This window comes from Amblyomma maculatum, chromosome 6 (genome assembly GCF_055883805.1).
Source record: "Amblyomma maculatum isolate TAMU_Amacu chromosome 6, ASM5588380v1, whole genome shotgun sequence".
Taxonomy (NCBI): Eukaryota; Metazoa; Arthropoda; class Arachnida; order Ixodida; family Ixodidae; genus Amblyomma; species Amblyomma maculatum.
The window spans coordinates 124,697,435-124,841,613 of record NC_139349.1 but is presented as its reverse complement, the minus strand read 5'-3'; the positions used below and the strand labels follow the sequence as shown (position 1 = coordinate 124,841,613).

Genomic DNA, 144,179 nt, shown 5'->3' with positions numbered 1-144,179 from the left:
TTTAACGTCCCAAAGCAACTCAGGCTATGAGAGACGCCGTAGTGGAGGTCTCCGGAAATTCCCACCACCTAGGGTTCTTTAACGTGCACTGACATCGCAAAGCAAAAGGGCGCCTTGATGCATTCAATGAAATACTGGCTGTGTTCGACAACGGGTGCGTGATGTACCGTCACAACAGGTCATGGCGTCACCAGGCGATTCAGACTGCGGAGGAACTTGCGATAGCGCTAGCTTGCGTAGGAACAGAAGCCAAGTTCATGGTGGTGGTGAAAAACTTTATTTAGTGGAGCCGCGAAATACTCGTTACAAGGGCTGGGCCGGCTCCTGATCACGGGTGGTGGCCAGCAGGCAGTGCCTGACGGCGACCGCTTCAGCCCAGTCGACCAGTCTCCTTTGTGGAGCCGGTTCTAAGCTGGAGACCGCGATCTCCCAAGCCTCGTTGTCCGTAAGGCGACATTCGGCCGGTGGTTGAAACTCCGGGCATCTGAACATAATATGTTCGAATGTAGCTCTCGGGGCCTCGCAGAGGGAACATTCGGACTGATGAGTAGAGGGGGAGAAGAGTGCCAGCAGTGCAGGGGAGGGAAAGGTGCGGGCTTGAAGGTGTCTCCATGTTATTTGTTGTGGTTTAATTAAGGAGGGGTGTGGGGGAGGGTAGTGAAGTCTTTCAGACCGGTAGTGTAGTGTAATGTCATTGTAGGTGATCAGCCGATCTCTGGCACTGCCTAGGTCTTCGGTATCTGTTGCTCGGTCGACGTATGCTCGAGCAGCAGAATTGGCCGCTTCGTTACCGGGGTTGCCCGAATGGGCTGGTACCCAGACAAGGTCTATTGGTCGGGGTGTTTGAACGTTGGTAGTTAAGATTTTGTGAGAGGCAGCATGTAGCTGGCCTCGGGCGAAATTTTGTATGGCAGTTTTAGAATCGCTGAGGATAAGGGTGGCAGTGGAAGAGACTATCGCGATGGCTATAGCGGATTCTTCCGCTTCTACGGACGTTCGGGTAATGATAGAGGCTGATGTGATGTGTTCGAAGCGGCTGGATACCGCGCATATCGCATAAGCTGAGCGGTGTGGATATTTTGCGGCGTCCACGTAGACCGTGTCGGGTTCGTTCGCATGTGCTCTGTGTAGGGCACGTGCTCTCGCTTTTCGTCTGGCCTGGTTATGAAGGGGATGCATGTTTTTCGGAAGTGGGTGGACAGTGAGGTGATCGCGGACTGTCTTTGGAACTGCATAAGTTTCTACTGGAGGGGGATCTAACGGTCTAAGTTGGAGAAAGGAAAGAATGTGGCGACCAGTTGGGGTAGTGGAGAGCTGTCCTAGTTGGGCGATGCGGTGGGCTTCCACTAGTTCGCTGAGGGTGTTATGAACTCCCATGCCTAACAGTCGATAGGTTGGGGTGCGCTTAGGTAAGCCGAGAGCTGCCTTATAAGCGTGTCTGATGAGAGCATCCATCTTGTCTGTCTCTATTTTTGTTAGATATAAATACGGAATCGAGTAAAGAATGCGGCTTATAATAAATGCCTGTACTAAGCGCCTGAGGTCATGCTCGCGCATTCCACAGTGCTTGTTGGCTATACGTTTGATTAGGCGGGTGATCTGATATGTTGTGTTAGTCAGTCTGGAGAGTGTATCCGTGTTAAGGCCGTTCTCTTGTATGAACATACCTAGTATTCGAAGTTTGTGAACTTGTGGTACTGGCTGACCATCTACGGTGATGAGCATAGGGGGTTGGTAGTGTTTCCGCGGGCTTGGGTGGAGTATCAGGAGCTCGGATTTAGTGAAGGAACATGCAAGGCCTATTAAAGCTGCGCATCTTGACACCATGTCTGCCCCCTCCTGAAGAGTTTCTTCCATGCTACCTACATTCCCAGTGGTGGTCCACAGGGTGATATCATCTGCATATAGAGAATGGGAGAGGTTTGGAATCTGTGACAGCTTTTTAGCCATGGGGATGAGTGTGATGTTAAATAAAAAAGGGGAAAGGACTGATCCCTGCGGGGTGCCTCTATTACCGAGGGTAAAAGTGGGGGATTTTAGGGGACCGAACCGAATTTCTGCTGTGCGATCCCGGAGAAAGGCTGAAATGTAAGCATGTGTTCGGTTTCCCACATTCAGAGTGGATAGTGCATCCAATATAGAGGAGTGATAGACATTGTCAAATGCCTTTTGCAAGTCTAGAGCCAGCAATGCTCTTGTGCGTTTGCAGTGTCGGGGATGGAGAATTTCTTCTGATATCTGTAGCATGACATCTTGGGTGCATAGGTGGCTGCGGAAACCCAGCATTGTGTGAGGAAAAAAGTCGCGGGTTTGCATGTGTGTATGTAGCCGATTCAAGACAACGTGTTCAAAAAGTTTACCAAGACATGAAGTTAGCGAAATGGGCCTAAGGTTTGAAAGAGTGAGCGGTTTGCCGGGTTTAGGTATAAAGGTAACCTGAGCGTGCGTCCACTCTGAGGGAAGTGTTCCCTCTTGCCAGTGTTTGTTAAAGAGTTCTGTTATTGCCTGGATGGAGTTTTCATCGAGGTTTCTAAGTGTTTTGTTCGTGACCTGATCGGCTCCTGGAGCAGACGTAGTGCGGAGTTGGAGCATGGCTGCTCTGGCTTCATACTTTGTGATGTCTTCGTCTAGCTCATGGTTTTGGGTTCCAAGGTACTGTGGTAAGGGTGTCTTCGGTGTGGTTGTGAGGTATGTATCTTTTAAGGATTGAATAATGTTGTCGTTGTCCATGTTTATGCCATGGATAAGACGCGTCACATTTTTCTGCTGTACATTCTTGGCGTGATCGGGTTCAAGAAGGCATCGTAGCAACCGCCACGTGTCCTTAAGCCCTAGGTTTCCAGCAAGGCGGTCGCATACTTGACCCCATTGCTGGTGACTGAGCTGTGCCGCCTGCGTCTCCATTTCCCTTATGAGAGCGGAGATGCGTAGCTTCAGGGAGCGATTGTGTTTGTTTTTAAGCCATCGCTTCTGTAAGCTCGAGTAAGCTTCCCACATGTGGAGTAATCGGCTGTCAATCACCTCCGAGGTTTGTGTGCACGGCATTTCCGATGTGGCCATGTTCACGTCCTTGTTGAGGTTAGCCAGCCAATTTGTAAGGTGGTCTATCTGCTTCGGGGCCGCGGTACGAAGATCGCGAAAGCGATCCCAGTTGGTGATTTTGAATTTCCTCTTTACACGGGGGGTTATGGAGGATAGTGAGAAAGAGGTCTCAATTATATAGTGATCGCTACCAAGAGAGGTTTGCGTGTTTGTCCAATAGCATTGTGTTATGTTTTTCGTGAGTGTAAGATCGGGGGTGGTGTTGTTCTGTACACTGTTGCCGATGCGCGTGTACTGTTGTGTATCATTGACAAGGGTTATGCCCTCATTTTGGAGAAGTGTCCAGAGTCGGGCGCCTTTACTGCAAGTCGTTTTGTATCCCCATGTGATATGGCGGGCATTAAAGTCTCCTGCAACTATCAATGGTTGGTTAGCGCTGATTTGGAGGGCTTTTTTCATGGCCGCCATTAGAGGAGCAGTTTTCCCTTTCGGGGAGCTGTAGATATTCAGAATGAATAGACTCGTTCCTTTGCGCTCTTTGGGAAGCAGCTCTATCAAATGGAAGTCGATATCTGCAACGTCCATGTTGTGATCAGTTGCTGTGTAGTTGCGGTGAACCAGCGTCGCCACTCTGTACTGAGGACAGTTTGTTGGTGTATGAGGAGTGTAATTGAGCAGTTTTACAGGGGAGTTTGTTTCCTGCAGTGCGATTACCGCTGGTGTTTCATCGGCCGGAAGGGATTGAATGTAGAGCTGCAGGTTACTACGCTTGGAACGAAAGCCTCTGCAGTTCCACTGCCACACCTTAATGTCCTGTCGACGTCCTGCCATCTTGGGGCTGAGATTCTGGTGGGATCATTTGAGATACTGTGGTAGAGAGTAGCTTTTCTAGAGCAGTTTGAATCTGGATCTGTTGCTGCTGCATCTGCTGCTCGAGCATCGCTATCCGCGCGTCTACTCCAGCTGCCCATGCGTTCGTGCTGGTGGTCATAGATTCAAATTTTTCCGCAAGCTTCTCTTCGAGTAAAGCTATGGAGGCGACCAGATCAGGCTTTTGGGAGTCGACCACTGTAGGAATGTCTTGGTGAGGTGCCTTCCGTTTGGCGGGTGTATGAGTTTTAGTAGTAGATGCTGTGTTGTTGCTTGTGGGAGGAGGAGGCGGAAGTGGGGTGGAATGACCTGGGAGGGGAGTGCAAGAACTTTCCATTTCCTCTGCGGGGGAGAGCCTGTGAATTAGCGTTTGCATTTGCTGAGTGAGCTTTGCAATATGATCATTGAGTTTTTTTATTTGATCATTCTGTTGCTGAATTTGCTTGCCCTGAGTTTCTAGCTTTTCTTTAAGTTGCTTACCAGAGCACGCGTACCAATCCCTTCTGGAAGTGAAATCAGGAATGCCTTGGTAGTCCCCCCCCCCCTTTCCTAGGAATATGCATCCAGAATTTAATGTCGAAAGAAGGGCCAAACGAGCCGAAGCTCTAGAGCGACGGTTCAAGAACATGGGAGCAAAGGAAGTAGTCTATGTTGATGCGGCATGTGGCAGAACAGGTGCGGCGGTAGCTTCGGTAGTCGATGGCCGAGGGGCACCTGTATCCGCGGCAGCCATCAGAGGCCGCAACATAGAGACTGCGGAGGAAGTTGCGATAGCGCTAGCTTGCGTAGGAACAGAAGCCAAGTTCATAATTAGCGGCAGCAAAACTGCCATTCAAAATTTTGGGAAGGGGAGGATATCACCGGAGGTGGCCAAAAGCCTCTCCCCAAAGAACGATAAATAGGAAAATTCAGTTAATTTGGACACCCGCTCACGCTGCCGTCCCTGGTAACGAGGCTGCTCACGAGCTAGCCCGAGCTCTCTAATCCGCGGGCGCACGACTCCCCGTTTTCGATGGAATTAAAAGTTGTACAACCAACCAACCAATTCGTAAACGAAGCTCACCCGAAACATCAGCGCCCAGGCGTCCATGTGGCGCCTTTCATTTGTCGCTTCCTCGAACAGGCAGCAAACACAAGCAGAGCCACATGTCTAGGAGGCGTTAGTACTGCAGGCATCAGTGGGGTTAATAATTTGTTCACAGGAAGATAAAGGCGCTTTATCTGTCAAACTTTTCTCCTGTGGACCCCTAAACCGCGCCGTAAAAAACGGGGGAGGAGGGGGGAATTGAATGTGGAAAGAGAGAAACAGGAGCCGTAGTGGAGGGCTTCGGAGTAATTTCGACCACCTGGGGATCTTTAAAATGTGGGAGTGTGAGCTGGTGAAGTGGCTGATCCTGGTCCTGATGAGGCTGGGACAAGAAGTCACCGCCGCTTGCAGCGGGAGATAGCCTGCCACCGATTTTTATCTGTTGTAGGCCGTCATTGCAGCCGCCACTGCTTCTGTAGTGGACCACGGCTGTTGTTGCGGCACGCGTCTTTCTGTCCTTCTTCTTTTTATTCTTTCTCGATTTTCTCCTCTGTCCGCACGAGCTGTGTTTTGATGGAGGTGAAACGAAGAGGCGTCCGTGTGCTGTGCGATGTCAGCGCACGGTAAAGATACCCAGGTGGTCGAAATTACCCCGTACCCCTCCACTACGGCTCCTCTTTCTCTCTTTCGACTTTCACTCCAACCTTCCTTTCTTCCCTTACGGCGTGGTTGAGGTGTCCACAGAAAACAAGTGAGACAGTTACCGCGCCTTTCCCTTCCTATAAATCAATCAATCAGGCAGCGGAGGTGGCTCAGCTACAGAGCCAGTAGCAGGCCCGTGCAGTTTCTTTTCCTTCTTCCTACACCAACAACAACAACAGCGCTCTACCGCACAGCACACGGACTCCTCTTCGTTTCGCCTCCATCGAAACGCAGCCGCCGCGGTCGGAATCGAACCCGGGCACTCCAGCACAGTAGTCGGGCATCTTACCACTGCACCACCGCTTTTTCTTTCTTTATTGCCGACTTGGACATTCAAAACAAGACGATGAACAATAAAACGTGCCAGCACACCTTCGCGTGACACGGCGGGTTAAAACTTTTTCTGTTTTACCAAACTGTCAAGCACATGAATCCATTGTGGCTGCTCGGGGAGTGTCATATGCACTTCCCTGAACCGCACAACACTGTGTATGAAATGTTCTCGTACAGGATTGACTTGTATATCTGCATACTTAAACTGCATTCTGGTTTTCCACAAGCTGTGGAGGCCCAGGAGCATTATTGTATCAAAGGGAAACTCCTCTGTATTAGGAAACGGTAAAATTCGTATGCCATATGCATCTAGAGGTAGCTCTTTTTTTAAAGTTCTCTGAAGCACATCCCAGATAAAAATGGCCTCCCAACAGTCCCAACAGACTTTCACTCCAACCTTCCTTTCTTCCCTTATGGCGTGGTTGATGTGTCCACAGAAAACAAGTGAGACAGTTACCGCGCCTTTCCCTTCCTATAAATCAATGGACTGTTGGGATACCACTGCACCACCGCGGCGGGACCATCAGGATAGGAAAGGCGCATTAGCCAGCGGACACATGTACCATACCGTAAAGGAAGGAAGGTGGGAGGGAAAAGAAATTAGAGCACTGCAGAATCTACATTGGAGCAATGCGAGAGCACGGATGCTGCTGTTGGTGGCTTCTGGTTGCTTCTAGTAGCTTAATTCCCTTCTTGCTTGCCCATTTAAAGTAGCCTTATACGCCTTATACGCATCATCCGACATACCATAAGGCTGTGCCCCAACTACTGCGAGGACCGAAGCCACAGCCCCATTTATCCTCCTAGCGTGACGATGGATAGATGGATGGAATATAGGAGCGTCCCCTTTGAAACGGAGTGGTAGCAGTAGCTAACATGCTCATTTTTCTCCCTATATCTTAATTATTGCTTTATATTGGTTAACTAAACCATCATTGTATTTATTAAATTTTTGTTGCTACATTACTAACATTAGGTCACTTCTCTGCTTTTAAGCCACTAATCTTCCAGTCGTTTTTGGCTAGTTTCCACCGCCGGTTTATTCACCCGGCCACTAGTATTTCTAAACCCCCGAACTTCAGGAACAGTGACTGCGCCTGCATCAACTTCCGTATGGATACCATTACAACCGAGTATAATATGGTAAATTGTTTCACTGGAGTTACCACATACAGCACATGCGCCATCTTCATTGTTAAATTTCTTTTTGTAGCTGCGTGTTCTAAGGCAGCCTGATCTAGCTTCAGAAAGTAGGGCACTGCATCTTGAGTTATCAAAGGAAGCTTCCTTCCTTATCTGCATTTTCCACTTTCACTATAATTCCGCACTCTGTTTCTTTTGCATCGAATTTATCCAATTTTTACCTTGTGTGTTTCTCACCTGTTGCTTAATGCTCTTCATTTTTTTTTATTGCTCCGTCCTTGTGACTAGCATACTTACTAGTTAGTTTCCTAGTTCTTTTCCTCCATTGTGAGTCAACGCTTTTAAAGTACAGGCATTTAAATACTTTAGCTGCCCATCTGTTACTGTCCAATATCCTCAGGCGTTCCTCATATAATATTTTACTATGAGCTTCCCGTACTTCGAAAGTTGACTAGCCCATATCTCTTTGTACCGCCTCATTTGTGGTTTTGCCGTGGGCAACTAGTGCTAATCGTCCAACGGCTCCCTGATCTATTTCTAACGTCGACTGTACCTCTGATTGTAGGCACAAAACCGCATTTCCAAAAGTAAGTCCGGGCCCCATAATTCCTTTCGAAATACCCGCCAAAACCTCATACCTGTTGTATCCCCACAATGCCCTATGCTTCATTATGCCTTCATTTCTTCGCCCTTTGGCCTTAAGTGACTACTCATGCTTTCCAATGTATGTCAATCCTTCGTTAACCCATACCCCCAGATATTTATATTCTGCTACTCTGGGTATTTCATGGCCTTGTATTTTAAGACCCTGATCAGTTGAGCCGTTGAAAATCATCAGACCCGATTTTAACTGCGCAAAAACTGAAGCCTAGAGCGTCCCCTTCGTCTCCGCAATACTTAACTAGAGTTTGCAATTCTTCCAGACTCTCGGCTAGCAGCACAATATCATCTGCGAACATCAAACCGGAGAGGCGCTGCTCTACCGCCTTTCCATCTAATCTATACGACAGGTTAAAACCTAGGTTACTGTCTTGTATCCTCTGTTCCAGGTTTATCATATAAAGCATGAACAGCAGCGGTGATAGAGGACAGCCTTGTCTTAATCCTTTACATACTTTGACATCTTCCGTACTTCTTATCCCTTCCCATGTAATTTCTACTCTGTTATCCCAGTATATTTCCTGGAGGAAATCTATTATCTCATAACGGAAACCTTCTTTTTTATTATGTTCCACAGGAGTTCCCTGTTTACGTTGTCGTACGCCCCGTGTATGTCCAGGAAGGCCAAATGCAAAGGCCTATTTTCCACTCTAGATATTTCGATGCATTGCGTAAGCACGAACAGGCTATCATCTAAGCGCCTACCATTTCTAAAGCTGTTCTGAAATTCTCTGAGCATCTTGTTACTTTCTACCCATGCTTGCACCTTTAATTTCACCGCCTGCACGGCCAACTTGTACATGACAGATGTTATAGTAATCGGCCTGTAGGATTTTATGCGCATCCTTTCTCCTTTCCCTTTATAAATCAAATTCATTTTACTCTGCCGCCAGCTGTCCAGAATTTGCTTATTCGTTATGAATGTTTCCAGAGCGTTTAGCAACGTTTCCTTGCTTAATTCTGGACCAAGTTCATTAATCAGCTTGGACGGAATTCGTTCTATTCCAGTAGATGTGTTTATAGGAATATTTTTTTCTGCCTTTTTCCAGTTTAGTTTGGTCAGTTCTAAGGTACCTTGTATTCTGCTGCCCTGTGTTGCTTCCTGATTTGCGGAGATTAACCTATCGTCGCTCTTAAATGATTCGGCTCTAATTGATCTAATGTAGTTCACTGCGTTATCTCCCTTTAAACAATTTCCCTCGTTATCTTGAATCCGATCCTGCTTTTTTTATTATTTTTCCCTAGCCAGCTTATATGGTTCCATAATTTTCTTGCTCCGCCTCTGGAGGAATCGTGTATGTCAGCCATCCAGCGATCGGTGGACTGCCTTAATTTACTTTGGACGAGTGCCTGTACCTCAAGTTTCTTTTGTCGATATGATTCCCATTTTTGGTCACTTTCCTCCTGAGATACCTGTGCTTTCTTTGCCACTCGTTGTTCCCTTGAAGCAGCCCGTCATTGTTCAATAGCTTCCCTGATTTCCTTATTCCACCAGCTTTGTGCCTTCCTCTTTCTATTCCAGCGGTTTGCTACTTCAACCTCCTTAATTTTCCTCCTTATGAGTAGTTCTACCTGTTCGTAATCCCAGTCTTCCATGGGGCTTTACTCTATTGCTTTCTCTATGTCTGCTGCTATCTGCGCTATTTGAGCGCCGTTTAATTTTGCGTTTACGTTTTGTCTAAGTTCCATTTCTCTTTTCATCAAGGGCCCCATCTGCAGACTAATACGTTTATGATCACTTCCCAGACTACACTCCGCTTCTTCGTCTATTTCCATTTGTGTGACCTTGCTTTAAATTTCCTACGACATCTGCCTGTTGCGGAATTCCGATGTGATTTGGCCTTCGCATTTTGTTTCTCTATTTATTATAACTAGATCGTGTCACACAAAGAAATCTAGCATTAGCTTCCCGTTACAATCCGTGAATCCATCCAGATCGTCGATGTGGCCGTTCATGTCCCCCAGCAGAATAATAGTGGCCCCGTCTCCAAACTGGATTATATCGACACTGAGACATTCAACAAGATCCTCGTTTTCTGGCCTGCATTAGTGTCCTGTTCCTAAGTAAACTATCCCTAGCCATGTCTTTATGCCGGTAGTTATTCCTGATACCCAAATACGTTCGTTACAAGATGATTTAATTATTTGCCAATTTGTTCCCTGGTATATCAACATACCTACCCCTCCACCCTTTTTTCCGTTCTCGTACTGTTGCACCCTTCCCAGACGTTAGTCTTCTATAAACGGCGAATCTTCTTGATCCCTGAGATGAATCTCGCAAAGAGCGTACACACCTATTTTGTCATCCTTCAACTGCTGTTCTATATCTAGCCATTTCGCTCTTTTTCTTCCTCCTTTCATGTTTATATAGCTGATCCTAGTGTTAAATTTCTTTTTTGTACTTTTATTTCTCGACCTCCTCCTTTCCATTTTTTGGGGCTCAGCCTCCGTTGTTACACTTTCTTTTGATTCACTTCTAACTACATCTGTGCACGGAGTCCTCGCGGACCCCCTAAAAAATCTACAGCCCTGCCTGCCAGGCGCCAGCCGATCTCTGCTCTCACCCTTCTATTAAAATGAACGCGTCTCGCTAAAAGCCCTACCAAAACCTGCTTTATGCACCTCCCTGTTTGCCCCGCCGGGGTGGTGCAGTGGTAAGACGCCCGACTACTGTGCCGGAGTACCCGGGTTCGATCCCGACCTCGGCGGCTGCGTTTCGATGGAGGCGAAACGAAGAGGCGTCCGTGTGCTGTGCGATGTCAGTGCACGTTAAAGATCCCCAGGTGGTCCAAATTACTCCGTAGCCCTCCACTACGGCTCCTCTTTCTCTCTATCCACTTTCTCTCCCACCTTTCTCCCTTCCCTTACGGCGCGGTTCAGGTGTCCACAGCTACAAGTGTGACAGATACTGCGCCTTTCCCTTCCTGTGAACCAATCAACAACAATAACAACATCCCTGTTTCTCAACCACTTCGAAACGCTTCTCCAGGCTTAACTTTCTTATGTCCTGACTAACTCACCATGTCCTTTTCCAGCTTTCCGTTCAATTCTAGCACCTCCGGTACTGTGCATACATCTATTGCTGTGCTATCTCCCTGATATCGTCAACTCCCTTAGCTAAACTTTCCACCACTCCTGCAGCGTCACCATTTAGGACATCGTTTAGCCCCGCGGCTACTATCACCATACTGTGCTCTGCGGTATTTTTCAACAGCCTATTTTTACTCTCTTTCAGCACTTCCGTCATTGTCCTCCCTGGGAATGCTCCAACTAACACATGTCAAAAACAGCGAGCGCCTTCTCTCGGCTGTGACACAGCGCCGTGTATGGACTCGCCGCCACCATCCGATGGCGCGAGCTGGGGCTTCGTCTCTCGGTCAGGCGTGACTTCACACGGTCACGTGAAAGATCATGTATGGAGGCGCCACGAAACGCCAAAGGCTCGAAGTGCTGATTTATTTACTGATTTATTTATAGGAAGGGAAAGGCGAGGTAACTGTCTCACTTGTTTTTCTGTGGACACCGCAACCACGCCGTAAGGGAAGGGAGGAAGATGGGAGTGAAAGTGGAAAGAGAGAGAAAGAGGAGCCATAGTGGAGGGCTACGGAGTAATTTCGACCACCTGAGGATCTTTAACGTGCGCTGACATCGCACAGCACACGACGCCTCTTCGTTTCGCCTCCATCGAAACGCCGCCGCCGAGGTCGGATTCGAACCCGGGTACTCCGGCACGCTCGAAGTGCTAGCAGTATTGCTTTCGCAATAAAAGAGAGGGAGACAGAGGTGCCGTAGTGGAGGGCTACAAACCACCGCGCTGTAATGGCATTCGCCTCATCGTACTTTAGTCGTCCAAAGTGCCCTGTAGAATTTTGTGCAATCTTTTAAGGCGAACATGCAATAGAAGTAAACCTTTGCTTCTATAATCCTCCTCTTTATTTCGCTGCATAGCAACAGTTCATCACGCCTGTCATCCAGCCTCATCCTAATTTATTAAGGTAGCTTTCTGACCATATCACGATTATTGCCAATCGACAGAACTGCATTAATTCCACAGTCACGTAGTGTTTTATCGCTGATTCTCTGTAGGTATTGATGAACACGGAATAACTATTAATATGTGATTGTTGCTAGTATCGCACCTTTCGTTGTCCGCTCATGTATGTACTACAGTGCGCGTGTGTATATACAAGCACCTATGTGTGTGCAAGACAATAAATTCCCTCTACTTTGTAATACTGCTCTTCCCCGCTCACGATCACTCGATCAGGTTCTCGAGGGCTGTCTCGTGATAGGGGTCGTTGCTGAGAAAGCCGCACCGAATTGTTCATGCACAACAACCGTCCAAGGCGCAGTGCTTCACATTCGCGGTGCCGGAACCTATTCCGGTGGCAGCCTCATCGACACTATCGAGGAGGTTGTCGAAGTAGGGGGCTGCAGTAACTGCAGCACATTAGAGGTCTTTGTTTCCTAGCCGCCGTGTCTTCCATGGAGCAAGCGACTAAAATGGTGGGGATAGGTGTCCTGAGTCTCACCGGAAAAGTAGTGCCGCTGGAGCAGATGGGAGCTCCGGTGGTTTATGTGAGGATTTACCGTCTTCCCCAGTGCGTCAGCGACGAGGCTCTCACTGCGGCGCTTTCCCCGTACGGAAAGGTCAGATCCCTCTCAGAAGAAGCATTCCAGTCTAGGAGCCACGTTCGGAACGGGACGCGGCTGGTCATGTTGGAAATGACACAGTCCCCCCCCCCCCCCCCCAACTTCCTGATGGTAACTGGGACACGCGTGATGCTGAGTATCGAGGAATGAAACGCGTGTGTTTTAGGTGCGGCGTTGAAGGCCACATTGGCGCTGCTTGTTCGGCGGTGCGCTGCGGTCGTTGCAGCGCTTACGGCCATGATAGTGCGAGTTGTCGCTGTGGTTTTGTTGGCACAGACGCGCGCGCCACACGGACCATGTCGCCGTCCGGGCCCGCAGCAATCGGAACTTCGTCGCATCCTGGCCGCCTCTGCGAAGCTATCAGCTGAGGCTTCAACACCGAGCATCAACTCCCCGAGCGCCTCCGGTTTCGCAGGAGGTTCAAAAGACTTATCTGCTTTGTCAAACATAAACAGAAGCGAGATGAGTGCGGAAGTGAAGAGCGCGCTCGAAAGATTGAGGGAAAGACCGTCTAGAGAGTTTTGTTGATGTTGATGTTGGCATCTGTAAAATCCGGACTCTTGTTGGATTTCTGGACGGAGTACGAGGCAACATGTCTCGGGCGTCCGAAAATCGAGGAGTGCGGTATTCAGAGATGTCTAATGCCTTCAAGTGTCACGCGTACTGGCACAGACGCTTCGCCTTTTCGCCAATTCATGTGAAGGCCGTGGTGCGCTAGCTTATCAAGTTCGAGTTTTATTGAGAGCACTTTTCTTGTACAAACTCAGTTCTGCGATCTACTCTGGTAATTGCGGCCGAAGATCCTACAAGACCCGCCCATACCCTCCCTCCCCCCAGTCACAAGAAATCGTTCACCACTTCCTAGTCGAGAAGGGATTGCTGACACATATATGCTTGAGAACCACTAAATAAAGCGTTTGTCAGGCTTCACTATACGTTTGCGATATGTGTTAACACTGTTTGTGGCACTCACCAATTATGATTTCATATTGGCGCTCATATAAGCGAACATCTATTTCTAGACTATAATAATGCTAACGACGTGCATAACCCTTTTATTTGCAACTGATAAGTATTCTGAGAGTAAAGAACCTAAAATATTGAATGAATGAATGAATGAATGAATGAATGAATGAATGAATGAAAAACTTTATTTACACAAAGGGAATTCCCCCGGCGTTGGTGGGGCCCTCAGTCCAGGGCCCCAGTGGCCTTTGCCGTCTTGCGCGCTCTGTCAATCAGCTTGAGCTGGTCGTCAGGCGTCGAGCAGGACAGCGCAGCCTCCCACTGCTCCGGTGTTGGTGTGGTGTTTATTGGTGCTACCTGTGTTTCTTGACAGGCCCATGTAACATGGTAGAGTGTAGGGGGTTCTCCGCATAGTGGGCATTTATTTTCATATGTAGTGGGGTGGATTTTACTGAGTAGACTCAGATTGGGGTATGTGTTAGTATGTAGCTGTCTCCAGGCAACCGACTGCTCTCTATTGAGGTCTTCGTGGGGAGGTGGACAGATCCTCCTTAAGGCTCTTTGATGTTCAAGGATGGCTCCATAGCGTCTAGTGACTGCGTCTGGTTCCCCGTCGTTGTGCGCCCCCCGGTTGGGTTGTGCTCGGGCATTGGCGTCGGCACGTTGGTTACCTTCGACAGTCTCATGGCCTGGTGTCCACGTTATGAAGCATCTCGAAAAGCTGATTTTTCTTGCCTTGAGTATGCGGATGGCCACAGTGGATATGCGTCTGCTGCTATACCTTCACATGCTTCTTGCGAGTCCGTAATTATTTTTGTGGTAGCCTCCTCACCCTGGTGGGTGATAGCGAGAGCGATTGCCGCTTCCTCAGCCTCGAGAATGTTGTTGCTCTTGATCGAGGCGCAGTTGACTTCTTTAAGCTGGTGATCAACCACACTGGCTACCGCTCCGCGTTGTTCTTTCTATGTGGTCGCGTCGACGTACAATATGTTTTTTTTCTCTGCGCGGCTTCTTTCGTGTGCCTCGGATCTTACCTCTCTTCTGGCCTTGTGTATTTTCGGATGCATGTTTTTCGGAATCGGGTTGACTTTAATGATCTCATTTCTTTCGGTATGCTGCCCGTGCTGTTTATTTCTCGGCAAGAATCTCTCATGCCCAGTATATTTAGCGTGTTCCTTCCCGTTTGCGTCTGCATGAGTCTTATTTTCTGCGCGAGAAGGTGGGCCTCGATGTGCTCTTGCACTGTGTTGTTTATGCCCAGTTTATTGAATTTTTCGGTCGAGGTGTTGACCGGTAGTCCAAGAGCGCATTTGTAGGCTTTCCTCAGGATTGCCTCCAGTTGTTTTTTCCTGTTTGAGCGGAATTTGGTAGGGGACGCCATATACAATGCGGCTTACAACGAGGGCCTGTACTAGCCTACATGTGTCCTCCTCGGACATGCCTCGTCTTCTGTTGGAGATTCTTGCTATCATTCGCGTGATCTGCGCGGTGGTACTTGCTAGCTGCCTGATTGTTTGATCTAAACAGCAGTTGCTTTGTATCCGCATGCCTAGGATTTTTATTTGCGACACTTCCGGGATCTTCTTTTCCCCTATGTAGATGTCTATGGAGTTGTGCAGATCGTACCCTCTTCTGTGGACTCTGAGCACCTCAGATTTCTCCGGAGAACATTCAAGGCCGCAATGTCGAGCGTATGCGTTGACAGCGTCTGCTGCTCTCTGCAGACAGTCTTGCTTTTCTCCTAAGGATCCCCTGATCACCCAGATCGTGATGTCATAAGCATAGATAGCATGTCTATTTAAATTTAAATTGGTTCACAGGAAGGGAAAGGCGCAGTAACTGTCACACTTGCTCTGTGGACACCCGAACCGCGCCGTAAGGGAAGGGAGGGAGGTGGGAATGAAAGTGGACAGAGAGAAAGAGGAGCCGTAGTGGAGGGCTACGGAGTAATTTCGACCACCTGGGGATCTTTAACGTGCGCTGACATCGCACAGCACACGACGCCTCTTCGTTTCGCCTCCATCGAAACGCAGCCGCCGTGGTCGGGTTCGAACCCGGGAACTCCGCCAAAGTAGTCGGGCGTCATACCACTGCACCACCCCGGCGGGGCTAGCATGTCTGGCTCCTTCAATTTCTTCGAGCTTTTTGCTGAGCCGATCATAACAATGTTAAAGAGCATAGGGGATATCACTGAGGCTTGCGGTGTTCCCTTTTTGGGGGTCGAAAAGGTGTCTGTCCAGATGCCGCCTATTTCAATGGTGGTGTTTCTGTTACACAAGAAGTCTTTTAAAATATTGAGAAGCCATCCCGCTTGTACAGATGTACTTTATTTCTCAACGGTGCCCTCACCGGCTCCTCCGTACAATAACTGTGAGCAGTTGCATAACGTTAAGGGGGCTCTCATGGGGCTCGGGCGCTATTATTGTTGTTGTTGTGGCTGTAGGAAGAAGGAAAAGAAAATGCACGGGCCTGCTACTCGCTCTGTAGCTGAGCCACCTCCACTGCCTGATTGATCTGATTGATTTATAGTTAGGGAAAGGCGCGATAACTGTCTCACTTGCTTTTTGTGGACAACTCAACCGCGCCGTAAGGGAAGGGAGGAAGGTGGGGAGTGAAAGTGGAAAGAGAGAAAGAGGGGCCATAGTGGAGGGCTACTGAGTAATTTAGACTACCTGGAGACCTTTAACGTGCACTGACATCGCACCGCACACGGACGCCTCTTCGTTTCGCCTCCATCGAAACGCAGCCGCCGAGGTCGGGTTCGAACCCGGGTACTCCGGCATAGTAGTCGGGCGTCTTACCACTGCACCACCCCGGCGGGGCCCTCCACTGCTTGTACAGATGTACTTTATTTCTCAACGGTGCCCTCACCGGCTCCTCCGTACAATAACTGTGAGCAGTTGCATAACGTTAAGGGGGTTCTCATGGGGCTCGGGCGCTATTATTGTTGTTGTTGTTGTTGTGGCTGTAGGAAGAAGGAAAAGAAAATGCACGGGCCTGCTACTTGCTCTGTAGCTGAGCCACCTCCACTGCCTGATTGATCTAACTGATTGATTTATAGCTAGGGAAAGGCGCGATAACTGTCTCACTTGCTTTCTGTGGACAACTCAACCGCGCCGTAAGGGAAGGGAGGAAGGTGGGGAGTGAAAGTGGAAAGAGAGAAAGAGGAGCCGTAGTGGAGGGCAACGGAGTAATTTAGACCACCTGGAGATCTTTAACGTGCACTGACATCGCACAGCACACTGACGCCTCTTCGTTTCGCCTCCATCGAAACGCAGCCGCCGAGGTCGGGTTCGAACCCGGGTACTCCGGCATAGTAGTCGGGCGTCTTACCACTGCACCACCCCGGCGGGGCCCTCCACTGCCTAGTACTGCCTTGTGCAGACAGAAGAAGAAATAGAGAAGAAAGAAAATTAACAGGGAGAGAAATACGCTCGCCGCCACAACAGCCGTCTTCCACCACCGAAACGGTGGCGGTTGCTATGACGGCCTACAACAGATAAACATTCTGTGGCAGGCTAGCCCCCGCCGCAAGCGGCGGTGACCCACCTGTCGCAGCCCCATCAGGGGAGTGCCTTCCCAGAGCCAAACGCCACGCAGCTTGCTCTGACCACACCAGTAGTCGTGGAAAAAACATACACACCGAGGCCTAGCCAGCGAGCCAAGTTATTTATTTGGAGTTCCCAATGTTCATCCCCCCATGATGCATTGGCTGTCTGTCGAAGCTGTTAGGAGATGGGGAGGGAGGGGGCCACGCGGCTAGCTACGCCAGTCACTCTCACTCCGCCCTACCCGCAGCAGATCCACCAGGGGAATGACTAGAGCTCCCAGTGACAGAGAGGGAGAGGGTATTCACCTCGTCTTGTGGGCAAGGGTAATGTTGAATCCCCACAATACAGTGTACTAGAATACTTTAGGTAGTAGAAAGAGCGCGCGGCGCGGCCTACGGCAGAGCTGTTGCTCTTTCTGTTAATTGCCGCGCGTGGCGCTGGCGTCTAGAAACCGAGGAGATCGGAGCCACTGTGCTGGAAACCCTTGTGACTGCTGCCCACACCCAGTTTTCTTTTAGCCCTACAGCCGTGCGGTGGAAACCCGTGAGAACCAGACCTTTGCAGGTCATTAGTTGTTCGAAACTTTAAGCCCTTTAAGGGGCTTAGCCGGGTTAGCAGAGCGCCCGTCTCGGCTACGGGAGGTGGTTAGTTCGAAACCCACCGCCGGACACCCACCGGTAAAAATGGGTACAAGCGTCCCCCGGCCTGGCGCTCGGCTTTTCCAGGGGTGTGCGTTTGGGAGAAGCTCCTAAACCCCGCTGCGCGCCCCTCCTCCGCAGTGGGCCCAAACCCAGTTTCGAACCTCGCAGCCTGCAAAGGTGGTTCTGTTTGTCTTGCAAAGGTACTTCCTTTGAGCCTCACCTGAAGTGCTCCCTTAGAGCCTCAGCTGCAGCAGTCCTAAAAAAAAGGGCCACATAATGGGCTTTTGCCGCGGGAGGCGGACTTATTGTTGTCCGATGGCGGAACGAATCACTGCCACATCGGCGCAACTATTTGGGCCGTGGCACCTTTTTCCCAAGCATTTCACCCCAGAAGAGCCGAGCACCAGGCCAGGGGAAAGCTTGTACCCACGTGTAGGTTGCTGTCAGTTAGGCTGTGCACATACGCTGTCTGCTTTTTTTACAGCGTTTTCGACATCTTATACTTCCTTGCATTGCGTCGTACGCACAAAAAATGGTTTGCATGCAGCCATGGTCAAGAAAACCAAAAGAGCGACACGCACTGCTACGCGCCAGGTTGTAAGACTGAGTACCCTGGATTTCGTGAGTTGAACGGACGGACGTTTTCGTTGTTTAAAGCCCCGAAAGACGAAGTCCAACGAAAGCAGTGCGAGAAGAACTTGCACCGCAGTGACAAGTCACTGCAAGCATTATCCTCATACGCTAAGGACCTTAAAAATTACGGACAAATCAGCTTTCTGTCTGTTACGTATATTGTATTTACTAAGGTAATCGCTAATAGAATCAGGACAACCTTAGACTGCAATCAAGCAAAGGATCAAGCAGGGTTTCGGAAACGCTGCTTTATCTATCGATCATATTAATGCCGTCAATCAGGTCATAGAAAATAACAGCTTGAGGGGCTAGTTGGTGCAGGAAGCGTGTGTTCAGATCCATATTACAGTTGGTAGTGTGCGCGTGTGTTGTGTCTCTTCGTATGTGTTTGTGTTTGTTGCGCCACATTTCTGGGTATTAGGTGATAGAAAAATGCTCGGAATATAACCAGCCCTTATACATATTAAACTTGGAAAGCGCATAAAAAACACACGGACAGCAGCAAGAGACAGACACACGAGCGCTCGTGTGTCGGTCTCTTGCTGTTGTCCGGTTGTTTTTTATGCGCTTTCCAGGTTTAACATGTCTAACCAACTCGCCCAAACGCTGCCATTATTGAGCCTTACACATAGCATTCATTGAATACGAAATAGAATTTGACTCAGTAGAAACCTCGGCGGTGATGCAGGTATTGCGAAATTAGGTGGTAGATGAGCCGTACGTGAAAGTGCTGGAAGATATAATAGTAGCTGCACAGCAACCATAGTTCTGCATAAACAAAGTAACGAAATTTCCACAAAGAAAGGTGTTAGGCAAGGAGACACGATATCCCCAGTACTATTCACAGCTTGTTTAGAGGAAGTATTCAAAATTGGAATGGGAGCAGTTAGGGATAAGGGTAGATGGAGAATACCTCAGTAATCTGCGATTTTCTCAGTAATCTGCGATTTTCTGATGACATTGCCTTGCTAAGCAACTCAGGAGATGAATTGCAAAGAATGGTTGGTGACCTAGACAGGAAAAGTAGAAAGGCAGGCTTGAAAATCAATATGTAGAAGACTAAGGTAATGTTCAACAGCCTCGGGAAGGAGCAGTAGTTTACGATTGGTAGCGAAGCACTGGAAGTAGTAGGCAAATATATCTACTTAGGACAGGTATAGTAACCGCAGATCCGGACCATGAAAAGGAAATAAGAAGTATAAGATTGGGATGGAGCACATTTGGCAAGCACAAGCAGATTATGACTAGCAGCTTACCAGTATCGCTCAGGAGGAAAGTATACAACAGTTGCATCTTGCCTGTACTCACCTATGGGGGTGAAACGTGTAGGCTAACCAAGAGGGTTCTACTTAGTTGAAGACAACGCAGAGGGCTATAGAACGAAAAATGATAGGGGTTACAATAAGAGATAGGAAGCGTGCATAGTTGGTCAGAGAAATAACTCAAGTTACCGACATTCTAGTGGAAATCAAGGAGAAAAATGGACGTGGGCAGTACATGTAGGGCGAAGAGAGGATAACCGATGGTCGCTTAGGGCAACAAACTGGATTCCAAGGGAACGAAAGCGTAGCAGGTGGTGGCAGAACATTAGGCGGGTGGATGAGGTTAAGAAGTTCGCAGGGGTCAAGTGGATGCAGCTAGCACAGAACCGGGTTATTTGGAGAAATATAGGAGAGGCCTTCGCTCTGCAGTGGGTATAGTTAGGCTGCTGATGATGATGATGACAAGGCACTCTCGGAAACGTCGGCGGTGCGCGAATAGCATTTCGAAGCGCCGTTCAACATGTGGCATTATGTGCACATAATGGTCGGTAAAGAGTTGAGGATCCCTCGTGGCAAACCTGCGCTGTCCGCTCATGCGGTCCCAACCTTGCTGCCCGACTTGCCGGCTTACCTTCCCAAGCAAGTTCAACAAAAATGACGAGAGAGAAAGCGTCCAGCTGCCTGTGCTGTGGCACCGGCCAAGAAAGTGTGCTTGTCGCTGCGTGACTTTCGCGACTCCTGTCAACACGACATATATGTGCAAGACGAGAGCGTGAGCCCGAATTTGAATGAGCCTAGTGAGCCTGCTTCATTGCAGAAAATCGCTGACAAACTCAACCGCCCGAATTGAGATTTATAGCGGTGTTGACCTGTCCGATATAAACCCGTTTAAGCTTCATTTAGGACTGGTCACACCGGTATGAAATTTATACGGGATAATACAGGACCGGTTCAAACCCATTTGTCGCGATACGGAATTTTTCACTAGGGTCTTCACTGGCCTTCCACTACCGCCGAAAGTTCATACGAAATAAACGCTGCCCATCAAGTAATCACTGTTCAATCTATAAAAGCGTAGCAGTGCGCTCAAACGCCTATTCCAAGTTTTCTCACTCAAAACAAAATTATAAGACAAACGAAACGTTCTCCATCAACGAAAATTAGATGGCGTTGCTTTGTACCTCGAAGAATTTCGCCGGTTTATACTTTTTGGGATCTTATAATATCGCCTGAAGGCAGTCCTGAAAATTTCTTTATAAGTGGAAATCTCTCTTTCTGGTCCAAAGCAGACTAAAACTTCGCGCTTACCTTTTCTGCAATATTCTACTCAGAAAGATAAGCTAATTGTTGCATTACGTTGAAAGAAATATTTCCGAGCTCTAAGTTGATCTATAGCTTATCAACTCGGGTGGTGCGGCCATCATTCAAGATGTAAAGGCATCTTGAGGAATCGACACATCAGAAGTAGTTTGAAACAAACGGCACTGGTCGACGTTCGCCACCGTCGACAAGTGTACTTCCACGCAAATGTTACTTCTGCTGTTCTTCTGATTTCTTAGCTTTGCTTTGACCTTTATGTGGGGCGGCCTAGCTCTCCAGGTCCTAGAATGATTCTGTCACGGTCACCTTTGCGTCGACAAGCATTGAAGGTTTCATCTTCTTAATGACTTCGGATGGAACGGAAGACAAAATATGGAAGACACAGCACTCGTCAGATGAGGTATTCTTCTTCGGCTCAAGTGCATATTGAAGATCAACGCTCACGTCTCACGGATAAATACATTATGTCGCGAAAGGAGGCCGCTTCCCACGAAAATCATACATGTCACGTGCGCCGAGTAAAGTGGGCGAATTAAGAGGATCCGTTCAAGTTTAGTGCTGTCACCTTTTGCTTTACTAGCGGACTGCTCCTAAGCTTTTCCCCAGTGTCGTCATATCAAGCGAAGAAATAAAAAATGAAAAATTATAGTAAAATATATCGGTTGCACAAAGAGCAGAAGGAGACGAAATTTTACGGGGTTCTGCATGGCTTCCCTTCAGAACTTACTGGCCAAAACCGGTTATTCTACGTCTTCCTTGCCGTGTTTGGTACGTATAATTTGATTTCCTTATTTTCTTTGGTTTGTTGATGGTGGCATCGCCTTCTCAGGGCTCCTCTCATTGACATACGTGACTTAACTAGCCTTACACGTGGCTTCATAACGGGGCTTTCTATATTGGTAGGCCTAGTTAGCAAAAAGATGAAATTAGGTCGACGTCAGAACCTATTGCGACGTCTCGCGGACAGAGTTCGTGGAATCTTGAGTACACATCTCGTGGACGCTCACAGTTCCCGAGCTCCATAATTTCGCCTTGAGCCTAAAAAGGGTTTTGCCTAAAAAATTAGTATTCCCCCACGTCATTCAGGCCTCTTGCGGTTTCACCCAAGTAATGTGTAGTGCTCTGAGCCCAAACGACGCCATACAGAATGCGGAACTGCGTATTATGAGCGTGAATTGCTTTTCACGGTTTCCTGAGCATAGATTTCCTCTCGTCTCGGTAGCTGTTACTCAGTATTTAACACTTTGCCTTTGTCATGTTTAAGACATTCTTCCCAATGGGAGTGCTCTAAAACACGGATCTCCTCACCAACTGCAGCGGAAAGCTTCAGTCTAGGAACCCAGTTTTCGGACAAACAACCAGCTACATACAAAGAAGAGGCACACTTTGTTTTTCATTATAAAGGAAATTGCCACAGCTGGACAATATGCCCTTTCACACAAAGGGCGTAGGTTCCTTGCGAAGGGAGATAAAGATCGTGTCGAGGAAGGAAACTTAAGCTTCTGAATTTGGCCTTCATTTTACTGCTGTTTTGACTCAAGAGCAGTGTTTACTCCAGGCGTCAGGGACATCCTGCGAAATGTACCACTACCAAGGTGCCGGAGAGAATTCTAACAAAGTTGGCAATGTCTTTGTTTCATTATGCATTCGCGTGCTATAGCATTTTCGGAAGAATGCAATGATTGGGATGTTCAGGTATTGATACAATATGATAAATCTTCGTTAAACCAGTCGCACCTGCTGATCCTCCCAACGGATGTCGAGGGAAAGCCGTTAATGCCCGCGTTTTTGGCCTCTGTTGAAGTCATATGCAAGTGTGAGGTAAATTCGCCCTATTCACGAAGCAGAGCGGGAAGATAGAACTAGTACATCTATATCGCTTCTGCGAGATAGGTGCATAGGTTTGCTTGATGTTAAAGAGCAGAGCCTCGCTTGCACCGTAATCATCACAGAAAACAGTTTCATGCACTGAAGGCGCCTTCAAGCACGAAAACAAGAACAGCTCGATGCAGCCTGGCATGAAGCATCAGAAACAAGCCTTGTAACCAGCAGAACGTTCAATTGGGCTAATTAGTACAGATGCATATTTGCATAATCAGCGCTCACCCCATGTCCTTCTTCTTCTTGTCAGACGTTGTTTTCGCTGTTTTACAAATATGCATTTGTATCCAGCGTCACCCGTGCGCTGAAACAATGAAGGCGGCATGATCCCTTATCTAGAGGTCACTTCTATGTGGTGGTCCAAGAAGGGGTGGTACGTCTGGAGGCGAACATCCCACGTTCTTAGTAGAGCGTCCTAGCACTGCTCTGCTTTAGCGGGGGTCCAGCGATGATCATGCTATTCGGTATGTAGTAAAAGTTAAGTTGAGGAGAATACGTGGGCTGATGACGGACACTAATGCCATCATTTCTGACTACATGAAAGTGTATTATGTATATCCTACAATCCATTTCTCCCCTCATCTGCTATACATAACCAGATGAGCTCTAATGTTTTAACTATTGTAATAAAGTCCGCATTACGAAAAAGCATTGGCTCATCGCGGACCAGCAAATTTTCTGATTGGTATAAGAAAGTAATGCAGTCTTATGACGTCATTGTATGCTAACAATCAGTGCTCAGCCAGGTAACGATACATAGTAAGGTATAAATCTCTAGCATGAGTAGAGGTTTTTATTAGCCGAATTGCCATGCTGCATTGTAAGTTATAGGTGGTAGGGTGATTGGCAGGGTAATGTGAGGCTTTGAATTTATAGATAAGGATATGATCTGAACTAATCAACATAACAAAGGCATTATCAAGGCAATCACAAAGGTCAGCAGAAAACAGCAATTTTGCATGTAGCGGGAGATGATTGACTTCATATAATTTCAGTATTGCTTGTATTTATGCGCTTCTGAATACATTGGGCAGCAGTGCAAAATCTGTATGACGTGATAATCGTAGGTTCCACAGCGTTACAAACACACGTCAGACAAGTATAGCATAAGTAATGCAACATACTTCTTTCTTGAATGCTGACATGTTTCCTGTCTGCGTTACATTGAGCACTTCTTGAGACTTCAGCGGAGCACCAATGTAAATACCTCTAATGTACAGCCTGATGTACCAGCCTTGTATGTAGGCAGAGCACGCAATAGAGACCGTGGAAGCTGATCTGAATTCTGGAGAGCCCCCAAACTTTGCAAGAAAGCACAGCCTGCCACGGAGGGAGTCACTAGGGAGCCCACGTAAAATCAATAATTGTGAACTCGCTCACATTTGCAGCGCTTATGGGCTGCCGTCCGACAGCGAAGGGAAGAAAAACAGGGCCAATAGCTTGGACCACGTCTGATTGTCTGACGTGGTAGACACTCCCGCAGAAATACAAGGCATACAACCCACAGCTGCCAACTTATGAGGGACAGTAAAAGAGAATAAAACTGCAATTGATCAAGTGACTATGTGCAAACCCATAAAACAAGATATCGAAACAATACGCAGACATGGTTTATGCTTGCTATGTTTAGCATTTCCTTCCGTTACTTTCATTTCACTGGCTAGCTTATTGCCCAGAGCCATGAACTTTCATTTGACTGGCTAGCCTATTGCCCATGGCCATGAACAGCAAATCTCTGAAGACGCGAAGGTCGTGAAGAAAGAAGCAAAGAAAAAGAATAAATACGTGTGAGCAGTAGTTGATTTTAACTCCCAAGCAGTACAAAGCACAACTCTTGACTTGCACTGCCTACACGAACACTTTCTGCCTTGAAATGTCAGTTGCAAAACAACGCGACGGCAGAATTAATGGGAAAACGGAGCGGGGCGCCTGTCGTGTCTTCCTTCGCTTCACACATTTTATCCCGTACTTTTTTCGTAGCGTGCACGGTACCTTCGTCCTCTGGGCATTCGCCTGGCCTTCGTTCGAATCCCATAGGGATATCTGTCCTGGTGAAGCAAGAGACGCGCCCGCGATGACTGCAGTCCTACTTATTTTTGGTAAAATCGGTATTACCTGCTTTTTTGACTGGCAGTCGCATGCCGACAAGGACTTTCTGGGCTCCCTATTGCTTGATTGCATTCCCCCACCGAGAAGTGGCCTTGTTGCTAGGCGCGACGTTGTTCTTTTTCCTGAATCGAACAAATAAACCAGAAAGGAATGTGAAGATGCTCACAGAGGCGCATGTGTTAGCCATTTGTCTTGCGTTGCCTTGTGCATGTTGAAATATTCTCTAGCCTTGACTAGTTTTCAGGAGCGTATACGGCGGTGTAATTTTGCCTTCCAGCGTCCAAAGCAATTCCAGTTCATTGTTCATTGCAGGCTGGAGTAACTCATTCATATTACAGGCTGTAATCATTCATGCAAATATACGCTCTTTTTGCAGAAAATACCGTTTCATATTAACCCTCTTTAAACGTCTTTTGTTCCCTGCATTTCCATCTTTTACGATATTATATACCCCTAACGGTCGGACACTTTCTGGGGAAGAGTCTTTGTGTAGACTTTGTTAAGTTGTAATACAGCTTCACAGTAACAACATATATGCAGTTTTCGTCTATCCATACTGCCTGTTTTTTTTTTCTAATATTTTCAAGAACGTGTCCCATTGTTTTCTTTTAAAGCAGTGCGACTAATTTGTTGCGAGCATGAGGTAAACTTTAGAAGTAATCGCTGCCTCTGCAAACAAAGCTTAGACCATTTCTATCAATATGCTTATGAAACTATCATGGCATATGTCACAGCTGCATCAAATTCATTTATGAGCGCATCTATAGGTTTATATGGCAGATCCAGGTGCTCGAAGCGAGTGCAATAAATACTTTCAATTTAATTATGATTATCCATTCCTTCATTAATTCTATGAACATAAAACGTGCCCCAAGTCCTGGAGTGGATCCACAAAAAGAGTCCATGCTGATATTTTTGTCGACCTCAGCTGTCTCCAGCGACGCTTTTATTTTTTATTTCATATTCGGCTTGCCGCAATGGCTTGGTAGTTCGGAAGCTTTATTGCTAAACCCAAGCACGCTTGTTCAAAATCAGCCACAGCCGCAGCATTTACTTCGACTCGGAAAGCGATCCACTCGTTTACTGTGCGATGTAAGTTGACGTAAATCAACTACTGGTGGTCGACATTTTCTGAGCCAATTTCTATAGTGTTCCTTACAGCGTCACGGCTTTGGGACGTTAAGCCCTACACTCTAAACTAAACCATCTAATGTTATTTTGAACCCTGCTCTCTCCCTCTCTCTCTCTCATCACTGAAGTCCTGCAAACATAGAACCGCTTCTTTGTATTCTACGGTATTTTCTCGATTACCGTTGTTGTTGCAAGCAATCTGTTCAGCGTTTGATGTGATGGAGAGCAGAAAGTTTATTACTGTGCATCACTTTCGTCGGATAAAGCACGTCAGCTCCAGCAGCAGGCAGGCATTCTGTTTAAAATTTCAAAAAGATGGGAAGGTTGAACAATCAGGTTCAATTTTATACGCCGGCCGCTTTTGGGAGACAAGTGGGTGATGGTAGCTCCTGCGCTGAATTGAGCCGCGCGTGACAGGGCGTGCGCTATTGCGTCAGGAGCGTTTTTCAAAATTGTTCTTGATGGTACCGACTTTACATGTCGGCGCGCCCGGATGAAATTGGCGGGATGCAGGTTTTGTCCATTCATCACGAGTACGCGACACTAGAGGAAAAAAAAACTCGTGCTGCGCCTTCCGGATTAGGTGCACGCTTTCTGCACTGAGAGGCAGGCGTGCACAAAGGCGTACTTGTGTTGTACCCTTTTCTTATTTCTTCCACCGTAATGCCCCGAGAGAACATTCAGAGGAATGATAGATGAACTGCTAAAATGAAGCTAGAAGCGACTCGGAGGTCATGCATCGCTTTGTACTTTCAACACACTTTGAGTGGGCATCAGAGCTGAACATAACCAATTTAATATACAGAAAGCAGCGGCCTGCTCATTTTCAGGATTCCTTCAGGGTTCTTATCCCATGGTCCCTTACTTAAGCCGGCAGAGGCTCCTCTTTCGGCACCAATATAATCCAAGGGGCATTGAAAGGGAGGTGGAAGTACTACGTTTTACAATACATACGTCTGTTAGCCTAGTACAACTGCACGTTAATTCCGCTACAGAACAGAAATCAAATAAAGAAGTATGAAGAGCTTCCACAAAAGCTGTATCTATAATAGTTACGTGAGTGGGAAGGAGTATATCAATGTGATTGACCGTACCTCTGTGGATGGGAATCAGTGTGTCAATGTGCGTGAACATTCCTCCATGAGTTAGAAAGAGCTACTATGTCAATGTACACGACCGTACCTCCGTGAGTGGAAGAGCATATCTGTGTGCGTGACCGTACCTTCGTGAGTGGGAAGAGTATGTTAATGTGCGTAATCGTACCTTCGTGAGAGGGAAAGAGTATGTCAGTGTGCGTAACCGTACATCAGTGAGTGTGAAAGTGTACGTCAATATGCGTGACAACCTTCGTGAGTGGCAAAGAGTAGGTCAGTGTGTATGACCGTACTTCCGTAAGGGGGAAAGAGTATGTCAGTGTACCTTACCGTATCACTATGTGTTGAAATGAGTATCTTAGTCTGCGTCATCGTGCCTCTGTGTGTGTAAAGTGTATATAAAATGTGCGGACTATGCATCCATAAGTGAGAAAGAGTATGTAAATGTGCGTGACTGTACCTATGGAGGAAGGAAAAACTAGAAGGGAGCGCGCGGCAATGTCAGTGAAGCCTAGTCTTAAAAAATAAAAGGGAGCGAGTCGGCCCTTACGTATTAGACCACGTGATAGCGTGCGGTGATATCTACTACTGCACTCATGCGCGAATAGGTGCAGTGCGGGTAGCTAGGGGTCAGCAAAGCGCGCAGCACCCAGCTGCCCACACAGCAGACAGCCGTGCGCCAGCGCCATGGCATGCGTGCCACTAAAACGCACCGACATCAAAACATAGAATCTAACTAGGAGAGCGAAAAAACGGGGGAGGGAGCGGCTTCATCGCCACTTGCTTGCGAAGGGTGGCCACGTGACGTCATGATCCCTCCTAGTTTTTCCTTCCTCCATGACTGTACCACTGTGACTGGTAAGGAGTATGTAAGTGTGCGGAATCGTACCTCCCTGAGTGGGAAAGAGTATAAAAATGTCTCTGATGGTACCTCCGTGAGTGGGCAATATTATGTTAACGTGCGTCGTACCTCCCTGAGTGGGAAAGAGTATATAAATGGCCGTGATCGTACCTCCGTGAGTAGGAAATATTGTGGGAATTTGCGTGATCATACATCTGCGGGTGTGAAAAAAGTAAGTCAATGTTCATGACTGTGCCTCCGTGAATGTGAAAACGTATCTCAGTGTGCGTAATCGTACCTCCCTGAGTGGGATAGAGTATTTCAATGTGCGTCACCATACCTCTGTGAGTGTGAAAGTGTATGTCAATATGCGTGACTACCTCCATGAGTGGGAAATAGTACGTCAGTGTGTGTGACCGTACTTGCGTGAGTGGGAAAGAGTATGTCAATGTACGTGAACGTACCCCCGTGAGTGGAAAAGATTACGTCAGTGTGCCTGACCGTGCCTTCGGGAGTGGGAAAGAGTATATGAATGTGCGGTCCATGCCTTCGTGAATGAGAAAGAGAATGTAAAGGTGCGCGAACCTGTATGAGAGGGAAGGAGTATGCAAATGTGCGGGATCGTACCTCCGTAAGTGGGAAACAGTATGTCAATTTCCGTGATCGTACCTCCGCGGGTGAGAAAGAGTATGTTAATGTTCGCAATCATACCTCCGTGAGTGGCAAATAGTATCTCAATGTGTGTGATCGTACATCTGTGAGTGAAGAGTAAATCAATGTGCGTGACAGTAGCTCCGTGAGTGGGAAAGAGGAAGTCAATGCTCGTGACCGTACTTCCGGGAGTGGAAAAGAATGTGTCATCTCGGAGAGTGGAAAAGAGCATATGAATGCGCGGACGTATATTCATGAGTGATCGAGAAAGAGTCTGTCAGTGTGCGTGACTAGCAGTCTGGAATAGACGATCGTTTACATGTCAACATGCAGATGCGTCACGGGAGGTAGCCGCGAATAGTGCTTTTCAAGTGATTTTCTCGCAAAAACGTAATCTTTTATTCATATCATACGCTTGGCGATTTTATTACTTGCCTCAGCAGACAATACTGTAGACAAATTCTGCCCTCTGTACGTGTTCTCGTTTGAAATGGCAAATATTTTCAACCGTCATTTAATTGAAATCATAGAGGCACCTCGCTTATTATCCTATATATTATATTAGGCACATAAAATTCCCTTCGCGTGTGCGACCTTATATCACATTCCGAACTAATGCGTTATAAAACGTATTACACCCACAAGACGCAGGCTATGAGTCTAGAGAGATCATTAGTGGCTAATAATTACACTCAGCAGCATACTAAACCTCATAAATCTAGCATTATTGTACCAGGGAAGTCGTTTCAATCTGTATAATTGAAGAAACAGAGATTCAGTACAGATTCAAATAACGAGTTTCTAGGTGCCGTTCGCGGTGCTATAAGAAACCCGTGGCCATTATGGTCAAATGGCTTGGCATGTGGAGTTACTTCTGCAAGGTTACCCCACCTTTTTGTTGCATTTACCTTATATCACATTCCGAACTAATACTTTATAAAACGTATTACACCCACAAGACGCAGGCTATGAGTCTAGAGAGATCATTAGTGGCTAATAATTATACTCAGCAGCAGACTAAACCTCATAAATCTAGCATTATTGTACCAGGAAAGTCGTTTCAATCTGTATAATTGAAGAAACAGTGATTCAGTACAGATTCAAATAACGAGTTTCTAGGTGCCGTTCGCGGCGCTATAAGAAACCCGCGGCCATTATGGTCAAATGGCTTGGCATGTGGAGTTACTTCTGCAAGGTTACCCCACCTTTTTGTTGCATTTACCTTATATCACATTCCGAACTAATACTTTATAAAACGTATTACACCCACAAGACGCAGGCTATGAGTCTAGAGAGATCATTAGTGGCTAATAATTATACTCAGCAGCAGACTAAACCTCATAAATCTAGCATTATTGTACCAGGAAAGTCGTTTCAATCTGTATAATTGAAGAAACAGTGATTCAGTACAGATTCAAATAACGAGTTTCTAGGTGCCGTTCGCGGTGCTATAAGAAACCCGTGGCCATTATGGTCAAATGGCTTGGCATGTGGAGTTACTTCTGCAAGGTTACCCCACCTTTTTTGTTGCATTTATGGCCGACGAACACTACCGCATGTATCGTTTCCATTAAACGTACATGTGACGCGTAAATGACCTTGGTCGTATTGAAGCTAAGCCTGCGCGAGCACATTTAAATGCAGAATTTTTTGTTGCTTTAAAGGGCAAACATAAATTACGAATTATTATGGATTAATAAATGTGTGCGAGTAGTGTGCGAATATACTACAGCTGGATACGCAACTGACAACAAATACTGATGCAAATAAGAGATGATTTAAACCTTTCAGGAAGAATAAATCCTCCGAGAAAAACAAGAACGAAGTGTGAAGTGCTCTTTAGGCTACAGCATAATTAGTCTCTCATCTATTCATAAGGAGACAGCACAGACTTCATGCTAGTTTGATTCGCATTAATATATGATGCTTGTGGCGAAGGCAGTGTACGTTGCAGAAAGAAAAATATCCAAGGTAATTTAACGCCCTACCGCGCTGGAAGCGGATATGCGGTAGGTGCGTCCTGGCAACCAAATTCAAGTTTTCCTTTCAGCGGGCAATAAATAAAACTAGCTCTAGCAACTCCACATGCGCCTTGAAATAATGCACACGTTCACTGTGGCAGATTCTAAGAATTTTGAAGCGTTTCATGTATTGTAAACAGATAGTAACACTCCTGTTGGTCACCAACAGTTTGACATACGTGGCACTAACGAAAAGAATTTATTGGGCTGCCTAGAGGCTTCAAAGAAGTAAACAACTCGGCGGAGTTGCTCGCGGCACTCGTCACTCAATTTAAAGTCGGCAAAAATTTTGAAAAAGCCGCCAAAGGTTCCTGAACCTTTTGGGACAATGAGGTAACCACGCGCGTGGCTTAAGTCATTCGACATACATCTCAAGACGTCTTGCGGAACATAGAAGATGATAAATCTGCGTCTGGCGTCTTTATAGCACAGACATAAAACAAAATACCCGCCCCATTGCCTAAATCATTTTGTGCGGTACATGAAAAGTGTTAAGGCCACAGCCTCCGCTCTTGCTGGTAGTAACGAATATAAATTACCATAGTTAGAGGTAATACTTCGCTCGTCGTTCTAGGTCGGTTGTTTTATAGGGTTTAACGTCACACAGCAACTCTGGCTATAGAGACGCCGCAGGGGAGGGCTTAGAACGTTTGACCACTTGTGGTTCTTTAACGCGCACTGACAGCGCTGTGCACACTGGTGCCTCAATTGTCGCCTCCATCGAAAAGCGATCGCCGCGACCCAGAATCGATCCTATCTATACCTTTGTGCATGCCCAGCACTCGAGGGCTGTTACCATTCCGTCACTGCTGCGAGGTAATTTTCGAATAAAGGGCGCAATTTCGAAGCGAAATGCGAGTCAACGTTTTTACAATGGATATTTACAACTTAGAAATTTAGATTTGTGTCAAACATTAAGTGGGTAAGTACTGAGAGACGGCAAAGAAGCGACATAGCTAGCCGTGCGGTCTATAGTGAAAAATCCCGTATCGCGCTAAACGAGTTTGAACCGGTCTTGTATTATCCCGTATAAATTTCATATCGCTGTGACCAGTCCTGCATGAAGCTTAATAGGTTTATTCAGGAGAGGACATGTCTGGTATGAATTTTAATACGGCCGGTCCGGCCTGGTATGAAGCTAATACAGGACTAACCATTCAAGTATGCGTCTCAGAAGGGCATCCCAAACCGGTATGAATATAAAACAGGGCGGACCAGTCCTGTATTGAGCTCATATACAGGATAGGTCATGTCCGGTTTAACAGATACCGAACAAACCCGTTATGATTAGAACTGATACGGGACAGAGTATTTCCGCTTCTCAACACAATTCGGGCGAATAGATGTGATGTGACATGTCTGTGTTGTGACTGTACTAACTTCACCTATCCTTCTCTTACAACTTTTATATCCACTGACCCCTTTCCCCCAATGCAGGGTAGCAAACCGGTTTCTTTTACGAGTTAACCTCCCTGCCTTTACTCCTCCTCCTCCTCAAGACGCCCGTCAAAATAGGCCTCGCCACACCGGCGTGTTTAACGGCACATGCTCTGGTCTGCGATCAGGAACAGCTCTCCGAATCCTCGAAATTACATTGGAATATACCTGTGCGCTGAATAAGCATGAAACCATACATATTCTACCTTACAGATTTTCGGTATATGTGGAGTACGCGTTGTTTCACAAATACCTAGAATATATGAAGCCGTAGATTTGTGCGCTAGCAAGTGCATACGGGAATCGCGTTCGCTTTAGCGTGTGCAATAGTGGCTGCAACTTGTATAATCTTGCGGTGAATCTTCATATCTGCAACTAAAGATCTGCCACCTTCAACACGAAAGTGGAAGCAAGAATGTAGAGTTTCGTTAGCGAGGATAAAATATGCCCGAGGACAAGTTAAACATACCGTGACCATCAAAATATGCACAGGTTAGCCGGACATCGAGAGTCGCTTCCTCGAGTGTTTACGTGTGCAAAACACTTGTTCGGAAGTAATTCATTGACGCCGCTGCTCTCGTAGCACTAGGTGAAGCTAAAACAAGCAGTATTACAAGTGTTGGTGCACCGCATATATCTATATGTAGCAAAAATTGCATGCGTTCGAAGACGATGACAAAACACATCAGAACTAGTAAATTGCGACATTCTGATGTTTTTCTACAAGGAATCAATGCAATATACAGATGCGGGACACGGATAACCATTCGTGATAGCCAGGAAAAAGATTCAGCGTGTTTAAAGGGCGATCGCGCAATTACGGCCACAAATTCGACGCCCTACAAAAATACACAAAGTACGAAAGAGCAATGTCGACAACATAAACTGATATATCACCGCAATCGTATCCCGCCATGTTGTAGTGGTTAGAGTACGTGCTTGTTGACCGTGAATACCGAAGTTTGAATGACGGCGTTTCAATTTTAAATAATTCCCTAGCTTTTTTTTTTCAAATATAGTCGTGTTATTTTATAGCTCTACATGCTTTTTCCAGCCTGGCGTCCAGTTTTTTTTTTCTGAAACAAGGGCCACGGACCATACAGGAATTTCTGGAATGAGAGCTCCATGCGGTTTCATTTCGGTTCAACCTGTATCAATTAACCAGAAACTGGACCAACCCGTCATTTCTGGAACTGATACCAGGCAGAGTATTTCCGCTTCTTGAACACAAGCCTGGCCAATCGATTAAGCTCATCCAGAATGAAAATGCCAGACATGCCAGCGCACTAAATAAGCATGATGCCAAACATACTATACAACTATTCTGTATATAAAAAGCACTGCTTCTTTTCACAAATCCTTTGAAAATATGAAGCCGTCGAAGTGTGCGCTAGCAAGTATACGTGCATCGCGTCGCTTTCGTGCGTGCAACAGTTGCTGCAGCTCGTACAATCTTCCGGGACATTCTCATATCTGTGACTGCAGATATGCTGCCTTCAACGCGAAAGTGCAAGCACGAACTTATCGTTTCGCTAGCGAGGTCAAAAATATGCTCGAGAAAAAATAAAGAAACATCGCTGACCATCGCAAGATGCACGGATAGCCGCATACCGGGTGACGGTTTATCGAATGTTTACATATTGAGTCCATTCAATCGGAAGTGTATTCATTGACGTCGTTGCTCCGCTGGTAGCACGTGAAGCTAAAACGCCCAGTAATACAAGTATTCGTGCACCACATATCTCTGAATGTAGCAGAACTTACAAGCTTTCGTAGATAATGAGCACACCAGCGCTAGTAAAATAAAATATCTTGAGGTTTGCCTGCAAAAATGTGACACATTATAAAGATACGGGACTTTTGTGAACCCTCGTGATAGCCTGGAAAAAGATTCAACGTGTTTAAAGGGCAATCGGTGAATTACGGCGACAAATTCTACAGCCAAGGAAAATATGCAAAGCACGAAAGAGCAAAATTAGCTGCATATACTGAATCATAACCACGGCAACGTATCCCGTCGCGGAGGGGGGGTCCTGCACAAATCAGTCCTCAAAAGAGTAAAACATGACTGTACCAGGGGGAGCAAAAACTATTTTGGAAGCTTCATAGCAATAGACTAGAAGTGAAGACTTACTTAGAAATGAAGAGTTTTTTTTTTGTACCTTAGGGAAATTACTGTTTCATATGCCGCAAACCAGAAACTATCGAACACGTTTTCTTAGACTGTTGGGAAGTCGTTTTCTTCTGTGATATTCTACAATGAACCATTAAAAAAGACCTACCTGTGGGTGTATTCCGAATTCGATTTTTACCAATTGAAGATGATGATGGGCTACCGCTTGACATGATCATGTTATTGGGCCTGTACAGTATCTGGTGGTCCAGAATGGCTTTCAAGCAAGTAGACGTTGATGCGAGGAAAATACGCCAGTATTTTCGCAAAGCCGTTGCAAGTGTTATTGAAGTTTTCAAGACACAAGACGAAGTGCCTGAGTGCCTTCCGAGAATGAAAGTGTTGCTCCAAATGCCTGATTTTTAATGGATCACGCAGCCCAATCGCGTGGTTTTAACCCATGTTGTGTGTTTGTCGCGTAATATTTTGTGTGTGTGTGCGTGCGTGCGTGCGTGTGTGTGTGCGCGTGTGTGTGCGTGCGTGCGTGCGTGTGTGTGTGTGTGTGTGTGTGTGTGTGTGTGTGTGTGTGTGTGTGTGTGTGTGTGTGTGTGTGTGTGTGTGTGTGTGTGTGTGTGTGTGTGTGTGTGTGTGTGTGTGTGTGTGTGTGTGTGGAGTAATGTTCTTTATGTGTAAAATTGGATAATAAATTTCCCAATAAAGAAAAAAAAAGGCTCCTTTTTATTTGGTAATTGTCGGTTATGTGATAGACCTGAAACCATCGAACACTGTTTTATTGTCTGCAAAGATGCAATATTATTTTGGGACGTTCTGCAAAGAACATCGAAGAAAGACTATTTTGAATTCCCACAGTGTGCGTTACTTGATAACCACCGAACTTGACCACGAACCCTTTGATATGATTTTCCTTCTTGGACTGCACAGTCTGTGGAAAACGCGTATGTTGGATCGGAATTTGTTGAGCCTCGTCTCCCCCGCCACTCATTTAGCCCAGACGGTGTACCAGCTTAGAGACACTTACGAAGATAGTGACTATCAACCGGACTGGCTGCCATTGTTGATGTGTTGTCTTTCCTTGCCACCGTTTTATGAAGTTGTGCTAAGTCGTATTCTATTTGTGTGGTGTTGTGTTGTATGTTTCAATTGGACTTTTCGCCTGCAGGCTGATTACTTTGTAAATAATGTATATAGCTCTATGCTGAATTTAAAAGCATGTAATAAATACCATGCAGAAAAAAAAAAGGCGTGGATTAGTGGTTAAGGTGTCCGTCTCAAGACCATACAGACCGAAGTTGAAATCCATACTTGGAAGTTTTTATTTATTTAATTTGTTTTTTTATTTAATAAATGTATGTTATTTTATATTCTTGCATGCTTTTTCCAGCCTGGCGACGCGCCTCTTTCCGGAAACGAGGGCCATCAACCATACAGGACATTCCGGTATCAGTTCTGCGCGCGGTTTAATTTCGGACTTTCCAGGGCAGTACAGGAATTTCCTGAAATATCCCACAATCCTGTATCCCAGATCCTGTACAGTAAACCTGTATACAATTTTCTGTACAAATTTTATACAGAATTTTTCAGTAGGGGTCCATTAATGCAGTAACTCACTGTTGTCAAGCGCATTGACGGAAGCAGCCTTTCAGAAACGGACAGTGGAAAAAACCCGCTTTTCGCTTTTGCTAAACCTTGTCTTGTCTGACATGTGTAATTGACAAACTTTGGCATTAGCTACCCGTGAGCTGGAAATTTTGTCTCTTCACACCACTCCTGGCGGATTCAAATATGTCTCACTAGAGATAAAAATAGCGGTATTGCTCACATTTTTTCTTTCTGCTTATTACTCATGCATCTTAGAGTATATTGGGGTAGTTTCCCGCCATGCATATTTTTGTAAGTCGGAGGTTATGGACCCCACTAAGGTTCCGTAATGTGCCCGAGTTTAGGCACAAATATACCTTGCAAGAATAAGTAGTTGTGTGAATAATAGTTAAGGGGAGGAGACCATCTTGGTGGCTTAGTGGCTATTTAACTGAGTTCCTGATACATAGCTTGTGAATAATATCCCAGCCGCAGCAACCGCAGTTTGATTTAGTGGAAATGAAAAAAACGCCTAATTATTACACGATAACGCAGCTCGTAAATGAATACCTCAAATTTGATATTACCGAGAGCCATCTACGTAAGCATTCTTCAAGCCCAAGTATATCTTCAGGACAAAACAGTAGTGCAAGAAGCTGTGAACAATAAATACCTAATTCTAGGACGCGCTTCGACTATTTTGATACACTATTTAGTTACGAAGCACTTGAATTTTAAGAATGTCGTAAAAACTGTTTCATTATTTTTATTACGCGTAACCACTTCGAAGTGCCACTTTGTTGCCGCATCCAAGGAGCAATTCACTCCACTTGCTGACGGTCACAAGGACACAGGGTTTTGACCGCCATACTGACCATCTGCAAACGACGAAATATAGCTTTCATGAAGCACATTCTAACACCGTGGCCCGGCTACTGTGTTCACCATTCCCAGTGCCATGAGGCGCTGGTTTGAGGTAGTCACCGGAATATCGAGGGCCCGCTTATAGATTTTGCGGAGAATGACCTCGAGGGCATCCTCATCTTGCTTCCGCAGGTGGAGATATGGAGTCGAATAAAGGATTCGACTGGTTACGAAGGCGTTTGCCAGCCGCAAGGCATCCTTGCTTCGTAACCCCCCGCGTTTATTGGAAACCCGGCGGACCATGCGGCCCACCTGGTCCCCCACCTTGCGGAGTTTAGCCAATGTGGTGTCTGGCTTGCGGTGTTGGTGAATGAAGAGTCCCAGTACTCGGACTTCTTGTGTTTCTGGAATTGGACCTGATTGAAGAGTAAGTTGAATTTTAGTAGTGCATTTTGGAGAGGGGCGGATGTGCACAAATTCCGATTTCTGTGGGGAGCATTGAAGGCCGCAGCGGCTAGCATAGCGGTCTACTATAGTCGCCGCCTGCTGCAGGCTGGCCTCAATGTCTCCAAGTGAGCCCTGTGTAGCCCACAGGGTGATGTCGTCGGCGTACAGAGCATGCTGCACGCCCTCGACAGCACCCAGCTGGACCGGCAGGCGCATCATGGCCAAATTGAATAGCAGGGGAGAAAGCACTGCGCCTTGCGGCGTTCCCCTGGTACCTAGGGGGAAGGGGCCGTGTTCGTTATCCTGAATGCGGATGTAAGATTGGCGGTCTGTGAGGAATTGGCGGATATATTGGAAGGCACGGTGGCCACAGTTGGTTTGACTTAAATGAGTGAGAATAATATCATGCGTTACATTGTCGAAAGCCCCCTTAAGGTCCAGGGCGAGTACGACCCTGTCGTTATGACGGCACTCGAGGGGGTCAAGGACTTCCCGATGTAGTTGAAGCAAGACATCCTGTGCGGATCTGTGTGGGCGAAATCCGTACATGGTGTCCGCGAAGACATGTTGTGTCTCAAGGTACTCAGACAACCGGTCCCGCACCATCGTCTCCATAAGTTTGCCCACACAAGAGGTAAGAGAGATGGGGCGAAGGTTGTCCGTGTTTATTGCTTTGCCGGCCTTTGGTATGAATGTGAGGGAATTGAGGGAAGCGCACCTCACAAATCAATATACGCGTTTGTCGCAGACGCAGTCGGGCCGCCGCCTTCTTGCCCGGCTCCACATCAAACATACGACACTTATGGAAGAACGGGCACGCATTCAAGCGCCGTGGAGATGCGCCCTCCGCGTACGCCCTCTTCCCGCCAAAATGGCACGCGAAGACCATGATGGCAGACGCCTGGCGCGGGCGGAAGCCCTGGCACGCCATTATGGTTCTAAACCCGGCGTTTTTTATGTGGACGCCTCTGGCCCGCACCATGGGGGGTGGTACACGGCCGCAGTCGTCCACGAGGCGAAAACAGTCAACGGTCTTAGCTTCAGGGCCCGCAACACAACTCATGCGGAGGAGGTCGCCATAGCATTGGCTGCTTCCCATTCTGACTCGAAATATATAATTTCCGACTCGCGAGAGGCCTGTCGGAATGTCGAACAGGGCTGGACCCCTTATCTAGCCTACCGAATACTTCAAAATAGCTCCTACATTGGGGACCCCGCTACCCGATATATTATTTGGGCTCCTGCTCATCAGGGGCTGGCTGGAAACGAGGCTGCCGACGCCGCCGCCCGCGCGCTCTCTCTCCGGGAAGTTTCCTCCTCCTCCCCCTCCGACCAGGACGCTGATCCTAATCCGGCTTATACATTCAAAGATATCGTAAATTACTACCAATCTAGCCACAGCCTTTACCCCCGCCCATGTAAAGGCCTTTCAAAGGCGGATGAGCGGCTCTTACTCCGCCTCTATACAAACACACTGCTGTGCCCGGCAGCTCTAAAACACTTCGACCCTGCTTTCTCTGGCAGCTGCCCGCACTGTGGGGTGGTGTCTTCGGACATCTACCACATGGTGTGGGCCTGCCCCTCAAATCCGGCTATCCCCCCTCACCCCAACCCAACCCGGGAGGACTGGGAGGCGACCCTGCTCGGCTGCTCCGACCTGAAGGCCCAACGGGCCTTAGTCGGGGGAGTCCGAGCGGCGGCAGACGCCACTGGGGTCCCGAACTAGGGACCTCCACCTAGTGTTTGTGAGGGTTGGCCCCTTCAGGGTCAGCTCACGCATAACCTCCTGTATTTGTCCTATATAAATGTTTTCTACCACCACCACCGGCTACTGTGCCGGAGTATCCGAGTTCGAACCCAACCGCGGCGGCTGCGTTTCGATGGAGGCGAACCGAAGATGTTTCCGTGTGCTGTGCGATGTCAGGGTGCGTTCAAGATCCCCAGGGGATTGAAATTACTCCGTAGTCCTCCACTACAGCTCCTCTTTCTCTCTTTTAGCTTCCACTCCAACCTTCCTCTTTTTCCTTACGGCGCAGTTCAGGCATCCACAGAAACAAGTGGGACAAATACTGCGCCTTTACCTTCCTGTTAACCAATAATATTAATATATTTATTATTATTGTCACAAGGAAAGCTATATTAAATGTCAGGGCAAAGACACCTTCCGCATGTTTTGGTTAACGCATGGATGCCAAATCCAGGCGGACGATAATGTAATGGAGAAAAATGAGCGTTTTCTGCTTATGGAATAGCTCGCAATTCCCTGCTACCGTTTTAGTGCCGCCTGGCAGTCTTACGGAGCTGCTTATGTTGTGCACGTAGTAAAGGGTAGGGAATAAAAACTAGATTGCGAAGCAGTAAAACTTCAGTGTGATGGGATATCAAACAGCAGCACCCTTCAGTGGATATGGTCAACAGAAGAAAAAGAGCACCGAAAGGAAATAAAGCTGCTATAATTGCCGTTTACTTCAGGAATAAAAGAAGCGGGCAATGAAAGGCGAGAGCGCAAACATGCTGAGGTTATCCTACGCAGTTGAACTAGCAGTATATGCCATATTTCTAAGAATATTGTATTTTGTGCACTGTAAGTCGGTACCCTTAAACATCCATTCGAGGAATAGGACCCACAGCACCTTCCGAGCTTCGAGCTGGAATTTAGGTACAGAAAAGCACAGCAAACAAAACGGACCAGTCCGGTACATAGCTTATGTCGAACAGACAATGTCCAGTGTCGACATCAAACTGCACAGATCTACCTGGTTTGAAGCTCATACAGGACAGATCATGTCCGTAAGGAGGTCAGACAACTCAGACTATGTCGGTATGGAGGTCATGAACTATTGTCAGACCATCCCTAGTGCAAAATCCCGTATCGCAACAAACCGGATTGAACCGGTCTTGTATTATCCCGTATAAATTTCTTAACCGGTGTGACAAGTCCTTATGAAGCTTAAACGCGTTCATATCGGACCGGTCATGTCCGGTATAAATCTCAATTCGGACGGTCCAGGCCGGTATCGAGTTAATACAGGGCAGACCATTTCCAATATGAAACTTATACATGACATCCCAGTCCGGTATGGATATGAAACAGGGCGGACCAGACCTGTATTGAGCTCATATACAGGACAGATCATGTCCGCTTTAACAGAAACCAGACAAACCCGATATGAATGAAACTGCTACGGGACAGAGTATTTCCGCTTCTCAGTAAATTCGGTCGGATCGTGAAGCTCAATCAGGATGACCACGTCAGAACATGCCTTCGCGCTAAATAAGCATGAAACCATACATATTATATGTTACAACTTTTCTCTATGTGGAGTACGCGTTGTTTAGCAAATGCCTAGAAGATATGAAGCCGTGGATGTGTGCGCTAGCACGTACATACACGCATCGCGTTTTGCTTTTGCGTGTGAAACAGTCGCTGCAGCTTGTACGATCTTGCGGTGCATCTTCATATCTGCGACTGAAGATCTGCCACCTTCAACGCGAAAGTGCAAGCAAGAACGTAACGTTTCGTTTGCGATGATAAAAAACGCTCGAGAATAAATGAAACACATCGCTGACCATCGAAATATGCACAGGTCAGTCGGACATCGGGAGTCGCTTCCTCGAGTGTTTACGTATGCAAAACACTTGGTCAGAAGTAAATTCATTGACGTGGCGGCTCCGCTGGCAGCAGGTGAAGTTAAAACAAGCAGTATTACAAGTGTTGGTGCACCGCATATATCTATATGTAGCAAAAATTGCATGCGTTCGAAGACGATGACAAAACACATCAGCACCAGTAAAATGTGACATTCTGAGGTTTGTCTGCAAGAAAGCGATACATTGTAAAGATGCGGGACGCGGATAACCCTTCGTGATAGCCAGCAAAAAGATTCAGCGTGTTTAAAGGGCGATCGTTCAATTACGACCACAAATTCTTCACCCTACAAAGATACACAAACTACAAAAGAGCAATGTCGGCTACATAAGCAGAAATATAACCCCTACTACCGTATCCTGCCGTGGTGTAATGGTTGAAGTGCGTGCTTGCTGGCTGAAAAGACCGAAGTTCGAATCACATGTAATTTTTTGTTTCTTTTCTCTCTTCTTTTTTTCTTTTTCAAATGTAGTGGTGTTATTTTATAGCTTTGCATGCTTTTTCCAGCCTGGCGTTCAGTTTTGTTCTGAAACAAGAGCCACGGACCTTACAGGAGTTTCCGGAATCATGAGCTCCGCGCGGTTTCATTTCGATTCAGCCTGTATCACTTAACCAGAAACCGGACGAACGCGTCATTTCCGGAACTGAAACCGGGCAGAGTATTCCGTTTCTGAACAGAAGCCGGGCCGATCGACGAAGCTCAACCAGAATGACCATGCCGGACACGCCAGCGCACTAAATAAGCATGATACCAAACATATTACACAACTATTCTGTATGTAAAGGGCACGCTTCAATTCCCAAATACCACGAAAATGCGAAGCCGTCGAAGTGTGTGCTAGCAAGCATATACACGCCTCGCGTCGCTTTTGCGCGTACAACAGTCGCAGCAGCTCGTACGATCTTGCGCTGCGTCTTCATATCTGTGACTGAAGATCTGCCGCCTTCAACGCGAAAGTGGAAGCACGAACGTATCGTTTCGCTAGCGATGCCAAAAAACTGTTCGAGAAAAATTAAACAAACATCGCTGACCATCGAAAGATGCGCAGATAGCCGCACACCGGGCGACGCGTTCTCCAATGTTTACATATTAAAACCGCTTATTCGGAAGTGCATTCATTGACATCGATGCTCCACTGGTAGCACGTGAAGCTAAAAAGTCCAGTATTACAAGTATTAGTGCACCGGATATCTCTGTATGTAGGAAAACTTACAAGCGTTCGTAAACGATGAAAAACACATCAGCACTAGTAAATTATATATATCTTGAGGTTTGCCTTCAATAAGGCGACGCATTATAAAGATACGGCACATTTGTAAACACTCGTGATAGCCTGCAAAGATATTCAGCATGCTTAAAGGGCGATCGGTGAATTACGGCCGCAAATTCTACAGCCAAGGAAAACATACAAAGTACGAAAGAGCGAAAGTAGCTACATATACTGAAAAATAATCACTGTAACCATAACCCACTGTAGAGTAGTGCTTAAGGTGCTCGTCTGAAGACATTGAGGACCGAGGTTCGGTTCCACACTTGGTAGCAACAATTTTTTTTAGTTTTATTTATTATTTTCATTGTAGTCGTTTTATTCTATATTGTTGCATGCTTTTTCCACCCTGGCGACGCGTTTCTTTCCGGAAACGAGGGCAATCAACCATACAGGTCATTCCGGTATCAGAGCTCCGCGCGGTTTCATTCCGAACTGAAATAGCTGCAAATCCTGTATCCGAGATCCTGTACACTAAACCTGTATACGATTTCCTGTACGAATTTTATATAGGATTTTTCAGCAGTGATGTCTCGTTTGGGGCTCAAATTGTATGAATCTGGCTACTAAAGAAATACTACCGGACAGAGTATATTCGGTTATTACCTCAAACCAGACCGAACAATGAACACCAACCAGAATGACTATATCTGAGCATGCCAGTTCGCTGATAGGCATAAATATACACAATATATATATATATATATATATATATATATATATATATATATATATATATATATATATATATATATATATATATATATATATATTGTGAGCCTTCCACGGATCTTCTTTCATTTGTACATACCATAATCTTCTTTCTTTTGTACATACCATCGTCACCGTCCCACGGCGCCGGCTCCAGCACGCGCCTGGGTTCTCCATCAGATTAAAACGCTGACACGGTGTAAATTGCCTTGCCATCACGACTTTGGCGTTTCGACCTGGCCATCTTTCACAATATATATATATATATATATATATTCTCTTAATAAGGCGAAGACTTGGGCGAGTTGCAAAGCATTAGAAATCATATTTGCTAGCACTTCTTTAAAACACAAGGGACAATAAGAATGAACAAACACATATGAGCAGGACTAACATTTCCTCTATATGTGGTGTACTCTTGTTTTACATGAAATACCTCGAAGCTATGAGGCCGTCGAGGTTTGCCTTAGGCACATTGTAGGCTCATCGCATCACTTGTTGCGATGCGACCTTCCTCTCGACCGTATGTATTAATTACTACATTTAAGGCAAGTTGTCCCAATCATGCGCTGCAGCTTCATCTCTGCAAGTGAAGAGCCTGCAAGGGGGAACGTAGCGTTTACCTAATGACTCAAAAATATGGTCCAGCATAACAGAATATATCAATGAAAGGTCTATTACGGCTAAAACTAAGTAGACAAAGCGAGAGTGCGCGACTTCTTATGGATGCCTGCGGACCGCAAAGACAACACAGCCGATTCAAGATGCAACGAAGATGTCGAGGACATTTTGAAGGGAAATGTTCTGGAGGCAAGCCAGATGGGCAGCGGAAGCGATGGAGGGAAAGGCTTGGTTGGCGACAGGAAGGCTGTTGCATTAATTTAGGCAGTGTATATTTTTAGAGACATGCTAGGGTACGAATAAAGTTTGCCACGCATGTGAAGAAAAAGCGAAGCAGCAGCAGAAGAATCGAGCGCCGCCCGCGCCTTGCGCCCCAAGTGCGAAGTAGAAGAAGCAGTTGTGTTATTTAGAAGAAGCAAAACAGCAGCAGCAGTGCAGCAGCAATGCGAAGAAGCGCATGGCGAAGAGGCTGCGCTCCACTATTCACCTGGTTTAAGGTGGGCTGAAGGTCAAACTGCGGCGTACGCGAAATGCGCCGCATCTAGCTCAGTGAAGCTTTCGCTTAATACACATTGCTGGCACCTTATATGTTCACCGGCAGCTATATAATAAGTGACGCTTCCTTGTGTGTTGACTTATGCAAGAGGGTGAGTCGGAAGTGAATTATTTGCCTCGCGTTTTCTGGCAGCAGGTGAAGCAAAAGAATGAAATATGGCAATCATTATTGCTCTAGATATCTCTGTATGTAGAAAGGATTGCATGGGTGTCAATGCAATGAAAAAAGTAGCCAGCACTAGAAAGCTAGATCAGCTACAACCGACGCATTATAAAGATGCGGGACTGTGGTCGCATCTCGTGATAGCCAGGAAGAAGATTCATTTTGTGTAAAGAGTTATTAGGGGATTACAAACAGGGTATTTAGGGCTACAGAGACAATATGTTGCGCTAAATAAATTAGGCTAATATGTCTACTTAGGACAGGCAATAATTGCAGATTCGGACCGTGCAATGGAAATAACAAGTAGAATAAAATTGGGATGAAGCGCATTTTGGCAAGAACTCGCAGATTCTGACTATCAACTTACGGGTATTGCTCTAGAGTAAAGTATACGAAAGTTTCATCTTACTATGGGCCTGAAACGTGGAGGCTAACGAAGAGGTTTCTACGTAAGTTGATGACAACGCAGAGGGCTAAGGAATGAAAAATTCTCGTTGTTACTTTAAGAGGTAGGAAGCGTGCAGAGTGGGTCAGAGAATCAAGAAAAACAAATGAGCATGTAGTGCGAAGAGAGGATAACCGATGGTCGCTTAGGTTAAAAAATTTGATCCCAATGGAAGGAAACAGCAGCAGGAGGCGGCAGAAGGTTAGGTGGGTGGAAGTGTTTAAGGAAGTTCGCAGGGGTCAAGTAGATGCAGCAAGCAGAGGACCGGGGTAATTGTCAGGCCTTCGCCCTGCAGTCGGTATAGTCAGGCTGATGATGTACCAAAACTCTGTTATGTCTAACAACCAAGTAGCGCTACATTTAACTCTCTTGCAGTCAATTAGGGCCGCAAATTGTACACTTCAAAAACAAAATGCCAAACGAAATAGTACAGTTTTTCTGGACAAAATTAGATGTCAACACATTTTCCAAAAATACGCGTATAGCATATGATTACACTAAACCGACTTCTGGAATACATGGTAAACTGCATCACCTTTGAAATTTCACCCCGACTAGTTGTATAAAATAAAGGAAATAAAATACAAAATATGGGCGTCGATCAGTAATTAGCGTGCTAAAATCGGGGAGCAGAACGATGGCATTTCGAATTCACGCATGAAGACACTTTATCTTCATTATTTTTCCACTTTTTCGTTGCAGCTCTGACCATTTGTTCGCGCACCTGGATGCTTTTTATTCCGCGAAATAGGGCAGCCGGCTTATATAGAAAAATCCGGAATAACGCCTTTGCCCGGTTTCAGACTTTATAATAAGCGGATCTCCTATGGAAACCATACCAGATTTTATTTAAGGCGATCTTTTTGTGATATTTTTATATAAGCTATGCTGGAGCAGCATTTTAAAAGTTTCATGAGCACAATGGCGGCGGCTTATTAGTAATGATTCACGCGTATATAAAGAGAATGCACATATAACCTAATTCTTAAGAAACAAATTGCTAACACCGCATAGGTGTGCTTTTGAGCGCGCGCTGAAATATTCTAAACTTGGCTGTAGATGGGTCAGTCAAGTGCGCTGGTTTGTTTTTATGAGAGGAATCTCTCTTTAGCGCGAGAAGGGTTTTAGCTGTGCATTTTATTAACGACAAAAAGTGCTATAGAGAGACTTCGATTTTTTTAAAACATTATAGGTGTTCAGGCAGGGCACTTTTCAATGGTAGAGCTCAGATTCAAAAAGAAAGTGCAGCATGAAATAAGTAACATTTGCTGAGCAGTGACCAGTGCACAAAAATAGGGGGTTTCTTAAATGCTTCTTAAAGAAGAGAATGGCTAAAGCCTACCCTTCCTCTGCTATCATTTGTCTCTCATTTTGTGCCCCTTATTGGCATTCGTTACAGTGCTACATATAATTGGCTTACAGAGAATAAAAGGCGCAGTATCTGTCACATTCTCTGGCAAGTGTCAGTTCGGACGGTACACCATCGCTTCTGTGGCGTGGCGTTATTGGTGCACGTTGAAGTGTGGGATTGCAGATGGCAGAAACGCTAGACAAAACAAGAAGAAAACAGCTCGCGGAATGTCGCGCACAAATCCAAAGCCTCCTAACACGAGGCGTTGAAACATCTCGCGCACAACTCTCGCGATTGGGATTTCGTTTAATGAGCCTATAAAAGCTACCGCCTCATTAAAGATTTATAATATTGTTCTCTGCTGCTGCCAGAAACTGATAACTTTTTAGCTAAATTCTATTTTCCACAATAAGCAGCGAAGAAAGCGGCCTTAGTGACCTGATTATTCATTTGTATCCAGTAATTCGTATTCTTGGGATTTGAGGCTTATCTTGATTTCACTTCCAGCCTTATTACTACGCTAGAGAGCGTCATTGTAATGGCAACGTGAATAGGGCGTAGACAGCTCCATCTGAGGCCATAAGTTCGATTCCTGTCCTAGGGGTGCTGCATTGTTTATGGTGGCAAGCGGAAGGCACTTGCGCCCTGAGCGATGTGAGTGCCCGTAAAGTGATAAACGGCACTGATAAAGGGATAAGCGGCGGATAAACGCTGGCTACCTTGTGCACCTACTGATCTCTGTATAGCTGGATCCCTCTTGAATATACTCAAAGGAAGTCAAGTGAGCGCTGTCAATAGCTGCCAACAGAATGCTATTCTGGTGCCTTACCTGCATACTGTTTGTCACAGGCTCAAAACAATTGGGCAAAAGACATGTGTTCGTGTTGTGTTCTACGCACCCGAGAAGCTATCCATGTTTTGTCGCAGAGTGAACGCCCCGCCCCGGTTGTACGAGAGCCAGCCTGCCCTATTAGGTACCAGGCACCTTTCGTTCCCTGCGAAGTTTTTGTGGTTTATGAAATTGCTCTCAGCTGTGGCAAGGCCTACGTGGGGCACACCGGACGCTGCCTCAATGACCATCATATCGATCACTGATATAACGTGTACACCGCAAAGAGAAACCTGGGTGTCCACTGCCAAATTGCCCCTCTCGGCCCTGTGATCCCTTTAATTATTGCACTGTCATTGTGAGAAATGCCCATCAGATCACATGCGAAATCATAGACGCCGCCGACAGCCTAAAGCTGGGACAGGACTGTGTTAGCACACCCTCGATAGCGCTAACGAAAATCGAGTTGGACTATTTGAGCCATTCACAGAGTAGATTTAATAGGCAGGATCCCGGACTACATCTTTTAGCTGTTAGAGGCAGTTTCGCATTGATTGTTTCCGGTATTCTGCTTTTAATTACCCTTTTGGCTTTTTATCGCTTTTAGTTTTCATTATCCTTTTGACTGCCTTGTTGGCTTGTTATCGCATTTTGTTTTCTTGTCATCACATAGTGTCTACTGGCTTGCCTACTGGTTTGCCTACTGGCTTCATTATTTTAATCGCCTTTCCATTTCTCTAACTTTGTTGTCTCGCTTTGTTATGTTCAGTTTTGTTATCACCCGTCTTTTAAACTTTTGCTATCTTTCTGTCGCGTGCAAAATCCTGTAGCTGTTGCCCATGCTCCCCCGTATACTTTTCAAACCGATATATTACGTTGTTCTGCAGTGAAATAACTAGTTGAAGTCAGCGCTGTGTCCTTGCTTATTTGTTTGTCCGTGTGGCAAGAGTGCGCTGTTTTTCTTTAAGATCAGTCGTTCCCCTTTGATGGTTTTTATGTCGCCAGCAATTACTCCTAGTATTTCGACGATCTGAGTTAGCTCAGAACCGGGGTTTGTCTCGATATGCCCTACCAGTAGCAGTAGTACTGCAACGTATGTTTTCACATCACATAGTAGAGGGCACAGTAACCTTGGGCACGGCAGCACAAGAAAGAAAGGGTCATCTTAGCGAAGATATTTTCCATAAAGCCTTCTTACCTGCACGATATAGACGAAAAGATTATGAATCCGCATGCCGATGTTGCTGCCGTGCCCAACGATGCCCGCGAGAGTCGAGCCTTGCTTTATGCTAAATGGTTCGCAAAGTGCCATCCGGGCAGAGGTTGGAATTCCATCGATGCAGAGTTTGGCTGTCGGTTGTCGTTGGAAGCCGAAGTTGTCACTGAATAACGTCATTACTGGCCAGAAATGCAGAAGTGGTCTATCTCCGCGTTGTTGCAGCCTGCGTCTTGGAGCCACGACAGTTTCGTGCCATTGGTATCACCAGCGTAGTGGCGGGGATCTGCACGATATAGATGAAAAGATTATGCATCGCCATGCCGCTGTAGCTGCGTGCCCAATCGACAGAAAATAGACAGAAAAAGTATGCAAAATATACAAATTATGATTTCGTACACAACAGTTTGAGATCAGGTACACATTTTGATAAACAAGGTGGTGGCTACTCGTGCCGTGTCTACTTCCTGATGCGCTCTGCAAGCGACAGCAAGATTGCAGAAAAACAAACTTTCGTTCAATTGAAAATTGTGCTGTTGAAAGCGACACTGCACCCACCATCGAGGCGTAAAAGTGCCGAGAATATTACCATGCTCAAACCCAATGTTTAGTCGTTTTGTGAACGCGCGCGTGGTTTGTTTGTTATAGGATGGACGATTCTGTTTGAGGGCAGATATAGTAGGGCACCAGTTAACGGGAGCACTCCTTAAGTTCCAGAACATTTCTCTTTTTATGCTCTGGTTCAAAGGCTCTGGAGCCAATACATCTTAACTGGTGGCGAGAGAAGTATACCCGACTTCGCTAGAATGATAGTGGGCGCAAGATACCTTCTTTATGAAGTTCTAGACTGTCGAAATAGATGTGCGCGTGTAATCGCGACACCTCGTCGTGGCCCTGAAGAAAACACCGCAGAAAGCGACAAGCGAAATTACGAGGGTGCAGTGGTAAGACGCCCGACTACTGTGCCGGAGTTCCCGGGATCGAATCCCGGCCTCGGCGGCTGCGTTTCGATGGAGGCGAAACGAAGTGGCGTCCGTGTGCTGTGCGATGTCAGCGCACGTTAAAGATCCCCAGGTGGTCGAAATTACTCCGGAGCCCTCCACTACGGCCCCCCTTTCTCTCTATCCACTTTCACTCCCACCTTCATCCCTTCCATTACGGCGCGGTTCAGGTGTCCACAGAGCAAGTGTGACAGATACTGCGCCTTTCCCTTCCTATGAACCAACCAACCAACCAACCAATTACGAGGTCGTTTTTGAGTGCACACATTGCGGCCGCGGAATGCTCGTGAGTGCATCGAGTAAGCTCAGCAATAAATAGTGTTAGATTTCGAGCTTATCTCCTTTCTGCTCTACGTTAATGTTTCAGGTATTGACCGCTGCAGCAGCATTTCTGCATGTTTCCCTATAACTGTGAGCATTTGAGTCGCCTAAATAGAATGCTTTGATTTCGAAGCAGTTACTGATAAGAGGCTTCATTCAAAATAAATATACCTGAATGTCTCAAAAGAGGACAGTCTGATGTGGGCAGGTTTTCTCTGCGTATTCATAACAGTAGAGCGAAAAAAAAATATTTAAATTTATTGATATCCTTTTTTCGCCAAGTAACTAGTGTCATAGCGCACAGAAATAATGAGGGTGGGCTATGGTTGCACTGAAGGCAAGTGACAATGCGCTTTTTTAAATACGGGGAACCAAATCCAATTGCGAGTAATGGAGGCTGTGTGCGACATGTGTGGCCTCTATAACGTGTAAGGAAGGAATGAAAAAATTGGCAGAGGCTTAGCTTGGTTAAGCCTAGTAGGTTGCGAAAGCAACCTTAGCAGTAGGTGGCATCGTATATCATGCGCACCGCCGTCTCTCACGGACGGCGCGAGTCGGTCGCCACTTTAAACAGCTGTATAACGTCACAACACGTGTGGCGCTCCTGGCAGAGAGAGCGGGCGTTAGGCCGCTGTTCATGCGCACCGCCGTCTCTAACGGACGGCGCGAGTTGGTCGCCCAGATTGATTGATTGATTTATTGATTGATTAAAACTTCAATTTCCACCGATTTAGGAGGCCCCCTACTCCCCGCTCCTGGCACGCAGGCCTAAGGAACGGGGGCTGGAACCTCCGCGACTAAGGACTGGCGAATATACATTGGTTATTCGCGGCCTCAGCCGCCAGGCGGACGGGTTTCTGCTGGTCAGCGGGGACGTCGCTTCTCAGCAGGGTTATTTGAGGCGTGACGTCATAACACCTGCGGCGCTCCTGGCGGGGAGAGCGGGAGTTAGGCCGCCGTTCATGCGCACCGCCGTCTCTCACGGACGGCGCGAGTTGGTCGCCCAGCTTTGAGGCGTGACGTCATAACACCAGTGGCGCTCCTGGCGGAGAGAGCGGGAGTTAGGCCACCGTTCATGCGCACCGCCGTCTCTCACGGACAGCGCGAGTTGGTCGCCCAGCTTTGAGGCGTGACGTCACACAGAGGTCATGCGAAAGGTCATTTCATGTGCACCGCCGTCGCACCGCAAAGGCTTGAAAGTGAAAGTAGTATTGCTTTCGCAATAAAACTTTATTTAGCCCTATATTAGCAGGCGGTTTTTCGGACGTCTTCAGAGATGTCTGCTTGTTGAATCCACAAGAGTATTCTCCGTCGACCTCGTCCACTTTAGCCCAATGGTCGGTTGCCATCAGTTCAGGGTTCCGCTGGCTATTGCCGCCCGTTGGGCTCGCTGTACCAGACTTTGCTGGTCTTCGCAGCGGTCGCTGGACAGCACAGGCTCCCATTGCTCCGGACTCGAGTTTCGAATTTTGGGGACCACAGCTATGTTTTGACAGGCCTATGTGATGTAATTAGTGTTGGGTTTTCATCGCACCACGGACATCTGTCCGCGTATATGGTAGGGTGCATTTTGTTTGGTATGTGTAGGTTTGGGTATGAACCCGTCTGTAATTGTCTCTATATGAAAGCTTCCTCTCTGGTGAGAGAACTGCGCGGTGGGGGATATCGCATTCTTCTTCCTCTATAGTTTTCTAGTACGGCCGAGTATGCCTTGGGTGCTGGAAAAAGTTCCGCGGACTCGTCGGAAGCTCGGAAAGTAGTGTATGCTCGAGCTATCCTGTCGGCCTCTTGGTTCCCTGCCACCCCCATGTGCCCCAGTACCCACATAATTCTGTGTCTGGTCTTGTTTTCTTCGTGATTTTTAATTCTGTCGCTCGCATCAAGGAGTATACGGAGCGCGTGAAGACCAGTCCTACCATTCATGAAATTTCGACAGGCTGTTTGAGAGTCCGTGAGTATCGTTAGCGACCGCCCAGTTCTATAGCCCTCCGCCACCGCTAGAACAACGGCTACTTCCTCGGCCTCTGCTACTGTGCAGTGTCGGATAGAGGCTCTGGTCACTTCGCGTAGGGACGAATCAACCACTGAGGCCACTGCAATTTTGTTGTGTCCTCCTCTCGAGGACGCGTCTGCATACACGTTCGTGTCTTGAGGAGCGTGTTTTTTGAATAAAATCGGCCCTTGCTTCTCTTTTACCTTGGTGGAGGTTAGGGTCCATGTAAAAAGAAACAACTTCATTCTATTTCGCATCAGCAGAATTAACGCTTCTTGCAACAGCCCGGTATTAAGATTGCGAGCTAATTTTACATATTACTTTTAAGGTGCGGAGAAATATTTATCTCAGGAAATCTAGATACAAAATATGAGGGACTTTAGCTACTAAAGTAATGAAAGGCGAAAGCCTGAGAAGTCTCCTCTTTAGCGTTCCTGCCATCTGCAATCCCAAATTTGAATGCACGGCAAGGGCGCCACGCGACAGGAGGGATGGCATACCATCCAAACGCACACTTGTCGGAGAAAGTATTTCAGATACTGCGCCTTTCCTCCAGAAGTCTCATCTTGACTAGCGTGCCTGCCATCTGCAATCCCACACTTGAACGCGAGGGGTGGTGCAGTGTTAAGACGTCCGACTACTGTGCCTGAGTTCCCGGGTTCGAATCTTGCCACGACGGCTGCGTTTCGATGCAGGCGAAGCGAAGTGGCGTTCGTGTGTTGTGCGATGTCAGCGCACGTTAAAGATCCCCAGGTGGTCGAAATTACTCCGTAGCCCTCGACTACAGCTCCCCTTTCTATCTGTCCACTTTCGTTCCCACCTTCTTTCCTTCGCTTACAGCGCAGTCAGGTGTCCACAGAGCAAGTGTTTGAAGTTTCAAGTTGAAAGTTTATTTTTGCATCAAAAACCAAGGTACAATAATAAACAGCGAGAGGTCCCATGGTACAAAACCGCACTCGGGACCTCCCATGGTAATAGATTTTGATAGGCAACATAAAGATTAATAATATTGTAAGAAAATTTATGAAGCAGCACTGAAAACAAATAACGAAATACATAGTAAAGAGTGAATTGGCCGCAGATTTAGATACAAAAGCAGAATACAGAAAAAGTACAAAAACACTTATGAATTCCGCGACACAAAAGGTAAATAAAGAAATCACAAATTAAGAAGACTGAATGAATGAATGAATGAATGAATGAATGAATGAATGAAGCCTTTATTGAAAGGAAGGGATGGCTCTCGGCCGCTGTTTGGGTTCTTGGGGAGTTAGGAGGGATGGGAGTGTAACTTCGTCTTGACGGTTCTTCAAGCTGTTGCTTGTTGCTTGCCATGCGGCCGATCTTCGCGCTGTAAGTCGACCTCTCTCACACTACTCGAAGCAGGCCGCTATCACTGCCGTATGTAGCAATGGAGTGTTGCATTTCGGTGCTTGATATAACCTGACCTGCTAATGTGGGCATGTCGTAGTGTGGAATATGCGTAATTTTGTTTCTTCCTCGTGAAAAAGATAGACATTGCCATATAAGATGTTCTAGGTCTGCTGTACACTGTTCCTGACAGTACGTGCATATGTTGTGTTTGAGTGTTTCGTGTCTTCGGAGAAACCACTTGTCAAGTATGTGCGGTGTGTAAGCAGCGTTTGTTATTACTTTGTTGAGAAATATCTCTTGTGGTCGAGTGAGCCCTTTCGTGTCCTCAAACACCGGCGTTGGTGTTGCTTCATGTAATCTAAGCTTACTGTCGTGTTTTATTTTGGTGCGTACATAGTGCATCATCGATCTGCCAGGGGAGCCTTTAGTGAGCATTGTTTGGTAAGGATTTAAGTCTATCGGTTGAGGCATGGAGTTGGGGTGTGGGGCATTGTACGTTTCAGCAAGCCCACCCGCTTGCGCGGCGGCCGCTTGCGCGTCTGCGTTTCCTCCGTCCGTGCCAGTATATCCCGGTGTCCATATAATTTGAATTTCTATTCCAACTTCCCTCATTCCCTTCAGCCTCTTTCTGATGTCCTTGGCCACTGCGTCGTCTGTAGTTGGTGCCGTCAGCTCTGCAATCGCTGCATATGATTTGGTTAAAATTTGATATCCATTTAAGTTATCTTTTCTGGATGCAGCGGTCGTAATGGTATTTATGGCTCCCCATATGGCAAACAACTCGGAGTGTAAAATTGTTCCTCCAGGTAGGTGGCACGTGTGCTGTCCGTTGTGCTGAGGCGCTGGCACACACACCCATGCCACACTCACCCTTTCATTTCTAATTGCAGCGTCAGTGTAGATGTCTATTGTATTGAGTGGTCTTGTGAGGGCAGTTCTCTGCGCTAAAAGTTGCCTAGCTACCCCATTCCGCCTACTAATAGGTCGTTGTGGCCTTAGTGCGATTACCGGCGGCTCCCACGGGGGTGAAGTGTCTGTCCCCAGGGGCCTCGGAGCAATGTTGATTCGGTTGTCCCATGCCATGATCTGCTGCCCTTGGGTCGTGTTTTCCAGTCGGGATCGCATTCTTATTTTTGCTTCTCTTATAATGTCTTGTATGGGTGGTATGCTGACCAGCTTAAGCAGCTCTTCATTCCTCGTGTGCTTAGGAAGCCCAGTAATGGTGCGAAGGGTGGCCCTGTGTAGCTTGTCGATGTCTTTAACGTCGCGATTAGAAAACTCATCGACAGGCGCCCCGTACAGAATCCTGCCGACAGCAACCGCTCTAGACAGTGTTTGGCACGATTTTTGCCGGACTCCACCGTATTTGTTTGAAATCCGGTGAATCAGATGCAACATCGGGGTCCAGTTACGTTGCAATGTACGAATCCATTTACGAGGACTGTTGTAACTAGAAATCTGTGCCCCCAAGATTTTTGTCTGCCCATTTGCAGACGTGATGTTGTGTTGTCCAAGACGCAGTGTAATCTGCTTTTTGGCGTTTGCAGAATTCTTACCGTCTATGCTTATGAGTTGTGTCTTTTCAGGTGAGAGCTGTAGCCCCAATGCTTCCAAGCTGTCAGTGAGGCTGAAGATTGCTGCTTGGAGCTCCGTCTGCATGACTTCTTCATTTGGGTAATCCACTGCTTCTGTCCATATGGTGGCATAATCTGCGTAGATGGTGAAGCGGGCCGAAGTGTCTCGGTCGAGGGCTTCTGCTATGCGCGTCATGGCCAAGTTAAAAAGCAAAGGCCCGAGGATAGAGCCCTGGGGCACGCCCCTATCCAAGTAATAGGTTCTGGGGCTCCATCCCGAAGCTTTGCCATGAAGCCTAATAGGTCTACTTTGAAGGAAGCTGCATATCCAATTGTATGCTTTTTGGCTGGCATATCTTTTTGCTAATTCTTGTATGATTACCTGTTGGTTTACATTGTCGAATGCTTTGCGCATATCAACCGCGAGGATGTAATCTGGTGTCTGTTTGCGAGTCCTGCGGTTGATTACCCTGCGGAGCAGCCAAAGGCAATCATGCGTGCCGATATTCGGACCGAATCCAGCCTGAGCTGGATGCAACCCAGGCTGTACGTATTCGATATAATGCTGTATTCTTGCGGCTATCATTCGCTCAATCAATTTGCAGATAGTGGATGTGAGAGCTATTGGCCGTAAGTTCTCTGGTTTTGTGTGGTCTTTCCCTAATTTGGGTATGGGGTATATCAATGATAGCTTTAGTGCATCTGGCACCACTCCGGATTCCCATGAATCGTTTATGATAGTTAAGAGCTGATCTTGGGCTTCGTCGCTGAGATTTTTGAGCTCCTGCCATGTTACTCCGTCGTGTCCTGGAGCCGATTTTGGTTTGCCGTGGACTAATGCTGCCAATAGCTCGCCAAATGTAAATGGTTTTTCAAGTTCCATCACTGTGTTGTCAATTGTGATCGCCGGCAATGGTGGCGTGGGTATCTCAGAAGCATGCGGGAAGAACGTGTGGATCACCTTTTCCTCGAGTGCAGCTGGGTTCTCGCGCAGGAACAGCTCTGCAAGTGGTGTTGCGCTTTTCTTTTTCCCCAGCAGGCTTCGTAGAATTCCCCACAGCTTTTTAAGGCCGGGTTTGCGTCCGAGCGTCGCACAAGTGCTGTGCCATGAATCTGTTTCGAGCTGTTGTTGGTACTCCTTGATGAGTCGATATTGGCGCTTAAGGCTCATGAGAACCCGGTGGCGCTTTCCTTTATATCTGTACTGTTGCGTAAGGATATTGACCTTTCGCCACAAGTTGGCAAGGTGCCTATCCATGTGTGTGGTAGTGTCGTCACATATTATTATGTCTCGGGACCATGGCCGTGCTTCCGCAACCATGGCACTGAATTGCGCGAAGTCCATGAAGTTGCCGCCAGTGGCTGTCCAAAACTTTTCCCAGTCGATGGCAACCGTTTGCCTTTTTTCACTAATCTTTTTTCGGTTAAGGGTGATCAAAATTGGTAAATGGTCGCTTCCCCATGTTGTCTGTTCGACTTCCCATTGCCTGATGAATCCTGGTGTGGCCAACGTCAGGTCTGGTGTCGTATCTCGTTGTCGGGCGTGTAGTCCTGAGCGCGTTGGTGTGTCCGGGGTGTTGTATATGTATAGACCAGACATTTGTACAGTGTCGTGCAGCATGCGTCCCCTTGGGTCAGCTGTGGCGTAGCCCCAAGCCGGGTGCTTAGCATTGAAGTCTCCTCCCATCAGGATGGGGAGGCTTCCTGACAGGACCAGGACTTTGGCGAGCCACTCGTATGAGTCGGTATTATGACTGCCAGTTCAGTTCAGGCGTTCAGTCGTGTCCGACTTTTCGTGACCCTATGGACCATGTCACGCCACGCTTTCCGGTCTCTCACTATCTTCTTAACATCACATAGCTTCATCTGCAATGCCTCGAGAATGCCATCTAACCATCGCGTTCGCTGCCTACCCCTTCTCCGGCGACCCTCAACCTTTCCCAACATCAAATCTTTCTCCAGCGACTCCTCTCTTCTCATCAGATGACCAAAGTAGCTGAGCTTTAACTTTAGAATTTGACCCTCCAATGAGCAGTCAGGGTTTATGGTCGACAATATCGACTGATTTGATCTTCTGGCAGTCCAAGGAACTCTTAAGAGTCTTCGCCAGCACCACAATTCAAACGCGTCAATTCTTCGGCGGTCAGCCTTTTTCACAGTCCAACTCTCGCATCCATACATCACAACTGGAAAGACCATAGCACGGGTTATACGGATCTTGGTTGGCAGACTAATGTCTCTGCTCTTTACTAGGCGGTCAAGGCTAACCATTGCTCTCTTTCCCAGAAGCAGGCGTCTCCTAATTTCATGGCTGCAGTCTCCTTCCGAGGTAATCTTGGCGCCCAAGAACAGAAAATCTGTCACAGCTTCCACTTCTTGTCCATTGATGCTCCAGGACTTGATAGGGCAAGACGCCATGATCTTCGTCTTTTTAATGTTCAGTTTAAGCCCAAACTTCTCACTCTCTTCTTGTACGCGCATCAGAAGTCTCTTGAGTTCCACTTCACTTTCTGCCATTAAAGTGGTATCATCCGCATATCTAAGGTTGTTGATACGTTTTCCAGCAATCTTCACTCCAGCTGAAGACTCGTCCAGACCGGCCTTCCTCATGATGCACTCTGCATATAGGTTAAATAGGCAGGGCGACAGTATGCAGCCTTGCCTCACCCCTTTCTCAATCGGAAACCAATCAGTAAGACCATGCCCAGTTCTGACTGTGGCCTCTTGCCCTTCATACAGGTTCCTGAGGAGACAGATGAGGTGAATTGGAACTCCCATCTCTCGGAGAGCTTGCCACAATCTGCTGTGATCTACGCAGTCAAACGCTTTCGCATAATCAATAAAGCAGAAGTAAATGGGTTTCTGGAACTCTCTTGCTTTTTCCATGATCCAGCGAAGGTTGGCAATTTGGTCTCTAGTTCCTCTGCCCTTGCGAAACCCAGCTTGCACGTCCGGAAGCTCCCGATCCACATACTGCTGCAGCCTACCTTGCAGGATTTTTAACATCACCTTGCTAGCATGCGAAATAAGCGCGATCGTGCGGTAGTTGGAACAATCTTTGGCACTGCCTTTCTTTGGAATGGGGATGTAAACTGACCTCCTCCAATCCTGTGGCCACTGCAGGGTTGTCCAAATCTTTTGACATAATGTATGCAGTGTGTTAACAGCGTCGTGGTTGAGGTTTTGAAGCAACTCAGCTGGAATACCATCAATTCCGCTTGCTTTGTTCTTAGCAAGGCTGGCTAAGGCCCATTCAACTTCACTCTTCAGGATGCCCGGCTCGAGATCAGTAATCACAACCGTCCTATGTTGGGATTGCACATTCGGGTCCTTCTTGTACAGTTCTTCTGTGTATTCCTGCCACCTCTTCTTTATCTCTGAGGCTTCAGTGAGGTCCTTGCCTCGTTTGTCCTTTATCACGCCCAGCTTAGCACAGAAGCTTCCTTTGATATCTTTGATTGTCTTATACAGAGCTCTTGTGTTTCTTAATTGGCTGTTGTCCTCAGCTGCTTGACACTGTATGTTCAGGAAGGCATTCTTATCTCTCCTTGCTATTTTCTGAAAATCCGCATTGAGAACCTTGTATTTTTCTCTTTCCCCCATACCTTTTGCCATCCTCCTTTCCTCAGCTATTTGCAAAGCCTCTTCAGATAACCAGTTTGCTTTTTTGCATTTCTTTTGCTTTGGAACTACCTTAGTAGCAACTTCTTGTATTATATCACGAACATCAGTCCACATCTCTTCGGGCTCTTTGTCTTCTAGATCTAATTCTTGAAATCGATTCCTCACTTCCACAGCATATTCTAATGGAATCTGATCCAGATCATACCTGAAAGGCCTTCTAGTTTTCTGCGTTTTCCTCAATCGAAGCTTAATTTTGGCAACAAGAAGCTGATGATCGGTGCCACAATCGGCCCCAGGCCTTGTTTTTACTGCTTGTATAGCGCTTCTCCATCTCTGCCGGCAAATAATATAATCGATCTGATTCCTGTACAGACCGTCCGGTGAAATCCATGTGTACAGGCGCCTCTTGTGCTGTTGAAAATGAGTATTCGCTATGGTCAGGTTGTTTTCTTGACAGAACTCTACTAGCCTCTGCCCAGCTTCATTTGGCTCACCAAGACCGAACTTGCCTGTAATTCCGGATATTTCTTCACTCCCGACCTTAGCATTCCAGTCTCCTATGAGAAAAACGACGTCTGATGATGGGGTGCGGTCTAAAAGGCATTGTAGGTCCGCATAAAATCTCTCAACGTCAGCTTCTTCAGCAGCAGTGGTCGGTGCATAGACTTGGATAACTGTTATGTTGAAAGGGTGACCTTGGATCCGAAGTGAAATCATTCGGTCGTTTTTGGGGTTGTACCCTAGCACTGCTTTGCCCATTCTTCTGTTTACTATGAGAGTAATGGCAACTGGAGAAGGTAATGGCAACCCACTCCAGTATTTCCTGCCAAGAAAACCCTATGGCCAGTCACAATGACTGCCAGTAAAAGGCCTATAATACACGGAGACTGCCACCATGGGCCGCTGCCCAGGAGGACATACTTTACCGGCGATTACTTCTCTGAACTCATTACTTAGATCAGGAATTTGTAATTCGGTGGCTGTACATTCGTTTCTGACAACGAGAGCAGCTTGACCCTGTGCATGTTGGTTTCCTCTGTTCTGGTGAAGTATGGTAGGCTGCTGAAATGTACGGTAACCCCGAATAGTGCAAGGTCCTCTTGTTTCTTGCAAAAGGATGACCAGAGGCTTCAATTTTCTGACTTGTTCCCTTAGGGTAGGTCCAGTCTGTGTGAAACTTCTTCAGTTCCATTGTAGATATATTGATCTGATTCTTATTGCGCCTCTGCGGGCTTACGTCTTTTTGGCTCATCGTTCTGGCGTTGGATGCGTTTGTGCAACTCTATAAAAATTGCTTCAATCTGAGTCTGTATCGCGTTTGTTATTGTTTGAAACTCATCCCTTGTTTCCCGTAGTTAGTACTGACTTTAGGTAGTAGAAGATTATGTAGAGCGAACAGTATAACGGTGTTGCTTTTGTTGATGCAGGGAGGAAAAATGCTAAATGGGAACTGATGGTGAAGAATCTTAAAGAATAGAATACCGATATTATAAAGATAAAGAGCCCAGAGGGGCAGAACATTTAAATTCATGAATGAAATGTGCGACAGTGACATTCGAGGGGAGGAGGTTTTGATGCGTATGGCTTGCTTTTGCAGTTTTATTAATGGCCAAAGATGAACATGATAGATGTTACCCCAGGATAAAATGCGTAGTTTAAGTGGCTGTGGATGAAAGCGTAGTAAAGTGATAGTAACGCGCGGATTGGGAAGAAGGATCGGGCTTTGATTAGTGCGCGTAACTCAACTGAAATTTTCTTGCAAGTTTCCGCTATATGATAATGGAATTTTAGGTGAGGGTCAATAACAACACCTAGACACAAAATTCGGTCTTGCGACGCGATGGCAGTGGAATTGAAGTATAGCAGTGGTGAGACGGGCAATGGCTTCTGAGGGGGATGAAAAATCTAAAAGCAAGTCTTAGTAACATTCACAGTAAGGTGGTTCATATGGCACCAATACTCAAGAGAAATAATGTCATTTTGAAGGTTAGATAGGAGCTGGTAAATGTAATGGTGCGTTGTTAACATAGTAGAGGCATCTGCGTATAATATACTATTACAATGCCTAAAACAGGATGGTAAATCGTTAATGTAGAGTAAAAACAATGCAGGGCCAAGAATAGAACCCTGTGGAACCCCAATGTTTGTGAGAGCTTTATTAGATGCATGGTTATTAATACAGACTATGTGCTCTCGGTCACGAAGAAAGCTCTTCAAAAGCATTAGTGGAGGTCCTGATATGCCGTACAACTCAAGTTTCTGAAACAAGATGGAGTGATCGATGGAATCAAATGCTTTGCTAAAATTGATGAAAACCGCCTGAAAACTTTCCTTTATCGATAGCAAGCCTGATATAATCTATGAGAGAAGCTATAGCAGTATCTGCAGACAGTCCGCGTCGAAAACAGTGTTGAGTATCAGTCAATATGTTGTATTTTTCAATAAATCCTGACAGCCTTATTTCAAATAATTTTTCTAAACTTTTGTCAAAAAAGGAAAAATGGCAATTGGTCGATAATTATTTGGCATAGCGGAATCGCCTTCTTTGAACACTGGTATTATTTTCGCTATCTTGAGCTGCCGCGGATAACAGCCATTTAAAAAATATCAGATTGAAGATGTGAGTCAGAACAGGTGCGAGCATAGATCGGATAATTCTCACGTGTTTTCCATGGATGTTGTCAATGCTGGGACCGGTCATCTTTAAGTTATTAATTGCTGATATAATTTCTTCTGGACAAGGGGGGGTAAGAAAGAAGGAATGGGGGCAGCCCTCAAGAGAAGGCGTGCACGACGAAGAGGGAGGATAATAAAGTGAGTTAAAAAAATAAGTACAAAATGTGTTCGCTATTACTTCAGGATTAGTTAAAAGAATCCCATCGTGGAAAATAGATTTAACTACATTGAGTGACTTTCCAATGTTCAAAAATTCATCAAGAAGCTGCCATTTTCGTTTAGAATTATTAGATTGCTTGGATAATTGGTTTTCATAATAGCTTCGTTTAGCTTTTCTTAAAAGAGATGACAGTATACTAGAATACCTGATGTATCGCGATTTAAGACGAAGATTAAATGGCTGGCGTTTAGTTTTCTTATACATGTTTTCTTTTTTCCGCAGTGGGTTTAAAAGAGCAGTAGTTATCCATGGGGAAAGAGGGGTATTATACTTTCACGAGGATGTACGAAGTGGCGAGCATTTATTAATTGCTGATGCGATTATAGTAGACAGCTTGTGAAGAGCCACTTCTGGATTCGAGATACCCAAAAATGAATGAAAGATCGGTGTTAGATATGGTTTCAATGTATTTATCACTATTGAAAACTAATTTCTCTGTAGACTTGTGGTTAATACCATGAGATGATAGTGCATAGAGAAATACCGGAAAATGATGAGTGATAGGACACACTATCGTGCCAACCTGAGGAGCGGCGGGAAAATTGGAGAGAATGGGATTAAGTAAGGAATGCGAGCTGTAGTCAGTACAACGTGTAGGGGTGTTAATCAAATTTGCGTAACCATAACCGTAGAAACAGGTCGTGTAGTCGATACTGATAGGATTGATCATGTCAAGAAAATAATGGTAAAGTCACCCATGATGAATACATTATTATTTTCGAGGGATAGTTTATGAAGTGCTTGGTCAAAAGCTCGGCAGAATTCACACGCAATATTGGAAGGGGATCTGGAAACAGCGCCGCATATAATATTTTTTGTGTGACCAGTAGATCGACAATAAAGTTCGATCCAAACAGATTCGCATATGGGAACATTCAAGCACAAATAAAGGCGTCTTTTGTAGGCGATGTGCTTTGAAACGTAGGTAGCAGAGCTGCCATAGGCATTATCAACACAGTTTGCATATTCGCATGAATAACCAGGAAAAGCATACAAGTCTTTATCAAGGGAAGATAGCCAAGTTTCAGAAGATTATATGATGGAAAATTGATGTTGAATGGAAGTAAGCAAAGCAGTTATGCTATCGTAATTCTTCCGTAAACTGCGGGCATTGAAGTGGATGGCAGATAAACCGCTTGACAGGATCGAGGTAATGTCCTTCGGTGAAAACGAAGCAATGGTTTGAAAAAGTGTAGAAAGTCAGCAGCGGTAGGAGTGTTCATTCACGAAAAATGTTTAGATCGTCTACCTTACTTATGCGATAGACCGTGCTGTTCTGTTCCTTCCTAGTCATAATAGCGCCATTTCATGTCCACAAGAAGGACCACTTTTTTTCCTCCTTGAGCTTATGCGCCTTAGAAAAAGGTCTTTGTTGTCGGGGGAAAGATGCTCATTGACATAAACGGGAGCATCGTGCGCTTCAGGCAAAGCCAAGCATGTCGTAGTAGGGTGAGTTTTCCTAGCTTTAGCAAGGAATTCCGCCTGCTTGTTTCGAGAGAGGAAACGAACAATTATGTTTTTTTTTTTATTCTTGTTGTGGGTGGGAACTCTGTGCACTGTATCTAGATCCTCTAAGTTCACGGGGCAGTCAATCTCACTGCCGAGAGCCTCAACGATCTTGGTGCAATACTCGCCCTGCGTCACCTGGACACCTCTGATTTCAAGGTTGTTCAGGCGCGAATATTGTTCCAGGTGGGCAACCTTGAGCACGAGGACCTCATTGCTCTCCAAGAGTCTCTTGCTCTCGGCATCAAGACCGGCGTTCCGATCCTTTATGGTATCAAACTCATCACTCATGAATTCTAGAGATTTTTTTTCAACTCAACGACCCCATTTTGAAGTTCCCTGATGACATCAACGCTACATAAGGCCACGGAAGATTTCACAGTAGCAAGAGTATCAGTGAGCGTTTGAAGTTTTGCTTCAAAAGACAATTTAAGTTCTTCTAGTGCCTTAGCAACAACAGCAACAGTTGGAGTCATAGCGCAAGGAGCGATCTTAGACTAGCAGCCCAAAAGTGGGAAGTGCTGAAAAATGGGTACAAAGATATGCCTTTTAATGGGCAAAGGATGGGTTGCTGGTTAGCACAGGAAGCCAGCCAGACCTTAGTCACAGATCGCTCCCCGCTAAAATGGCCTCAATATGGTGTTAGAAATACTTTCCCTTCCTGTGAACCAATTATTATTATTATTATTATTATTATTATTATTATTATTATTATTATTATTATTATTATTATTATTATTATTATTATTATTATTATTATTAGCGCCAAGGAACGCCACGTGCAAGACGTCACAAAAGCGGGACACACTTTGTCCACGACATCATGGGCCATTAAAGGCTTTCGCCTCAACACACGTTTTCACCGTGATATCACCAGGTAGGTAGAATCAATCAGGGGCTGTACTTACAGATGAGTGATCTCTACTTACGCTTGTTATGCTTGTTCAATCTTCCCCACGTCTGACGAGAACGTAACTGAAGCAGAACAAGAAAGTAAACATCTAACAATTCGTATGCTCGTGATAAATGTTCAGAAACCTTTCCAAATAAAGAGGAGGCATACTAATGCTTTCATTTTTCTGTGAGTACGCCTTCAAAGGTCTCCTGTTGGGTTAACCAAGTTGAGTGGACATGGAGGCACGATGAAGGAAAGCATGAAAGACTTACGCATCCGTTTCTTCGTTCTGCAGTTCGTTTCTGTTCTTGCGGCTGGGATGACGACAGATGGCCACCGGCAGGGGGATGCTTCAGCTGCGGCCGAATTCTGCGAGGCTGCGTCTGCCCCGGAACCGCCATTCCTGTCGACTGGCTTCGTGGCCATACGCCCCCTGGAGATTCACCTCTGCGCAGCCGCAACATCAACGTCATCACACTCGGAATGGATAAAGCCAGGCATCGAGTGTTCACTTGTCAGTGGGCACGGAGGCACGATGAAGGAAAGCATGAGACTTACGCACCCGTTTCTTCGTTCTGCAGTTCGTCTCTGTTCTTGCGGCTGGGATGACGACAGATGGCCACCGGCAGGGGGATGCTTCAGCTGCGGCCGAATTCTGCGAGGCTGCGTCTGCCCCGGAACCGCCATTCCTGTCGACTGGCTTCGTGGCCATACGCCCCCTGGAGACTCACCTCTGCGCAGCCGCAACATCAACGTCATCACACTCGGAATGGATAAAGCCAGGCATCGAGTGTTCACTTGTCAGTGGGCACGGAGGCACGATGAAGGAAAGCATGAAAGACTTACGCACCCGTTTCTTCGTTCTGCAGGTTAGTTACTTCTCCAAATTACCGTTTACCTGCTTGAAATCGGATGATCGCTTCATCATCGTGCTTCCGTGCCTAGAAGCAGTGATTGCGCCTTTCTGTTCATTGTTGCTGCTCACATGCGGTGACGTCGAAAGCAATCCAGGCCCAGAAGACCTTGCACAGATACTGCAAACCATGAAAGATATGAACGAACGTTCCAAAAGAATGGAATTAGCGCAAAACACTATGCTGGAAAGCATGTCAGAACTGAAACAACAGCACCAGTCGGTATCACAGGCAATGATAGAAATAAATGAGAGATTGCAAAAAGTAGAAAACCAAACTTCAGTATTCGAGAACTGGCAGCAGGACATGAAAGAGCTGCATGCTACAGTAGAGCGCCTCGAAAAAGACAATGTTGCGCTTCGATCCCGTCTTGATGACGCGGAGGACCGGTCTAGACGGAACAATTTGGTTTTTTATGGCATAATTGACAATGCAGATGTGACATCGTCCGAATCGGAGCAAAAAATTCTCGAAATAATAAAGACTACTATGAAAATTGATATATGTAGTTTAGATATCTCCCGTGCACACAGACTTGGGCGTTTTGTCAGTAGAAAAACAAGACCACTAATAGCTAGATTCGAAAACTACAAAACAAAGGAACTGGTCTTCTCAAAACGGGAGTGTTTGAAAAGTAGCGGTAAAGGAGTTACTGGAGACTTCTGCCCAGCAACGCGCAATGTCAGAAAAAAATTAATCGAATTTGGCAAATCCAAAGGTGGTGTATCCTTCAAACTTGGTTACAAGAAAATTTTTATAGGACGAAAGTGCTACGGCTACAACGAAAGTGAAGGTGCCATTTATGAAATCAGCAATTCCTATGAAAATGCAGCAGAAATCGCGAGTGAAACTCATGGCAGAACTCTCCGGTCTGGTTGCATGATGTCTACTAGCTAGGATCATATGAGGGGAGGCGCTTCGAATAGTCTCGAATGTTCAGTGTTATACACAAACATCCGTAGGCTTTACCCAAAAAAAGATGAATTATGCGCGATAATAGAAGACTGTAATGCTGATATTATTGTGTTAACAGAAACGTGGCTAAATAGCAAAATAAGAAATAGTGAACTGTTTCATTGTGAAAAGAAATATGTTCTCTTCCGGAGTGACCGAACGGGCAGAGTTGGTGGTGGGGTCCTAATTGCTATCAGTGAATGCATCGATTGTTTTGTTGTACCTATTATAACTAATTTAGAGCTAATATGGTGCTGCCTGAATCTGAACTTTAAAAAAGTAATATTAGGCGTATGTTATCGACCACCCTTGCTGACTCATCATTTTGCGATAACCTACACGATTCTCTAAATCATATTGTAACTCGTTTCCCTGGTGCTGATCTTTTACTTCTAGGCGATTTCAATTTTCCAAATATCGTCTGGTCCTTTGATAACTCATTTTCAAATCCCCCGTCCGCCGAAGCTAATCTGTTTCTCTCCATTTGCTCAGACTTCAACTTATCCCAGATTGTTAATCGTTATACACGTGTAACACATAGTACATCGTCAGTTCTCTACCTTATTCTTTCAACATCAGCAGACAACTTATCGATCGTTTCGCACCTTCCCGGGCTGAGCGATCATGATATCCTACATTTTACGCTAACGGTGACTCAAACAAAACAAGCAGACAAAAAAGAAAATTTCGTGATTTTAACAAAGCTAACTACACCGCCATCAACAGCGAACTCTGCTCATTTCTAGATCTGTTTTTGCCATCACTTCACGACCGGTCCATAGAAACTGACTGGTCCATGTTCAAAAATAAAATTTCCGAATTAACCATCCGATACATCCCCCTTAGAACCGCCTACACTAACAGCAAAGCGCCTTGGTATAATACACATATGAACACATTATCAAACAAGAAAAAGCGTTTGTTCCGTGCAGCCAGACAGTCTTTAAAACTAACTCATTGGCTATCGTATAAAAGCTGCTAAATGTTACATCACGTCTTTAAGGTCAGCTAAGTTGTCTTTTTTTAAACACTACTCTTCCACAGTTACTAAAGGCTAATCCAAAGCGATTTTGGAATGTCATACGAGGGAACACTAATAACACTAATAACAACACCTTATCATTGCTCACTAATTCAGGGGACTCAGCGCCGTCTCACCTCTGTTCAAAAGTACTTAACGACACATTCATTCAGTCATTTTCATCCTCTGTACCCACCAGTCATATTCCAGTTGTGAATGTTACCAATTATCAGCTCATGGACCCAATAATATTTGAATCAACAGGTATCAAAGCTTTAATAAACAAACTGAAGCCCAAATTATCTTGTGTAACTGACGAGATAAATATTAAATTTTTGCAAAACACTGTAGAATACTGTTCAATAATACTGGAGTGCATTTTTTCGCAATCTTATGATCTTGGCATTTTGCCCCATGACTGGAAATCTGCTAAAGTAATCCCCATCCACAAATCAGGTCCAGCACACGATCCCCTCAATTACAGGCCTATTTCCCTAACATCCATACCTTGTAAAATTATGGAGCACATTATATACACACATCTTGTTAACTTTCTCGAAAATAACAACTTTTTTTCAAGTGCACAGCATGGATTCCGTAAACTATTCTCTTGTGAAACTCAGCTTGTCTCCTTCACTAATGATTTGCATGCCAATTTAGATTCTGGCTTTTCGACTGACTGTATATTTCTTGATTTCTCTAAAGCTTTTGACAAAGTAAGCCACGCACTACTCCTTCATAAACTCAGCTTTCTAAACATTGACCTTGCTGTAATTAATTGGATCCGCGCTTTCTTCACATCCCGCGTACAATTTGTAAATGCTAATGAAGTCAACTCACCTTCTGTCCCAGTCCGGTCCGGCGTTCCGCAAGGGTCGGTTCTGGGACCGCTCTTATTCTTGATTTACATAAATGACTTGCCTTCCTGTGTTTCTTCGAAAATTTGCCTATTTGCTGATGACTGTGTTTTATACTGTAAACTTGCTGATAATTCCAATATCCTACTAATCCAGAATGACCTTAATAATATTAGCGAATGGTGCAGTAAATGGTGCATGCAATTAAACATTAACAAATGCAAATCAATGAGGGTATCTCGAACTAATGTAACAAGTCCTATGTATATGCTTAATAACGTCCCATTAGAATCTGTAAAGTCATACCGCTACCTTGGTGTAATCGTGATCTAACCTGGAAATTGCATGTCAACTCCATCATCGCTAAAGCCAATCGTACTCTCGGATACATTCGTCGTAATTTCTCCCTTGCACCATCATCATTAAAGCTATTAATGTATACAACATACATTCGTCCACAACTAGAATACTCCTCATCTGTTTGGGACCCCGGTCAAGCAACACTCATACACTCCGTTGAGGCAGTATAAAATCGCTCAGCCCGGTTCATCTTAAATAACTATCAAAGGACAGCCAGCGTTACTAATATGAAAGCATACTTACATCTCCCGCTGTTATCTACTCGAAGAAAACTATCCCGCCTCTCACTTTTTCACAAAATATACTACCATAACTCCACCTTGCGTTCCTCATGGGTTCAGCCACCATCCTACATTTCGTTTCGCCGTAACCATAGTCAAAAGGTAAACATTCTGCACACAAACACAGTTGCCTATTTTAACTCCTTTCTTCCCCGCACCTGTAATGATTGGAATAACCTCTCTGCATCACTAACAAGTATAACTGAAGAACAAAAATTTAAATCCGCGCTGCAATCTTTCTTTTTTGCCTAGTTTTAAAACTTACTGTATGGTTATTTGCATAACATCATTGTATACTGTTGCTTATTATATTTTTATATTGTTGTTTTTAACGCCTATGCCGTTTTCCTAAATTTCCTAAATTGCACATGTACCTTGTTCTTTTTTATTTGCTTTGTTTTTCAGATTTGTACGCTTTTGTTAACCTTCTGTTTTATATATATATCCTGTATGCGCCCCTCCCCTCTGTAACGTACAACTGTACCCTGAGGGTATTATAAATAAATAAATAAATAATAAATCAAATTTTGTGGACACCCAGGACAAGTATATGTCACTGAGCATCATTCCTACCAATGTATTGTGTAAGCATGTTTTTATGCCATGGGTTAAAAGCTAGAAAGACGTACTGTTATAAATACAACTGGGAAATCACACATTGAAACTTTTGTATTTTTTTGGTGCAGACCCTGGCTTCTGGTATAGGGAGCATCTCTGTGAAAACGATGCTTACATTTGTCTCTATTTTTTTTCTAAATAATTGCGTTCCTGTAGTATTTGTATCTATTCTGCAATGCTCATTGTTTCCCAAGTGCGCTGAAAGAACTGTACTCCCGAAAGGTTTTAACTGCTTCTTTTATTGTTTGTTAGTCTCACTTTTGGCCTTGCTCATGATTTGTTGAGGCCAGTTTTCCTCGCCAGTGTCCCTGTTAGAAATTGCAGTTTGTAAATTATATCACTGCTGTTTCATGAGCTTTTGGTGTTAAACAGCACGTAATGGGTAGGACTCCACGCTTAGGCTTTGCACCGGTGACAACCATTAATCTGCAGCGCGCCTTCTACAGTCTCTCCAAGGGAGTAAGAAAGGGCCACTTAAGTGGTGCTGCTACACACCGACGGCGCTCATGAAAGACCAGTTGTCGGAAAGTGTTGCGGCGTGTTTACCATCCCCAGGGTCGTTACGAGCCGCTCGCAAGACACTGCGCAACCCAGGAAAGTAGTAGATGTCGCCTCTTTCGCTACGACTAAGGTCGCTTAAGTAAGGAATTTCAGCATCTATTTGCGAGGACAACTGCGTAGAGCAACGTTAACTGCACAACGTCAAGGACTCTTCACCCGCGTAGGCGCGTTCGGATCGTACTTCTTCAAAATGAGGAAAGTTGAAATGAAATAAAAATCGGTGCTCTTAGAAAACGACGGTAAGTTTGTGCTGTTTGTATTCAAGCGCATTTTTCTGCTGCTCGATGTGGAGACTTACGAGGGTTTTTATTTTGCAACAAGATGGAAAGAAAATTTATTAACAAAAACCAGATAACTCTCACTCATCTTAAGCCATATTGTGAGGTACAGCCTTTAAATATGTTTTCCATTAAAGAATGAATGCTTTCCGGTAATAAGCAGCACTCTGCGCATCAAAATATTGGACATATTTGATTGCAAGTGCACTGAGAAAAAATGTGCTATAAACTGCTTCAGGTTAATAACTATAGAATGCTTGACATGGAACATATTACAAACGCTTTTGTGGGAGCGCGCTTTAAAACTCGCTCACAGCGCCAGCCCGGCGGGGTGGCGCAGTGGTTACGGCGCTCGACTACTGCTCCCAAGGACGCGGGATCGAATCCCGGCCTCGGCGGCAGCTTTTCGATGGAGGCGAAAAGCAAGGCGCCCGTGTGCTGTGCGATGTCAGTGCACGTTAAAGAACCCCAGGTGGTCGAAATTTCCGGAGTCCTCCACTACGGCATCTCTCATAGCCTTAGTTGCTTTGGGACATTAAACCCCACAAACCAAACCAAACCAAAAACTCGCTCAAAAGAAAACGAAGGTGCAAGAAACAGCGGAGGAATCGCATTAATGCAGGGTGCGCGGAAACACACGGAGGTCTACCTCCTTCACGACTACCTGCTTCAATACTCTCACCGGAAATAGAAACCAGAAATGAAGCTGCATCGAAATGCAACACCGCGCGCAGAACATAGTGCAATTATCACTGAGTTATATAGGAAGGCGACTGGCATCGCCCTTTTTAAATTGTGAACTACCGCACTCTCTAGTAGAATTTAGATGCTATAATTAGAAAGTAAGTAGCCCGCCGGGTTTTATTGTCTTGAGTTCCGTGAGATACAGGCAAGCTTCTCTATTACAAGCATATGTTATCGCAGACGGCGTAAATAACAGGGCTTAGATGATGGTCAAGTGTAAGAGTGGAAAATGAAAATTCTTTTTCCTTGAAATGAGTATAATGTTCAGTAAAGAGGTATGCTAGAGAGCACTAAATGACTTAAAAAAATCTAATGCGCTGTGGGCGACATTTGCCCCTCGCAAAACATTTATTGCGCCTTGAACACATATGGAGGAAAATGCAAGAACGTTTTGGGAGGTTTACCAGCTGTTATAACTGTGCTTTAAATAGACCAAAATTAGGTCCGCAGTACATTGTACAGTGAAAGTACAAGCCTTTGTTAGTTCACTTTATGTCAGGGACCCTAAAAGGCAATTTGAAAGAGCACGCTTTGCTGTAAAAGCTGTGAATTTTCGCAGATCTCGAATCTTTAAAATAAATGATAGTTGTTCCAATGATTCAAATTTGGTCTAAATATATTATATTGAAAGTGGCTTTTCAGCTTGGCGTTTAATCCATGTGGCGAGCGTGCCCATTTTACATGCTGAGGAACTCTAATGAATCGTTCACACTTGCGCCGCTTCGTCTGCGAGCTCCCGTTAATCCTAACAAGACCGCTCGACTGCAGCTACGTGCGCCACCAAAAGAATGCAGCTACGCTAACTGCCGAAGGGAAAACGCATTATCATTCAATTTTTCTATAAATCATGGCACATCTGACCAACGTAATGTGGCAACAACAGCTTCAACCTGCTGTTGTTTACGATGCCAACAGCATGCATCGTAAACAAAAGGAAGATATTTGCCGCTGTTGCCATGATCTTATTCCAAATCTCATCCTTCAACAGATCGCTTTTGTGTTCGGGTTGACGCTTGTCCTACCGCACACAATATCTATCTTCACGGCGTCACGGTGTCGAAAGTATTTCGGCTCTGCCCGTAACCTATTGTGAGCCAATGGTCGATTGCGAGTATGCTGTTGCCATGTTGGCCACTGAGGGATGCTACCGGTAGACGCCGCGGACCGCGTCGACTCAACTACCTCGCCTTCCTATTGGCTGATGAAATTCGGAGGAAACAATCCGGCGGCTAGATTCGGTTCCGGATCGAATTGGCTTTCCGCCGAGATCTCCGGCAGATTCTCTGCCGTGGCAGCGGATTTCGCTCGCTTTTTCTGCTCTTGTTTGAACGAGCCAAACATAACATTGAGTAGGAAAATGGAATTAAAAATGCATAATGAGTCGGTGAACTCAACCATGGATTCATTTTATTGCTGCAAATGTTTTCATACTTCGCACTCTTCGAATGGCATGGCGTTAATATCGCTTAGTTTCATATGCTAGAGATATTTCTTGTCCGAATTGTGTGTATTTCATGCTCTCAAAATCGGCGTAGTGCACTGGATTAACTCCGAATAGTATAAATTGCCTTGCGATAAATGTTAAGTTAAACACTCCTTCCTATAGGCACCAAAAATAGTTGCCAAAATGTTCCTTTCAGGCATTGAAGACCTTCATTGGAGCGTTGATATTATCCGTTGTGCAGCTGTGCAGAGTGGGTCAAAGAAATAACTCAAGTTACCGACATTCTAGTGGAAATTAAGAAGAAGAAATGGACATGGGCAGGACATGTAGTGCGAAGAGAGGATAACCGATGGTCGCTTAGGGTAACAAACTGGATTCTAAGGGAAGGAAAGCGTAGCAGGGGGCGGCAGAAAGTTAGGTGGGCGGATGAGATTAAGAAGTTCGCAGGGGTCAAGTGGATGCAGCTAGCACAGAACCGGGTTAAGTGGAGAAATATGGGAGAGGCCTTCGCCCTGCAGTGGGTATAATCAGGATGATGATGATGATGATGAGCTGTTAGGTGCAAGATATACCAGATTTGGCAGCTGAATGCAAAACATTTATGAGCCCTGCAACGTGTCTTAGGCAAACGAAAGTTACTGAGGGCTATTCTGAGCTTTGAGGCCTACTCTGCAACACGGATGTGGTTGCGCATAGCTACGGTATTATTCATTAAATGATTACTGCCATTCCTCTGAAAACGCATTTGGCAGCAGATAGTTCCGCATTAAAGCACAGTAGAAGGGCAGCATTTACAAAGCAATGTTACAGTACGAGATGCAAAAATAAATTCATACTTGATAGAAGCGAATGATCGGACTAGTCTGCAATATACCAAGGCGAAAGAATAGACTATGTGTACGCCCCTGCCACAGAGGAGCTACACCCGTGTATAACAAATACTACAATTTACTTATGCAACACAGGTGCCGGATTGCGTGCAATTCATTATACCGCCATTATAACCGTTACTGCCATATAAGCGAAAATTAAGACTTTTCAGCACCTAGTATCGCATGAATACTATACTGGATCAGATACCCGTAAAGTAGCGAGGCTCATTCTTTATCATTAAGTTTTTTCATACTCCATTTGCTGGCAGCATCATATCGCCGTTCCCGTTAATTAATCCCGGACTAGTCATTCCACTTTAGTGTATCCTCCTCAGATACACACATCGTCGTGTCTTCACACGTTTCTTTTCTACGTGCTCCAAAATACTGGAACGATCTCCCTGACGAGCGGTGCGCCATTTCTGAAGCATAACTGTCAGGGCTGCCATTATATACCGGTTATTTTAAAAAGCGCTATCTTCATGCTAAGCCTATTGACTTTTGCATTTTGAGCTCCCTGGGCACTACCATATTGTTCACTGGACACCGTTCAGTGCACCCCGTGCAAGCACTTTGGAAGCTACAGCGAAACCGGGTTCCAACTGTCCAGAGAGGAGGAGTTTTGGTGACTCCCTTACCCGATACAAATGTCTATACGCCGGGGCTTTGGAGAAATTAATGCAAAGATATAATGGCATGCAAAGGAGAAGAGACGGCTAGAAAAAAAAACAAATGCAGGAAAGAAAAAAAAGGAAAGAAGCAAGAATGAAAGAAAGAAAGAAATCGGTAGGTTGGCTATAGTAGAGAGAAAAGGAAAGCAGAATGGGTCAGGTGGGAAATTCGGATTGGTGCCATTATTTAAGGAATCAGAAACGATAAATGAGCATGAATAAGCAATCTTGTGCGAAGACAAGGTTGATGACTATCGCTAGTAAATAGCAGGTTCGACTACATGAGATGGAAAGCACAGCAATCGATGTCAGAAAGCTGGTGGCTGATAAGATCAGAAAGTTTGCGTTGGTCATGGGGAAATAGCTGGCACAATAGCTGGATAAAAAAAACGTACTAAAGCAGAGAGATATTCAAAAAACTCTAAGGCGTACTCAGACAGATGCTGATAATGATATAAATAAATGTGATCTAACGCTGGGCAATGTGAAAGTGTTCAATGTTCTTCCGTAAAGATGTGGTTCGAAAAATGGTATTAAGAACAATGTACTGATAAAACTGTCGTTACCATTTCACTGGCATTGTAGGTACGGAACCTCCTTTCGTTTACCCTGTGTTTTTTTCATCGAATAGCATTTGGTCATTTTAGAAGGACTGCCATTTCCGCAGGAGTTTATCACTTTTTTCTTGAATGCGATTGCTCGCTGAAAGAGTTGCCTCTGCGCCACAGCCATCAAATACCAGCTGCAATGCACGGCTTAAAGTGACCTTAAACGGGTCCGAAATAGATGCGACAGTCAGCGAGCCTCATATTGCCCTTTTATACTTCATCCATTTTCTTTTTCTATCTTATACGCGATATTTGTCTCCTGGACTGATCTGCACTCGGCCTTGGATGGGCCCAATCAATTCAGGAGCCGCAGTTGAGCCAAAAGAAGGAAAGAGTGGGGCAAGCCGTCAACGAGGTTCCTTTAGACTTCGTGGTTACTTCTTGAAAGCGGAGTGGTCGAAATATGCCTTTGTCCTTAAGGTCGTTCTTTCCTTCCTTCGATCTAGCTGCTGACCACATCTCCTCAGGAAATGAGAGGCAGTCAGTCCAGAGGCCAAATTCAGCCGTTCTTATTGCTTTGCTTGCGCCTTCCAACTTGCTTCTGCACTTTTCCGTTTGATTCGGTGCTGCTCGGTGCTCGGGATTTATGTCTCTTCTTTCTCTTAACAGAGCTGGCAGCAAACGAGTTTCATTGAGTGGGCGCTGGATGATAAACAATGAAGTGCACTGTGCGTAGGCTACAAGTTCTCCCCCGGTAGCTTTTTTTCTGTTCCCTCTATAAAAGCTGCATTTTTTTACCACCCTTGTCGAATATTTCGTGTGGACGGAAGATAGGCTGCTTTGCGCTGTTTGCGTAACGCCATGGCAGATAATATATAATGGCCTACAAATCCTCTATTTTACAGGTCGCGGCCACACTTGTCTAGCATGAAAATCGCAAGGATCAAGTAAAATCAGTTTTTTGGCGTAGCCGTTTGTCATGGCGACCACAAGCCGGAATGACATAGAGCGGCTTTGTTAAGTACATTATAATGCGACAACCTGCCTAACAAAGTATCCAGATTGGATCTTTTTCTCTGCAACAGAGATCTGGAGCGCCCTCGATAAGTCGTATCGACTGTATGCATTCCTATATATAACCTTTGATGACACCAAAATAGTTCAAACAGCGTCGCAGGATGAGATAGGCGCTTTAAGACCGCACGTTAAGTTGTGGCTAGAATGTAATCACATTTTTGCTCTACTGGTGCAGCTCATGAAACAAAGGCACGAAGTAATATTGCTTGTTCCAATAGAGGGTTGTTTAACTGACTGCAGTCCTTGTCTGAAAGAGGCGATTTCTTTATTTTGCAGTGACAGCATGAAACACCTGCAAACCAAGTAGCACTCACAGATATTCTTCATTGAACAAAGCAGCCGCAATAGCGAGAGATGCCAGCCTGTGGTTACGGTATAACGACCGGGCACCTGCGCACGCTCTCTAGCTTACAGGTTCCATCATTCGATACCACGCAACATCAGCCGCTTCGTAATGCGATCGCTTGCATTTTGCAGTTACAGTAGTTACCCAACCTATCTGGACAATAATTCGGCACCAAAGACTGACAAATATATGCATTCGTCGTTTGTGTTCCCGTTTAGCAGAAAAGGAGAATATTTTACCGGGAGTGATCTTTAACAAATCCATGTTCATCGCAACTGCTAGACCGAAGCTGACATCATTGCGGTCTTTGCCTGTTTGTAATTTGACAGCCGACATAACATTGCCATCTCATTCCGCACTTTGCTTTCACTAGCTACATTTCTATTTATTAAATAGTGCATATCATTGAGTCCATATAGGCAGCTGCAAATAATAAAAAGTAAAAGTATGCCAAGCTAAATAAAAATTGAAATTTTCACTCACACTATAAATAGCTATTATTGAACCATCAACCCACTTTGATATCATCTGACGTTAAATTCAAACATTAACTCTTTACTGCTACCATAAAAGGGTAAGATTTGATGACATCTCTGCTGTTTTATTGTAGGTTTTATATAAGGCTACCACATCTTGAAAGATTCTTTTTAAATAGCCGGGTGGAATGAGAATGAAAGCATCAAATGTTTTTGGCGTGATTCAAAACCAGGTATAGAACTGTCTATTGTAATTTGGAAAGGACCGCCTTTCTTTGTGAAGTTGTTAGGCATAAACCTAACTGCGTTTCTTGCGACTCTCTAAGACGTTATATTTTGGACTTATTGTGGGCTTCTCATGTTGTAACTGTATATACTTGCTTTCGTCTAAAAAGGAGAGCAAGCAGTGTCACGCCAATGCAGGAGAGGCGCTTTTGAATTTGCCTAAAAGACAGCAGAGTTTTAGAGTGCTTGAGCAAACACGTTAGAAAGTTCTAAGGAATAGGGGGCTGGAAAGAGTGAAAATATTTTGAAAAAGAAACACGTTGCCATTGAAGACGTATTTTATCCAAAAATGGTACAAAAGCATAGCCAACAAGGTGAAACTATTAGCGTTAGAGTGAAGGATTTCCGAGTTTGATAGCAATATTGAGTTCGAATCGACGCCATATCAGTTTTTAAAACAATGAATAATTCAATTTAATGCAGTTTCAGTTCAGTCGTTCAGTCGTGTCCGACTCTTCGTGACCCTATGGACCATGTCATGCCACGCTTTCCAGTCTCTCACTATCTTCTTAACATCACATAACTTCATCTGCAGTGCTTCGAGGATGCCATCTAACCATCGCGTTCGCTGCCTACCCCTTCTCCGGCGACCCTCAACCTTTCCCAACATCAAATCTTTCTCCAGCGACTTCTCTCTTCTCATCAGATGACCAAAGTAGCTGAGCTTTAACTTTAGAATTTGACCCTCCAATGAGCAGTCAGGGCTTATGGTCGACAATATCGACCGATTTGATCTTCTGGCAGTCCAAGGAACTCTCAAGAGTCTTCGCCAGCACCACAATTCAAACGTATCAATTCTTCGGCGGTCAGCCTTTTTCACAGTCCAACTCTCGCATCCATACATCACAACTGGAAAGACCATAACACGAGTTATACGGATCTTGGTCGGCAGACTAATGTCTCTGCTCTTTACTAGGCGGTCAAGGCTAACCATTGCTCTCTTTCCCAGAAGCAGGCGTCTCCTAATTTCATGGCAGTCTCCTTCCGAAGTAATCTTGGAGCCCAAGAAGAGAAAATCTGTCACAGCTTCCACTTCTTGTCCATTGATGCTCCAGGACTTGATAGGGCAAGACGCCATGATCTTTGTCTTTTTAATGTCCAGTTTAAGCACAAACTTCTCACTCTCTTCTTGTACGCTCATCAGCAGTCTCTTGAGTTCCACTTCACTTTCTGCCATTAAAGTGGTATCATTCGCATATCTAAGGTTGTTGATACGTTTTCCAGCAATCTTCACTCCAGCTGAAGACTCGTCCAGGCCGGCCTTCCTCATGATGCACTCTGCATATAGGTTAAATAGGCAGGGCGACAGTATGCAGCCTTGCCTCACTTCTTTCTCAATCGGAAACCACTCAGTAAGACCATGCCCAGTTCTGACTGTGGCCTCTTGCACTTCATGCAGGTTCCTGAGGAGACAGATGAGGTGAATTGGAACTCCCATCTCTTGGAGAGCTTGCCACAATCTGCTGTGATCTACGCAGTCAAACGTTTCGCATAATCAATAAAGCAGAAGTAGATGAGTTTCTGGAACTGCGCATGCGGCAGTTCCGAAATATCCGAAATATCTGGAACTCTCTTGATTTTTCCATGATCCAGCGAAGGTTGGCAATTTGGTCTCTAGTTCCTGTGCCCTTGCGAAACCCAGCTTGCACGTTCGGAAGTTTCTGATCCACATACTGCTGCAGCCTACCTTGGAGGATTTTCAACATCACCTTGCTAGCATGCGAAATAAGCGCGATCGTGCGGTAGTTGGAACAATCTTTGGCACTGCCTTTTATTGGAATGGGGATGTAAACTGACCTCCTTCAATCCTGTGGCCACTGCAGGGTTGTCTAAATCTTCTGACATAATATATGCAGAATGTTAACAGCGTCATGGTTGAGGTTTTGAAGCAACTCAGCTGGAATGCCATCAATTCCGCTAGCTTTGTTCTTAGTAAGGCTGGCTAAGGCCCATTCAACTTCACTCTTCAGGATGCCCGGCTCGAGATCAGTAATCACAACCGTCTTATGTAGGGTTTGCACATTCGGGTCCTTCTTGTACAGTTCTGTGTATTCCTGCCACCTCTTCTTTATCTCTGAGGCTTCAGTGAGGTCCTTGCCTCGTTTGTCCTTTACCACGCCCAGCAATGCAGTGTAGTGTGACAAAATGCAGCATTTTTTCTTTTGTATTTGCGGCGGTGCGCATTAGATGGGTACAGCTTCAATCAAAACGTAGATACAAACATCGGTGCAAACGAGAAGCGCTCTCATGACTATGATGCGTAATTCGAATTGCATATACTGTTATTCCACGTCATGTGCTGCTGCGCTAAAAGCAAAATATGAAACGTTTCTATGAACTGTTCTGCTTCGACTGTGGCATTGATATGGCTAATATAATAGGTGTGACTCTGTTGACCCGGATCTCCTGACTGCAAACAATGGTTTTATGGTAGCATCCGCAGTATAGGGAACTCGGCTGAAATTGTTGCCAGTGGTCTAGCGCGTTGATGTAAAATGAGAAATAGTTGCGCCAGTATGTCCAGTTTACAGAACCACGCAGCTTAAAGAAGTTAGTGAAATCACTGGTTCCCAGTATGAGTGGTCGCGTGCCATAAACTTTTGGGGCCGCCTGTGCACCATAAGATAGCATTGCTAAAGAAATTAGTTCTGAATCCGTTGCGCGCGGATTGGCGTTGATGATTACGACGGCAAATTGTCCAACATGGTAGAGAGGCCGTGAAACATGCGAGATGTTCGGCTCCGCTGATAGCGTATTTATTGGTTGTTTTGCGGGGTTTAACGTTCCAAAAAGACAGGATATGAGAGGTGCCTAGTAGTTAGCTCCGGAAATTTCGAACACCTTGGGTTGTTGATCATATAGTGTGTTATTTATTATTATTATTATCATTTGAATAAGTGTCTGCGACACATGACCAGGAAATGTGACGTTTTTTGGGCAGCCCCGGTTTAGAAACAGCTCTAGGCATCGACGCATATATTTTTGTTCATAGCATTGAGCACCACGCAGACTTCACATATACACATCACCTATAGACAATCGCCAGTGACCAGTAGGACTACTGGATAACAGCGTTCATCTCCACTTTCCCCTGCACCGGAGAGGTTTTGCCCGCGCGGTCGAGTGCATTCCAGGCGTACGGCGAAAGCATGTCGGTTGCCATATTCTGCTCTTTCAACGTCATTAAATGTCATGAGGTCTACTTCCGCCCACCAATACTGGCAAAAGAATGCCACCTGTATGAGAATGGCCGCGTTGACCGCCTATAAGATGTGGACGAGTAGTACCTCACCGAGAAACGTCTCTAGCCTTGGTACAAACGCGCGTACGAGGTTTAGCTTCGCGTGCATAAACCGAGGATTCTGTCTATTATTGTGCACACGACTCCTTCCCAAAAATATTGAAAGTAAGAACAGACTTATCGCTTGCTATTTTTGTTTGCTTCCAGCATGATAACCTCCCGTAGTTTTGCGTTGCAGTGTCATATTGCACCTAACACTATTTTTAGTTGCGCGTAGCTTTCAACATGACCGCGGTGATAAGAAGGCAACTGCAATTTTTCAGTACAGATGCCTTGACGATTGGAAGCACTGTATGGCTGTGGCGTGCTCCATGAACGAAAACGAACAGGCTTCCTGTACCACTGTATCTTAGGCGAGGGAAAAGCCGACGGATAAGCGGGCACCCATTGACAAAGCGCTGTTGAGTATGGTCATTCAAAGCATTATTGTTTTTTATGTTTAGTATTGATGCAAAGCTTCATCGCCTGAGACCGTAACACCTTGATAAGTCGGTTCAAAAATGTTTAGAGCGGAACTATGGGTACGATGTTCGTGCTCCAGGCACAGGATCTCATTGGCTCCAGACAGCACACCACGGTTTTACTTGTTTAGCACTCTAAGTACTATACTTATCGGTCATCATCCTAGTCCAATTCTGTACTGTGAATGTTTGACCGTATGCTACGTTTAATGTCCCTAATGGACGCAAGTAGAGGTCGTGACTGCCGAGCATGCGGTAATTTTGATATTTCGCCTCTCATGATTTGCGGCCGGAATTCGGTACTGTAACTGCGCGGTTTTGCATCTTGCCTTGACATTCCGTCCTTTAAAAGACGGACAATACCTAATTCGCAAAGCACATACCAGGAGATGTCACGTTTTACGTATAAGTCAGTGCTCCAGAGAGTACGTGCGGCCCAAATCAGTTTTATACCATTCTCCCCGCTCAACCAGCTATTGTTTTATTTGCCCCTTAGCGTCTCACGCCATTGATCCTTTGTGACAACGAAATTTAACTACTTTAGTGGCTGTAGAGCTGCCGTTCACTTTCCTCACCTTTTTTCTCTGGGTCTCCCCGCGAAGCGGCAAAACATGACGCTTGGGTTCCCTTCGCGATTGCGGCAACCTATCACACATCAGTACATGCGGTTAATACTCGGTGGAGGTGCAAGCGCCTACAAGTTCAATGAAGCCGTAAAAATGAATTATTCACCACCAGCAGGATAAAACTGCGCACGCAAAAGGAACACAGCAGCCGCAAGACACAGGTCGCCTGCGCTATATGTATCAGCAACTGATTGTTGTGTACCGATATGGTTGAGTAGACGTCCTCGTGTAGCACACTAGAAAAAGTTCTGTAGGTTGGCATGATTCCTTTTGCTTTAGAGGGTGCCTGTACAGTCAGGCCCTTTTTTGAAAATATCGCGCGAGTGGCAGTTTCCAGTTGCAGCTGCGCAGACATAAAGCTGACCGGTAAACGGGAGAATACCCAGCACGCGAACCGATCATGATGCTCAAGCCTGCGTCGTCTCCTTAGCATTTCTTTTTCGTGGGAAGCAGCCTCCATCAGCTAAGTTTAATGGGTGGTCTCTGATCGCATGATTTCTTTTTTTTATTCTGCGTTAGTTTCTCTTTGATGCAGGCAAAAGTGTAACGTTTAAAGCATGACTCTAGACCCTGCTTGCGTTTGCGGATGCCTTCACGGGGGCGTTTTTTTTTTCAGCTCAATACGACAATATTGAAAACTCTCTATATTATCCTTCGTAAATAAGGATCGTAGCTAGCTTCTTGGACACGCTTATTTATCTATCCGAAATATCAGCCCTATTTCTTATAGAACACACCGTATACAGCCGATAAAAAAAAAAAAAAAAAAACGTCGCATCTTTTGCGGCCTCGAGATATAAAAGCCATTTATGAGCAATAATCAGAACGGCGAACGAGACGAAGCTCAATGGAGCAGAAATCATTGTGTGTACGCCGTTTCTCTCGCACCCTTACTGCTCTCCTTTGTCTTCTTGCGTAGCAGCGCCGGGAAGACGGGGCTCGCAAGACATGTTTGACAAAATTTATCGACTCTACGTTTTTTGCTTCAGCGCTTGATTCAAGGAATGTCAGTGCTACCGGCGACTTTTTGGTATTTGCGTTTTGAATTAGCGAAACAGACTAAATTTAATAACATGACGCTGCAGATCAGTCAACGCAAATTATTGTTATCAGTCCCTACAAGACGCCACCAGGGGGTTTGATATTTCCACCGATATTTCTGCTCTCCCGATGTGCTCAGTCTTGCTTTTCAACAATACATTACTCTGATTTCCTCCTGTTATAGTGGTTCGTAAAAGAGTTTTCATTGCTTCTGAATCGGATATGGTTTTGCCTTAATTGTTGATAGCATTGAACTCCCATTTGGCGCTTTTTACCCAAAGGTGCCAATAAACAAAGGGTTTATTAGCTTCAGCTTTTGCGCGAACCAAAAATAAATCTGAACCAAACTTCACTAATTAGGGTTGCAGTTTTGTTCCTGTGTAATTTTTCTTTTAAAATAAAACAAATTTTGGTGATTTTTGAAACTTTTCTTCTGTAAAGCTAGGAATATCGCTGCACTGCGAGTTCACGTGAAATAACGTAAGTACTTAATATCGCAACGCCAATGCCCTTTCTGTTAGCATTTATATAAGATTCACATTATGAATGGTTGAATAGACTTTAATACGCCATATCTACATATTACGCGTGGCACGAGTCTGACACGCAAAGTAGCAGATTTATGAAAATCAAAACGGTTGTTCAACAGGGCGCATACTTCAAAGCTAAGGTCTTATTGAAGTTACAGTATTACTGTTAGGTATCTGGAAGTGCGCTTACAAAGAATATTTCGCAACTTCACACCGTGCGACATTGCTTCTATGGCTACCTACGACGCCGCAATTACTATTTGATTTCTACGGCCAAGAAAATTATTTCTTCCCAGGTCCTCTCAGCTAGGAGGTGGGAGCAAATGTCTATTTGTAGATTTCTCAAGTGCGTACCTTGCACACGTAGAATGACTCCGAGTGCTGCCTTTAAGTGACAACAATAGAGGCCTGCTAGAATTCCTCGTCTTGTATTTGTGCCTCCTAGTGAGAAAAAGATGTCAGTGACAGACGTCGAATCACGGATTACAAAGAGTGCGCCGAGGCATTGCTGATGCCGCCCCGAGAGAATTTCATTTCGTCTCGACAGACACGCACCCGCTTAGGTAGAAAAAGTAACTTCGCAACTGATAAAGGAGACCAGTGTTGAATTCCGAGTGTGAAATTGGATATGTGTGAAAAATGCGGAACGAACGCCTGTCAGTGCGACGGCGTAAGACGGCGACGAAGAGAAAATGAAGTCTGTTCCGCTTCCGCCATTTCAAGGCACAAATCAAGAAGACATTTTAAGATATAGAGCAGCTTTTAAAAAAGAAAACAGGGCGAAAGCTACCTTCATTTGCGTTTCCACGAGGTTTCCGTGCGAAGTTACCAGTCAGACTTATCAAAAGATTTGGTTGGCTTGTTGTTCGTTTTTTTAATTTTTTTTTTGCTGGAGCGCTATTCAAATTTCATCTTTCGTTGCCCAAGCAAAAACATGAGATGTATATTTTTAACAAATCAATCCTGATCGTTCCCACACCCAGCATTTTCTTGAGAAACTCACGGTAGAAGCGGTCCCCCCAATGTCAAAACACAGGCAAGTTTCCGGCAATGTGCAAGGAAATGCCAACATGACGACGTAGGCATTTTAGTGATGGGATAATTATTTTTTAACCAGGGCTTGGAACACAACATATCACCCAGATGCTACTATATTGTTTGCTTTTGTAGTTCCAATCTAAATATAGGCATGCACCTCCCTGTTTTAAGCACTCTGAGAAACTGCGCAAATGCAGTTTATTTGTGACCTGTCACTTAAGTTCCTACCATCGTCCTATATGCTTGTTGCTAGTGGACTGCACTCTATGAAGGGATTTTAATGCTAACTAGTAAGTAATTTAATCAGCACCCCGCTTTAAAAGCCACGGGATTTCCTAAATGAACTCTAGTGCAAGTACGTTGCCGTTTTGATGGCGGATATCCTAGGCGTAGATTACATCTTGAAATGACTCAAGTACGAACTCTGAAATGAATATGGAAATGATAGAAAACTCTTTAATACGGTTTTACAGTTAACACCATGTCTGTTTTCATTGTTCTGGTAGATATAATTTTCCAACTCATTGCTTGTTGGATGTTTTTTGTGCAATGCTCCTCCTGCGTGGGCCATAATGAAGGCCTTCTTTATGTATAAATAAAAAAAATTATTATTGCAAGAAATAAATGGGTGTTCACAAATGTGTTGTTCGGCAAGGTACTGACGATTTGAAGACACATTCTTGGGCATGGTTATTAAAGATTGCAGTTCACATTCAGCAACGCAACAATAACTCGCATTATGCTCCTAACTTTTCTACCATCAGAATGTACATCCGCTGAATACGTCTTTAGATATGCAGACAATGCTGTGCAGTGATTTCGTATTCTAAACCTTATAGATGGCTTATCGGAGGCTAAAAGGAGGGCAGTACTTTCAAGCGTTGTCCTTTATGTCTTACATATTCCCGGTAGCGGTTTCTGTTTAATTTATTTATAAATGTCATTTACTCTCGATACATTGCAGATGTACCTACTAAACTAAAAACAGATAGGAGAAAGGCAATATGATTAACCTTTCCGTCACGATATGAGTTATATTTGCTCAAGACAAAATGAAAACCGCTACCTCGGGCAATTATCAAGACCTTTACTTTTGCAGGAAGACTGCTGATAATGCACGGCACAGTTCACTCTTCTGTAGATTAGTGGTAGGTACAAGGGAAGGTCCAAGACAATGTTCCCACAGAGGCGGAGTGACCGCAGTTGGAGTTGCTACAGTTCACGAAAGAGCCATTAACGGTTGCGTCCGCAATTCTCTAGCCCATGTTTTTTTTTCTTTTTTTCATTATTCATGGTTTATTTCTTAAGAAGCAAAGAAATGATTGAGAAGTACTACAGAGCTCGAGGACATTGACACTGGTATTGAATGAAGCGAAGAGGTAACGCCTAGCGTAACTTGTCTAGAAACTAGCGGCTTAGTTTAAAATTCTAGCCCGGTAAACATAGCAGTCATAAACACGAAACACAAAATTAAGGGGACAGTTTTTATGATAATTTATGATTATGACGTGATACTTTTAATGCCTTCTGTTTTAGGCTTTTTTATGTATCCCCGTTTGCATGCCTGTGGTTCGTGCTCGCCGAATTACCTATGCCTTATAATGCAAGTTCTAATATCTCACACTTTCTTATTATGATGCAACCCTAACCACCATGTTTATTCATATAGTGGTCGCAAGCTACCGCGCGACATAGATATAAGGCACCACTTTAACCAAGCCATAAATGGGCGCCTGCTTGATCTAGGAATAGCTTCTAAACGTTCTGGAATATTAATCACAATCCCACCTTTCCCACCTCGAATGCACAACACGAGGTGGTAGCTCGTCTGAACGCTGTATTGTAATATTGCTTGGTTAGGGCATCGCGGCACCGATGAATCAATTTTCGGCCATATTCCTTGCCAACTACCCCTCCAATACCATACAATGGTTTTCCCTCACAATGGCGATGACGCCAACCCCAGATTTTATTCAGAACAGGGACTTTAATAATCTTTTTAATTTTACGTGTTAACTATACTGCAGAGACGCATGACTACAAGCAGGAAGGAGCAAAAAAAAATAGCTGCGGTTTAGCATGTGGTCAAGCCTGGAGTTACACGAGAGCAATCTGCATGGCTACGCTTAGGTTCGGCTTCAAAGTGAAGTCATGGCTTTTGCACATAGCAGTTTACTCCATGGTTTGAGCTTTATTTATTCCATAGGGGAAACAATTCATGTATGAGCACCCTTGCCTTTCGTCGTTGACCATTCTCAGTCGGGTGTAGAAGACTTCTAGTGGTATCACATCCTCTCTCCGTCGAACTCCGGAGCACACCGCCGTCACAACATTCTCACGAAGCTTCTGTCCTAGCAACTCCCTATCGTCGTTCGCCTCTAACAACTACCGAGTTATCTGTGTTCTTCTTCTTTCTCTTCTTCTCCTTTTTCTTCTTGTTCTGTTTCATTTTTTTTTTATTTCCTGCTTTTTTTCTCTTCTTTTTCTTTTTCTGTCACCCTTTTCTTACCCTTTTCCTTCTTATCCTTCTTGTTCTTTTGTTTCTTCTTTTTCTTTCTTCGCTCTTCCGACTGGCATGGACAGGCACAGCGAAACAGCAAGACTGTGGCCAATGTAACTCTCGCTACAAGACATTACGCCACACAATTAGCACCAACTTCACGACATCACAGCATGAACTGAAGCAAAGGAAATGCTAGACCGGAGTACTAAAAGATCAAGTACGTATTGTCTTCAAATTTCCAATACATGCATCAACACTGGGGCTGTCGACAATATTGTGACATATATGCCTCCTCCCCCTCATACGCCGGCGCGCACTCGGGAAACTAGCGAGTGCAGCGCCCGGGAGTGACGCTGCATTACCGACCCGGACTGTCAACTCGGAACTGACCCTCGCACCGAGACGTAATCTCATTGACATTTTTGTGGACGGAGCCTCAGTTTCTGCCCTTATTGACACTGGCGCCCACATTTCCGTCCTCAGTTCCTCGCTCCGTCAACGCCTCAACAAAGTCCTCACACCCGCTTCCTCATCTACCGTTCGTGTTGCTGATGGCAATACAGCTACTGTGATCGGTATGTGTACTGCGAGAATTACCATTGCCGACCGCCATATCCCTGTCCTATTTACAGTCCTCACCAGTTGACCTCACGAAGTTATATTAGGACTCGACTTTTTAACTGCACATTCCGCGCTCATTTACTGTTCTTCTGGACTGCTTCATCTGGACCTGCCACTCTGTCCTGACAAACAGGCATCTGATACATCAACGCTCCCTCTCCGCTCCTCTACATTTACTCGTCTGCCACCAGAAGCTGCAGTGTATGTGCTCATGTCGCCTTTCCCCTCCGTTCCTGATGGCGACTACGTTGTTTGCCCCATAACCGATATGACACTGCAGCGTAGAATCGCTCTCCCTCATAACATCGTGCACGTAGAAAATAACAACGCTTATATTCCAGTCTTGAACTTCGGCCTTTTTGTGCACGTTCTTCCTGAGGGCATTACTCTCGCCGAACTGACCCCACTGTCTGACGCCACAGTTGCCGCTCTTTTGCCTGACCATACTGCTAAAGTGTCGACACGATCTGCACCGTCCCCATCTCTGGAGGCCCGCATATCAGGAATGGTTGCATCTAATTTGCGCCCTGACCGTGCTACCGCACTTACGAGTCTTCTGAATTCGTACAGCGATATTTTCGATTTTGGTGACCGCCCCTTAGGACAAACGTCCCTCGTTACACATCGTATCGACACCGGAGACGCCCGCCCAATTCACAGAAGACCTTATCGAGTCGCCATTTCTGAACGACGCGTTATACAAGATGAAGTGGACAAGATGTTAGCAAAAAAACAATCTAGAGCCTTCGAGCAGTCCCTGGGCGTCGCCTGTCGTGCTTGTTAAAAAGAAGGACAATACCTGGAGATTCTGCGTTGATTACCGACACCTCAACAAAATTACAAAAAAAGACGTTTACCCGCTCCCCAGGATAGATGATGCCCTCGACTGCTTACACGGTGCCAGCTATTTCTCTTCCATTAATCTTCAGTCCGGTTATTGGCAGATCGCAGTCGACGAACGGGACCGAGAGAAGACCGCCTTCGTCACTCCCGATGGCCTGTATCAATTCAAGGTGATGCCTTTCGGCCTGTGTAATGCGCCCGCAACATTCGAGCGCATGATGGACTCTCTCCTGCGCGGTTTGAAATGGACGACGTGCTTGTGTTATCTCGATGACGTCATTGTATTTTCTTCTACATTCGAGAGCCATCTCCATCGCCTTGATGCCATTCTTGGCGTCTTCCGAAGAGCTGGCCTTCAGCTGAACTCGAAGAAATGTAGCTTCGGCCGACGTGAACTCAAGGTGCTCGGTCACGTGGTCGACTCCCGTGGCGTTCAACCCGATCCAGACAAAATACGTGCTGTAAGTGCATTTCCTACACCCCGTTGTACCAGTGACGTGCGTTGTTTTATTGGGCTTTGCTCCTATTTTCGGCGGTTTGTACCTAACTTTGCGGAGACGGCTCGTCCACTCACCAATCTTTTGAAGAACGACGCTCCATTTTGCTGGGACTAAGAACAATCCCAAGCCTTTTCTGCGCTCATTGCAGCCCTCACCAACCCGCTCGTCCTGGCACATTTCAATCCTTCGGCACCAACGGAGGTACGCACTGACTCCAGTGGTCACGTATTGGTGCCATACTTGCCCAGCAGCAGATGGGTCGCACTCGTGTCATTGCTTATGCCAGTCGCCTCCTTTCTGCGGCTGAACGAAATTACTCGATCACAGAACGTGAGTGCTTAGCCCTCGTGTGGGCCATTACAAAGTTTCGCCCTTACTTGTTTGGCCGCCCGTTCTCCGTCATCACCGACCACCATGCCTTATGCTGGCTTTCTACGCTGAAGGACCCTACTGGTCGCCTAGGTCGTTGGGCCCTCCACCTTCAGGAACACACTTTTTCTGTCGTCCACAAGTCTAGCCGGCTGCACGCTGACGCCGATTGCCTGTCCCGCAACCCGGTAGATCCCCCACCTGCGAGCGAGTGCGACGATGACACATATGTATTGGCCATCTCTGACCTTTCAAACATTCCCCATGAGCAGCGCTTAGATCCGAAGCTTTGCAGCATAATCAATCGCCTCAGCACTGAACACCTTGATGCTACCCTTGCTCTGTTCGTGCTCAACAACGGCACCTTATACCGACGGAATATATATGCGACCACATGGCGCCGAGCTTCTGCTCGTAGTCCCCGAACACCTGCGTACCACCGTTCTTCAACAGCTGCACGACGCACCCACAGCCGGTCATCTTGGCGTATCTCGTACGTACGATAGCGTCCGCCGCCGCTTCTTTTGGCCAGGCCTCTATCGCTCTGTTCGACGTTACGTTGCTTCTTGTGACCGGTGTCAGCGACGGAAGAAGCCCTCGGCTATGCCTGCTGGATCCCTGCAGCCGATCGACATCCCAGTAGACCCGTTTTCCCGAGCTGGCCTTGACCTCCTCGGGCCTTTCCCACTTTCTGCGTCGGGGAATAAATGGATTGCAGTGGCCACGGATTATACTACGCGCTACGCTGTCACCCGAGCGATACCCACCAGCTGTGCAACTGATGTGGCTGCGTTTCTTCTCCATGACGTCATCCTGCTCCATGGTGCTCCACGCCAGCTGCTCACTGACCGTGGCCGTTGCTTCCTTGCTCGAGTAGTGGATGAACTTCTTCGGTACTGCTCCATTAAGCACTATTTTACCACCGCTTACCATCCACAAACGAACGGCCTCACCGAACGCTTCAACCGCACGCTCACGGACATGCTGTCTATGTATGTGTCGGATGATCACCGTGACTGGGATATTAATTTGCCGTTTGTAACGTTCGCGTACAATTCCTCTCGTCACGACACAATGGGCTACTCACCGTTTTATCTTCTGTACGGCCGCGACCCTCCCCTTCCTTTTCACAGCGTATTGCCTCCCACCGCTAACGCCAGTTGCTACGTTCGTGACGCCATCTCCCGAGCTGACGCAGCCCGTGTTATTGCTCGCCGACGACTAGCCTCCTCCCAAAATTCTCAAAAACGGCGCCATGATTCTCGCCACCGGGATGTCCACTACTCTCCGGGCTCTCTCGTCTTGCTACGGACTCCCGCTCGTAAAGTTGGGCTGTGCGAGAAGCTTTTGCCATGCTACGCAGGACCCTACCGTGTTTTACGGCCAGTCACTCCTGTGACATACGAAGTCGCCCCTGTACATCCGCCGCGACAGTCCTCTATGCCACGCACCGAGATTGTTCATGTCGCCAGAATGAAGCCGTACTACCCCTGCAGTAGTTCGTCCTAGTGCGCACCGGGACTGTGCTTTTTGTGGGGGGGGGGGGGGGGTAATGTGACATATATGCCCTGCATCGCTGGACGTAAAAGAAGACAACGATCAGGAGGAGTGACACAGAAGACGTCAAAGTTCAATGCTAGAAGAAGGTTAACGCTGCTGTGATTCTGTGCTTTGTGTACTGCGTCATCCTGGACTAACCTTCGTGCACTAACCTTGCCACGTAACAATATGTTTTGATAATTTATTTCAGTTGCTTATGGTTGTAGGACGAAATGAAAATTTAAATGTTTATCTTAAAGCGGCATAATCTTGAATCGTTTTACCATTACCAAAATGAGAGCTTGCGTGCGAGGTGTTAGCGGTAACAAAATTATGATTGTTCATTTTGATCTGGTTGTTGTACAGGAAGTATAGGCACCTTAATTTGCATTCATTACGTCTCTCGTTTAGTGAGTCGGGGCCGAGATACCTGATTAGTTCTGTTGAGTTTGAGTTTGAGTTTATTTTGATTCAGACAAAACTGTCTGGGTGAAGAGGGCTAAAGGTGACACGCGTGGTCACCTGACTGGGCCCTAGACACCCTACATTCATGCAGACAGAGCTTGGAACACAGCAAGAACACAGCAAGTTTGGAGCATAGCAAGAACACAGCAAACGATTTCATGTTGCAATATATACATAGGAAAAAAAAACACCTTTGTTACAAAACAAACAATACCCACAGATAGGTTTGCTTGACGAAAAAAACACGGCTGTCACCTGGCTGTCAGTTCCGTTATATTTGTTGCAAATGAATGTAGCCGTGGTTCTTTGGAGGTTTTTCTAACCTGGCTATGCTGTGTTCAGTAAAGGGGTCCCAGAGACACGAAACGTACTACAAAATCGGTCTGACTAACGCTTTACATGCTGCTAACTTAAAATGAATAGTTGGTTTTGACAGCTTACGCCGGATAAACCAGCGAGACTTAAAGGTTTTGGTACAATAAATTTATTGCTATAACTGAGAAAGAATGGTCCCACAACGGTTTCTTCTGTTTATGTACAAAGAACTAAGCACTTATCAGCATTTAAATACATGACCCATTTCATGCACCAGTCCGATATTTCTTCGCGACTTTTGTTAAGCTTAACATGGTCAGGTTTTAGATTTAACAGCAAATAATGCCGTCATCTGGGGGAAGCTTTATCTTAACACTAGTGAGTACAATTTTTATAATAATATAAACAAATCTAAGAAATAGAATTGACACCAATAGGAGCCTGTGGCACCCCTGAAGTTACTTTCAGGGTTTCTGAGCAGGATTTGCAACCTGCAATTGAGGAAGCAGTGCGGGGCGTAGGACAGGCTGCAACAGCTCCGGCAGAGGCCGAGCAGCTACTGCCACGTAGGTCAAAGCGGCTGTTACAGATGGTTAGCTATACTGCACTGGTGCTCCGACGTGTGTCAAAGGAGCAGAAGAAGGAGCTTCAGGTAGAGTGGGAAGTGCTTCTGCGGCTTTTTCGGAGATGACGTGCTGCAACCTTGGCGCCAAAGTAGAGCATCAGGACATGGGGGAACGAGAGATAGTTGACGGGCAACTTCTTCTCGAACAAACTGCTTTATTTGTGGCAGCAAGGACGACTGTTCTGCCTCAGGTGAAGCAGCAAGAGGCTTCATGTGTGGGAGCGAAGAACGAGTGATTTTACGGCGCTTGCGTAATTAATCCTAGTTTTGGCATGCATTGATAACGTCGACGACGGTTGCTGGATTTCTTGCCAGAAGCATCTGGAACGCTTCGTCGTCAATTCCTTGTAAAATGTGATCAGTAGAGGTGTGTTTCGTCAATGAAACGTCCACGTGCTTGCACAGGTCTACAACATCTTCAATATAACTTGTAAAATTCTCGCCGGGAAGCTATGCACGGCCACCCAGGCATTGCTCATATGAGGATAGCCAGCCTTCCACGTCGTGTCGCCGGTTCCGTTGAAGATAGAAGGGTCCCGTTGGCGCAAAGCTCCCGCGCAGACGACGGGGGACGAGGAGCCCGCTGAACTAGGAGTGGTAGCGTCGGTCATGGCCGTTGTCGGAAGTGTGCGGCTGCGGAGCTCCAGGGAGGCAGGAAATTCTCACCTCCACCAAGTGAAAGGGGTTTTAATGAGGATAACCTGTAAGGCGAAGAGCACAACACAGCCAGTCTAGGCTTACCAGCAAGCTCGAGCATCGCAGCTGGTCTTCGTCGTTCAGTTGAGTTATTTGAGCGCTGCATCAGTTGCAGTGACTGTGAACAAATGGCGTTTTTTTTGGAAGAAGACAAGAACGTCAGTGTTGGGATGCCTGTAACATGCGTGCTAAGGTGCATTTTTTTTATAGTGGGAGTAAGAAAGCAGTAAAGGCGGACATACTTTCACTAGGCGATTTTGCTAGGCTTTGTACGAGAATTAACCTGAATATTCAGATGAGATCGTGTGGAAGCACTGTTTGAATTACACGTCACTTGACGCGTGTTCTATGACATCGCCATCTACGTGGCAAGTCAAAAATCGGGCAGGAACAAGCGATACCATTGCTTGGCTTAAAAGATTTTATGAGTGCTTCATACTAAGGCGAGAAACAAATCGCAGATTGGAAAGGTCGAGTTAAATGCGCTGTTGCGTTGGCCCTAAAAGCAAACTTTGAGACACCTCCTGATATTTAACTGTGTCGGAATAGCGCGCGCTGTTCTATTTGCTTCCGAACTAGGGCTGTTTATCAAAATTACATTTGCGGTAATTAAGAAGTTAACCGCTGCTTTAAACTACTAACCAGAATAGCAGTGGAGTAATAACACCATTTCGTGTGATCTCCGCAATTCTGAAGCCAGTCGCGATAGTGTGTTGTGAACTATGAAGGTACAGAAGCGGCATTTTCCAGCAGTGGTTTACGTTAGGCTGATAACTGATGGCATTCAGCGCGTGCAAGTTGGTAGTAATACCGGAATTCATCGCTGTCGTATGTTATGTATGTTATGGGGTTTTGTTCCACTGCTGCTCGATGGTTTTCTTTTTATCTCGTTCCGGGCAGTGATGGTCTTCGTGAGAAGCTAGTGACGAAACGGGCTCTGCGAAATTTGTCTAGCCTCAGAAGTGTATCACGCTCTCATTTTATTCAAGCACGTATGTTGGTGACCTAAAAAGAATGCCAAGATGAAACTGAGGGAAACGATGGAAACCAGGAGGCACCTCCCTCGGCTTCATCGTAACTCGGGGTAGAAACAGCTGGTGGGCGTCAAGCGCACGCGGATGCAACGTTCCCAGCGGTTGGCCAACGAAACGTGACACGCGTGCCAGAGCGGTCCGCTGGCGCAAGGTTTGCTGGACTAAGTACAAAGCAGCCAAGTGACGCTCGGCGGAATGCGTGGCCAGCTCACCCTGCTCCTTCACACCCCATGCACGCATGGTCCGCTGTCTTACCCATACCGTTGTGAAAAGGTGCGCGGAACGGGAACGAATCCCCTTGGGAAGGCTACTGGAACGCGCTTCCTCGGCCATCTTGTTAGAGGCACTCGCAGAACACGAACTGAATGTGTAAAAAAAGGGAACGGAAAGCAAAGGAAGCTAGATAGGTGACATACTGCACGAGCTCACCTATGCGCGCAGTCAATAGGTTTCTGTTCGTGTAGACGGGCGTGCAGAGAAACCAAACCTCCACGGCAATGGCAAGTATACTTATTTATTAATACTATTAGCCTGATGCCGTTAGAAGGTAGTTACAATACAGTTACAGAATAGGAGAACTTCTATGCTCAAACCAGGTCATACAAGTCGAATATACAAGAAATGCAACTGCAACAATGCAATACATAACAGAATTTCCTCAGGATGTCATCTTTCCACAACCGCAAAGTAAAACAAATGTATTACAATCAGGAATAAATGTACATTTAGAAAATAAACACACCATGATTGAATTCTTAGCTACGTATTTCTAGCCACTGAAAAAAAGATAATTAATTGTGGATTGAAATTTATTTACAGTATTTGCTGTTAGTATTTCATGGGGCCGTGAGTTCCACTCATTTACCTAAAAAAGGGAATTGCGCTAAAAAAGACACGGACGAGAAGAGGACATTTAGCGCAATTCCGTTTTTTAAGTATGTATGACCGACTAGCCCAACAACGTCCCCTCTTAAATCCACTCGTTTATTGATTGTTAGCTGAAAAACGAGTATTTATATGTATCTATTCGGAGTCACAAGGATTAGATTTGGCCTTGGTGCCTGTCCGACTTCCCGAGACATGCGCTGCTTTAGGTACTGCGGTGTGTACATGTTGCATAAGTTGTGGCGAATGAGATAGAGAAATTTAAATCTAGCTAGCCTTATCCTTCTGCGTTGTGAAAGAGGAGATAGGTTAAATGTCTCGACCATTTTAGTATTCTGTTGTCGAAGGAGCACTAAATGTTTACAACAGCAGCGCAAAAAAGATGCGCACAAGAACGAGACGACAAGGACAGGCGCTGGCTCCCGTTGTTGTCCCCTACTTTTTTGCGGTGCTTTTTTGAGAACTATGTACCAACACGCCAAATTTTCAACATTAACTAAGAGATAAGATAAACCTCGCTACTCTCCTTTGAACGTTTTCAATTTTCTCTAAGTGACATTTTTTGAACAGCTCCAACACGACTCTCGCGTACTCCAACGTCCGGCGGGCAAAATTCAAATATGCTGACATTTTGTCTTTTCAGGAGTGAGCTGCAACTTTCTGTATTAGTACCAAAGCTTTTTTTCAACTGAAAAGCGTATGTTAAATAGAGTGTGCTTTCCAGCTGAGGACATAGATATGGTTACACCTAAGCAGTTAATGTGATTCACGAGCCTTATAGGCTTACCATATCACATTCAACGGCGCTGACATTTCTAATTTAATTATCACTGTGGTGTACATAGACTTACTGTAGTTTATGTCCATTTCTCACTTTGCACACTACTCATTAATAATTTGTAATGCGGTCTTTAATGCAATCTGGTCAATGTGGCTGGCTACTTAAAAGGAGATTTGCCAGTAATGTGCAAAAAGACAAACCTTGATATTTTAGTCAGGACATGACAGAAGTCATTACAGATCACACTCTCAATGCTGTCAAACAAGGGTATATTATAGTAATTTTAGCTGTTTTATAAGAGCTTACAAAATATGTTAAGTAGGGCAAAAGGTGACATCAAGGTAGAAAAGAGACACAACAAATAAAGAGAACCACGAAGAAGAATCAAGAAGTTAAGTTGCAGAAGCAAGAACTAGGGCATATACGAAGCGAATCCACGCAAGATAACAGAGAAAGGAAGCAATTAAGGAAAAGAAGAGAGAAGCTGAATAGAAAGATTAAAAAAAACAATTATAAAGAAGAATACCAATTACAGGAGGAAGAGAACTGACATAACAGTAAAGAAGGCTAAAAAATTACCGATGATTATGTTACTACCTTAGGCGACATTTGAGCGCAGCTCATCAGCTTTTTTAGCTTTTTGATAGCCTGAGGAAACGAATTCTAGCAAGACGTGTATGTATAGTTACATACAACTTTTTTATTTTTCACCCACATCCTTTTTCAGGAGACACTCCAATCACAGTTCTTGAGCAAAACGTATATGTTGCCTGGGCTGCAACAGGAAAGGCGGTGGTTGCACAAGGCGGACCAACTGTGCACGCAGTGGCAGACGAAGTACTTCCACCGGTTGCCTCGCTCATGGCTGAGAAAGAACTGGCAGAGAATAATAATAATAATAATAATAATAATAATAATATATATATATATATATATATATATATATATATATATATATATATAGTGAGCACTGTGTGGCGCTTCATCTTCCACACGGCTGAACGTGCTGCTTCATCTTCATCCTGCTCCCTCTTGTAGATACCCATCGTCATCGCGGTGTGTGTTTGGCTGCAGTGCGCGACCAAGGCTTCAGGTATGCAATAAAGCCTGATCACCCAAGTCCGACCTTCGCGTTGCCTTACATGTGGTGGAGGTGCGCCTTGATTTCCCCGCTGCTTCGTCACTTGAATCCACCTGGAGCTTCGTTCTGGCCGCCGTTTGACCCCGACCACCATCGTCATGACTCAAGAGGGCCACTCAGCTATTCCGGCTTCTATCAACTCGACTCCAGCTCCCCTTGCCACTTGGAGTGTCAGTAGCCGTCAGCGCGACCCGCAGATGTTCGCCGGTCTCCGCGGCGACGACGCTGATGACCTGCTCGACAGCTACGACCGAGTCAGTGCTTTCAACCGGTGGGACGATTCTCTTAAACTAATTAATGTGTCCTTTTATTTGACGGATGTGGCCAAAACGTGGTTCCTAAATCATGAATCGACGATTCCGGACTGGGCTACCTTTAAACAAAAGTTGCGCAAGATTTTCTGCGCTCCTACTGTTCGCACGGAGTCCGCCAAGAAGAAGCTAGAAGCCCGACTTCAGCGGTCCAATGAGACCCATACCTCTTAAATAGAAGATGTCCTTGCACTTTGTCGGCGCATAAATGACACCATGCCTGAGGCCGAGCGGGTTCGGCACGTCCTTAAAGGTATTGGGCCACTCGCCTATAACGCCCTGGCAGTGCCGAACCCTACCACAATCGACGCCATCATATCGACTTGTCAACGCCTTGACGAACTACAGTCAATACGCCTGCAGCCTGATCCCACTTCATTTGGTTTCACTGCCGACGCTGACCTCTGTGCGCTTATTCGCGGATTAATTCATGAAGAGCTCTCGGCTCAAGGTAATTTCTGCCGCCCTGCATCTGAGCCACATCCTTCAAGTGCCGGCCTGCGTAGCATTATCAAAGAAGAGCTGGCCTCAATGACCTATTCCCCCCCCCCCCCCCAACATCGGTCGCTCCTACCATCTGTCAGGTGCCAACGTACGCCCAGGTCACGTCCTTGCCTCTTGCAGTAGGAGCGACTAGGCCACCGGCGCCTACCACTGCTCATGTCGCTGCATTGGCACCACCTGCCGCGGCGCCGACATACTACCCCAACTGGCGCCCAGCCCGCCCTGTTTGTTATTACTGCGGGTACCAAGGTCATATTTCCCGCTTCTGTCGTCGCAGGCTGCAGAATGAACGCCGCGGCTACGACTCATTTGAAGCAGACTGCCCTCCTCGCTTTTCCGGCTCTAACCACCGTTCATTCCCTGATTATTCCCGACGTTCATCACCCCCACCAGAAAGCCCCGCTCCGCCTGCTGGTTACAGGCCTTCAAGACGCCGTTCTCCTTCGCCTTTTCGCCGCTAAACCTAAACTCTCCGTCAAGCTTCACTAACGACCCCCCGCCAATCGGAAAACTGACCACTGCAGTTTTTGGAGGGAAAACTGTACTCTTCGGCCATCCCAAAAATCCTCCGGAACGTCCCTGGAATATTATTTTAGTGTGGGTTGAAGGTTTATCTGTTGAGGCTTTGATTGACACGGGCGCCGCTGTTTCTGTGATACACACTGACTTGTGCTCCCGCTTGCGAAAAGTGAAAACGCCTTATGATGGACCTGAACTCCGTGGAGCTAATGGGGCAATAATTCGGCGTTTCGCTAAGTGTACTGTGCGAGTTTTTGTTGATGGTGTCCGCCACCATGTACAATTTGCCGTGATGTCACCGTGCGCTCACCCAATTATTTTAGGCTGGGATTTTCTGTCTGCCGGATCAGCCAGCATTTCGTGTCGCGACAGGGTCATTTACATGAACGAGAGCGATCCGTCTTCTGAACCTCCCGAGCCCCTTCACCGCCTGCTTGCCGCTACTAACTAAGTGTTGCCCCCTGGATGCGAACAACTTGTCGCGCTTACTTCTACTGACATTGATAACGGCGATGTGCTAATCGTGCCTTTTGATCGCCATCTGACCCGTGGAATCGCGCTACCACCAAGTCTTGTTCGGTTTGAGCATGGCACAGCGCTTGTCGCTGCTTCGAACACTTCCCCAGAGCCCATTGTGCTGACTAAAGGGACATGTTTTCCTTGTGCCCTGGACATTCACCCGGTGTCCCTCACCACCCTTACCGCCCCCTCTTCCTCACCAGCAGCTTCTTCCGAGGCTTCTGTCTGTGTTCTCTTTGGCACCATCAATTCTGACCTTCCTGCGACTCACCGCCACGCTTTGCAGGAATTACTTCGAAAACACCAAGCCTCATTTGATGTCACTTCTCCGACCTTGGGCCGAACGTCTTCTGCACAGCACCGCATTATTACAGAAGGTACTTCTATTGTTAGCCGCCGCCCTTACCGTGTTTCCTTATCAGAACGTAAACCCATAGAAGATAATGTGAATGATATGCTCCGGCGAGACATTATTCGGCCCTCAGCTAGCCCCTGGTCATCTCCGGTCGTCTTGGTGAAAAAAAAGGATGGGTCCGTGCGTTTTTGCGTTGATTACCGTGCACTTAACAAAGTCACTCGAAAAGATTTTTACCCTATGCCACGAATTGACGACTCCCTAGACTGTCTTCAGGGCGCCGAATATTTCTCCACTTTGGATTTGCGTTCCGGTTACTGGCAGATACCGATGCACGAAGCCAACAAAGAAAAAACCGCATTCGCTACTCCCGACGGGCTTCACGAGTTCAATGTCATGCCTTTTGGACTTTGTAATGCCCTCGCTACGTTTGAGCTCATGATTGGCACTGTTCTTAGAGGACTTAAGTGGAAAACATGCTTGTGCTACCTGGACGACATAGTTATTTTCTCTGCGACGTTTTCTGGTCATTTATGCCGCCTTAAGTATTAACGTGCCTGGCATCCGCCGGTCTCCAGCTGAACACAAAAAAATGTAATTTCGCCAAGAAAGAAATCAAGATCCCGGGCCACCTCGTCAGCCGCGATGGCATTCGACCCGACCGTGACAAGCCTTGCTGCAGTTTTGAACTTTGCACGCCCTCAGCAGACTAAGGAATTACGCAGTTTCCTTGGCCTGTCTTCGTACTTTTGCCGTTTCATTCGCAATTTCGCTACCATTGCTGCACCGCTCCACCGCCTCCTTACCGACAGTACTAATTTCAATTGGTCCGAAGAATGCGAAAAAGCTTTCCAAAACCCTAAAGAATGCCCTCACTTCGGACCCTGTTCTCGCTCACTTCGACGACACTGCTGCCACCATTCTCCACACCGATGCCAGCAGCCTCGGTATCGGCGCCGTACTTCTGCAACGTGATACCACTTCTCGGGAAAAGGTAATTGCGTTTGCCAGTCGAACTCTAACACCAGCGGAACGCAACTACACCACCACAGAGCAAGAGTGCCTCGCCGTCGTTTGGGCAGTTCAGAAATTCCGCCCCTACCTCTACGGCCTCCATTTCACGATCGTTACCGACCACCACGCTCTGTGCTGGTTATCAACCCTCAAAAATTTGACTGGACGCCTGGGCCGTTGGATTCTGCGTTAGCAGGAATACCACTTCGATGTCATATTCAAATCGGGTCGCAAACATCGACATGCCGATGCTCTTTCCCGCTGCCCGCTCCCAGAATCACCACCTAGTGCTTCTTCGCGCCTTTCTGCGTGCACCCTCGACGTGCCAATGTCGTCCAGAGCTCCAAACACCACCTGTGCTACTCCTGCCGCTGCTCCAGATCGCTACGCCATTATTTCACACCAGCGAGCAGATCCCTACTGTCTTTCCCTAATCAACCTTCTCACCGGTGCTTCTCACCCGCCTACCGCTAGGATGCGCAGACAACTCCAAAAGTTCAAACTTGACAACGGCGTGCTCTCCCGTTATATTTATTGCTCTGAAGGCACCCGTTGGGTCCCCGTTATTCCGAGAGCGCTTCGCACCCGTATCCTGGCGGCTTTCCACGATGATGCCACAGCCGGTCACTTAGGCTTTCATAAAACTTACCACCGCATGAAAACCCGTTTCTTCTGGCCAGGCCTCGCCTCAAATGTGGCAAAATACGTCGCCTTTTGTCTGCCATGTCAGCGCCGCAAACGGCCCACTTCTCCTCCTGCTGGCCTACTACAGCCGCTACCTTGCCCTGCTACTCCTTTTGCCGTTGTTGGCATAGACTTATACGGGCCACTCCCATTGTCCGCAGGAGGTAATCGCTGGATCGTCACCGCCGTCGACCACCTAACACGCTATGCTGAGACCGCTGCCCTGCCTAATGGCTCAGCACATGAGGTCGTGACCTTCTTTTTGGAATCGCTCGTGCTGCGCCATGGGGCCCGTCAAGTGCTTCTCAGCGATTGTGGTCGGACATTTCTGTCGACGATTGTAGCCGAAGTTATTGAGGCCTCAACCACACATCACAAATTGACCTCCAGCTATCACCCGCAGACCAATGGATTGACTGAGCGGTTCCACCGCACGCTTTCTGACATGTTGTCTATGTACGCCGACCAAAACCACCGAAACTGGGACGTAATACTTCCTTTTGTTACGTTCGTCTACAATACGGCTGTACAGCGGACCACAAGTTACACCCCGTTTTTCTTCGTTTACTGCTGTTCTCCCGCTACCCTTCTTGACGCCTCTTTCCTTTCTACACTTGCCAGTTCCTCATCCTCTTTTCCTGACCAGTTCCTTTCCCGAGTGGCCAAATCTCGCCGGCTTGCTCACGTCAACACGGAAGCTAGCCAGGAAGACCGCAAGTGCCACTATGATGCAACCCATCGCCAAGTTTCGTTCTGTCCCGACGACGAGGTGTTACTTTGGACCCCATTACGCACTCCTGGCCTTTGTGACAAGTTACAGCACCGTTACATTGGTCCTTACACAGTTCTTGCAAAAACCTCCCCGGTCAACTATCGCGCCTCCCCTGTTTACCCTCCTCCGGACAGTCGTTACCGTGGCACTGAAGTTGTCCACGTTTCACGTATGAAACCTTTTATTCGGCGCAATCCTGCGTACTAATTGCGGCCAGGCTGGCCGCTTCAACTGCGCGGGCGAAATAGTGTGAGCACTGTGTGGCGCTTCATCTTCCACACGGCTGAACGTGCTGCTTCATCTTCATCCTGCTCCCTCTTGTAGATACCCATCGTCATCGCGGAGTGTGTTTGGCTGCAGTGCGCGACCAAGGCTTCAGGTCTGCAATAAAGCCTGATCCCCCAAGTCCGACCTTCGCGTTGCCTTACAATATATATTATTCTCTCTATATAAATATAATATATAATATATAAAACAAGTGAGTGAGTATAAGTACCTAGGAGTGATACTGTCATCAGACTTGAAATGGGAGAAACATGTTACATTTATAGCAGGCAAGGCTCTTTCTGATCTCCATTCATTAAAGCGCGCAAACAGCTCTGCAGCACCTGATACGAAAATTCTGGCTTACACCACCCTAGTTCGTCCTATACTCGAATATAGCATAATCGCCTGGTTCCGATATGCGAAACAATGAACACAAAAATTACAGACTGTCCAACGCAAATCAACAAGATTTGTACACAATAGATATAGACGTGATGATTCACCAACCAAACTTTTGAATCAAGCTGGCATTCCAAATATAAGGGCTCATGCCAAGTTCACGCGCCTTAAGTTTATGTTCCTCCTTTTAAATGGTTACTTCAGAATGGACGCCAGTCGTTTCATGTACCCTTCGACTTCACGAAATACACGTGATAAACATTGTGAACATTTAAATGAATATAGGTTCAGCAATTATACGTTTAGGTATTCATTCTTTCCTCGAGCTGTTAGAGACTAGAATTCTCTGCCGGATAATATTGTCAAGTCTACTACGCTTTCTTCATTCATCTCTAATTTGTGCAGTGTTGTTTATGATTCATAAGGACGGTTAATTTGAATCTCATCATTGATGTCAGTGTTGTTCAATATGTTCATTATGTGTGTGTTTTATTTTCACACTCCGTTAATTGACTAGTTTTATGTCAGTGGTTCGAATTGTTCAATGTTTTTTGTTCCTTTGTTTTGCCCCTGAAGGGCACCTACAATTCCTGTTCCATCTTGTTGCTTGTTTTCTATAATACAATCTCCCAAACCTGCGGCAGCCTCAACCGCGGCTAGCAGTACGTTGTAAATAAATAATTAAATAAATAAACAATCAGGCGGTTCGCATTGGCGAACGGCTGCGGCCATGCATTTTGGCTCGGAAGGTGCGGGCTATCGAGCGTTGTATCGAACGCAATCAGCGTTTCGTTTAACGCATCGAAGTTCACTGCCGTTCTAGACAAGGCACATCACATGGTCGCGTTGCTTGGAACAAAACGGTGACAGAAGCTCATTGCGAGCGACACCAATCGCTTGCAAGGACATCTTCAAATGGGATTGTAAATATTGGAATTACTGAGTAAAAAGCAAAACAAAGTAACATTTTCACGTTCTGATGTTGGTGATATTTAGATTCTATATTTCTTTAACAGACTGCGGTATAGTTATTGCGCCGTATTTATAGTGTACCTTATTTTTAGCGGCCTTTCTTGCTCTTGTAAACAAGACGGAACCTTCCAGAGCGCGATGGGCTTGCATGCGGGTAGATGGCGGCTCAGCGGTGTCTTCGTTGTATCGTCACACGGATGAAGGAAACGTATCGTCATGTCTTCTTGCATTTTGGAACCGGCACACAACGCGAACGTAGTTTCTAATGTGTCAGATGTTGGCGCACGTTTTGTTGGTTGCGTTAAAGTTTGTACCTTGCAAAGCTTCTAGGACGGTGCTGTGTCAGCGCTACTCCGGAGAGCTGTTCCGTCAAGGCAAGTGGCGGCATATACTGCTGGACCTTGGTTGTAGATGGTACTATCCGTGATAACGGAACGGATCTAGTACGCAGTACACCGCAAATCCAGTTTTTCTTTTGTCAATAAGGCAGGGTGCTCTATCTTTCGGGTAGGTTTTTCTTGTCACATCGAATCGATCGCCTGCAATCGTGCGGCCTTAGTTGGGCAGTGGAGCTCCGTGGAGGTCTTTTCACCAATGTGAGAGGCCGCAAATTCATGGCGTTTTCGGCAGAATAGCCCAGTCTTCTGTCTTGAAATGTAACTCGTAAAGCGATAGCTTTCCGTAGACGCTTCCCCCCTCTGTTTTTATCAGGCTCTTTTGCTCGGCTTAAGCAGCTCTGACGACGACAGCGGCGCTGAGATGCAGAACGGTGCACATTCGTAGGCGGACATGGAGACGCTCGAATGCATGAACGTAGAAGCAGTAGCGCGTTCGAGTGCTCCCGAAGCACCTACTACAAAAAACTGCATGAGCTGATGACGGAACGCAGTCACAATTCCGAATGTCCGAATGCTGACCTAGCGGCTGTATGTATCATGGCACCATCGTTGCAGATAACGCGAAAACCTGAGAGAACAAACTCGTCTCGTGAAATGTCGTTCGGTGCCCCGGATGTTCACGATTCGGTGAACAGATGAACAAAAATCATTGCCGCGACGAAGAGAATCGGAGCCCGGATGAAGACGAATCGGTGTCCGGATGCTGCCTCTCGGTTTTAATTCGACGTCCCCTCATGGTAGCTGCCAACAGAGATTAAAAGCAATTCATGCTTCAAAAACGTCCTCTAATCTTGACCCTGCCCCATGCAACCTCAGGAGATATACATAGCTCTTAGCACGCGGGTGTGTAAATGCCACATAAGGCAAACATTGTTCTGAAGCGCTATAGTATAATACAGATAAATACATAACTAAACCAAATGTGATCATCCAACATTGCGTTTTTAAAACAGTTGTGAAAAAGCTGACAAAATGATCTCATTTCTAACAATTCGCCTACATTTAATGATCATCAGTGGATTTGAGAAGCCGTATGTGGGCAGGGGGAGGACTCACAGAAATGCGCCGCTGGCACATTACAATAGCGGCGTTTTACTGTTGATCAAAGCTTAAGCAGCACGGCACGCGACACGCGTAATACGTACCGAAGGCGATTAACCAGAGACAAAAAAAAAATCTCGAATAATTCTTAACGCTTTTCGCATTCTTCAAGCAGAAACCCTTGCCAACGATTCGCGCTTTTCTGTAACTCTGCTATCTCGAAGGCCTCTTTTAAAGGTTTACCAGTCGTTTCCTAACTTCTTTCACTTTCTATTTCTATTTCTTTCTTTCTTTCTTTATCTCTGTTTATTTTTTCCTTCTCTCTTTCTGTGTCTACCTCTTTATTTCAGCGCTTTCCTTATTCATTTAATCTCTGAGTGGAGAGAGACAACCGCTTTCTTCCCTCTCTTTCTTTGTCTCTTTTAAAAACAAAAGCTGCAAACCAGCCACGCCGGGGTGGTGCATTTGATCGTTTGTTTGTAGGAACATATTGGCGTTGGTGCCGTTGTATTTAAAGGAGTTAAAATGGCTTATGCATGTTGTTCTACACGCCTTATGATTAACAAAGCGTTATCTGAAAGAACTGATGCAAGAGCATCTGTGCGGCAGAGATGTCCACTGTCTCTTCTCCTCTTTTCTATATATTTGGAACCATTGAGTAGAATGGTAACTGCTAACGAATACATCCGTGGTTTTAAGCTGGGAGTATGTGAAGTGAAAGTATTAGCAAACGCTGATGATGTGGCGCTTTTTTGTGAAGACCGCGAAAGCGTTTCGGAAGCTTTGAAAGTAACACAAAGGTATTGCAGGCAGACTGGTAGTGCTGTTAATTTAAAGAAAAGTCTCGGAGTCTGGCACGGGGAATGGGAAGAGGAACCGGAACTTTTCTGTGGAGTAAGATGGGGCTACAAAGCCCGGAGTTCACTTGGGAGTCCCTTTGGACAAATACGGGGAATATACGAATTACTGGAATGAAAAAGCGGAAGAAATACGGGAAAGGACGAAAGGATGGATGGGACGTAACCTCTCTATTTTAGCCCCTGCGATTGTATGCAATACCTTTTTGGTGGCAAGAATAATGTATTTACTTCAAGTATTGTATTGTGCTCGAATCAATATACAAAGGTTCCATCGTGTATTTGCGGTCTTCATTTGGTCGTCCAACTGGGAACTTATTAGCAGAGATAATCTCTTAAGGCGAGTTAAAGACGGAGGGGTGTCTCTAATGCATCTATATGTGCGGCAGATGGTTTTAAGGTTTTGTTACCTACATGACCAGAAAGATGCATTCCTGAGAACCTTTATGCAAATCGTGCTATCCAGTGCAATTCCAGAGTTTATAGTCTCTTTATGCTCTGCTCGGGGATACACTGTGTCACGCTTCCTGCGAGAAGTGGTGGGGTCGTTCAGGTTTTAGCGCGTGCGGTACTCTGTAGAGTATTTAGCGACGGTACCACCTAGGCGGCTGTACAAGGATCTTATTTCACAATTGTTCCCAGCTCCATTGTACAGAACCTTATACTGCGAAGGCCCAGGGAAAGACGTGCTCAAGCGAGTTAAAAACATGACTGTTGCACCAGGCGTACAAACATTCTTTTTTAGGATAGGATAGGAAATGCGTTAGTTTCTTTAGGAGGGTCTTGTGCTAGTAGCGGAAGAGTTCCATCTTCCGTCTTCTCACAGGGTCGGTGCCCCTATTTCAGGGCTCCGCTGAGGTTCGCTGCTCGCTGGGCGTGCTGGATTAAACCTAGTTGGCAATCCAAATCGCCGCTGGAGAGCCGGCTCTCCCACTGTTCCGCACTCGGGTCTTTACGAAAGCTGTCGTTATTTTTACATTGCCACGTGATGTGGTATAGCGAAGGTTTGCTACCACACCATGGGCAGGTGTCTTGATATTGTGACGGGTAAATTTTGCTCAGGGTATGCAGGTTAGGGAATGTTCCTGTCTGCATTCTTCGCCAGTACACGGCCTCTTGTTGTTTTAGATCCCGATGAGGCGGCGGATAGCGGATCCGTACCCCCTTATAGTAGTTAAGAATGTCGGAGTACGTAGGGCCGACTCGCTCGGGTAGATCGCCCGATTGGGAGGAAGCTCGGCTCGTGTACCCTCGAGCTACCTGATCGGCGCGTTCGTTCCCCGCTATGTCGGTGTGTCCTGGCACCCAATAGATGTTGTTTTTGACTTTTGATGGGGTCGTGCTATGAAGGAGCCTGAGGGCGGCGCGACCTATGCGGCCGTTCATGTAGTTACGGCACGCTTCTCTAGAATCTGTAAGAATGGTAAGGGACGTGTTGCATCGATACCCGGCTACCACCGCAAGAGCAACGGCCAGCTCCTCCCCTTCGGTTACCGTGCATTCCCTGACTGAGGCGCTAGCTAGTTCCTTTAGGTTGGAATCAATAACTACCGCCACTGCGCTATTATGTGAGCTTCCTGTATACGGAGCCGCGTCCGTGTATACCGTGGTGGATCTTGTAACTAAATTTAGTTGTACATACTTCGCCCGGGCTGCTCTACGGGCCGCATGCAAGTTGGGGTCCATGTTCCGGGGAAGGGAGCTAACCTTTAGCGTCTGGCGAATTGCGTCCGGTATGCTCGCCGTACGATTCTCGATTTCCGCAGTTGCACCTAGCCCCAGTCGCCTAAGAAGCGAGCGCCCCGTAGGAGTCTGCTGGAGCCTGGCTATCTGCATGACCAGTTGGGCTTCTTTGATCTCTTCGAAGGTGTTGTGAACGCCAAGAGCTAGCAGTTTTGCGTTAGAGGTGTTCATTGGTAGGTGCAGGGCTGTCTTGTAAGCTTTGCGGATGATGATATCTGCACTTTCCACTTCTCCTTTGTTGAGGTTGAAATACGGGAGGGCGTAGCCTACGCGACTGAGTACCAGGCTATGAACCAGGCGCAGGGTATCCCCCTCTCGCATACCGCTCCGCTTCTGCGACACACGCGTGATCATTCTGGCGACCTGAGTGGTCGATTGCTTGAGAAGGCCGAGCGTATGGCTGCATCGCTGATTGTTCTGAAGCCACATTCCTAAGACTCGTATCTTGTCTCGTTCGGGAAGCAGCTGTCCTTCGAGGGAGACATTGAGGGTCCCCTCTTTGTGCTTCCCTTTGTGAACTCGCAAGAGTTCTGATTTTTCGGTGGAGCAGGTGAGACCTCGTGCATGGACATATTCCTCTACGCAGGTAGCCGCTGCTTGCAGCCGTTCTTCTTTCTGGCCGAGCGATCCGGAGGTAACCCAAACCGTGAAGTCGCCAGCGTACATGGCGTGCTGTATGCCTTCGATCTTCTCAAGTTGTCTAGCGAGTCCGATCATAGCCACATTGAAAAGTAGTGGCGAGATGACGGACCCTTGAGGTGTGCCTTTGTTGGGGGTCGAGAATTTATCGCTGCGAAGGTCTCCGAGCCCAACCGTTGCAGTTCGGTTGGATAGAAAGGCCTTCACGTAGCTGTGCATCTTCTCGCTGTGCATCTTCTCGCCACAGTGGAGGTTGTCGAGTCCTTCCATTACAGCCGCGTGGCTAACGTTGTCAAAGGCCCCTTTAATATCAAGGGCCATGACGACGTTCTCGCCAGTGCTCGGGACATTGGGGAGGACTTCCTCTTTGAGTTGTATGAGGACGTCCTGCGTGGAGAGGTGAGCTCGGAAGCCGAACATGCTGTGGGGGTACAGGTCTTCATCCTCCATGTAATTTTGGAGCCTCCGAGTAACGACACGCTCGTAGAGCTTGCCTAGGCAGGAGGTGAGTGAGTGTCACGAAATCGGCGCCCATTTTCATCAAGCCGGTACGGCGCGAGGCCCGCACGGCGTCGCGTGGAAGGCATGGAGAGCAAAGCCCCCTTCCCCGCGCGGGAGAGCGCGTAGCTTTGTACGCGTTGTTGTCACCCTCTTTCCCCTTGCCCGGGGAAGACGGTGGTTCATCGGCCTGGAATGCGCCAGAAAAATCGAGCATCTTCTATAGGACCTAGCCAATGACGACGCGCGGCTCGACGGGAGAAGAGGGAGCTATAACCAGCGAAGCTATGTGTGTGTGCGCGCTAGCTTTGGCGCGTGTTAACAAACAGACGCGGCGCGCCCTATTTAAAGAGACCGCGCCGCTTGATGAGTCAGTCAGCCAGTCAGCCAGTCAGCCAGTCAGTCAGTCATTCAGTTCGTCAAGTGTTTTGCGACGTGCTCGCGCTTCGGCTGGACTCCCGGGGATCACCCGCTGCTGGCAAGCCCACGGACTTTCAAGGGAGCGGCGCTCGTCTCGTATGGCGGCCACATCGTGACTCTTGAGGCGTCGGACTGCAACAGTGCCCGGTGAACAATTTGGTGTTTGTTTATGTACTCTCTCGTGTTTCATCTGTTGTAAAGCCTCTACGTTATTGGATACCTGTGTAATTGCATGCTTAGCGTTTGTATTCTGTGAACCTCTCATCTGTTGTACTTCAAGTGATATTGTGTATTCCTTTGTATCGTCTCTTGCTGTGCATAAATTGTGGTTTTGTTTGTTACCTCTGACTCCGATCCTTACTCTGGTTTGAACCGGCGACCGCTGGGCACCAAACGACTACCCCCCTTCTGTCACTAGAAGGTAGTTGAATTCCGGCTGAGCTTGCCACGCAAGTCGAGGGCATCTCCTTTGCGACCGGAACAACTACCCCCACTCACTCTAAGGGTGTCTGGGAGTGTGCGCACCGTTAAGGGCGCATCGTTAATAATACCCCCATAATTATTAACGGGTGAGAATTATTCTGGCGTCCGCGACAGGACGTTTGGTGCATTCAAGCTCAGAGGACGGAGAACGAGTTGGAAGAGTTTACGAAGAGGTCGTAAACGGCGTAACAGCAGAGCGATAGCGAGAGGTACCGCGCTGAAGCGGTTGTGAGGGTCCATTGAGAGTGCTATATGTTAGCATTAGGCAGTTCAGATTGAAGATGAATCTCAAGGAGATTATTGCGTTGGGCCTAGAGAAAGGTCTTAAAGGAGCTGAACTGCGAGAATGGGTGGACCGAAAAGAAATGGAGGTTCTAGAAGAGGCTAAGAAGGAAAGAGAGAGTCAGCGAAAAGAAAATGAAAGGCAAAGGCCGATTTATACAGAAGCCTCTGCGAATGAAGAACAGAGGAAAAGATGCAAGGCAGATAGCTCTCGAGTAGCTGCTCAGAAAGCCCGATTAAGGGCGCCAAGAGAAAGGGCAAGAGCCCGAGAAGTAACCGAAAGAACCCATTTTGGGACAGAAGAAAAAGAAAGCGCCCGAGGAAGGGCAGTGAAATATCAAAGGGCGCAAGAAACAACATTTGACCACCAGGAGTTAATGCTTTCATTGAAGGTCAAAGAAGCACCTATGAAGAGTGAGAGGCAGCAGACAGGGCTAGCGAAAGGAAGGGGCAATAGCGAGAAATTATTCCGGCCCCAAGTGAAATGCTACAGGTGCAATAAGGTAGGGCACTATGCCTCAGATTGCCGTAGCAACCTTGTGCACACAGGAATGGTTAGTTGTTTTAGTTGTGGTGGTAAGGGACATAAAGCAGTGCATTGTCCAAGGAAGCCATTCCTACAGCCATCATGCGTCGGCGACTCTTCATTTGAACGCTGCGATGAAGACGTCGGCATCGACAGTGTGCAACAAAAGAGCTGGGAGAAAACTCCAGTATTATGCACAGTTGCGTGCACCGCGCCGGGATCCAAGAGTGCTGGAATTCCGGTTTTCAGCGGAAAAATTCGAGGCAAATCGATTTCTGTACTGTCAAGCGCAGGGAGCACTGCAGTGTTTATAAAAGGAGAATTAGTTCTTGATGAAGAGCTTACCGGAGAAATGACTCCTGTGCTTTTCCTTGATGGTTCCGCTAAACTGTTTCCTGAAGCCAAAGTGCATGTGAAGACTCCGATCTTCACCGGCGTTGTGACTGCGATATGCATGCAACACCTAGTGTACGATCTAATCTTGGGTAGCATCAAGGACGCGGGACCACCAAATCCCGAACTTTGTCACGCCGACGAGGCTGAAGAGATGTTTGCTCCCAAAGCAAAACAAACTCTGTCAGATGAGTGGTGTACACTAGGTATGCCTACAGAGACAGAAGTGAAGGCTCAGGACACAAAGTTCCAACTATCTGACTCTGGAGAGAAAATGGGCATTACTATCGAGGTTGACGAACTAGAAAATGTTGCTAAGTGCTCTACTGCTTACTGCCCGGCTGCGGAACCGCCGCTGCATGCGGCTACATTGTTTGAAAAGGTACCGACTGCCTCCCTGACCACCACTGAAGAGGGTGAGACTATCTCCAGGGGTCAGAGTAAGGTTGTGGAACAGTCCGTTCCCGCGACAGAATGTTCAGAAAGAACAAACTTTTCTGGAGCGAAGATTTCTCAAGAAAGTGAGATTGTCCCCTCCAAAATGACAGGTTGCGGCGAAGCTGTGAATGTAGTTATCGAGCCAGAACCCTCTTTCGTGTTTTCATCGCCTGGAGATGAAGAAGGGCAGGATTGTAGCTCCTTATTAAATGACACCATGGCTGAGTGCATGAGTGACCGGGATGAGGAGCTTTCAAATAGCAGTGAGCACCAAAGCTTGGATGAAGGTGGCAGTGCAGATCCTAACCTTGAGGATTCAGAAATGGAAGAAAGAGAAAACTGCACTGCGAGAAAAGAGTTTAACAAAAATTTTAAGGAACAGGATGTAACCAAAAGTGAGGATAATGAGTCTCTAGTTGAAAATGAGTCCTGCTTTGAGAAAGTACGACTGAAGGTCGTAAAGAAAAGAAAGAAAATTAAAAGGATTAAGGGAGAACAAAGTTCTCGAAAAGACGCTCCTTTCAGACAACAATGTTCTGATTATGCGGGTAAAACTGGATCAAACGATCCTCGGCCAAAGGTGCGAATAAAAGTGGAAACGAAAAGAAACAAATCCAAACCTGCCAAGTCAGGCAAAGTCGACAGGGAAATGTCTCATAGAAAAAGAAGGAAGAAGCGGCTGAACGACTGGATGCGCAAGCGCATGGAGAGCCGCCCAGATCGAGAAAGAATGAGACGGCGTCCTCGAAGCGCAGCTAGACAAAGTAAAGTTAGTTCTGGCCAAGCTTCCGATCGGAAAGCAGAACTGAAGAGTAGAGGGAGGAGCGAGATAAAATCGCGGATGAGAAATATCATTAGAACCAGAAAAAGAGCCAGGACACGCGAACGAAAGAAGCGCCAGTGCTTCGTAAGAAAGAGAACTGGTAGTTTGAGAGGGGCTCACCTGTTCGAAGGAAAAGCCACAAGCCGTTTTTGGAAATATAGGCGAAGGCATGCCCTGGGTTTGTGCGCTTCACATTTGAATAGTTGTGTGTTTCTGTGTTGTTGATTCCTAGGTGTATTCGACGGCAGTGTGTTGTCATGTTTGTGAATTTCATGGCAGTGATGTATGAATTTTGTAATGTGTTATTACAGTTTGTGAAATTTGTGCAATGTGTGTGATGTGGACATTTGTCCCATATATTTGTGAGCGCTTGCATGTGCGCGCGATGTTCGTGGTTGTTGTGAATATTGTGGGACAATATTCTTTAAGGGAGGGGCAGTGTCACGAAATCGGCGCCCATTTTCATCAAGCCGGTACGGCGCGAGGCCCGCACGGCGTCGCGTGGAAGGCATGGAGAGCAAAGCCCCCTTCCCCGCGCGGGAGAGCGCGTAGCTTTGTACGCGTTGTTGTCACCCTCTTTCCCCTTGCCCGGGGAAGACGGTGGTTCATCGGCCTGGAATGCGCCAGAAAAATCGAGCATCTTCTATAGGACCTAGCCAATGACGACGCGCGGCTCGACGGGAGAAGAGGGAGCTATAACCAGCGAAGCTATGTGTGTGTGCGCGCTAGCTTTGGCGCGTGTTAACAAACAGACGCGGCGCGCCCTATTTAAAGAGACCGCGCCGCTTGATGAGTCAGTCAGCCAGTCAGCCAGTCAGCCAGTCAGTCAGTCATTCAGTTCGTCAAGTGTTTTGCGACGTGCTCGCGCTTCGGCTGGACTCCCGGGGATCACCCGCTGCTGGCAAGCCCACGGACTTTCAAGGGAGCGGCGCTCGTCTCGTATGGCGGCCACATCGTGACTCTTGAGGCGTCGGACTGCAACAGTGCCCGGTGAACAATTTGGTGTTTGTTTATGTACTCTCTCGTGTTTCATCTGTTGTAAAGCCTCTACGTTATTGGATACCTGTGTAATTGCATGCTTAGCGTTTGTATTCTGTGAACCTCTCATCTGTTGTACTTCAAGTGATATTGTGTATTCCTTTGTATCGTCTCTTGCTGTGCATAAATTGTGGTTTTGTTTGTTACCTCTGACTCCGATCCTTACTCTGGTTTGAACCGGCGACCGCTGGGCACCAAACGACTACCCCCCTTCTGTCACTAGAAGGTAGTTGAATTCCGGCTGAGCTTGCCACGCAAGTCGAGGGCATCTCCTTTGCGACCGGAACAACTACCCCCACTCACTCTAAGGGTGTCTGGGAGTGTGCGCACCGTTAAGGGCGCATCGTTAATAATACCCCCTTAATTATTAACGGGTGACAGTGAGATAGGTCGGAGGTTTTCGATCTGGAGTTTCTTACCCGGTTTTGGGATCATTACGACCTCTGCATGCTTCCACTCTTCAGGAACCGTTCCTGCGGCCCAGTGCCCGTTGAGGAAGGTTGTCAATTGGTCGACTGCCCCGTCGCTGAGGTTGCGTATGAGTGCATTATGAATCTTGTCTGCACCCGCCGCCATGTTGCGCGTGCATACCTTTATTGCAGCGAACACTTCTTCCCTGGTGATCGGTCTGTCCAGGTGGGTGTTCGGTCTTCCCAAGTATGGTTTCGGGTATGCTGCAGGCAAGGTCGTGCCGTAGCATTTCTCTTTTACTTTATCTAACAGTTCCTTCTCCGTACCCTCGAAGGTGTGGATGAGTCTTCGGATAGCTTTCCCGCTTTCGGCCCTGGTTTGGATAGGGTCGAGAAGGGTCTTGAGTATACGCCACGTTTTGGCCGTACTGAGGGTGCCGTCCAGCGAGCTACTAAACTGCTGCCAGCTCTGCCTGGCCAGTTGGGCTGTGTACTCCTCCGCTATCTTGGTGACTTCTGCAATCTTCAGCTTGAGTTTCCTGTTAAAGCGCTGCTTCTTCCAGCGCTTGGTGAGCCCTCGGCGTGCCTCCCATAGCCTGAGGAGCCGAGGGTCCACCTCTGGTGTTTGCTCGGTGCGATCCACTTCCTGAGTGTACTGCTTCTGGATGTCTTTGAGTTGTTGACACCAATCATCTATGGAAGTAATCCCCCCTTCCAGGTCCGTGCATGCCTTGCGGAAGGCCGGCCAGTTGGTAATCTTGGCCGTTCCGAGCTTGCGCTTGATGTCGGTGGCTGTTATCGTGATCTTCAAGATATAATGGTCACTGCCTAGATTCTCCAGCAGATTCTCCCACGCTGCATGTTTCGCCCCCCTGGCAAAAGTTAAGTCCGGACACGTATCCTGGCAGACAGAATTGCCAAGGCGCGTGGGTTGAGTTTCGTCTGTTAAGAGGGTACATTGGATCGCTTCCGCCGTATCCTCGACCTCTATACCTTTCTGAATATTTGTGGGGTATCCCCACTGCTGTCCGCGAGCGTTAAAGTCACCTAAAATTAGCAGCGTGTTACTTTTAGCAAGTTTGCTGGCCCCTAGAAACAGTTTATGAAAATTCGCGTCCCGCTGGCGAGGCGGGCTATAGAGGTTTACGAGAAAGACACTCTTTTCCTTGTGCTTCTTTTTGGGAATAATTTCCGTCACTAAGTGCTCAATTTTCGTATTGAGAATCGGGTCATGGGCTATGGTTACCAACGTTTTGCTCACCAGGGTTACCGTGCGTCCGGTATCGTAGCACATATATCCCCTGAGTGTCGGTGTCGTGTTAGTTTCCTGTAAAGCTATTATATCGAGTGTGGAGTCTTGCGTGAGTAGAAACTGCATTAGGAGTCCCTGTTTTTGGCGGTACCCCCTGCAGTTCCATTGCCAGATTTCTAGTGATGTTTGTTTAGCCATGGCTTTGGGCATTGTTCGGATTGGAGCCTTCAGTGACGAAACGGCGCTCTTGTATGAGCCTATCCCGGGCCTCGTTTGTTATTCGTCGCGTATTTTGGCTTTTGACGTGGTCCTGCCACGCAACTTTTTGCTCTATTAACATGACTTTCTGTTCTAATAGGTTGCTTTTGACATACATAGCATCTACTCTTGCATGAGTTTGGCGAAACTCTTCTCTGATGCGAACCGTGAAATTCTCCACGTGCTGCATGAAAGCTCTTAATTCCTCGGGGCTCACGTCTAAGGCGGACGGGGGTCGTTGCACTTCTGCCGGCGGGATCGGGGGCCACGGTACCTGCCCTGTTCTTTGAGCCTGCATCTCTTTAATGAGGTCATTGACTTTTTTACGCAGATATGCATTCTCCTCTCTTAGAGCTTTAACCTCTTCCGAGTTACGCGTAATATTCTTTTGATCCGAGTGCGTAAACAGTGAGTTTGGAGGGCCCGCTCCCCAGCTCACCTTAACGCCGCCCTTCTTCTGTTGTTGCTTCTGCGACTGCTGCTGTTGCTGCTCCAGCTTGGCCGTTGACCGGTTTAGCGGCGGGAAAGAGTCCTCCCTGGATCGGCTCTGGCTGCGATCTTGCACTATGCTACGGCCTTGGCTCGAGGAGCGGCCATGGTCCCGCTCCGAGCTCAGCCACCTGGTTCGGCGCTCTTGACTCAGGTTCCGGTTCCGCTGCGGCTGCTGCGGCAATTGTTGCAATTGCTGCTGGGGCTCCCACTGCAGCTGCTGCAGTTGTTGTTGCTGCTGCTGCTGCCGCTACCAGTGTTGTTGCCTGGACTGCCGGACGCCGGTCGTGCTGCCCCGGAGCTCGTCAGTAGTTTTCAGGCGTCGACGGCACTCTCTGGTGACGTGGTCGCCTTGGCACACCATGTATTTCGCCTTGCACTGGTGCCCTGCTGGTCGGTCGTGTGTGCCGCACGTCCTGCAGAGCTTGGTGTTCGGCATTGGACAGACGTCCGAACGGTGGCCTTGCTTTCCGCATACGTAGCAGATCTGCCTCGTAGGACGATATGGGTAGGTCTTGAATTCTCCAGAACGGTAAATGACCCACTGCGGGATTTACGGGCCGTCGAAAGTGATGAGCGCCGTTTCCGACCTGCCCAGCATTCTCGCTTCGCGAATCTCCACTCCTTGGGATCGAAGCCAGAGCCTTGATTTCAGTAGGGCCGGTGATTGCCCCGGCATAACGCCGTGGATGACGGCACGCTTGAGGTCATCCGGTAGGGCTGGATAGGTGTTGGTTTCATAGGTTTGGTCATTTATAGTGAGCTTTTCGATCTTCCTGAGCACGTCGGCGATGTCCAGGTCGGGCGTGCTCGCAATCATGATGTTCGAACCGGGCCGGAGTCTCATGATGAAGTCTTGTTCCTTGATCTTTCCTCCGCTGGCCGCGACGAGGGCTTGCGTTGCCTGGTCGACACGGATTTCGCTGATTTTTATACCTCCCTTGGGGCGGTAGATGATCTTGATATCACCCTTCGGCAGCGACGGCGGACGTGGCCTTATTTGCCGCTGCGCTCCCGCCAGATGTTTTGATATAGAGCGCGTCACACCATTCGCGTGCGCCACTGCTCTGCCAGCTGCGGCTTTCGGCGCTATCTTGTTCCTTGTTTCTTTCCGGGGCTCGCCTGGCTGCAAAATGACGTCGCTATGCGGCACAGTGAAATTGCATACAGGAACCTTCCCAATCAAAACATGAATGGAAGAAAAGGGCCTTTTTGTACCTTGGGGCTCAAACTGTCTTCTATGTAGGAAACCTGAAACAGTTGAGCACGTGTTCCTGGATTGTTGGGATGCGGTGTTTTACTGCGATGTGTTACAAAGAACAATTAAAAAAGACCTGCCATTGACGCCATGTGGAATTCGGTACTTGACAACTGTTAATGATGATTTTCAGTATGACCTCATCATGCTATTGGACCTTCACAGTATTTGGAGGAGTAGGATGGCTTATAGACACTGTGATGTTGATGCATGATCTGTATGTGATTATTTTGTTGAACATGTTTATAAACTAAAAGAAATTTTGAAGCAGCAAGACGCTGCGGAGGAGGTCTTGAGTCTGATTGGCGAACTTGTGGTAATGAAAGTCCATTAGACATGGTTGTCAGCCAAGAGGCATGGCAACCACAATCTTTTACTTATGTATTTGTACTAATTCATGCAAAAAAGAAAAAAAAAGCCGGGCTGGTGCAGTGGTAAGACGCCCGACTACTGCGCCGGAGTACCCGGGTTCGAACCCGACCTCGGCGGCTGCGTTTCGATGGAGTCGAAACGAAGAGGCGTCCGTGTGCTGTGCGATGTCAGCGCACGTTAAAGAACCCCAGGTGGTCGAAGTTACTCCGCAGCCCTACACTACGGCTCCTCTTTCTCTCTTCCCACTTTCAATCGCACCTTTCTCCCTTCCCATACGGCGCGGTTGAGGTGTCCACGGAAAACAAGTGAGACAGTTACAGCGCTTTTCCCTTCCTATAAAACAATCAATCAAGCTGAAAATCATTCTGACATTTTGCACTAGGGGAGAATCTAATCGTCCACGGTCTTTTCTTCCCTTCATTCGTGTCTTTCTTGCTTTAGTCCTCACTTCTTCGTCTAAACCACAGCTCCCACACCGGAGGCATCGTAGTTTTTGAAGTTCTGCTTTAATGTTGCTAAAAGCCCGGACAAATTTCGATCTGTTTTATGCACCAGGTCGAATTTTTTGTTTTTATATCCAACTCTAACATGTCAGTTGCCTATGTTACACTCGTCGGCCTATACTAACCGGTTTGCAGCTTTAAAGAATAAAGCATAAGGCGGTAGCCTCTGTCTCAAAACGTAACCTGAAGTGCTAAAGAGTGATGGAATCTTCAAACTGCATCATCGCTCAAACTGTTCACTCGCGGCAAACTGCTCTATAGCTCTGGTGACAAAATAACACAAAAACAATACTTTCATCCGTGGATCTGCAGTTTCCCGTGTACCGCTTGCGTCTTGCGGCGGCGCCAAGCTTCGCATTTTTCTCCTTGTCCGGCTTTCCAGAATTTCCGTTTATTATTCCAGACCCTAGCGTGTAAACATGAAAAATGGTCTTACAACCGTATTGGAAAAAAAAAAGTCAAATTCAATAACAACCACGAGCCGGCCAAGACACTCCCGCGGGAGATGATGGATCACATACTGCGTTAACCCAACAATGAGCACGGAAAGGAGACACGTCGTCAGCTCATTCATTTTTCTGTGAGCAGGTGGGTATCGACGGGGATAAGTCGGCAATGTCAAGAAGGAATCTTACACTGGAAATGATAAAAATATATCTAGTCACTTTAGGCAAGAAAGAACTACAAATAGCAGACACCATATGTTGGGCTGCGAGAATAAAGTAAGTAGAAGGCTACTTTGATCTCATGCTGCTGAGAGCAGTCTCTCTGGGTTATGCTTTAAAAGCCGGGTTACGCTTAAAAAGCTGAATAATCTGATTTTATTTTTAAAAATCTGAAGATTCTTAAGAAAATGAAGAGGAAGTAAATTTAGAATGCTTGTACAAAGGCGACGTCTGAAGCTAGAACACACGAAGGCAATGCCTGAAGCGAAAACTAATTTGTGGTTGAAAAGGTACCCCGCTCAAAGGCACCCCGGCCCGGTGCGGCCGAGTACCCACCGGTTTTCAATGGATAAAAGCTTTCCCTCGGCCTGGTGCTGGGCTCATGTTGCGGCGATGTGCCAGTGATTCACTGCGCCATCGGACAGCCTTCCGCCTTGTGCGGCTGAAGCCTATATGTGGCCCTTTGTCTACGACAGAGCCTGCTTCAGTTGTTAGAAGTTCTACAGGACCTTGCAGGCCGAAGTATTCGAGTCTTTTTGCCAACGAAGTGGTGCAGCAAGGTTTCATCTTTCATCTGCTTGGCAGATTCTACAGAGCGAACATTTCTCCTCGAGCTTCATCGTTTACGGCAGCCAATCATACTATTGAGGTGTTCCTGTGGCAGATGCATGCTGGTGTCTCTATGTCTTAAGGGGATCAGGATAATAAACACGAGCACCAACTTTGCTTCACCGCCTATTAATGACAAAATCAGGCACATGCTCATGAACACACACTTTTCTCAGAAGTCGATGTGACATGTATATGAATCTCACATGTTATAATACCCTGCCTGGGTGACGCATGGGTTATGGCGCTCGATTACTGTTACCAAGGATGCGGGATCAAATCCCGGCCAATGGAGGTTAAAAGCAAGACGACCGTGTGTTGCGCGATTTCAGTGCACGTCAAAGATCCCTAGGTGGTCGAAATTACCGGAGTCCTCCACTATGACATATCTCATAGCCGACGTTAAACTCTACACTTCGTGACGTTAAACTCTACAAAATAAACCAAACGACTTTTCATAAGCTTATAAGCGCTCGTGTGTCCATTAGTGTAAGTCCTCGTTAGTGTGCGATTATTATTACCAAAATGAAATACATACAAGTGGCCCGATTCTTCGATTACGGCTGTGTCGACAAATCAGTGATGTTTTCAAAACTCAGTTTTGTGTTCCTTAGTTTCACAAATTCAGAATGTATTTGAAAATTTGTCAGCTCCAACTTATTATAGTTATATCTTTTGCATTTAAACTGATTTATTTTTAAAATTTGACCAGTTTGTGCTTTTGTCGAATAAAAGCAGTAAACAAAAACAAACAATTTCTGGCTAAGCCGACCCCGTGCTAGGCTGGCGGCTGAAGGGCCGTTGGTTCTAATCCAGGATAAATCTTCTAGATTTCTTTAAGTTAATCCAGAAATCGTCAAAGGTAATTCCGCTTCACAGAGGCAGTGACCTTTATTTCACTGCAAAATAGTGTTTTAAATTATATTCGTTCCAGATATCCGCTGGTGACTTGGGTTCCTCAACGTAACACTGACTTTAAGTAGGTTGCTCGATACAACTAGGGTATGACGAGTGCTTCATCACAATATTTTGCAGCTCCTTTTAAAGAGGTAGTTTACTGGAGGCAAAAATTAATCTCCGTGCCTGTGGCTTGACATAATTTCATAAGCCATCACAGTAATAGATTAGCCTTATGGCAACTATGTGTACAAGAAAGTATGGCAAGGCCACCACCAATAAACGTGGTAATTAAAAGCATCAAGGTCAAATGTAATGAAAATATGGTGCCCATGGTTCCACCACATTTGAATTTGATATTTTTATCATTACTTTTCACCTTTACCATTGCACTTTGCATACTCGAAGTCAACGTCTACCTCGCTGCTACGACTGCTGATCGGAACACTCTCCATTGTGCACGTCAACCAGTGTGAAAGCGAACAATAATATTCTGAAATGAGCACTTTAACCCTGCAAAAGTGTGTCTTGCAAGACCAGAGCTATCGCTAGATATTTAGGCGTAGACGTGTATACCCCTGCCCCTTTGTTTCCAAGCTGAGAGAGATACTAGATGCAATCGCTATAATACCTCGCGTAACCGCCAAGAAATGACGCTAACCGGACCGCCTTATGGTGCATGCCTTTGAGAGCGATGCATTTTGCTACATCGACAATGAATATACAACCTACGGTTCCAGTTCCAGGTGTGCATTCATAGAAGGCAAGTTTTTGATTTACGCAGTCCAGTCATCATCTAACGAGTCTTGATGGGAGTTCCGCTTCATATTCATAAAGCAATTATTTATGTCCACACTGCTCATCCAGCCAAAAAATTTGTTCTGCTCATTAACGCTCGGGTGTCCAGCGTTCTAGTCCTTTTTCGTTTGCAATGATTATTTCTAAAATTAATTACATCCAAGCGGCCCACTTCTCCGCTGTTCTGCTTATCCAGACACCGCAACTTCAGTGCGTATTCGGGACTTTTATCGTTAATTTAGGGTAAGCCTGCTAGACCTTCAATACTGCTTTGGTTAGTAGGTGGTGGTAATAACTTTATTAAAACAGAGGAGTTTAGGACATGCATGCCCCTGGGCCACCGCACGGCCCGCTAAACTCAAAAACTCATGCTCCTATGGTTCATTACGTCGGCAAATTATTCCTTGGCGATCTTATGCCGAACCGGGTCCTCAGGGTGTAGCAGGGCCTCCCAGTCCTCCCAGGTGGTGAGGTGCTCTAGACATCGCGGGATAGGATCCGCCGGGCATTGGAACAAGATGTGGGCGAGGGTGGTGGTGGGGTTGTTTCAAAGGGTGCGGAAGGGATCGGTGAGGGTTTTGCAAGGCGGATGTAAAATGGTGGCGAATGCTGCGCCCAAAAACGGTCTAGCGCGACAGCAGCACAGCCACTTTGGGGGGGCCGAAACACTTAGATAATAAAATTCAAAAGCACAAATAGAAACGCTTTAAAACAACGTAAAGAAATAAATATTTTAATGCCACGTTTTATAAAATAGGTAAACTATTTTAGCAAAACTTTACGTCGCATTTTTAATTTTTTGAAACGTTCTTGTTACGCCCCATGTTGATGAGTCTGCGGTTCATTTGCAGCTTGACTTTGCAGGCCTTGTTTCGGCACCCGGCCACAGTGGCCGCGGGAGCTCACGAAGCGGTTTCTTATCGCCAGCTGTCTGCAATAGCGCGCCTGGTAAAGGTTATACATTTAGCTCGCCGGTCTCGAAATGTCCCTTTTGCGAAGTTTTCGTCGTACTTGCGCGTCGCATCTCTGTCACCGTTTTGTAAAATTTGCACCCCGCCGCATCGCTTCGGCAGTTTTCTCGGTTTTGTCATTTCCTTCGACGTGCGGCCAGTGCGAAGTCTTTTTCCGTCTTTGCACGCTTCGCGCTGTTATTTTGAAGCGCTTAGCGCTTTATTTCAAAATGAGCTTGCGGCGTGTGAAGAAACGATGCGCCGTGGCACATTGCGACAGCATGGGCAGTACCGTCGGTGACAAGCTACACTGCTTCCCGCTGCACTTTCACAGGTGAGCTCTTGTCAGTGTCGTGTGCTACAAGGCGTCTGCTCTAGGTATGCTCCGAATGCTTTCGTTGGGCTGTTCGCTTCTGTTTCTGTAACCAGTTCGTGCACACGTGGCTTCATTTTTTCGGGGATATTTATGTACTACACTACAGGGCACACACGTTAAGGGCTGAGCTGTGCGAAAGAGGCCCACCATTTGTCTGATTTATGGTGAGTTTCATGCAGTTGGCTATCACCAGCATTAACTTGATACCGGGCTCTCAGGAGCAACTACGCGCATACCACTGACCGGAAGGCCAATTTAAAAACAATTGTGCTGCCTGAAAAGTCTGAGCACAACACTGTTTAGTTTTCCAACACTGCGAAGCCAATTTGACCCTCGCAACTGGCAGTATCGAAATTCAGCCACGTGTATATGCGCGGCCTTGAGGGTGCTTTAACCGAATTCACTCAGCAGGAGTTACTGCCTGTCTTGTTATTGCTATTCTTCATATGCATGACCGTTAAGGTAACTTTAAACGCACTTCATTCTCGTCAATCTTAACCATAGAAAAGTATAGCTACCCGCATGACATGATGACGAGCGTACGTAACCGCACTATTGGGCGCTGAGAGCTTGGGGCGAGCATTTACTACTATAGTTCAGATATAATGGAAGTACATTGTACTGCAGTTAGCATTGACAGGAATAATGACGCATTGGCGTTTGGAGTATGCAGTATTCCTTACGGCGCAATTGTGAATAACGTGCACGTTACATCACGTACAGGTGCCGAGCGTGGGTGCAGTTCTGCCACACCGTCAGCCTGGAGAAGAAGACACCGTGGCAGCTGCGAGACTTGCGGGTTTGTTCCAAGCACTTCGAACCGTCTGCGTATCTGTCGTCAAAAAAGCTGCGACCCGTTGCTTTGCCTACTCGAGGAAGCATTGACGGTAATTTGTTTATGAAACTTTTACGGTATACGCCGCTCTTTTACTGCCAATTTTTGTCTTAAAATGGAATTTTTACTTTTTCTCGTAGCCGTAAAAAATTCATCTTCTTTTGCAAGCAAAACGAATTATCTTTCTTGTGGCTTTAAAATTTTCAGCAAAGTTTAGCCTGCACCCTGCTCAGCGAAGCCGAAATGAAAGCGTCGCTTTCACTTGAAATTGTATATATATATATATATATATATATATATATATATATATATATATATATATATATACATATGTATATTCGTTTTGCGTCTCTTGTATGCAAGTTTACCAATTCACTGATTGCTGCAAGATTTGAATCAGCTAGACACTCGCATAAGGAGGTGCTCCAGCCCCTTTATTTGAGTACTTCCTGTGTGCCGTTCCATATTGCGCAAGGCGCATTTTCCCGAGGTTGGGATTGAAATTCTTTTCCTCCTGGTATGCACTGTTCACTGTATGTGAGGTTCTTGACAAATGTACAGCCTAGCACGCTTAGTATGCAATTAGTTTTGTCCTTGTAGTAAGCTGATGCCACAAGCTTAGTAGGCAAGGGCTGCTGAAGTGAGTTTCTAGGCTGTGGGTGCGAAAAAAGTACACTTACCATGTGATCACTGTTGCCTGATATTTCCGGTAAAAAAATGATAACAGAAGCGGGATATTTGGTGGTCTGTTATGGCAAAGGGCTCCAAAGGACCTTAACGTGAGCCTGTCAGCCTTCCAGTTCACGCTGTTTGATGCCGCTAGCCACTTCAGGAAAGAAAACCAAGCAACGTTGCATGTTTTGCAGCAAGCAGGAATTGAAACTTTCCTATTCACCGTGAAACCAATCCTCGTATGAGTGATCTCTCTCGCGACCAGAGTACATTCTCGTCATCCCTTTGATAGCTGAAATGAAATGAGGGGGGATAAAAACCTGCACATGTGGACATAAACCTGGAATTTAAATGCATAAGGATGCCTTCCTACACGTTTGAAGAATTTTAGTACTAGAGAACTTTGCTTTATTCTACGCACAGAGATTTTTTTTCATCTTCAGTTTTATCATGATGCAATCGTATGCAGACATGGGCAGGCTACACCTAATGAAAAGCTTCTCGAGATATTATGTTTTCATGTATTATGTATCAAAGCATGCACTGAAGTGTATTGTAGAAGTGTAGTAATAATTATTTGTGTATTTGCCTTTTGCCTCCATATTCATGCTAGCGAAAGCCAATTTTTGACCGTTTTTCTTTCTTGCAGTAATTGCTTACGAATTCTTCATTCTTGTTCCAGCATAGGCCATAGGTTGACCTGCATAAATCTGGAAGCAATATGGTGCACATTACTTTATTTGCGAGCTATTGCTGTTTGCTTGATAGGCGCATTTCGCACTCTTCAAAGTAAAACATAGCAGAGAAAAATTACAAAAAATTCACTGATGCTCTACAGCTACTGATGACATCAAAATAATGTGCCTAATTAATAAGGTTGGTAAACAAAATTTTATTTTATTAGATGGGCAGTTGTTTCCTATAGTGATGTCGTATGTGAACCGTATGCTATGGAAGGTATAGTTCTTTGGAGATTATTTACCATAAAAGTATTGAGTTCTCTTTCCTTTCCGGAATAATGTTGCCATTTCAGACACCTCAAGCGAATGCAGCACCGACGTGGGTTTTTCATCATCTCTGAGTGAAACTTCGGTATCAGTGCACCGTGCTGGAGAACCAGCACTGGGATAAGTGGGATAAGTCTTTTGAAAACAGTGACAATTTAGAGCCAATTCAACTGCTTCCTGTGATAGCCAGTCTCCGGTGGACCTGTTGGCGAGGGGTACATCCAGCGTCAGTCGCCCCCAGTCGTCCCAGTCACTGCAACTCTTCCAAGAAGGTGATCGTTCTTTCGTATCTGCTGGAACAGCCTGAGGAGGTATGGCTTAGAAATATGCAACAATTCCTCATCTGTGCGCTGCGCAGATGCAGATGGTGCTAGCTCGGCTTGTTCTATGCTGCCCCAAGCTTGTTCCCACGCCAATGGATTTATGATGGTTCCGTGTAAGTTTTAATTGTGCCTGTGGTGCTTGGTTATTATTTGTGCATTGTTGGGTTTCTGGCTTCACTTCCAGAACTGTGCCGTCACTATATTTTGTTCTTTATATTCTGTGGTCGCAGCTGACCACACATATGCAAGATCAAGCACTGAAGCAAGCGCTTCATCTTTGAAACCTGGCACGGCGGGGTTGCGGCCACAGCACTGTCAGCGCGTGCTGATCTGTCACCAGGAGCTCCGTTCAGCAGTTCGCCACTTTCTCATGAAGGTTAGCAGTTTTAGAACTCTTTCACAATATTGCGCACATCTTGGTGCTGCCAGATTACATGCAGGTATCACTAAACCAGAGGTAGCAACTTATTGCTCTTCCGTCGATTCCGTTCCTTGCAGGATAATCCACCAGCCCCATCAATGACAGGCGGCCACTTCAGAAACTTCGTGCTAAGCTCAGGCAGCTCCGTAACCGCAACAAGAGGCTGCAAGAACGGTTAATTCAGCGCAGACGGATGAGGATCATATCTGAATTGGTAGAGGGTCTGCGTGAGCGTTTAACACCAGCTGTTGCTGCTTTTATTGAAGCTCAGTTGAAGATGCAAAACGTCAGCAGGTTTGGCCGTCGATGGTGCAGCCAAAATAAAGCCTTTGCTTTAGGTTTATACTTCCACAGCCCGAAAGGTTACAGATACTGCAGGAAACTCCTAAAACTTCCATCTGTTAGGTCTCTGCAGCTGTGGCTTGCACTTGTACCACTCAGGGTTGGATTTTATCCTGAAGTTTTTGCTTTGATCAAGAGACGGGCAGCGTCTATTCCGCGACAAGACAGGGCTTGCACCATAATATTTGACGAGATGCATATTTCAAAGGAGCTGTCGTACAATCCAGTGTCTGACAGGTTTGAAAGACTGGAAGAGTACAGTGCAGAACAAGGTCCAAATCTTGCAAACAAGGCACTTGTGTTCATGGCCAAGGGAGTATGTACGCCGTGGAAGCAGCCTCTTGGCTATTTCTTTGCAGATAAGGCGGCGCCTGCGACTGTTCTGCATAACCTTCTCCTTAAATGTCACGAAATATTTGTTGGAGCTGGATTGCAGCCTGTGGCAGTGGTTTGCGATCAGGGGAAGCAGAATGTTTCTTTGTTCTCGAACCTTGTGACCCCTAAGAAGCCCTACTTAAGTGTGAATGGTGAACCACTTTTCTTTATTTTCGATCTACCACATTTTCTGAACTGCTTGCGCAATATGTTCTTCAAGTCCAACTTCAGGGTAGGCAGTGACATTCTTAGGAGCTCTTACATACGACAAGCTTATGAGAGGGATAGAGAAGTGCAAATTCGGTCTATCCCGAAGTTGAGTGCCCGGCACTTCAATTTACCTTTTGCTTCGAAGATGTCTGTAAAACTCGCAGCACAGGTATTCAGCAATCATTGCGCTGCTGCAATGTGCACATTAGTAACATTCCAGCAATTGCCAGCAGAGGCTATTCACACAGCCAGATTTGTTGAGAGAATCGATAGACTCTTCGACAGTTTAAATATTTCGCAAAAGCGGCGAAAGTCTCCGTATGCCTCTGCGATGTGTGCAGGATCTGTGCACGAAGATTTCTTGGAAGAGTGCATTGCAGTTTTTAAGCACATCGAAGTTCTAGGCTGCGCACGGCAGCCTCTTTGCATCCGGGGATGTGCTGCTGTTATGGAACCACCTGGCCTCTCGCTAAGGTTTCACTTACCTCCTTACCAGGCACCTGAACCAGGATGCACTTGAAAACACTTCTTCAATTGTTAGGTCAAAATGCGGGTCAAACAGCAACTCGTCCTGCCGGCAGTTTCAAGCAGCATTCACACATCTTTTAGTCAGCAACCTCTTCAAACTGTCGGAAAGCAGCAACTGTGCTGAAGACATGTCTAGCCTTCTAGCCACTCTCCCAGTTTGTTTTACTAAATCTGTTCCTTCTCTTTGCACAGCTACCACATCTTTGCCAGTTGCAGTAGAAGTTTTGCCTTCTGATTATCCATCTCCAATGGCAGAGAACAACATTGTCTACTTTGCTGGGTGGCTTGCCGGCAAATTTATGAATGACCTCAGGTGTGTTACAGGGTAACTTACGTGTGAACTGAGACTAGAAAACGCCACGTTTGCCGATCAGAACCAAGTTCTCTTGTAAATAAGTGTCAAAAATCCGGGAGAAGGTGACTTTGGAAGCCTATCGTTTCCGGTACCCTCCTTTGTAGCTTTCATCAATGCTTGCGAGCAGCTTTTTGTTGTATCTACTTCCAATGTTATAGGAAAAGAACATGTAGCATGATCTGTGCTTGTTGCTTCAAGCCAAGGTAGAAAAATTGCTGACTGTGTGTGGGGATGATGTTTATGATAGTTTGTTTGCCCTGTTCGTCAGGGTTAGGTTATATTGGCTTGCACGCAGCAAAAACCTTCAGCTACACAGTCAAACAACTAAACGGAAAGCCACGAAGCAGGCAGTGAGGTTGAGGAAATGAAAACTGTAATTCTGGAGTTAGTAGCAGTGCTTTTTGATGTTGCTACATTGCGCAAGCTGCAAAATAGCCTGAGTCATTCATCCTTAATTCCACTATGTCACTCTTTTGCGTGCTTTTGTGTAATTTGCAGCTTGTTCAAGTGTCCCCTATGTACTTGCAGAATATTGCCAGATAAACCTCCACAAAGATAAAAGTGAATGGCTCCCAATGGAGACCTTATAGGCAATGGATTCGCCTAGTTTCCATGGCATTCGGGTCCATTTTTCCACATGCCCAATATTTCCAGTTTCGTGCTCGCAGGTATAATGAAATGAACCACTGTCATCGTAACTGCCACTCAGCACCACTGGCTACCAAGCCACCTTCAAGCAGGCTTATTGCATCTTGAGTGCTTTTAGTAGGATTATTTGCAGCACAACGAACAGCAGAACAGCCCTGCACCTTTATTTGGCTATGTTGTAGCGTAGGGTACAAGGATTACATGCCGTACTGCCACGTTAATGTCCTTGAACCTCGGTGTAAGCTGTACTTCGTGTATGCTTTTGATGAATTAGAATTAGTTCAAATTGATCCGGCTGACGACTAGAAGTAGTTCTGGAGGTTGTACGTAGACTCACTGTGTGGTGTGCTCCTGCGTTGAGCAGGTTTATTGATGCTAAAGCTAGCTATAACATGCCCTGTAGATGTAAACACAGCTGTTAATATATTTCAGCTGAAGAAATGAAATGTGAAGCGTAATCCCAGTGTGCTGCATGGTCTATGTGTTGATGCGCCTACTTATGTCATGTCATATTTGCCTCAATTGAAGCTGTCTTAGCACTGTCTTCTATGTTTTTCAATTTCCTACCTCGCAACTTTCGTGGAACTGCAGGGCGTTATTCTATCCGCACTGTGACCATTGAGATGAATAGCCAGCTTAAAGAAACTACTGCTTGAGCTGCCTGTGACGCGTATTTTTTGTTGGTGTGCTTTATCACTGTATTTGTTTGGTTGCTGTAATAAACCATGAATATGAAAACCATACTTGCCGTACACTGTATTGCAAACTGTGCACTTGAGCCTGTGCATCATACCTTGTACTCAAAAGTACTAGCACCAGTATTTCCACCAAGGTTTCCACTACGAATCATGCATGATTGCATTCTTAGCCAGCCAAGGTAAGCCAGCGTCTGAAAGTGTTGCTGCCTTTCTATGCTGCCTTCTTTGCCAGTCACTTTCATTGGGTTCCGAATTGCACATTAACAAGGCCATAACTAGCAGGAACTCGACCACATTTGACTGGCAAAGGTTGGTGCGCACTGACAGGCAACCTTCATTAGATACCGGCTTGTAAATGCATGTTCTATAAAAAGACCACTTAAAAATTCGCGCTAAAACCATACGTATGCGTGACGTCATTCAACGTCACTCATACGTAGTTGCCCCCCAATATGGCGGTGCCCATGAGCCGCCATTTGTTTGGCCCAATGGGCGTCTATGGAGCCTTCGCGCCCGGTTTAAAGATCCTCGGGATAACGCATTGGCTGCCTCATTACCGCGATTCCCGGAATGCGCAGGCACCCATATCAGTTCCACATAGTAGGGCGGGTTAGCGGCGGGCGAGCTCAATATGCTAAACGCAGAAACGTGAAATCCACCAAGCTTTATAGTTGGAAATTATGTAGCGTGCTTTCGTGTGTGCAAGCGCGTAGGCAATGGCTGCTTCCTCGCCTAATAATGTGTCACCAACTCGCCCGCTTAACTATTCTGTTGAGTAGCAAGAGGTTGCAGGACAAAATCGGTGACGGCCAATACCGCTCCCGCACTTGTTCATGCGGCGTCCACCCATACGGCGTCCGTTTCGGAGCCGTAGTAATTGTGGAGCGCCGCTGCTCGGGCTCGGTGGCGTTGCTCGTGATACTGGGGGTGCATGTTGCGAGGGAGAGGCTTGATGAAAAGGTCTTGGTGGAGGGGGCGAGGTATGGGAAGGAGGGTAGGGTCATTCGCTGGGACGCGAATGTCTAAAGTTTCCAGGATATGGCGAGCGGTGAAGGTCTTGGTGAGACGCAAGTATTGGGCTTAGGATGGGCTTCCCCAAGCTCCCCAACTGTTTTGTGGAGGCCAAGCTGTACACGGCGTTCTGTGGAAGTATTGATTGGGAGATGTAGGGCCGTCTTGAACCCCGTGCGCAACATGACGTCCAAAGCGTCCGTTTCCTGCCTGTTGAGTCGGAAATAGGGGCTGTGTGTAAGAAATGGCTGAGGACGAAGGCGTGAATTAGACGACATAGGTCATTCTCCTCCATGGCTCTGTGATGGCCCGAAACTCGGGGGATGAGGTGAGATATCGCGCCTGTCACCTGCTTTAGTTCCTTGAGGGTTAAGGTGTGCTTTCCATTGTTCTGGATGCGAAGTCTCAGAGCCCGGTGCGTAGTCACCTCCGGATGAGACGACTATCGAGTTCAATGGCAATGGGTTTGGTGGGGTATCCGCGGATTGTGGGGCGAAGTATGAGTAGCTCAGACGTCTGTAAGGAGCATGAGAGTCCGATGCTCTGGACGTGTACTTGTATGAGGGATGCGGCACTTTGTAAGGTACCCTCTATGTCGCCATTACTACCGTGTGTGGGCTATAGTGCGATGTCGTCCGCATAAAGGGTGTGTCTAAGATGAGGTATCGTAGATAGTATCCTGGCGAGGGGAATGAGGATGGCGTTGAATAAGAAAGGAGAGAGGACGGACCCTTGTGGAGTGCTGATGCTACTGACACCTCCTCCCCATTTTTTTTTCTTTAACGTCTCAGAAGTTGTGGGGGAGAGAGTTCAAGTTCATTATTTGTTGGACGAGAGAGTACTCCCAGCCTGTGTTACGGGTCACTGTAAGGCTTATTTATGAGACCCCTTTCTTTTTTGCGCATTACTCTCGACTTCCTAGCCGAAATCAAGGGCCTCTTCGATTTCCTGCATAATCGATTTGACAACATGCATCACCCAGAACAATGGCTTTGCGTCACGCTAGCTCGACCATCCACGCTGCTGAGGCACCAAGCAGATGCTACAAATATTATGTCAATGTACGCACGCCCCACGTAGAGGAAACTTTATGCCGTGTGCATGGGAGGCTGAAGGATATGAATCAGTAGTGTGCTTTTGTAGTAAATGTGTAAGAGTCAACCTGACCAGAAAGCTCCTGGACACGCAAACACGACACATAGGATATCGGCAAGAAAGTTTCGATTTAGTAAGTTTAGCAGCCGCCATTATTAGCCAGGTGATAAATGATGAGAGAATGAATTTTGTTTTCTTCTCGGCGATCAGCATTTTCTCCGTTTTTGAAGAAAGGAAATTTTTTAAAGTAATTTGGCCATTCGTTCAAACACTTTTTGTTTGTTCCTCTTTCTGCTGAGTACAACAGGAATGTGAATTTCATTACATTTGTCAGTAAGGTCTTGAGATTATTTGATGTCCTCTCCTGGTAGCTGATAGGCGCACTACGATATCTTCACTCAGGATGATATGACAGCGTGTTTACTTCTGGGAGACAATATGTTAGCCAGCCAGCAACTGTGGGGCAGATGTGTGTTCGCAAAATATATTGTTCTTTCTAGCATAGAAATAGGACTGCCTCAGATATTGCAAGCCAGCAGGGAAACAGCCGGAACCGGCAGCACACCAGTAAACCCATAACGCAGATGGATAAGCGAGCAGCAGCGTCTACTTCGTCTAAACTACGGCAATTGCTGTTTTACCGGTGCTATACTGCCTTCCTCTCGGAAAGATGCTAGTGTCGGTGCTAAACACAACCGCGCTAAAGTACGATTGTCCACGAAGCGTCTTTATTGCGTGTGAACAATGTAGCGAGAAAACCAGGGGAGGGCTCTCAATGATTCCTTTGTAATATCGCTCAGGCCGCACTACATGAACAATGACTGCTGGTGGAGAACGGCGTGAACAAGGCTGCGTTGCGCACTGCAGCCGCTCCTAATCAAGTTCAACGGATGCGGTGAGCAACGGTGTACGGCCTAAAGTACCACTTGAATCCTTGTTCTTAGAGACCAAGACGCCGTGCAAGTGTCCCCCCCCCCCAAACACACACACACGTACACCATTTCTGCATTTTATTTGTTGCTAGTTGCAGAGCCTCCTCCGCGCATTCTCCTTCAAGCCGGACATGATACGTTGTCCGGCTGTTTATACTGTAGCATAACGTCAAGCATGGCGGTGACTTGTCTGCCATGCAGCAGATGGAAGGGCATGATGCGGGTCGTCTCCTGGACTGCGGTTTATAGGCGAACGTTACCTAGGGCACTACCTCTCTCTAGTTTCGTTGGTAGACGTCCATGACAGCATGGACTCTCAATTAGCGGATTCCTCAAAGATGAAAGTAAAACTTTGTAGCTCACGTGAATGCCTTGAAAGAAACCACCTAGTTAAACATTAGCAGGCGCTGGAAGCCCTTCCAGATAAAATGACAGCAGACAACGCCAAAAGCTCCTACATTTTTTTTTACCCGCCAGAAAACTTTTCCCTATGCATGATAACGTCCAGGGCATGAAATGGCTCATTATATAACGTGTACACACAGCAATTTAGCATAAAGGGAGCAGTACGATGCCTTATGAACATTATCGAAGCAAAAGGAATGCAAGAGAACAAAACTAGAATTGCTCTAGTAAATATGCAGTTTTCGGCTCTTGGGAGCATTCGTAGATCTGGGAAAAGCAACAGCACCGTTGTCATTCCCAAGAACCTCTTGCTGTGTTTTTTTTAATCCACAAGGGTATCCTCAATAATGGCAGCATTTGGGCGAGCTGGTTAGACATGGTAAATCTGGAAAGCGCAGAAAAAAGACACGGACAACAGCAAGAGACAGACACACGAGCGCTTACTTCCAACTGATTTTAATTTCATGCGAGAAGCAGAATATATGTACACTTGAGATCACATGCGCATGCGAAGGAAAAACACAAACAAGAAAAACTATTATCTGGCTGCACATGTAAAAGATGAAAGATATGCAATCTCTTTCTCAGACAGCAAAATCGACGCACCACTTACACAATCATCGCCAGGTCGTGCTATCTCAATTGCCTCAACAATTTCGCGCATTGTTTTACACTTGCTTTTATAAAGAACTTCACATTGAGGAAAGAGAGGACGACAATTCTTCTTGCTTTTGCACTTGAGGCAATGAATGCTCAAATGCCCACCTTTTATCCTCCACAAGGGTATCATTCACAAGAGGATGCGTGCATCCCAGTGTTCCCTCTGCAAACAATATTCACCCTTTTTTAGTTAGCATACTACTTATTTTGATGCATAAAGATACGCCCCGGTCTGTCTACGTCACATCGCTAATTGGCTGTAGTTCATCGCTGGCTGCTTTGAAATTGCTGTGAAACTCAACTAATGGGTGGAAAATTATAGATCTATTAAATGTGTGTGCTGATATTGACGATGTGGTGATCTAGCTCCTCAGTTGTCTTTCTGTATATAACGTCAAGGATATACATTGCTTTTTGGGTGAATTGCAATTCTGCCCGACTTAGTTTTATGTTTTTGCAGACGTAAATATGTCATTATGATTGACGAGTATTACAAATGTTACTAGTGGTGCACTCTATGGTGTCAATGGCGTAAGGCGACATACTGAGAGGGTGAAGGCGAAAATTGTACCCAGAAAACTACAAGAAAGGCCACAAAATAGAAATACGTTACGGAAACCTAGCTGGATGCAAGCGCTCCGCTGCTGGAATACACTAGCAAAGTGGGGAACGAAAACAGAACAATAGGCTAAATTAGAGCTATTATTGTACTGAGTATTCTTTTGTGCTTTGTTTTTTTTTGTGCTTTTGCCCGTGTGAAAGATGTAGCACCATACAGCGCTCAAACTATTTATATTAGTGGTGGTTTTCGTGCTTACTCCACCATTACTGTTTTGGTAGGGTTGCGGAGGGGGAATTAGGGTAGCACTAAAGAAATCTTGACTGGGGGAGAAGCGTCCTTACTGGTTACAGTAAAAACAAATATTGTGTCCATGAAAGTCCCAGTGATTGTAAAAAAAATTACACAAAGCACTTCAGTCTGCTTAGTTGTTTTAAGGCGGTCTTATTTATATATGTTAGTAGTTTCATTATGTCTTTTATAATTTTTTGTATTTCAGTATATTACTTGGAACCATTATTGGCTTGTTAAGAGGCTACTGTATTGGATTCTAGACTTCTGTAATAATTTACGGCCCTACTTAATTGGCCTATGGCTTTAGGCTGCAGATTACACAACGTTTTGATATTTTAGGTAATTTAGACAATGTTGGCGTGTTATGTGCCTGGTAGATTTCACCCTAAATGTTACCTAAAACACGCAAACAAAATTCAATGACCCAACTGAGTGTACTTGAACTTTGCTTTGCTTTTTTCCCAGCTGCCAACGGAGCTGATGGGTGTATTTCTAGAAAACATGTGCGTGAGCTAAAAGTACCGGTGCCTTTGTCTGGCATTTTAAGGTTTCCATTAGAGATGCTGGGCGGTAAAGTATCCTGCGGTGCAAGGAGGCGGTTATCGAGAGCCCATGTGCAAAGATGTCATCTGTGGACCGTGCAAAACACGAGCGTACTGCAAATGAGGTAATCGCCGGGCTCCCCGTTCCCATGCTCGTAGCATATACGTTTTTCACGTCGACAGACGTACCAACTCAAATGAATGTCACGCAAAAGTGTTGAGGGCATTCTACAGCGGCCAAAGGCGTGCCAATGGTCGTCGGGACGTTAGAGCGGCACCCGCCTTTTTTTCACTGGCTCCATCCATTTAGTCGGCGCCGAAGCGGGGTCGGCGTAACCTGTTTTGAATGGAGGGTAGGAATTCTATGTAGCGAGCACGATCGCGCCGTCAATCAATCTGGCTTTGCGGCTTTGCGAGGCCGAAAGGCTCGCTCCCGAGCTATGGGGCACCTGCGCGAATCGGGATACACGCCCCTAGCGACGGGAGCGGCTGCTGGGTGCTGAATCGGCGACTGGGTTGTCGGCCCTTTCCCTTTCACCTTGCCTGTCTCTGTTTTACGTAATATACACTCGTAGATCATTCGCAGCTTTGCTAGCGATGCTGTCAATCTGCGTTACTCAAAATGTCCTTCTTTTCCATCCCCGCAGTATCATGTTCACTGTTATTTCAGTCTCTCTCAGCCCTCTCTCTCTCGTAACTCGGTCCTATATACCTATCTGGCTAACTAAAGGTTTCTTCTCTTTCTCTCTGTCTCTCTCAGCGATGTCTTTTAATGCAACGAAATGTACTTTAAACACTACCACCAGCCGTTTTCACTATTCTTTCTTTCAGCTTAGGTGCGAAAAATGACATTATACTAAGACAATATTGCATGAGAAGAGAAGGGCGACGGGCGGCTGGCGGGAAAAAATATTGGTTGCCTCTGTGATTCGGATGCTTGCTGCTACCATTGCGCTTTGCTTCTTTACCTCCTTGGCGCTGCGTTTGCGCTGTATTAATAGCCAGAATTCATTGCGCGACTAAAATGTTGCGCGAAACGAAATGAAGGTGGCTACATTCTGCTGCTATGGTTTTGTCGCGTATTTCCAGTGAGCCACAAATAACTTAAAGATTTAGCGAGCTTGATGCTTGTCTCCCCCTCTGTATCAATCCAAATAAATGCTGGTCGGTGGAGTAAAAGGGCTCATCCAGTGCTTCTACGTGACAGTAGTCGCTACTATAAATAATTAGCCATTCATTAATAAATTCGTAAGATAGGCCCTATTTATAAAGAAAAACATATCTCATTGACCACATCTTCTTCGTAGGATGATTGCCTGCGTTTTACTACCTATTAATGAATCTACCTTCACATTTCACCACTAACAGCCAGATACGAGCGCTAAAAAAGAACCTTTTGCCTGCTTCTAATTAGGCTTTTATCTTTCTGGGCACGACCATTCTGCCATAAAAGTCAGGCTGAGCCTTTGAATAAAAAGCATTCATGTATTATTCATTTCACATATTGTTTTGTTTTTATAGTTAAGGTAGCTGTTCTGCAACTCTAGCTAAGTTGAAGAAGGGTTTTCTGGAGGGCTAGTTGGGGCTTGTCGTCATGATTAAACTGCGCAAAAAACACGGACAGAGACAGAAAACACGTTCACACATAGAACGCAAAACTTCCAACTTTTGTTCGAAAAACGCTTCGAGCATGCCTTTTATACGCTCAAAACAACCACTACATGACACAGCCGGGATTCGTAAAACGCTTCGGGTGGTTTAACCCGAAGGGTTTTACGAATAAAAGTTGGAAGTTCTGCGCTGTATATGTGTACGTGTTTTCTGTCTCTGTCCGTGTTTTTTCGAAGCCGTTTAATCATGAACGACGAGCTAAGTTGAGCATCCCTTTTGATTGCGTAGCAAGGATGACCAATGGGAAGGCATCGTAATTAATTCAATCACTGGAATTTTTAAACATCACAATGCGCAGCATAATATTCCTTCTATGAGTGCCCTATGGAGGCAATGGGGTGCATTTTTTACCAAAAATCAAAAACAAATTCAACCGTCGTGATGAATATTCAGTAGAGCAGATATATAGGTATTTGTGGTTTACCCCTCTTACATGCTTAAATAGTAACCCGCAGGGGCAATTCAATTGCAGGCTGCACTGCGATAAAAGCTAAACCAGCGCAAATAGAAGCCTGTAGGCATCGCAATGGTCAACTGAATTGGTGCAAAATCGAGAACTGAAATCCAGTACGAAAACAAATGTCAGATCCATGGATCTCTAAGAGATCCGTGCTCCAAAGAAACTCTCTGGGATTACCGCACCTCATGCTGCAGCAATGACATAGCTGCCTCTATAGATCAGAATCCGTTATATGTATTTACATGGCTCTATTTTCTGCGACACGCCCACAAAGTACGCTTTACAGTCCTGGCTGCGTTTCTTGTAACGCAACCGCCTTGGCGACGCAACATCTGAAAGGAAGGGATTTCAATCACTACATCAATCAGCATGATAGGAACGGAAAAGGACGCACTACTTACGTGGTGACAAGCTTTGCCATTTAGAGTAGACGAGGACTGGATATGCAGCCTCGAAATATGATGCCAAATGTTGCCTGCGAGGATTTGACAAATTTAAGGGCAGCATTTACTAAAAAACAGACTTTTTTTCTGCTATCGTGCAAGTTTTCTTGTTAGGTGTGCGAAATGATACGCACACGCCCAGAAATTTAGTACAGGCTGTGTTTTAAACGCTAAGTTTTTATTAACACAATTTTTGGATGTAGAAAACTAAAAATTACAATAAACATATTCGCAGACCTGCACATCAGAAGTTCGCAGTTTTTGCGGCAGGCCCGTTGGGTTTCAGCGTTCATTTATAGCTACTCCATATGACCGATGGGCTAACGCTGTAAGAAACAGTTTGAAAGAAGCAATAAGTTGTTCCTATCAACATTTTCATTACAACATATTGGAATGATTCAACTCTGTGTTTGTCTCAAAATAAATTTAGACACAGGAGTCTGTGCTTGTCATCGGCTCAATTAAAAGTTGTAGTCTTTTATATATTTTCGTATCGCAGAGTTTTTCTACACCATTTGCCACTATCCGTGAATTTTCAATTAAGTGTTCTAGTCTCTACGTGTCACTGAACAAGGATTGAAGAGGCTCCTTGACGACTGAAAAACATGGCGAGTCGGGGACCTCATTATTGGGCGCAAAACACGTGTCAATGAGATATGTGTTTATCTATAAAAGAGTAATTCGCTTTTGCAAAATGATATGAAGCTCTCCTAAATGTGGCATAGATGAAGCTGAGCTATGAGGGCAGGTTTACTGGCTTGCTTGAAGAAAACTGAGTGACTGCTCAGGAACCTATTAAAACAACTTACTGATTATGCATTATAGTTTAGCAGTTTAGAAGTTTCCCAGAGATAAAAGCCTGCGGCCAGAGAATCCCGCGCGCGTAAGGGCTGTTCCTACCGCAAATTTAAAAGATTTCTTGGTTTTCCTGCGAGTTGTAGCAGAGACCTCCCAAATGGAAAACAAAGTGGCAAGAATAGGTACTGGCAGAGATGTGCCCAATAGCATCAGACACCGTGATATAAATGAGATGAAAATAGCGTGACAGTGGAAGTCGACACCAGCCTTGTTTTAGTTGATAAAAAGCAGAAATAGCCAAAGACGGCGTATAGACACAGTGCACAGTTAGCGACCCTCGAGTGTCCCCTCAGTATGCGCAGCTTTTCTCCGTAATAAAAAGTAGAATGGAATAGTTGATAAACCTGCTAGGAATTTCTCGCGACTATAAGCGAAAGGAAATTGGAGGCTTAACTCATTTTCTCCTTCGTTTATGCACCTAAAGCATAAATGTATTGAAGCCCTTGAATGAGCTTTTCCAAAAAAATTGATTAAATTTCCTGCCTGGTGTAAGAGCGCTTGGTTCACAACATTAGATACAAATGACGAAGAAGTATCAGAAAACATTCCGAACGGAGGTATTGGCATAGGCAGGGCTCTTGCGCAGTGTGGGGATGATTTATCTGCATTGCGCGGCCCAAAAGAAATCAACTGCTCCATGGGGCGTGAATGCGCTGTCGTAGAAACAGTGAATTACCGCTCTGCTCTTCGTCTCACGCCCTTTTTAGGTTGAGATAGAGCATTTTTGTCGCATAAGCAACCCGCAAAGAGTGTGAAAGGAGGTGTGCCAGAGTTCGCTGATGACTCTAGTTCTGTGGACAAACGATTGTGTTTTGTTTCTATGGACAAAAACGTAAAATAAGGCAACAGAGATTGCATCAGTCAAGTGCAGCGTCTTGTTTTTAAGAGGTGCACTACTACTCGAGAACTGAAACTGGTTTGAGAAGGTACCGGAGTTCGCAGGAAAGAGCATTTAGCACTATCGCTGCCCCCCCCCCCCCCCCCTCCATATGATTGAAATATTTAAAGCCGATTTTTAGAATGTATGACTCCTATTATGCTTGTTAGCAATAAAATCATTTCTGCGCGCTCCTCGTTGATGCTGCAAATGGATGGCTGAAGACGAAAACCGGACGAAAGACGAAGTGCTAGTTAAGAAAATGATTTCACACATGCACCAATACGGATGAATACGTTGGACATCTTCTGGTGAAGTATGCAAGTGGGTGGCTTATGTTATCCTAGCCTAACCAAGTCAACCAGTTGAACGCATCTCTAAAGCCGAGTTAAAAATGGCGAGGGTGTAGGCATGAGTTGAACGAGAAATTACAAGGAAAAGGTCTCTTAAGGAATGCGCTGTAATGTTTAGGAAGCTTCTACACGGTTTGGGGCTCTGAACTAGAGAGACGTTCAAACGTTCCCGGAGAGACGGCGCAATGTGCCTATAACAGTGCATTTTGAATCCAAAATTGTAATTAATTTAGGTTCGCTTTCTGCAACAGAAGTCTCAGTATATCTCATTTATGGATGAACTGCTACACGTATTTGGGTCAATGCAGTACCGCCTTCTTATTCCACCATTTTTACGTTTTTTTATTTTGGGTGAGTTTTCAGGGAAATGATGGCGCAGAATCCTTTTAACTTTTCGGTGGATGCCTACACCGAAGGCCGAAGGCTAATCGTACCCAACGATGCAAGGTCAATGCAATCCGCAGCCTGCGAGACGCGACTCAGTGTTGCAACCCAAGTATCAGAGCTTACACTTTAATAATCAGCAGACGCTAAAGAGAGCTAGCATACATGAAGGAGGCTGAGGCTGATAAAAATTTATTCACAATAAGTGGGAGGAATAGGGGAAGTCAGCTAGCGTGTCGCAGGCTGTGGAGACTTTTGGCAACGCCGGCCTATTCGTCGGCCTTAAACTGAATGTCAGGGTCATCTCTGGACCTTAGCTTGTCCCAATCTTCTTTACAGGGACAACGCCAGAGTTCTCAGGGCGGTTTATGGGCTTTGCACGCTTAGATCATATGCTCGACGTTTTCTTTCTCCCCGCAAAACCAGCAGAAGTAATTCATATCCTTATTTATGAATTTTAATATGCAGTTTGGATTGGGGAGTGTCCCCGTCTGTAGCTGTCTCCATATTACTTGTTGTTGTCTGGTCAGTGTTTTATGGGGTGTTGGGAGTTTTCCTATTGGTTCGTAATTTGCGCCACCGCTCGGCCGGCTAATTCTCGAGAGTATTGGTGGTCAACCTGATTTCCCGGATTACCCGCATGATCTGGGGTCCATATTCTTACGTGGTGACTAGCAAAGAGGACAGCACAACATGGCGATAGGGTGCAGGATGATTTTATGGTGGGCCTAGCCCGAGGGCTCCTCTCGCGCCGCTGCTGAACTTCGTAACACTTCTCGGGTGCTCGAGCAATCGCCCTAATTGGTTCGCTTGATAGTGACGTGACGGTGAGGATGTTCAAGGAAAGACAGGAATGAATTACTTGCTTGCTACCACGATGTCTGATGCGTGGGTGATCCGCCTCCCCTAGAGCTCTTCAATTATCCGCCACCAAAGCATTCATGGGACCGATGCCTCGAGGTCGCGTCGGGCGGCTTGGGCGGGGGTTGCGTGTTCGTGTCCATCGGTTCCTTCTGGTCATTCGGGTCTTTCGGGCCCTTCGTCTCGGTTCTGGTTGGTCTGTGTGTTCTCCTTGTCTTAAGATCCGGGCTGGGGCTGAGCGGTGGTAGTTGGTCGGGCCTGGGCTGGAAGGGCTGGGGCGAAGCTGGTCGGCGGTGTCCCTGGGTCCTCAGTGAAAGGTCCCGGCTCACAAATGGTGTCGATGCTCCAAGGCGAGCATGGGGTGACATACGCCGCACCTCCAACCAAAATGTTACGTGGTGACAAGCGAAGAGAACAGCACATCATGGCGATAGGGTGAAGGATGATTTTAAGGTTGGCCTAGCGCGAAGGCTCCTCTCGCTCCACTGCCGATCTTCTTCGTAACAATATTAATTCGGTATCTAGCGAAAGAGGTGATTTTCTCATTTCACTCAGTATTTGTGAGGCGGAATTGGAGACTCTACCTCTAGCAAAGTTACTGATTGCCAGTTTGGAGTCGCTTGCTTTGGTTGTTGCATTAGTAAAAGCGATGGCCACTGCGATGGCGGCCTCCTCCGCCACTAGGGGTCTGGATGTGGAAACAGCCTCCACCATAAAGCGTCCCACTAGGTTCGTATCGTGTGACTCCACATATCGAATATTTGTTAGGGTCTTCCGCGGCTTCTGCGTCGTCGATGTAGTTGACATCCTGTTGCCGGCTCAGGGATTTGTGCAGGTTCTTAGCTCGTGCTTTTCTTCGGCCTTGATGGACGTGAGGGTTCATGTTCCGAGGAAGAGGTTTGATGGTGATCGTCTTTCGGATATCGCGTGGAATAGTTTGAAGGGTTCGTCCTCAATACCTAATCTCTCAAATATTTTCCTACCGGCAGGCATCATAGACAGGCGCCTCATTTGGGCAGTTCTTTGTGCTTCTTTGATTTCCTCGTAGGTATTGTGGACCCCGAGCTTGAGAAGCTCTTCGTTGGGAGGCGAACGAACCAGGCCCATTGCTGTTTTGAAAGCCATTCTAATTGTGGCGTCACTCTCTCAACTTCGTTTGTTTGGAGTTTTAAGTACGGACAGGAGTATGTAATTCTGCTTATGATGAAGGCATCTATAAGTTAAGAAAGGCCGTGTTTTTTCATGCCTCGTTTTCTATTAGAAATTTTTTTTATTAGTCTGGCTGTTTGGTGAATGGCCCATTTGAGTTTGTTGATTGCTGGCGCGTTTCCAGAGTTTGTTTGTAGCCTGAGCGTTAGGATTTTGATCTCTTGGACCTCTGTAAGTTCATTCCCTGTATAATGACTGTCGTCAAAGGCGCATTTATTTGCCTTTATCAAACACTACAAGCTCTGTCTTTTCAGATGAGCATTCGAGGCCCACTCTCCTGGCCTTTTTCGATGACATCTAAAGCTGCTTGAAGAGCGGCATTTCACCATGAGAGCCCTTTGTTGTCCACACCGTAATATTATCCGCGTAGAGGTTATGCTGTACCTCTGGTATTTTGACGAGCCTATCCTGGTTCTTGATTAATGCCAGATTAAAGAGGAACGGAGAGAGAACGGCCCCCTGAGGGCTGCCTCTGTTTTCCAGCTCTATAGAGTAGGATTTTAAATTTCCCAGGTGCAGTTCCACCGAGCACTCACTGAGAAAGGCCTTGGTGTAGTTGTAAGCCTTTCGCCCAGGGTATTTCGTTTAGGTGCTCTACTATAGTATAATGGGAGACAAAATGCTTCCTTTACGTGGGTAGCCAGGCTGACCTGCGTATTTACATTTTTAGATCTGTTAATGATGTCATGTGACAGTTGAAGCATGGTATCCTTTGTAGAAAGTCCCCTTCTGAAGCCCCCCATGGTGTGTGGTAGAAGCGAGTATTCTTTGGCATAGTGCTGCAGTTTATAAAGCACAACATGCTCCATTAGCTTACCCAAGCATGAGGTAAGCGAGATTGACCTTAGGTTATCGAGGTTTATCATCTCGTTAGGTTTTCGAATAAAACTCATCTTGGCGTGCTTCCAGGATTGGGGTATGCTACCACTCTCGCAGCACTCATTCAAATAATCAGTGAGCGCTGTGACCGACTTTGAATCTGGGTTCCGCCGCACCTTATTGTTGAGTTTGTCTGGTCCAGGCGCAGATTTTGTCTTGAGTCTAGACAGTGCGGCCCAGATCTCTGCGTCCGAGAAAGGCTCGTCAAAATTTGCGTTGTTGCGTCCCGTGTAGTCCGGGTACAAATCTGCTGGTGTTTACATGTTTATCTTGTAGCGACGATAGCAATTGTTCCCCGCTTCCGGAATAATCATGAATGATCTGGTCTATAGCATTTCTGTTGACTGCCTTGGACTGGGCTGGATCAAGGAAGTGGCGGAGAAGGTTCCACATGTTCTTGTTTCCAAGCTGACTGTTAAGTTCGTCACATACCTGATACCATTTCTGGCTTGTGAGGTTAATGGCGTGATCTTTAATTTCCTTCTCAATCCGTGCAATGCGTAACTTGAGGTTCCGATTGATTCTCTGCTTTTTCCATTTCTTCATGAGGGTGAGCCTGGCTTCCCACATGTGCGCTAGCCTGGTGTCTATGATGGTTTGCTCCCCGTCCGTTTCTATGCAACTGGAGTGCTAAGGGCGTCTACGCATATATCCTGGACCCACTTCTCCAAGTCCAATATACTGCACAGAGCATTACTTTCCCCTGTCTTTCCTGAATTTATCCCAGTCGGTGTGCTCACAGGAGTTCCATGCCCTCTTATTAAGTAAGTTGGTTTGTATTTTAATGGCGAGAATGTAGTGGCCGCTGTTAAGGTCTTCCCCGTTATTGACCCATGTGGGATTGATAGTGTTTCGAGCTAGTGACAGATCAGCATTAGTGTCCGTCGATATACTGTTGCCGGTTCTCGTGGGTTTGGTAGTATCATTAAATAGTGTGAGGCCCAGCTCCAGAATCGTCTATTTCTGTGCATTTACCATTAGTTTTCGGGTAACCCCATTCAGGGTGGTGGGCGCTGAAGTCCCCAACTATGATAAGCTGATTCTTTCAGGCCTTTCTCACAATTTTGGCTAGGAGTTAACTTGTTTCCTGGGTGTGATCCCAGGAAACAAACCCATCTACGCGTCCCGGAGTAACCGGGGTCGATGCAGACCACCGGCGGCTGCATTTCGGTTGAGGCCAAAAGGAGTGGTATCGTATGTTGTGCATTGTCAGCGCACGTTAAGTATCCAGAGGTGGTCTAAATTAGTCAAATGCGTTGCAGGGCTAGTTCGTTCATGCTTGTAAACTTATGTAATGCGCAACAAAGGCCACAATCAGACAAGAGAGACAGGACAGGGCGCTTCTTGCAACTGATTTATTCGGAACAACGACGACGCCTTAAATACTAAAAGATTGAGACACAATGAAATCAGAAGCACGTGCACGCGCGAGAATTCATATCAAAAAGGCAATGAAATCTCCTATCGCTTTCTTACACAACAAGAAAAACAATCTCTTTATTATAAATTTCCACGGATGGCGTACTGACACAATCAGTCCCACATCTCTTGATTTGATATGCCTCGACCAGCTCCCGCGCAAGCGTGTCAGAGCTTCTACACAAGACGCTAGTTCTTTGGTGACTGGCATCGCACTTAAGCAATGTTTCTTTTCCACATTCGGTAATGTGAGCCGGTAGGGGAGAGCCAGTACCTGTACGTAATGACAAATTATGCTCTCGTAGTCAGTCGTTGATACGACCCGAGTGTCCGTGTAAACCTTCCCGCATTTCAAAGGAATACTATATACTACCCCTTTTTCGCACTTCACAAACCGATTACGACGCTTAATAAAGCAGTCCCTGTTGTTGTCATAGTCGCTTGACACCAACCGACACAAGGAAATAAATATCCGAAGGGAAGAAAAAACCACAGGCACGTTGTACTTTTTGCCACGCGCGTAAGATTGTGCACCACTTTATGCTGATAAGGGATGACCACAGGTTTTACTTTCTTAGTAGGTTCAGATACCATTTTGTCTTTCCTTTTACTTTCTAGCTTTAAAATCTTTAGCAAACCTTCCGCAACAGTGCTAACCATAGACGAACGAAAGCCTGCCCATTTTAGCTTCATGACCTGACCCTCAAAACTATCTTGCGCTTGGTGGCAGCAGGATTTTCTGAGTGCCGGCTCACGGCATATGAACGCCATGGCACGTTTACCGGTTTTTGAGTGCTTTGAATCAAATGGAATCAGCCCTTTCATTGCGCGTGATTGGTACTTCCACCAAAAGCCATCATCCCTAAGAGTTATTTCAAGGTCAAAAAATTGCAAATTGTTGTCCTTAGCAAGTTCGAAAGTAAAATCAAGTCCCTTGGCGAGTTGTCTAAAATTAGTAATTATAACCCCTACGATTTTTGGATAGGTTGATGGTGACTGGCTTTTCAAAACATTGAAACGATCATCCACAAATCTAAACACACTAAGCTCATGACTTGCAGCACGCACCTGTGAAAAAGCCCTGTCAACATCAGCGAGATAAATTTTGCAAAACACTGGAGCGGCGCACGGCCCGATACAGATTCCATTCTTCTGGATATACTCTTTATCTTTAAAGGAAGTGCTGGTCGAACAAAAATAAAACTCTAAAAGTGTCACGAAATTGTCAACAGTCATACCAGAACTATTTTGGAAAGGCCCCGGGCCATTAGTTTCAGTGCAACACCTAACGGCGGCCAGTAATTCGCTCTGTGGGATGGAATAATACAAGTCCACAATATCTAACAAAAACATACATCCTGACTACTTTATTTCACACAAGAAGTCAATCATTTCAAGGCATTTCTTTACAGCAAAAGGATCGTCAATAACGAATGTGTTAAGCTGTCCTAAAAGAAACTGACTAACCATGTTCTGCCTGTCTCCGTTTTCACTGACAATGCACCTAAAGGGAACATTTTATTTGTGAGTTTTAGCCGCGAAAAAGACATGCAAGCTATTCAGTTTGCTACCCTAAATAGAACTGCTTAGCGTCTACAACACAAGCTCTTCACAAAGCGCAATGGCTCGGTCTTTTACCTTTGCTGGCTTCGACTTCGTTTCCTTAAAGTTCTTATGTATGGCCTCCGCGGCTTTTTCCCAGAAACTTCCAGACGTGATGGCGACGAAACCCTCCTCCTTGTCTGCCTGAAGCAGACGAAGGTCATTGTCCTTGAATAATCGCACAATAATCTTAGTAGGCATTTTTACCCTGGGCTGATTGGAAGGGACGGTCTTGATGAGGGAGTCAATACAATCCAGGAGACAGCGTTCCTTGACTTCCGGGTTGGCCTTGTTGGCGATTCTCCTACCCAACTATAGAAGCTCAGGTCGTGTAACTTGTGGCTCGATGCTATACTTCGGCTATTTCCCGTGGACTTCCGCAATATCTTCAGGAATATGGATGTCAGCGAGAACCCGCAGCTGAGAAGTGCCGTCTGTGACCTCTTTGGTTCCTTTTTGTAATTCTGAAAGAGTTCGTTTTAACAGGAAATCTGCCGTCTGGCCCACCAGCTTCCTGAGGGACTGAAGTTTCGTGATGGCAACATGGGCAGAGTCTTGGGAACAGCACAGTAGGTGGAACTAGTCACCGAGCAGCCGAACCTGCGTCCATAGTTCTGACCTCAAAATCCGACAAACTTTTTTCGCATGCCCGAGAGAGGGTTTCACAAGCCCAAATACACCGACGAGATCGGAAGGCACCAAACTACGAGAGCATAATTTGTCGTTACGTACCGGTACTCGCTCTCACCTACCGGCTCACATTATCGAATGTGGAAAAGAAACATTGCTTAAGTGCGATGCCAGTCTCCAAGAACTAGCGTCTTGTGTAGAAGCTATGACACGCTTGCGCGGGAGCTGGTCGAAGCATATCAAATCAAGAGATGTGGGACTGATTGTGTCAGTACGCCATCCATGGCAATTTATAATAAAGTGATTGTTTTTCTTGATATGTAAGAAAGCGAGATGAGATTCCAGTGCCTTTTTGATATGAATTCTTGCCCGTGCACGTGCTTCTTTATTGTGTCTCAATATTTTAGTATTTAACGCGTCCACATTGTTCCGAATAAATCAGTTGCAAGTAGAGCCCTGTTCTATGTCTCTTGCCTGATTGTGGTGGTCTCTGTTGCGCGTTACGTAAGTTTATGGTCTAAATTATTCCGGAGACGTCCACTACGGCTTGTTATTCTCTCTTCCACTTTCACTCCCACCTTTCTTCCTTCTTTTACGGCATGAATTAGGTGTCCACAATACAAGTGTGACAGCTACTGTGCCTTTCCTTTCCGATGAACCAATTATTATTATGCAGTCCTCTATTTAGAGGCTATTATAGACCAACACCGATCTGTGACGTAACCGCAATGCGGTGGCGCTTCTGTCACCAGGCTGGGCCGAATGGGGGTGAAAAGTACGCTTAGTTCCTTTAGAAATACATGGAACTGAAATATTTCAAAGCAGTTTTATTATTTCACAGGACACCTTTGATGTTTTTATTCGGTACAGAGCAACCATGAACATCGTAGAACAGATCGTGAGAGTATGAAATCTTATTAATGAAAGGAAGTAATTTTAAAACACGCCGAAACGTAAGGTGTGCGAGTTGGGAGGGCGACACACAATCAAGTCGGCTGCGGTTCCGCGAGCGCCCCCTTTTTTGTAAACACGATTTTGGCCTATACGAGGCTTGAACTCTCGATTTGAGCTTGTCACTGTGCGAACCATTTTACGAGCACTTGAACGTCTTTCTGGAGTGGCTTCGCCCATTTTTATTACACACCAAACTCATTTTAGAGATTATCATTGGACGTAGTGTAAGCAGCCGTAATCAATTTGTAATTACTAGTCTATGCTGTCAAAATATTGCAGTTTCGCTTACATCAGTAAAACGTGTTGGTAATGTTCAAGCTACTTCTTCACT

General features: G+C 46.1%; 1 protein-coding gene and 2 pseudogenes across 2 annotated transcripts; all 3 read left to right on the top strand.

Moving 5' to 3' along the window:
• Window positions 1-63,293: 63,293 nt before the first annotated feature.
• On the top strand, window positions 63,294-90,133 carry LOC146186712 (uncharacterized). Its single transcript, XM_084608095.1, has 3 exons — window positions 63,294-63,527; window positions 63,565-64,119; window positions 89,924-90,133. Exons 1-3 carry the CDS (start codon window positions 63,303-63,305, stop codon window positions 90,131-90,133), a joined length of 990 nt encoding a protein of 329 aa, XP_084464221.1. The 5' UTR covers window positions 63,294-63,302.
• Window positions 90,134-118,992: 28,859 nt separating this feature from the next.
• On the top strand, window positions 118,993-122,791 carry LOC146186711 (uncharacterized; annotated as a pseudogene). The gene is made up of 7 exons (XR_014708314.1): window positions 118,993-119,294; window positions 120,060-120,223; window positions 121,877-121,974; window positions 122,037-122,122; window positions 122,209-122,286; window positions 122,404-122,549; window positions 122,672-122,791. The product of XR_014708314.1 is annotated as an uncharacterized LOC146186711 (transcript).
• Window positions 122,792-123,118: 327 nt separating this feature from the next.
• LOC146186710 (uncharacterized) lies at window positions 123,119-125,816 on the top strand (annotated as a pseudogene).
• The last annotated feature ends 18,363 nt before the right edge of the window (window positions 125,817-144,179 follow it).

What these genes read in the sequence shown, in the direction of transcription:
- LOC146186712 (XM_084608095.1), top strand. Translation starts at nt 63,303, where the DNA reads ATGACGACAGATGGCCACCGGCAGGGGGATGCTTCAGCTGCGGCCGAA. An exon ending in ACGGAGGCACGATGAAGGAA is followed by an intron (nt 63,528 to 63,564) that starts AGCATGAGACTT and finishes TTCGTTCTGCAG; the next exon opens with TTCGTCTCTGTTCTTGCGGC. An exon ending in TGAAACAACAGCACCAGTCG is followed by an intron (nt 64,120 to 89,923) that starts GTATCACAGGCA and finishes GTTTCTGAGCAG; the next exon opens with GATTTGCAACCTGCAATTGA.